Raw genomic sequence first — 144,179 nt, forward strand, 5'->3', positions numbered from 1 at the left:
TCCTCCAGGCAACATCCACAACCCGTGCTAGTATTTTTCGTGGCTGCACCTGCATGAATTGTTCCTGTGGAGATAAACGTCTTATTGTGTCCCAAGTTACCTGTTTCTGTGTTTCTAACTAATAATTTCACATGCATTGCTCTGTTAACATTTGCCCCCAGCGTTTTCCAGTCATCTTTGCTAGCAGTCCACAGGCCTAAAAACTCAACAGAGAAATTCAAGGAAATAGCCCTCACTTTGAAACTTAAAGTTTCACTTTATAGGCTCGTTTTATGCTTCTCACAAATGGAAATTTCATACAAAAGAACAGGAAGAAAAATCATGGCTATCAGTGAAGACTGCCTGCTCAGGCTGACACCTCAGTCTGACAAGAAACAAGGAATCTCACATCTGCAGGGGAAACACTGCTGGTACCAGGACATTCTCACTTGCTACCCATGGCAGAGCAGCCCAGCTCTGTCTTGCACGCCTGCTGATTTTGCTAGCCCTGAACAGAAAAACACAATAGGCTTTGGGTTGAGGACACCTCAGAAATCTCTCGGATTGTTTCAGACCACCTCTATGGAAGTCAGCAGCCTGCAGCTGCCAGGGTGTGTGGCTGGTAAACACCCCTGGCAAACAGGTAAGCTGTAGGACTGAATGATGGCTGGGACTGCTCCACTGCAACCCTTCCAGCCATCTTCCCTTTGCATACATCATTTCTGTTCCATACCAAACCAGCAGCAAGCAGTTCCAAAGTCCAGAGATATTTCATCTTCTTAGTGATTACATCCTTTCAGAATAGGACTTTTTCTTTAAAATTGCACATACCCATCGTGTCTTCCTAAGGGTAAATAAAATACTAAAACACTAAAAGTATTGTAGGCATATACACAAATGTAAACACACAATTTTCATTTTTATTTATGCATACACTTTACATGGATTAATTTTGTGGTTTTGGTGAGAGGGCCTGTGCACGCTCCTGGTGTTCTGCATGTTCTTACAAAGGTCGTTACCTGCATGTGCCCCCAAACCTGCTTCAAAACGCTTCTGAAGTCTCAAGAGAGAATATTTCCTAAGCCACTCAGCTAGTGCCCTTCTGTTTTTCTCCAGATGGCCTTCTAACTTTTAGATTCTGCAGTTATTTACTTACCCACTTATTCTTGTATATGTGACGTTCAGGCACTAGACATGGCTGCCCTCCCACAGATGCCACTCTATGACACACCTGCTCTTCGAGTCCTCTCTTCTATTTCTTGTTGTCGGTGCCTGTTTCTTTCCCTCGGGGCAGTCTCCCACACCTATGGTTTTCCAGCATGTGCCCTGGTGCCAGAGAATCACAACGGCTTTTTTTGTAGCTGTGCTCTGGGTTGAAGTCTTGTTCGAGTCAGTAAGGCAATGATAAAAACTGTAACTGGTGTCAGAGAAAACTGAACAGAGATGGTTTTTGCATGGTTTTGGTGCAATTAACACTAAGGGAAGCACCACTTCAGTGCCCAGAATTGTCACAGAATTCATGAGAACTAGAACTGAAATCAAATATCACAGAATCACAGAATTGTCTAGGTTGGAAGAGACCTCCAAGATCACCGAGTCTAACCTCTGACCTAACACTAACAAGTCCTCCACTAAACCATATCCTTAAGCTCTACATTCAAACATTTTTTAAAGACCTGCAAGGATGGTGACTCCACCACTTCCCTGGGCAGCCCGTTCCAATGCCTCACAACCCTTTCGGTAAAGAAGTTCTTCCTAACATCCAACCTAAACCTCCCCTGGCACAACTTTAGCCCATTCCCCTCATCCTGTCACCAGGCACGTGGGAGAACAGACCTCATTGATCTTTGAGATCATTGATGAAGATATTAAAGAGGACCAGCCCCAGCACCGAGCCCTGGGGAACGCCACTAGTGACTGGCCTCCAACTGGACATGACTCCATTTACCACGACTCTTTGGGCCCGGCTATCCAGCCAGTTTCTAACCCAACAAAGTGTGCGCCAGTCCAAGCCAAGAGCAGCCAGTTTCTTGAGGAGAATGCTGTGGGAGACGGTGTCAAAAGCCTTGCTGAAGTCAAGGTAGACCACATCCACAGCCTTTCCTTCATTCACCCAGTGCGTCACTTTGTCCTAGAAGGAGATCAGGCTCACCAAGCAGGACCTGCCTTTCATAAACCCATGCTGACTGGGCCTGATCGCCTGCTTGCCCTGGAAGTGCCGCATGATGACTCTCAAGATAATCTGCTCCATGAGTTTCCCTGGCACTGAGGTCAAACTGACAGGCCTGTAGTTTCCCGGGTCTGCCCTCCGGCCCTTCTTATAGATGGGCGTCACGTTTGCTAGCCACCAGTCAACTGAGACCTCCCCCGATAGCCAGGACTGCTGATAAATGATGGAAAGCGGCTTGGCCAGCTGCTCCACCAGCTCCCTCAGCACCCTTGGGTGGATCCCATCTGGCCCCATCGACTTGAGCACATCCAAGTGCTGCAGCAGGTCGCCAACCATTTCCTGGTGGATTATGAGGGCCACATTCTGCTCCCCATCCCCTTCCACCAGCTCAGGGTACTGGGTATCCAGAGAACAACCGGTATTGCTGCTAAAGACTGAGGCAAAGAAGACATTAAGCACCTCAGCCTTCTCCTCATCTCTTGTAACTAAGTCTCCCCGCACATCCAGTAAAGGATGGAGATTCTGCTTAGTCCTCCTTTTTGTGTTGATGTATTTATAAAAACATTTTTTGTTGTCTTTAATGGCAGTAGCCAGATTGAGCTCCAGATGAGCTTTGGCCTTTCTAATTTTGTCCCTGCACAGCCTCGTAACATCCTTATAGTCCTCCTGCATGGCCCACCCTCTTTTCCAAAGATTATAAACCTTCTTTTTTCTCCTAATCTCAAGCCACAACTCTCTACTCAGCCAGGGGTCTTCTTCCCTGCCGGCTCGTCTTTGGGCACGTGGGGACAGACCGCTCCTGAGCCATTAAGGTTTCCTTCTCGAGGAGCGCCCAGCCTTCCTGGACTCCTCTGCCCTTCAGAACCGCCTCCCAAGGGACTCTGCCAACCAGTGTCCTGAGCAGCTCAAAGTCAGCCCTGCTGTAGTCCAAGATTGTGGTTTTACTGATCCCCCTCCTGACTTCTCCAAGAATGGAGAACTCCACCATCTCGTGGTCACTCTGCCCAAGACAGCTCCCGACAACCACATCTCCCACCAGTCCTTCTCTGTTTGTGAAGAGAAGGTCTAGCGGGGCGCCACCCCTGGTAGGCTCACTAACCAGCTGCATCAGGAAGCATCTTCCACGCTCTCCAGAAACCTCCTAGACTGCTTTCTCTGGGCTGCGTTGTGCTTCCATAATATGTCTGGGAAGTTGAAGTCACCCACGAGAACAAGCACTGATGATTTCGCAGCTTCTGCCAGCAGACCCCCACCAGGATGCTTCCCTTGTTGGCCTTCGCTCCCAGGAAACTGGCTTTACGTGAAAATAAATGAGCTCTGGCAGTAATAAAGGGAAGAACCAAGCCCAGTAAAAACAGTTCTGTTAACAAAGTCAGGGGGCAGGCTGTTGCCCTGTGCTGGTGCCAGCCCTCCAGTAGCACAGCGATACCTCGGCACAGCACCAAGCTCCTGCCACCTCCAGGATCCAGAACAACCCCTCCAGGGCAAAGTGTCCTTCTCTGCAGCATCAGTAGGAGCACCCTGAGCAACTGTGCTGGGATGCAGACGTGCACCCTCCCCAGTGCTCAGCACTTCCTTGGGCAATGCTAGGAAGAGCAGGATTGGTGCCTGGTGCTCGCTTCCAGTAGCTGGAGGTTGCCTTTGTTCCTACGGAGTCAGTGCTTCAAGGGGTGCTGGCTGCTGTTGGGGCTTCAGCCCTGTCCTTCTGTGTTTTGTTCCCCTACTAATTACTCTTTATGTCAGACAAGGTAAGGGTCAAAAGGACCGAGCCAAGTTTTTGTTAACTACTGTGAATTTGTTTGTTTGTTTAATTCATATATATATATATAGAGAGAGAGGGGGGTACCCTTTAAGATGCAGGATATACCTATACAGGTAGGATATAACTATGTACACCATTCAAGTAGAGCCAAGAGAGTCTGCAAGACCCAATGAAAAGAAAATAAAATCCCATTATGTGAAAACAAAGTTAGGGATATTTCTCAGGAGTCACCTGTCCGAGAAGATGAAGGCTGAGTTCTTCTGCTCTTAACAGTTTGTCAGTTTCTGAGGTTGCTCCTCTCATGCTGAAGTGCCTATTGCAGTAAGCTTTGACCCGTGTCAAAATGCAGTGAATAAGTACATTTTCTTAGACACCACATATGAAGGGCTGGCCTGGAGCCACCAGCCCAGAAGTCACTTCACATTTTAAAAAAAACATTTTGAAAAGCTCTTGCAGGCATGAGCAGAAAGAAAAGAGGCAGAGTGGGGAAAAGGCAGAAGGAAAAGGAGCAATGAAGGGGAGATTTTTCACGTGGTATAAAAGCAAGCACATCATGGTAAAAGTGTCTGCTACTGAATGTTTTTGTTTAGTAGAGGGTGAGGGAGCAGCAGGTAAGAAGAGATGAGGAAGGAAGAGCTTTAACCTGCAGGGAAAGACGTGCTGGCATACTGCTGGGGTTTAATCATGGCAGGCAGCTCAGCACCACACAGCCACTTGCTCACTCTCCCAGGCTGGATGAGGGAGAGAATCAAAAATGTGAAAGTACAAGAACTCATGGGTTAAGAAAAGACAGTTTACTAGGTAAAGCAATAGCCACATGTGTGGGCAAAGCAAAACAAGGACTTCATTCTCTGCTTCCCATCGGCAGGTAGGAGTTTGGCCACTTCCAGCAAAGCAGGACTCACAACATGTAATGATTTCTTAGGTAGACAAACACTGTCACTCCAAACATCCCCCCTTTCCTCCTTCTTTAACCCAGCTTTTTTAGATGACCATGACACCCCATGGCATGGGACATCCCTTTGGACAGCCTGGTCCAGCTGTCCTGGATGTGTCTTCTCCCAGCTCCTGGTGCACCCCCAGCCTCCTCGCTGGCTGGGCAGCACCAGGAGTTGAAAAATCCTTGGCTCTCTGTGAGTGCTGCTCTGCAACAGCCAAAACATTGGTGTTTTATCACCACCATTTTCATCAAAAATCCAAAACAGTGCATCATACAAGCCTCCAGAAAGAAAATGATCACTGCTCTGATCGTTACAAGTTAAGGAGCACTGTTTTTCACACTAGCCACGTGGATCCTCCCCCTTCCCTCACAGGAGGTTCTCCAAGCAAATATCAGACAAGAACTTCTGACTCCTATGGGAAACTGCTGCATGCCCCAGGGCCACCACTGCTGCCTTAGTGGCTGCCACTCAGCAAGGAGATGCTGGGACTGGTGGCACATGGCGAGGAGGACACACAAGGCTTCCTGCAGCTGCTTCCCAGTGAGGATCAGCCACTGCCCTCTTAAATGGGCTTGGGACCTGCTCATGCCATTTCTGCGTTTTGCCCTCCTCTCCCAGTGCACAAAAGCAGTGGTGATGTGAATGCACCCTGTGTGTGTCCTGCAGAGAAGGCTCCTGGTGCTCCAGGGACAGGCAGCGATCACCCACCTGATGGCACTGTGAGGTTGTGAGTCGCCTGCTGGGAGGAGAGCCAGGGGTGATTGGGGGGAAGAGGAGCACAGCCTGGTGTGTGACTGAGCAGGGTGCCAGGGGCTGGAGAAAACTCTTGCACACGTGGAGGCAGGAGACCAGACAGATTGGAGCAGGAGGCTGCAGCCTGGATGGCAATCCTCTTTTTTTTCCCTGGGAGGTGCAGGTGGCCTGAAAGTGTTGTGGGGATTATGCATGCCAGCCATGGCAGCAGGGTTCAATCCTAGGTTTCTGCTGAGTTGATAAACTGAGAGATTTTTCCACTAAGTTTTCTTTATGAGTGCTACAGCTCGAGCTGGGTGCCTCCAAGGAGGGAACCTGGTTTTCCACTAGCCTAATTTACAGTCCTTGCTCCTCCACATCTCCTTTGCATGCCATCTACATCTGCCAGCAGCATTTCTGGGCCCGGGGCTTCACCTTCTCCTGATTGGTCTCTGTATGTCTCCAGGTGATTCTCTGTATGTGTGGCTTCTCTTTTCCTCTTACCTCAAGATTAGGAAATCTTGTAATTAAAGTCTTTTTCCTGCTCTCTGGTATTCCAGTTTCAACTGGTTCTGTGTTACACTTTTTCTGCTTAAAAACAAAAGATTAAAAGTACATTCTCTTGGCCTAAGGCTCCATCCACTTCATCTACTAGTGCCAAACTGCTACATATTTCTATTTCTACAGAAAGCCCAAGGAGCACAGCTCCCTCCCAAGGGCAGCCAGCTCCAGCCCTGTCCCTGACAGCGCCAGCGCTGTCCTGTACAGGAGGAAAGAGGTGCACCAGCCCTCATTTGCACCCTGAGGCCAAGCTGACCTGTTCCTGTTCCCCACAGTGCCTGCCTGCCCTCTGGGGGCATGACAGGCACTGTGTGGAGATGGACAGATCAGCAAAGCTCTGCAGGTTTATTCTGCTCTATCCCAGGACTTGTGCTGTGTCCCCACAAGCATCCCTATACCTGGCTGTCAGCAGCCCCCTTTGGCTGCACCCCCTCTCCCCACCTGCGTCCCAGGCTGCTTCAGTCCCTGCTCTCAGCAGGTGATGCTGAGGGTTTGTGCAGAAGAGGACACCTTGAGACCAACACAGGGCCAAACTTGCAATTAGAAGAGCTTACATGTATATGTCCATGTGTACAGGGCCAGGGTGGTCTGCCACCCTCCAGCTGTGGTCTTACAGAGGAGGGGTGGGCAACAAAGAACATAAAAGCTCTGGGGACTCAGCATGTGGCACTATGCTCTGCTAGCATCATTAACTGAGGGAGGTTTTAATCAAAAAGTGCTGGTTACTGAAGACATTAGTCACTTTCAGGTGCTCTTGGGTTTCAGTTGAAAGGTGCAGCAAAATCCTGCAGCAATCAATGTGAGTCTCTCCATGCTACCTGACCCGTAACAAGTTTGGTGCAGATACATGTAACTTCCTCACGTTTTCTCAAAGGGAGCGCTTCAAGTAAATCGCAATATTTAAATTATAGCTGGACCCAAGACAAAACACACACTGAATCCAAAACTTCTGGGTTGTTTGGATATGAGCCTGTGTACTAGCTCTGACTGGAATGCAAACAGATTACCACCTGCATTCACAGTCGTGACTACGTGCACAGTGCTGTACCAAGCAGGGACCTGGCATCCTGCCCTTTCACTTAAATGCTGCTTGAAAAGTGCAGTTGAAAACCACAAGGGCATAGGGCCTTTGGGTCCTTGTTCAAGCCGTTTCACTGTGAGTTATTCAGAAGAGCTTGAAAGTGTGTTTCTGTTCTCCACTCTGCTTGTAGCATGATTAAGGGGAGACAATTGAAATTCCGCGAGTAATATTTTGTATTAGAGTGGGAGCCCTGGGTTTATCTAGTGTTATACAGTGACACACATATGCAGGAACTGGAATCATAGCATGGAGCATGCGAGAAGGTAGCAACAGAGCTGTGTTCTCTGTTACCAGCAATTGGCTACAGAGCAAGGAGATTATAGCTTAAAATAACACTGGAACTGCGTGGTCATCAACTGATCTTGTAAGAGGCCGGGCAGAGATTTGAAGCTGCCGTCCATCTGTCTACCTTCATTGCAGTTATTAGGGCAAGGAAGAGTTGCAGAGTGGAAACAGCTTCCACCTTCTTTCCCCATGGGGTGTCTAAACCCTAAGACAGAAGCGGGGATCGTGCATGGTGTCCAAGGGCTTATTGTAGGAAAATCACAGAGAACAGCAGAGAATCAAATGAGTGACAGGGAGGCACAACTGGGGCAATGCCTGGGCTGGAGAGCTAGGGAAGAGGAGTGTCAGGCAGACAGAGAAAAGAACAGTAGCTGAGAGCAAGTACAGACAGTGGGAGCACAGGCTCAGTTTTACCCATGTCATAAAAATCTTGTGTTTCTTCAGAGAAAAGAAAAAAATATGACTGCAGTAAAAAAAAAAAAAAAAAAAAAAAAAGTAATTCAGGGGATATGAGCCTCAGGGACAAGAAGAGAATTGGAAAAAGGTTGGAAGTTACATTTCTGCACCTCTGTGAAGGCAGTGCTTTCCCCTTAGGAGAGCAGCCGTGAATGATAGATCTGGCCCCTTAGCTTCCCACACCTAACAGGGAAGGGTGGCTAAAGAGCAAAACGAGACTGGCAGCAGGAAAAAACATGGCACGGCTGGGCATATGGGCATACTGTTGCTGCAACCGAAATGCAAAGGGAATAGAGAACCTTTGCCCTGAGGGCTGACTTTCTGTTTTACTCTTGGGGAGCAACAACCTCGGGTGCGCTGCCTTGGGTCACGCTCTGATAAACTAGCTGGGGGAGGCAGGGGCAGGAGCAGGGGGAGGTCAGGGACCAGCAGTGCTGGTGCAGGGACCCTTGTGGCCCATCTCCTGACCGTGGCCGGGGCCAGTGGCGAGGCCAGCTCGCTATCTGCTCAGGCTGACACAGCGCTCATAGGCCCGCAGTGCCCAGCGGGACATGGCACCAGGCCGCGCCAGGCCGCAGGGGGACACGTGTTGGCAGGAGGTGGCCCTTGCAAGACGAAGGGGACCACGAACGTGTGTCACAGGGCTGCTGAGCTGGTGACAGCCCTTTCCTAAGGTGGAAATGAGCCACACAGCAGCCCAGGTTCCTGGCTGGCAACTCAGCGAGCCCAGCCCCAGGCAGGCTGAGAGATGGGCAGTGAGGCAGCAGGCAGAGGAAGGGGAGTTTGAGGCCACACTGCCCAGCAGGGATATGAATATCCCTCGTGATGTAAATGGATGTAATTAGTCATCCATCTCTGTAACAGGCCCCTCCTGAACTGATGCTGCCAGGGAGGTGCCTTGAAGACGGGAGACTTCACGGCACCAGGATTATCTCTGTGGTGCCACAGGCCCGCAGGTCCTGTGGCTTGCTAGAGGCTGGGGACAGACAGAAAAGGGAGCAGCTGGCTTTTGTGTACAAGTAAAAATAAAAATACTGCAAATGTCCTTTCAGAAAGCAGCCTGGGAGCGAGCTGTGCCTCACCGGGAGTTGGGTGGGCTGCCCATGAGACCCTGCAGCCCCAGTGAGGTCCTTTTTTTAGGAACCACCAAAATGTTCTGCAGGGAAAAAGCACAGGCATTTGGGTGTCCTGGTCTTCATGAAGAGGGGACCACTGTGTCCCAGCAGAATGTCCCAAGGTGCAGGGGGTGAGCTGAGCCAGACAGAGATGTTTGAGGATGGTATCACAGAGGAGAGCGTGAGGCAGGATGGCCTTTGCAGCTAGTGCTTTTAGCCATCCTCTCCTGGCTGTGCCCAGGGAAAGGGTGCCAAACAGGAAAATCTGCTCACCAGCACAGGTCTGTGCACAACATCCTGCAGAGAAATCCCTCCAGATGGCAGCCTGTGAAGAAAATCACTGCCGGTTTCTTTGCAACATTGCTTAATTGGACACACCATCAGTTTTAAGGAACAAGCATTTCCTGTGATGCTATTTTGGTGTCAAATTTACTCTATCAGCAGCCTGTTTGAAATGGGGTTATGATGAAGCACCAATCTTATTAGCTAATTGTGCTTGCTAGTCAATGGTTATTTATTTCATAGCCAAATTACAATGGCTGGCTGATGGGCTCTGCAGTCAGAGTGCTTTTAATTCCCCCTGGATTTCATTATTGTGACTGCAAAGGAAGGAACAGAATAGCAGATGAAGCTGTTACTGTTTAGGCTCATAATGCTGCCAATGCCTTATTTTGAGCTGTGGCCTTAGGCTGAGCAAGTTGGCAGGGCACATCTGGAAGAATGAAATCATGAAGAAGTTTCTGAGGCTTTTTTAATGTAAAAAAATAACCCTTTGGCTCAGAAGCAGCTGCATTTTTCTAGAGTAGCCTGCTTCAACATGATCATTTATAACAGTTTCCACTAACTAATCTGAGCAAGCATCATATGTAAATCCACATACACGTGACATGCTCAGCACCACTTGCCTGCTTTGTTACTGCTCTCACAGCACGATGGTGTTTGTCCTGGTATACAGTGGTGCATTATTTCTTACCAGGCCTCCTAACAGTCTTTCTCCCAGTACAGGCAGTAAGGACAGCTTTGATCCCCTGCAAAAGTAAGACACTCAAGGGACGGTTTCTCTGGCAGCAAATCCAATGATCCCCAGACTTCAGGGGCTCATCTGTCTTCATGCAGTTTTCCCAGACAGCTCCATGCAAATGTTTAATTCTAGGCAAAGGTGACCTAATTCCTTTTACTTGCCAGCAGCAGCAGTTTTGTTCTTCAGAGATAGCTGTAAAAGGCAATGACAAACACAAATACTCACCCTGCAAAGAAACATAGTGTTGCCATCTCTCCAAAAAAATGATAATGATCTGGTAATGATCTGGGATGCCCTCTGAGCTTTCCCACAGCCCACTCCTGAAGAGGCTGTGTTCTAGCTATGTTTGCATCCCATTTTCCTGCTTATTGCCTTTTACATATTTCCTACTTACTGCCTGTCTAGCCTGATTCCTCCAGAAGATGGCTGGAAAACATCTGCAAGAGCTCAGCAGGGAACATGTAGCTGCAGCCCCCTTCTGGGGCCCAAGCACAGCTCATGGCCACATTTACCTTTGCTTTGAGTTTACCTTGCTTTGAACAACAGTTGCCTGGTGCCCATGGCCTGAAAACACAATGGCCTCTTTATTAGTCTCACTGTGTGCTGTTCCTAAAGTATGTTCAGCTTTTATAGGATGGCTGGGGGCCCTGTCCCACTAACAAAATGCTGTGAACATAAATATCAAGTTCATGTACAGTTCTGCACCTTTCATTTATTTTTTTTTTGCTTCCTTATTATTTCTTTCTGAAGTGTTAACAGCTTTTCAAGATGTGAAATTCTGGGAAACTCAGACCTGCACACTTTTGTGCTTTTTGTGTTTATTAGTGGTGTGTTTTTTTTTCAGCAGATGACACTTTGATAAAGCTCTCGAGCTTTCTCTTCTGAGGAAGTATTTTTGAGGTTTCTTGTCCTTGCATTGTCTCACAAAGAATGGATGCAACACCAGAGAGTTTTCAAAAGCAAACTGTGGTGTTCCTTGTCTGGAGGCAGCAGGACTTCTGCACTCACAAGAACAATGCAGTCCTCCGCAGTCCTCCTAACAGGCTTTATGAAACAGGCAGCAAACTCATGCCTTGAAATCCCTTTACCTTCTCTAGAAGTGTTCCAGCTTCAGGGATTTTTCGTACTTACCTTCGCGGCATCCCTGTCAGCAGGGAGAGGCAAGCACAAAGACTGCGGGTGATGAGCCCTGAGTTACAGAGGAGGCACAGCAGTGGGACAGCCCAGGCAGGTGTCCTGTCCTCGAGCTGTCCTGCTTTTATCTGGAAGGCTCCAGAGCAAAGAACAAGGAACGTGGCTGGCCCTGCGATATGGAGGGGGAGCAGACCACCCTGCTCCATCTGACATTGCAAACACCTACTCAGTTTTTTGCCCAAGGCTTGCATTCCTCCAGTACTTAGTATTTAGAACCAGAATACAGCTAAGAGGTGCCAGAAAAGTAATTAAAATTAAGGGACATCTTATCACTGTTTCTGGGACTGCGACAGACTCTTTTTTTTTTTTAATTTTTGATTTTTTTTTCCAGCAGGGCACAGGGTTCAGGCTTGTGATTTCTTCTTCAAAGCACTTTAGTGTGAAATGCCTGCTCACCCATTTATTTGTCTCCCACTTGATTCCTGTCAGCTCAGGTGGCTAGATAAAACAATTTAGTAGCTTCTGTCACGGGCTTTATTTCCAGCTTTGACTGCTCTAGCAAGGGTCTCAGAAAATCTGCCCTTGCACTCCACTCTCTTCCACTTTATTTTTGGTAAACAAGGACTGAACATTAGATGCAGAGTACAACAGTAGGTGTCAGAAAAGCAGCTTCTTTAGGTGCTTTGTGTACAGGAGTGCAAGTTTCATCCATTTCACACATTCATAATTTAAACAGTAATTAGAAATTCTAAATAATCTCTCCCTGGGCACTAGCTAGTCTTCATTAAACATCTAGTTGTCATTAAACATCTAAACACCAGCAACTGAAACTGGGTCAGCTCCTCGGCGGCCGCCCGCGGGAGGAAGGAGCTGTGTCAGACTCCAGCAGCAGAGGACCTGCGGGGAGAAGGAGGCTGTTTTGTGGCGTGCTGGGGGGTCCCCACATCCAGGCGAGGCAGGAGACCCCTGCTGTCCACCAAGCAAGGCGAGCAATCCTCCAGCTGTGGTAGGCAGGGATCACAAGGTACCTGCCAGGGAGCTGGCCCTGCAGCTAGCTTGAGGGCCTGCAGTGCCTTGGCAGTGGGAGATGCTGCTGCTGAAGGACAGCTCCTGCTCTTGCGTTTCCAGCCCCTGCTTTCCTTGCCCTCTCCACCCCATCCACATCACGTCCCATGTCCCCTTAGGTTCTCTCTGCATTTACTTCTCTCTCCAGCCGCACCCCTCCCCCCCCTTTTTTTTTTTCCTTTTTATTCCTGGGAAACCAAGAAACTCACATTTTGAGGAGGAATCAGAGCTGCTCTCCCCAGCAGGGCTTCAGCCTCTCACAAAGTGCTCCTGCTCTGCAGTTCTCACGCAGGCGAACTCGGTGGGAACCAGGTGTGTTTTTCAGAGCCTCCTGCCCCTGACATCCCTGCTGACAACAGGCATTGACTGCCTTCATTTTGCCCCGAGCAACTAAACCCACCTAGCCAAGCTGAGCTGCTTTCTCCTTTAAATAAACCACGAAAAGGGCTCTCGGAGACGGGGGGGGGGCACACCTTCAGAGGAACCACAAGGCGCTGAGAGGTGCAGCCAGACAGCAGGCAGCAGTGCAAAGGATTCGCCACAGTGTCTTCAACATTGAGTCGGAGGTGGAGGTGGCTCCCAGGGAAGTAAAACCATTTTATGCAGATGCAGTGCTGAAGTGGTTCACAGCAAACAATAATACAAGCAGAAAACACTGTTCGGCATGGCACTTTTATTAAAAAACTGGCAGTATGAAAGCAGAAATTTGCTGTGCCCATTGGAGGCAGAGGAGAAAGGAATGAGTCTACAATTGCACATAAATCTGGTAGTAAAATTATACAGGTGCTGTCATTGTTTCTATTCACCACCCATCTGTAGCTTTCCAACCCCTTTAGAAGAATATTTCTGCAGAAAATATTGGGAGCAGGGGACATGTACAGGACCTTGCAGAAAGAGGAGCTGGCCCCACGGAAGATGCAGAACAGATATAGTACAGAACAAGATGTCCTTCACCTTCCCCTGCTCTGCAGGGAAACTGGCTCCTAAACTGTCTCTACAGGGCAAAGCATGTTGCATTAATCATTATTAACATATTATTAACATATTGTTATTAATGTTTTCTACTACTACTAGTAGTAATAAAATCTGAGCCATGTAGCCTTGGCAGTCCTGACCGTCCTTCATCATGGGTGTGAGCAGGGGTTTCTGCAAGTGAAGGCTGATCAGCCTGCTCTGCATGGGACTGACCTTTTGAGTGCCTACATTTCAGAGAGGCCAAGGAACCAGGTCATGGGGAGACTACTTGCACAAACAGAGTAAAGCAAAAGGGGCAGATCCCAATCTCCAGGAGAGAATCTGAGAAGCAAGAGGTTATTAAGAAGAAAGAAATCAAAGAAAAAAAAAAAAAACCACTTGCTCTGCAAAACCCCATTCATCCCACCCAGCTCAGCAAAGCACTAACATCACTTTGCTTTTCTCGGCACCAGGACAGCGAGGGAGACAAAAAGCTACACGCAGCACTATTGCAGCTTCTCATCTAAAGGGCAGGCTGGCACAGAGCAAAGCAAAGCTTAAGCAAAGACCTGGATGGACTCTGCTTGCTTTCAGGGCTGTGAGATAGCACTCCTAATAGGAAGAGAAGGTCTTAGCACCCCACAGAGACAGGAACTCTTTCTTATTTAACCAAAAACAAACTTTATTTTGATACATTAAAAAATCTATACATTTCTTCGACTAAAATACAGTTTTGCATCAGTATTCTGGCACAATGTCAGTTTACACAGAAAATCTAAGATTAGATCAGCACTGTTAAATTTCCCTTCTCTTCCTGCATTCACAGCTTGCAGTATAAAACATTTCAAGTTCTCAGACAACAATAAACAGTCTCACGTTTACTTTTCCCATTCCAAAAGGAGGTGGCATTCCATTGGAAAAAAAGGAGCACTTGTTAATTCATCTTTATTGAATGGAAATCACTAAACTAGTGCAGGGGTTTGACTGCCCTGTTGGAACTATGAGCGAAAGAGGATGAAAAGCTATTTTTGTGTGTGTGTGTGAAGCTTTGATGGGCTACAACAACACAAGTATTGTTTGAACCACTGTCAAGCCTCTAGCATCTGCTCAGAAGATTTTCCTGTCTCCTTACTGCAGTTACTGTAACCAGCAACACAATCCACAGTATAAAAATAATTCCTTTCTATAGGTATGGGATTATACCTTCTTTATTGCTCTGAAGACCTCCAGAGCCAAATAATAATAACAATTAAAAAAAAATAAAAATAAAAAAAAATAAAAAGCAGGGCACGGGGGATGTTGCCGTGAGATGTCTGTGAAATGGAATGGGAATTTTCTTAACTACTGTGAAGATCCTGGGAAATATTTTCTACCTCTAAAATTCTGCTCTCCGTGGCTCCCCCTACCCTCTGGCAGTTGCTCTCTGGACTGTACTGGGAACAAAACAACCTTTTTTGTGTTCTCCTCTCTCCCTCCCCACCTTCACACAGACAACCTCGCTGTCTGCTGCACTATTTTTCTAATGAGAGACGTCCTCCTTTTTCAGCCTGAGCAGGGATGGACCCATCCAATACCAACACTGGAGCACATGCAGTATTTATTTGAAAGTTACAAATTGCGACTTTCACAGGAGCTCCAGTCAGCGCCTACCTTCTGCTGGGTTTCAGGAATAATTCAGCTCCATAATCACACGAAATCTTTCTGAAATAGTCCTTACCTGCCCATATTTCACTCAAAACAGAGGGAGAGGTGGCACATCGAGGAATGGTAACCCCCAATGCTACCAGCATGTTCCAACACATACGCAGTGATGCCAGAGCTATCTTTAAAGTCACTGAAATCAAGCTAATTCTGCTGGTTAGCTAGAACTTTTGCTCCAAATTCTTGCAACTTTGATTCTATGGGGAGCCCTGCCCTTCTACAGAAAAGTACCAAATGCTTCTCAGCATATCCACACATCACATCACTGCTTCAGCGAGACAGGGGAGTAGAATCTGACGGTGTTTGTTAGTTTTCTGATAGTTCTGTTTTAGCTGATTTCTCTCAAATGAATGCCAAGTATTTTAGCCTCCAAATGGGTATTTTTAGATGGATTCATGCTACCTACTCTCCCTGGAAATATTTTCATAATCCTAACGTCTCTGAAGAGCTTTGGCTTGGTTGCATCAGCTTGCAAACACTGCAAGATACCTCAACAATTCCACCCTAGACCAGAAATTCTGCCTTCCATACACAACCCACACTGGAAGAGACAAGTTTTATCTCCTCCCTCGTCTCTCTAAGTATAAAAGAAAAAATATATCTTGAGAACAGTATTTGCTACAGAGCACAAGAAATACAAAGTTACTAATCTCCATTATCTCTCTTGCAATGTGATGGAAATAACAGCAGAGGTGAAATAGTTGGAAGAGCACTGAAAAATATTTAGAGTAAACTTCCATCATCCCAACAAACAAGCTGAGTGCAAGAAATGCTTCAGGTAAGTCTGTTGGGTTTTGTTTTGTGAAACAGTGGTGGGTTTTTTGTTTTTTGTTTTTTTGTTTTTTTCTCCCATGGAGGGGAAGGAGTTTCCTCCTTTGGGAAGGAGTTGTTGTTGTTTTTTTTTTTTCCACAAAGATGAAATAGGATTTCTGTAGTGATAATGTGACATGCAAGCTGTTCAAGAAACAATGGACTTGAGTTGTTTAGATTTAGTAAACAGTATCTGCACAGGCAAAGCCATGATTTACAAAACCGGGATGTGCACTGTAAGGTATTTACTTTTAATCTCTAGTGTTTCTTAAAATGACTATGCTATGTTCAATACAGCATGTAATACGCATTCAGAACCAAATGACCACTGGATGATGATGATGAGTATATGTCTGCTACATGCATTTTATTCTGACTCTGTAACATACATTCATAGAATACATCATAACTACTCAGAGCAAACCACTAAAGTGCAGGCCCTGAGGGCACATTAAATATGTTGTCTCCAGCGCTGGCTGCTCAGATGCCAGAACGCTGATACAGACAGGGCTCATTTCTGCTTTACATCCCCATTTTGTGCTGAAAGAGTAAGAGTCAGCATACCCTGCTCCCTCCCTAAAAGGGAGCACTGTGGAGCAGGCTCATCGCCCACTCTGAAAAAAGCCCTTTCAGAAAGAAGTAACCACCCTGAGAAGGTGCTGTACAGGAACGTGGAAAGTGAGTCTTGGATTAACTACTGGGTAAGTGGACCTGTGCACTGGGTCTGGCTGGGATGGAGAGAACTGTCTTCACAGGAGCCCGCTGGGTGCTGTGTTTTAGACCCGTGACCAAAACACGCCGGTGCCTTACCCATTGCTGAGCAGTGCTCACACGGGGACAAGGCCTTCTCCTTTCTCCCCCGGCCCTACTGACAGCGTAGGCAAGAGGCTGGGAGGGGACACAGCCGGGATGGCTGGCCCGAAGAGGCCACAGAAACCTCTCCCGTGCCATGTAACGCCGTGCTCAGCAATAAAACTGGAGTGAGGGAGATAGTTTTCCAGAGTAGTCATTGCTCAGACATTGGCTGGGCATCGGTCTGCTGGTGGGAGGTGGTGAGTGATGGCCTTTGCATCACTTGGTTGGTGTTGTCTTTCTTCTCTTGATTTTTTTGTTCCTTTAATGTAACGAGCTGTCTTTACCACAACCCACAAGAGTTTTCTTGCTTTTGCCCTTTTGATTCTCTCCCCAGTCCTCCTGGGAGGGAGGGAGCAAGGGACTGAGTAGGGGCTTACCTGCCAACCAGGGTCAACCCACCACAACATGTACGTGGTTTTCCACTTCAGGTCGTCCCTTCTAGGACACGCTTTCCTAACACAGAAAGTCCTTGGGTTACCATGCCAAGCTAAGGCCACGTATAAAATCCAATCCTGTTTTTGGCAGCTGGGAGCGTGAAGGTAAGCTAATGGAAGGCTGAAGATGCAGATCTACACTGGCCATACCACATGCTTTGTCTAGCTGCGGAGCAGCACCGACATTGTAGAGATGATGGGTTGCACTCCTAATCACAGCAAGCACAGTGATGGAGTGGTATCACACACACAAAAATAAACATCTCAGAACTTCAGCTCTGCCCCTACTCCCCCTCCCATTCGGTCCAGGTGATATCCTGAATCATTGCCTTGGGAAGGTGAGAAGGCATGTGCTAAGATCGGTGGGACAAGGGGAGCTGACACTTGACCGCTTGGCACTCCTTTGCTGAAAGAGCAATACAGAAATGAGAGCTAAAAGAACAAATATTCTCTAGGGCTGAAAGAAGCAATAACACGTTGCTAAGCTTCCAAAAACAAAAAGGAAGGTAATATAATGAGAAAAAATAAACAATTCAAAGAATGACATGCTTTTTTCCTTTGAAGCCTAGCTGATCAGAGGCTATGGTCCAGACTGGCTGCAAAAAAACAAATGCTGGGAACCAGTAATCATATTGGCTTGGTTTTTAAACCCAGATTGTCCAGCCTGAAGCACCAGTCCTCAAGCACTGTTTGTTTCAGTGGGCTTTTCAAGGAGATGATTTCTGTATCTCAGCTGCCTCATCTGCTCCTCCTGCAGTGTTATTCCCAGTGCAGCACCACACTATTTGGTCTAGACTGCTTCCCAAAAAGCAGTCCATATACTGGCCTTGATAACCAGCTGGCAAAAAGAATACTTAATCCATCGCAATTGGCAGTCCCCAGCAACTCTACTGCCAACTAGGGATTTACATGTCAAATGTTCTCTGCTACCTCCACTACGGGAGGAAAGCAGAGGCTAAATTTGTCCTGAAAAGTTGTCTCTTTTGACTCCAGCCTTCTACTTAGCTCCTTGCACAAGACCGCACTGGAAGAGGGCAGCTTGCAGTCTGGTTGCACATGAACTTCAAAGAACATTCAAAAGCTTTAAAGGGCCACTGGAAAGGCTGCATGTGGATGGAATGCATTTTGGCATGACTGAAAAGCTCTGCATGCCGGATACACACTCAGGAATGGTGCATATGATTTTATTAAGAACTCTGTAATGATATAGATTTGTCACTTAAACATTACAGCTACCCATAGAAAAGTGTTGCCTGTATCTTTTAAACACCATGTAAATAAAACAAATTTATTTTTAAAACAGGATAAACTGCTATAAAAATGGTGCACAGTCAAGTCATACAAAAATACAAAATTTGTTTCCAATTGCAGTCCTAGTTGTGATTGCAGAGAAAAGCTCCTACTTCGAGTGAGCAGAGAGCACAAACTTGCAGAACTTGTCACGGCAGGTATTTGTTGTCAAAATGAGTAGAATCCAAGGCTTCGATCAAAGCACCTCCAATAATTTCCAAACAAGAAGGAAATTACAGTTTCTCTGGAAGCAACTGCGTATGTGATAAGTCTCTTAGCCTTGGAATCCAGTTTCTAGGACTCATCTGCGCCAGTTTTAAAAATTTTTGTTGCTAAACCCCACTGATCTACACAAACATCAGTGTTCAGTGCAACTGCTTCTTCTAGATAGCCTGACCTCTAACTCACACTGAGAGGCCTCGACAGTGCTCCAGTTTGAATCCTAGGTTGAAGTTCTAGTCCAGTTAACATACACATATGCACAGATGTATAACTTACAATTTCCCTACGTAGGAGAGTCCTCCTGATGTCAGTGGAGTTACTGATATGGTTTGGATAAACAGGTGTCTAATGCTTGCAAGACTGGATAATTCTGTCTCCCTGCCTCCCCCCCCAGATAGCATTTCTAAATGTACTTTTATTTTCTTACTTTTCATACAGTTTGGTTTCTGTGATATGAAAACAGTAAATCTTTTTATTAATTGGCTTACTGAAAGAAGACTAAACAAATCAAATGACTTGCAGAAGCAAAAGTGAAATATTCCACTATTGCTAAAAGGTAAGAGCACTGATTAGTTACATGATACTCTATCTTTTTAAACCCTCGGCAGCAATTTAAAAGTCTGATCCTCTGAAAGGAAGCACAGAGAACTGCTTACTTATTAAACCACAATAATACGAGTTGTGCATTTCTTTACCTAGACATACCTCTCCACTCCATTACAGAGCTTCTACAGAAGGGCTTGTCTCTTTCAAAAGATTTTCTTGAATGGAGTGATCAAACCATTGAGGCATTACTTATTTGTACAGAGCTTATATTTAGTGCAATAAGTTTAAAAATTCTGCTCTGAAATATTAACTTTACATAACAAAAATAGTTTTCTTAAAAAAATTGTAACAAAAGGAGTATATAGCATTGACAGATCATGAATTCTTAGCAATACACTTCTAAGCATTTACCATTACAATATGCTGAACAATTCAATAGTAGCATTCGTATCTGGTGAACTTCCAGACTGAAAAACGCAAATATCTCAATCATAATAATCTTTCTTTTTAAAACAAAAACAAAACAAAAAACACGTTCTCTTATCATTATTTGATGACCTTAGATAACTATACTGGCAGTTACACTTCCAAAGAAATGTTTCTCTGCCCTTTTCTGTTATAACCACCTGCTACAGTATATAGAAATATGGATGAGAAAACAGGCAAGGAATGGTCCCTTCCACATCCCAGACCTCTCTGACATTAAATGAAATGAAACATACAGTACTTTTTTGTACAGTAAGACAGTTCATTTCTTTTCCCATCCTCAGCATCTTTACGTCTAGTCATGAAATAATCATGAGTATGGCTAAGACTGAGCTTTAATAATCTGTTATTTGAATTGCTCATATGAAGAATCCATACCCTTAAAGGAGCACTGCTGAAGTTTGAAGGAGGCTATTGAACTCATGGGGAGGATAGGGGATAATGGGTAAGAGGGTAGGTAAGGGAAAACAGGAAGTAGATTGCATATAAAAATTATTATTCCCCATTTTATAGTTTCCATTGAATAGGAGATGCAAGGGCTCCCACACACCTGAATACCTGAGGAGTTGGTTATTGTGATATCTGATACTGACAAATAAAACTGTGCCCTATCAGGCTATGGAATAAAATGACTGCTTACAAACCAGTTAGAACTGAATTAACTCTCACTGAAACTACCTTTTAAAAACCTAAATTTAAGACTTGTCTTGATTTGAAGGTTTTCCTCACATGTGGCTGTCCTAAATTTAATGCAAATTTAAACAAATTAAGCAAATAAAACACTCAGCAGATTAGCCATGTCATGGGAAATCTGTCCCTAAATGCAATCATCATTTCAGATTATCTTTACAATACTTCCTCCAGATTGTAAAATATCAAGCAGATAAGAATCAACATTTCCATGACTTCAATGAATAATTTTTAAAAAAATGGAACAATGATAAAGCTGCTTGTAAAAGCCACCCGTATGAAAAGAGTACATGTTTCACAAAAATAATTGTTAAAAAAAGTATTAAATCCCTGTTCCTTTTCTCTGATTTTGGCTGTTTATTTTATATATATATATATATATGTATGTATATATGTATATATATATTTTGTTTTGGAATGTCAATGGGTTCCAATATGGCTGGCTAGTTTCAAGATGAACTTGCTCCAGAGGCCTAGAAAACAAAGTCATACAGTATAGTCTTAGACAAATGCCAAAGGACAAGGAGAAACTGAGTCAAAGAGGTCACTGGAAACCATAAAGAAAGAAGTGTGAAAAGGTTTTCTTCTTGTGCCTTGACAGTCTCTTTGGAGACAGAAGGTCCAAAATGTTTCCTCATCTCTACTATTAAATGCCTATCTAAAATACAAATGCATTTAGGGCATTTGGCTTTTATAGAACTAATTGCCATACCTACAAAATATCCATTTCAAGGGAACAGAAGCAAAACAGTAAGGACTTTATTTTTTTTTTGAAGAAAAATTAAGCTAATTTTGAGACACCCAATTTGTGGACTACAGGTGCAACTATTAGAATAGACTTGTTAATGGTCTTAATCCAGATGAATCTGAAACCTTTAACAATGCCTTTGGGCAAAGTATTACAAATTTCACAAAAGAAGTAATTGCTACTACCTATGCTGTGTGCAGCCCTTGTCAGTAACTGAGGCCCTAATATTTCAGAACCTATTCAGCTGGAGTTTAACACCCCAAAATGGAAGACCTCTTGAGAAAACAAGGCCCAGTCAGTTCCAAACAAGACTATCAAATGAGCAGCAGAACTGGGAGTAATTCAGCACATGACACTCAGGCTGAGTCCCAAGTGCTCAGCATCTTCCCCAGCCGGGAAAGTCCTAGCAGGACTTCTTGTCATTGCCAGACTCAAGTGCCTAGAATCAAGTTTCTAAAAGAACAAAAAGATGCTTGACTTGCAAGTACTTGTTTTGTCTTTTTTATAAGGGGGTTATTACAGGTTTTAATATCCATGCTTTAGTTACTCAAGTACAAGTCTGACTAGTGGTCTGTGCTAGCACTGAAGAGAGCATAAGTAGAAAACCACTTACTGTAAACCAGTATTTTGAATTAGAGACTAACATAAAATTTTGGATGGAGACTTTTTGTGCATAAGACCAGAGGGTTTGGTTTGCAAACCCAATGTTCAACCATTTTAATGGTAGCTTTATTTTTTATGGTGTTTAGGCCACTGAAAGTCCCAACATAAGTGTCTGTTTGAACAGCTAGAATTACTCCCTGAAGAAAACATTAAATGAGCACAGAATTAGTTTTTTAAATGTATAAACACAGCAGCATTTAGGCATAAGCAAATCTAGAAACTGGTATGCTATAATGAAATAGCAAAACACACAAAGCTACACATCTACCAGTTCTACAGCAGGAACTCATTCCAGCCACGTCAAAAAGTGCTCATGCAACATGGCTTCACATACATCATTTAAAAAATTCTTACTGTTATCACACACTTATTTGGATTCCATTACATTAACAAAATGTACACTTGTTAAGGAACTGAGTCAGGCCCCAAATATTCTGAGAAAGTAACAATGGAAGAAGATTGTATCTCACAAAGTCATATTGCATGATGACAAGTCATACTTTGCCCAGCCTGGCTCTCCATCATATGCTCTCAGTTCTCCACTTTCCAAACTCATCCACCTATCTGTTACTTGTACCATGTAAAGCTGTTCCTTATTCCGGACTACTCAGACATGCAATGCCTTCCTAACAGGCACATCATAAGTAAGACAGGCTGCAGAAGCATAAATGATGCATTGTTCACTGTCTGCATATTTGACAGTGTGAGATGGAAAGAGCACACAAGAGACAAGCAACATAAGTAGTTGGCAATAAAACAAACAACTGGGAGAAATGTCATTTGAGCAGGTTGAAAGGAATCACTGTATACAATCCCTTGGCACTGTATAAAATAATTTGGTGAGAGCTTTAAATGCCTGGTCCTACTTTGCAACAATGGATGTGCTCAGTAGTATTCTTCAGGCTCTTACAGTGTATGTAAGATAAACAAAAATTGTTTAATTCAGGACTGAAAAGAGGATTGAAGTCAGAATAGTGTAATGAATTCCATCATCATCTTATTTTGAGAGTACTCAGCAGTTGGGACTGTCTGTATACCACATAGCATGCACTACTAATCCTGATGAAATGATACTGCATTTGTTTCATATGACACAGTTCCTTTCATCTTACTTTTACAGGAGATGGTCTCAGCTGTGACAAAAACTCTGCCATCCAGGTGATAGGCAAGCTCACAAACAGAAAAAGCAGAACATCTTGAGTGATACAGAGAACAAAAACTTCTCCTGAAGAAGTGCAGTCAGTAAAGACAAAGAGGGAGAAGAAGTAAAAGTGAAACTCTTGGAGGATCGCCACCTCCTCATCTGCACCTACCATTGGTTTTAGCTCTCTGCCCTCAGCTCCACCTCCCCGGCCAGCTTCCTTCATAGATTTCCTACTATTCTCCACAAACTCCTGAAAAACAGCAATAATGTGAAAAGTACTTTCTTAGGGCATACTCCAAGCATATAATCTAGATACAAAACTTCAAAGATGTAATTGCTCAAAAAATCAATGAAACTTGCTTCTTCCGCTCCTCTTGTTCAAACTTGCCCATGATATATCAAAAGAGCCTGCCAGATAGCCACAAGGGTCTCCATCATCTAATTCTGAAGAACTGGACGCCAGACAGGTATCTGTTGTTGTGTGCTGTTTTATGTTACATATTTACCACTAAGCTCTCCTTTATCAGGAAGGAACGTAGGAGGGTGACTGTCACAAAAACAGAGACACCAGTTATTACACCCTACCCTGTGAACTGTGTGTAATGTTAGAACCATTAAACAGAACTTGGAGATAATTACTTGCAAGGTCTTGTTGACCTCCCTGAATGCAAATTCTTCAAATTTTCCCCAGCCAAAATTACCTATTCAAAGACTAACAAAGGTAATAATTCCCCTTTCTATCTTTTCTTTTCTCTTAAAGATAAGAGGCATTTTGTAACAAATATCAGTACACTTTAGCTGCTGATGTTTTGTGACACCTCCTGTTGATTAAAGAAACCTGCAAGGCTTCTATGATTTACTTCTGAGACAACATTTTGCTAAAAAGCAAGTCAACAGCTAGCATTTTCATTATATACTCTAGATTCTGTAGTGTTTTACCAAAACATGAAGTTAAATTCTTGGCACGCTTTTCCAACAAGTATTCAAAAAGGAAAAAAAAAGAAAGGAAAAATTCGCTAAGAAGTCACAAGACTTTCACCAGCCTACATGTGGGGGTGCATTTTACAGGGACATATTCTGTGGTTGCCACTTAAAATGGAGAAACATTATCAAGAAATGACCGTCAGTAACAAACTGAATGGTTGGAGGAACACAATTTTTACATCTTGGCGTACAGTTAGAGTGAACTGGTAATAAGATGGAACAAACAAATTAAAAATAAATTGTGCGCAGAGCCTTGACATAGTATCAAGGCTCAAGCACAGAATGAAAAGCCTGTTGCTTCTGTGCATGAGAGACTGAGAAGCAATTTCAGATTGCTTCTTCAGCATAGTCACTAGCTCTGTGTGGGGTTGAATATTCTGACATTTGTTCTCTTCCACATCTCAAGAGAGGTCCTTTTCAGGAAAGAACAAGAAGCAAACCTTTACCCGTTGTTTTCTTCCTTCTGTTCTGCACTGCATCCTTTACAAGAAATGACACCCAGGAGCATGACTCTGTATGAGGAATGCTCATTGAGCTGTCAGCAAGTAGAAGTCAATAGCAGCGGGGAGGCATCACTAATCTAATGCTTACCACACCACTCTTGGTTGAGCAAGTCATGAGTAAAAGAGCGTGGTAATCCAAGTTTTAAAAATAAATAAATAAATAAATAAATTTTATACTCAGCTAGTGCATTCACCCCACCCTCAAGAAATCAATTCTATGGAGCCATATTCTTAGAGTGCAATGGAAACTCACCATGAGAACTTTATCCATGTAGAATTCCCTCCCAGGGCTTCCGTCATTGTATTTTGTATCGATGGCAAAACATAAGAAAAGGACATCAACGACCATTTCGTAAATGGAAAGGAAGCAGTGAGCAACCAGGAACGCAAAGAGGCAGACAATGATGAGAGGCAACACCCAGACAGTATAATCTCGTTGGTAATTCAGCAACATAATCCCAGCCAAACCTGTACTGCAGACAATCAGGACCTGAAGAAGAAAACATACAAATAAGAGAATTCCAACGACAGAAGCCTTCTGATTGTTTGTTTCAACCTATATGCTCCTTGCTCTGCCAATCCTAAAACTAGGGGGTTTTGTGTAAAGGTGTCATTTAGCCAGTGCTAATGACATCTTTACAGCCTTGATTCCTCACATCCCTCAATAGGAATGATGTTTTATCTGTTGGTCCAGCACGTGCAAGTCAGAATAGTTTCAAATGCATCTGTCAACACAAAAGGTATTTTTCAGAGACAATTATACTTGTATCTTGCTGTCACAATTCTAGTGTTACAGAATACTCCTAAAAAAAAAGAACTTTACCCTGTCAATTATATATATAAATATATATAAATAGAACCAGATATTACCATACAATTAATGTGCAATTGCATTTGGTTTTGGTTTATTTGTTTTGGGAGTGTGGGACTTCAGAGACAGTATGTGTTTCATTTTGCTGGAAGATACAATTCAGCCAAAATATCTTTCAAGCTTGTCTTATCATTGTCTTGTCTCCATATGAGGAAAAGTATATCAGAATTAGAAATGGTCAGAGTAGATTAGATTATAGGTCAGACTAGAAATGAATAAAATAAGAGATGATTCTAATTCAGGTAAGGCACATCATCTCTGTTTTCATTGAACTACACTGTGTGTGAGGCCCTAACAGATATTTCACTGGGTACCAGTTTGGTCTTTAGGGATAACAAAACAAAACAAAACAACTGTTGTAGCCACTCAACATTTTGAACATTTCCCAACCTTTTATTATGAACTGCAGAGAGACATGAAATTGTAAAATAGGTCAGCCTTACTGTATTATGAAAACACTGGCTTGGAATGTAGAGAAGATATGCTGGCAGCCTAGCTCTGTTTAGATGATACCATTTTTGATATGCTGCACTGTCCATTTTAATATATCTGTCACCTGGGCATTTCTCCAATGATTTGAGAGACGTCCTTTCAAGGAGATATTCCCTAACACATTTCAGATTCCTCCATAAAGCTGCATTATGCATTTCATGATCTCTAAAGCACCTGTATCTTCATTATATATTTACTTCTCCTCACATCTTATTGATTTAATTACTGGATTAAAAGTTCAGCCCACTGAACTCTGACTTAATAGAAGAATGTAATAAGGCGGACAGTTCAGTTCAATTAATGTCCAAATGCTTAAGCACAGGTGATTTAAATGGATAGGTATTAAGTATTTTAGTAAATAATGGCACAAAATCCTTAAAAGGATAATAATAATTCACTGGATTAAATTTCCATAAAGTAGGTCTCTATCATTTCCTGGAGAGACAAAAAGATGACCACAGCAATTATTCTAGTCTATTTTAATTATAAGAGTAAAAGTAACTTAATCCTCAGAGTAAAAGTAACTTAGTAACTTAAGCTGACAGTTCCTCAATGCAGGCTTCCATACTACCTTCCAGTGCAATTTTGAGAAAAATTGTCATCAATAAAATGTCAAATTTCAACAAAAATCTAGAAAGCTGAATTCAGAGGAAATATCTTCTTTCCTTAAAACTTCAGGTTTTTAACCACAAAACCAATCAATTTCTGGTCACATTTCTCCTGACTCCTTTAAATAAATTCATGCAAAAAGTGCCAATATCCTCAGCCATTCCTTTCTGATGACCTCTGCTTGAAGTGGATCTACTTCTAAGTGGATCATTTGTTTAACCACCCTCAGTCCCTTCCTTATAGGATGCAGCTAGATGTGATAAAGTCATGCTAAGAAACAGGAGCTCAAAGGCATTTTGTATCTGGGGGTGCAAGTTGTTGCTAAGGAAAGCTTGCTGCCGTGGAAGGCCCTAACAGCTGTATACAGCATACGTACCTTTCCCAGGAACAACATAAAATCCCCAACAGTGTTTATGGCAGCCACCCGCAAAGCGTTCTCCACTAGAATAACAAAGGCATCCTTTGCTGAGGTGCAGAAGTTGGTGCTGTTGATAGCTGTGGCTGTGTATGCATTCTGGGGGGAAAAAAAAAGAAAGTGAAAATTTGGGATGATCAGATATTTCAGAGGGAGGTGGGAAGAGGAGTTTAAAGGGGCAAGAGTAGGGAGGGAGAAAGAAGGCAGGCATGGCTTTTGAAAAAGGCACGTCATACGATGTTAAAGAGTAAAGATTCCCTTGAGAGTTGTTGAAACAATCAGTATGTACCAGCTGACAGAAGACTATACAAAGTAGAGAATTACCATTCTTTTCCTCCCTTGCTCATGATTTATGCATTAACAAGTTTATTCCAATAAAAACTAATTAAACAGAATTTGCAGTTTCTCTGCAGGAGGTGAGCAGTGGCATCACTACAGCAATTAAATTGTTAGAAAAAAATCTGGAAATATAAGACTTTCAAAGTCATAGAAGTCCACCAAGGTAATTTCTAGATATTTCAATAGACTGCATTCAAAATTATCCAGGACAATTTCCAAGGATTACACTGTTGTTTCCTTATGATTTTATTTTCTCTATTTCTAGGGGGGAAAAAACAAACAAACAAAAAACAAAACAAAACAAACAAACAAACAAAAACAAACAAACAAAAAAAAACATAACTGTAAAAGGGAGTTAGAGATGTATTTAAGAGGTGGAACTATAGGCCAAACAAATGTCTTTTATGAGGTAGCCTGACCAGCCTGTGCAGCTCTTTGCAACTTGCAGCTCTTACTCCACTTTGTAGATGACAATGACAATTTGATGTTACATATTGTTTTTCTGTCCTGTGAACATGAAATATTACACCTGGAAAAGGTTCACTCCCTTGTCACAGAAAACATATTTTGAAAATCAGATGTAGCTTGGAAGAACAGACATAAGGGAGATCATCTCCAACCACTAATCAAATCTGTTGAGATCTCATCTAAAGTTGAGATACAATGTTCTCAAAGATGAATACAGTCTGTTTTTCACCTTCTTTCACCTTTGAACAAAGACCAATGCCATGACTTGCATTTTAATTTCAGTAATGGAAACAAAACTTAAGTACCACCCCTCAGGTCAGTTACAAAGTACAATACATTATGTGTCAGCCTCAGATTACATTCTAGAAATTATATCTTTTATCTTTTTTTTTTTTGAATGTTGGAAATCTTACCTGATTTAAGTAGGTCAGGCACTTTTCTAGACACCAAAGGCAGCAGATGCAGGCTTTAAGCATACAGCGAGCACAAGCATTTTCCTAGGAAAGCATAAAATATGTGTGTGGGGGGAAAGAGATACCATGAAAAACAAGAAAACAATATTCCTTTGTGTTTCAGTAACTGATACCCAGTAACTCCAGCAGCTACTCTCAGTTCTATGGCCTTTGAAAGACCAAATATTCCAAACAGAGACTTCCAAAGACCTCCCTCCAGGTTTAACTAAATTATCTGTAAACACATCAGGCCTTGAGTTTCAGTAAGAAAATGGAATCTGTTTCTCTTACTTTTCCTTTGAGTTGTGTATGGATATACATAAGAATCATTCGTGGTATCTTCACTAATGTGATAATGAAAGACCCCTTTGCTACTGTTCCTAGGTGGTAGCAAACAAGGCGATTAACAGATGCCAGGATAGGAGTAAATGGCAGGTTCCTTTTCTCCCTGTTGAAAAAAGAAAAAGAATGAAGTAGAATGATCAATGTATATTTAAAGTCTACCTATAGATTTGCTACAAATTCCTGAAAGGCTAGCGTGCAAAAGGAATTTCTTATCCTTCTTGTGGCTGTCAGTGTGTATTGTGCATTCTGTATAAAACACTGACAGCCTGTGCAAGTCACACCTTTGGCTCTAATGCAATAATAGAAATAGGATAAAGAAACAGTACATCTTAATGATGGCCTTACTAGCAGTTGTATGTGTTTCACTTATTGCCAAATAACAATTTCTTCTAAATTATGCTTCATGGTATGAAACTCAAGCCCTTTAAAAGAAAAGTAAAGAACAACAACAGCATTTTTCCATAAACCAGCCTTGTCTTCCCCTTCTGTTTAAGGTCTTCATCGAGACATTCTTGAAGAGGATATTACTATTTTAATTTATTATGTAAATTTCCTTTTCTGGATGTTTTGCATTTCTAATTTAGCTATTATATCCTCAAGAAAGCAAGTATTAAAGGAGCAAGTGTTAACATTCCAAACATAAAACAACTCCCCAGCTTGGGAGAAAATTATTTTCATGCAAATTTCATTCAAAAAAAGACCAAGAAATAGTCTTTATCACATAAAGATAATCTCCAAGCAACTTAATCATGAGATGTTAATAACTGAAACAGGTTTTCCCTATATTTTCTTCCAATTAACTTTTACAGCTCAGGAGGGAGAAGCCAAATTCTACTTTCCCTTGGGCACAATCACATAAAAAGTTATGGTCTAATCTATACCTATACAACCCAAACACTTTCTCCTCTTCAGGTTAACATAACTGACTGCTGACTCTATAATGCACAATGCTGAGATCTGTTATTGCATGAGTTGCAAAGAATCCGTCCTACTACGGTGAATCAATATTGAACATACATAAAACATTTTTTCCATAGATAATTTCATTTAATTTGCCATGGAAAGCTGCTAATGTCCAAAATAACAGGGAAACTCCAAATTAATGCCCTTTCCTTTTTACTGAGTCCCTCTTCAGGTTAGAAATCTACTTTAAAATGCAAGAAAGAATTACAGTAGGGAGCAATTGATACATGCTAACTTAAAATTCCTGTTAAGGAATGATAGGTACAGTTAAAAGTAAAATCATTCCTTTTCAGGTGACAGAAAATATATAGAATTACAGATGAAGAATAAGCATTGCTAAGCAATCTGTACCAACACAAAACTATCCTCTCTACTCTGTACTTTTGCAGTTTTTCACTCAGTCTAGTTTCATTATTCACAAGCATACATCCCTCTAGCATCTTGTAATAACTTCACAGATGCATTCACCAGTATACTGGAAGATTTCATCATTAATAAAATAACAGAATTTCTGTCAGCATAGTAAATTAATTCCTTGCCTTTGATACATCTTAAGATACTAGGACAGATAAGGAATCAAATATAATTCAGATAACATTCTCAATTAAAAAAAGACAAATCAATTAAACATTTGTGATCTGAATCATGCACTTGAAAAATATCTGCATCATTATTTAAACACCCATGTTAAAAAAATCAGACTCAAAAGAACATGACAAGAACAGAGCGTGGTTGCTGTATATCCCTAGGATTTTTTATATATTGTATCCTACATAGAGTAACGGAATGGTTTGGGTTAGAAGGGACCTTAAAGAACACCTAATTCCAACCCCCTGCCATGGGCAGGGACACCTCCCACCAGACCAGGTTGCCGAAAGCCCCATCCAGCCTGGCCTTGAAGGGATGCACCAGGGATGAAGCATCCACAGCTTCTCTGGGCAGCCTGTGCCAGGGCCTCACCACCTGCAGAGTACGGAATAGCTTCTTTGTATCTAATGTAAATCTACCCTCTGCTAGCAGTCTGCCCAGAGCCTAGAGCCTTCTCTTCTCCAGGCTGAACAACCCCAGCTCCCTCAGCCTGCCTTCATAGGAGAGCTGCTCCAGACCCTTCATCATCCTCATGGCCCTCCTCTGGACTCGTTCTAACAGGTTCATGTCCTTCTTTTCCTGGGGGGCCCTAGAGTTGAACGCAGTGCTCCAGGTGGGGTCTCACGAGAGCAGAGCAGAGAGGGACAATCACCTCCCCAGCCCTGCTGGCCACGCTGCTTTTGGTGCAGCCAGGATACGGTTGGCTTTCTGGGCTGCAAGCACACAGTGCTGCCTCATGGTGAGCTTCTCGTCAACCACCACCCCCAGGTCCTTCTCCTCTGGGCTGCTCCCAATCCATTCTCTGCCCGAGCTCTCTTTATCCTTGGCATTGCCCCAGCTCGGATGCAGGACCTCGCACTTAGCCTTGTGGAACCCCATGATGGTCACACAGGCCCACCCCTCCTGCCTGTCCAGGTCCCTCTGGATGGCATGCCTTCCCTACAGCGTGTCATCCCTTCCCACACAGCTCGGTGGCACTGGCAAACTAGCCGAGGGTACATTCAGTTTTTTATTTTTATTTTTTTTTAATAGGTCCTAAATAGCTAAAGCAAGAACTTTAATTTTCACTTATTTAAAGCAAATTTTGAGCAGTCTTAATTTCAGATAAGTCTGCAAATGTTAGAGACAAAGCTTAAAGCAGGGACTTATTTATCTGGACAAGTCTGTGATTCTGAAATCAGTCTCTTATCTCTGTAAAGCTAAACTCTTGTGCCTGAAATTTGTTAAAAGCATTGTTCAAGTAACTGTATTGCCTTCCTGAACAGCTAGCAGATACATGCACAATAGCCAAGGTAAAGTATGCTCTCATACACAACAGTGACACAAATATAGTAATGTAATATGGAGTTTTAATGCACACATACTTTGTATTATTTTTGTACTTGTACATGATTTTGTGAGGATCCATATATAGTGATGAATCTACTAAGACCTTGAGTAATCTTGTACAAGAATTAATAATGGTGATTAATTTAAGCACATTTTTAAAAATAACAATAATAATTTGCTGTCAGTTATTCTTTGACCTGTGTTGACTTCATCAGCATTGATTATTAACATTAAATTTGGTCTTCCAGGTGCATTCTGTTTTGTCAACAAGTGTTCCTGTTATTGCAACACGCACAGGTTACACGTCAAACAAGACTTCGAGTCTTAAATACCAAGAATGCCATCCATAACCAGCAAAGCAGGTTATTTTAGGACTTCACATGATTTAGGAAGAGTTAATACAACCCAATTACTCATCAGCTTTCAGGCAGAAAGAAAGTATTCTTCCTTTAAACTCTAACCCTCGTTATTTTTGCTAATTCCATTTCTAAGTTGTTCACAATAAAGCTAAGTTATTCTTACCTTGTGAAATAGTATGTCACAACAGCTCCAGCTACTGTCATCTGCTGACAGGCTAAGATAAATTCACTGATCCAGATCAGTCCCACTACATGGTACCACCACATATATTTCAGAGGGCCTACCATCCGAAATTCAACAAATCCTTCTTCATTTGGGACAGGATTACCTAGAAATTAATGAGGTCAGAAAAGGACTACAATGATTACACCAGCTGTGAAAGAAGAAAGTATATAGTGTTAGCAGTTCATAACCATTTAAAGAACAGCTCTAGCTTCTACTAATTATCAAGTTTGGGAAGATGGTTCATAAGAAAAACACACCTACTGAGACAATGAGTATAATGGCATTTAAAAAAAAAAAAGCAGTCAAGAATTCTGAGCACATTCAGTATTGCGCAGCACTTTTTAGATTTTAGCCACATGGTGAAAATTTCCAAGACTAACCACCACTACAAAGTAGCAAGAACCCCTATAATTAAACATAATAAAAGGAATTTTGCTTTAGTTGTTTTTGATTTGTCTGTTGCTGTCTTGAATCTGAATAGCGTGATGTACGATGATTTAGAGTACATGTCAAAACCATCCTAGGCACTGCCCTATTTCACCATACTAGCCCACACTAAGAACGTTTATCGTAAGCAACAGTTATGTAAACTGCTGATGAGAATGCAGAAAAATGCTGAGTAATATCACTTGTATAAGATATTTACCTTGAAAACCAGTGTTTTGAGCTTTCATTGTCAATACCTCCTCTACATTCTTAGCTGTGCTATCACGTGTATATAAAAAAAATATTTTTCCTGTAAATAAATTGATCTATTGAAATAATCTCAAGTTTAGAGAACAAGCTCTTCAAAAAATGTAGGGTTTTTTTGGTACACAAATAATGTGTACTTGTCAATTCCCCTGGTTTGGACTGAAAAGCTCTGGCTCTTCTTGCACAAAGGTTTTGTTCAACTGACATCAGTGAATAAACTGAGCGCATATGAAGCTAAAAGGATACACTAGTCTTTGCAGAATCAAGGTCTATCAAAGTATTCTGTCAGTTAGACATAAGTATCCGCCTAAATTCTCCTACAGATTTAATCCCTTTGCAGAGTGAAGCATGGGACTGGGACTTTGGAGGCAAACATTTTCTGTAACTTGCCATTCATTAGGCACACAGAGCATCATATGATGAAAACTTAAAATTTCAACAGTAAGTAGAACAGGATTCTACTACCTCTGTCCCTTGCTAAAATTTCAGAGCGTGAAATCCAAAATATTTAATTTGTATTATTTGGAAATAGCTGTGTGACCAGAAACACTGCTGCATTTGGATTAGCAGTAATTTTCAAAATTCTAAGGTTCTAGTGATGAATGATAGGTTCTATTGTGCACAACTTGCTGCAAAATAACACACAGATCTCCCACTTTAAAAAGCAGTTGCTAAGTTTCTCTGTTGAAGTAAATAAGATTTGGACCTGTAAGAATAATTCTAGAAGCTCTTGTCAGACACAGAACACAAGCAAAGCTCTCATTTATGCTCTTCATAAAAGGAAGAAATTCAGAGTACACTTGCTGCTCTCTGACTATGTCATATAAAGAGCACAAAAATCAAAGAACATTTCACTAATAATCTAGAAAATACTAGACACCTAGGTTATGAAGAACAGAAACTGCTTTCAGTGTATCTATGTTTTGGGAGACAGAACATACATGCAATGGCCCTTTCATTACGACCTCTTTGTGTGTGTGAAAACATGCTAAAATACGGTACAGTACTGTATTTAAATTAAGCCCGTGAGCTTCTTACCTGTAGTACCAAGGAAAAGCAGGACTGTGATCCAGTATGTCCAGAAGAGGATAAGCACAAAGAATGTCCAAAATGGCTGGAAGACTAGCAGCGGCAAGTGAATGAAGACCTTGCCGGCCACATGGAACAAGGCAATGGTGAGAGCTACTCGTTTGCGCATAATTAGCATTATCAAGAACAATATAACCTAGAGGGAGAAGTTTCCAAATTGCATATTAGAGAATTAAAAACAAGCAAGCTATTATTTTGCACAGCCAGGATAATCAAACTCTGAAAACTAACACATTCTCTACTTTAAGATCACAAGATCAAAATGTAAACCTCTAACAGTTTATTTTAGTGAGAAAGTATTTTCCAAATTATACTTTTGGGGAAATGTAATCTCAGACTTATTTACTTGGGATCATTATCAGCCTCAGACTTATGAGGGTAGGCCAGATTCCATCCTTAATTATGCTGTACAAACCACCAAAATCAGCAGACTGCAAAATTTAGCAAACAACGCAATTTAATGCTTCTTTCTAGACATTGCATGGTGTACTTGCGATGGAAGTTAGTCCAGCATTGACAATTTTTAGTTACAGGGTCATTGTCTCTGAAACAAACAGCAAGGCTGAAAGAACATACGATAGTTCAGTAGTCGTTAGCATTTCAGTTCACAACAACCCATGTGTAAGTGGAAGTAGTTTGGGAACAACTGATTTCAGAAGTGTGAATAGTCTAAGGACTTTTAAATAAACTGAAATGACAGAGTACTTCTGAACTTGGGATCTAACAAAAATGAGTGAAATTGGGAGTTCCTTAATCCAGCTATTTAATGGAGGTCCATGCAGAGGTTTTACAGTAGAGGAGAGGAGAAAAAGTGCAGGGTCAGGAACTCTCTCCTGACACATGGACAGATATTACAGAGCAATTCTAGGAAGGTAACAATATACACTTATATATCACCAACAGAACTTGTAATGGAAATAAACTCTTTAAAACTTGTGTAATATAAACCTTCCACATGAATTAAAAAAAAAAAAAAAAAAGAGACAAACAGAAATGTGGAACAAGAAAATTATATGGTCATTAGCAAAACATACCGTGAAGACTGTAGCTGAAATGGCATAGATCAGGAGAGCCTGAAGATTTTCTTTGGCTATTTGACTCTCAACAGTACTGGCAGATATTCGTTGCTTAGCATAGAGCCACCACAGGACTCCTGTACCACCTATGTTTTAGAGGTGGAAAAAAAAAAAAAAAAAGACAAATGAAAGATGCTTCTTCTTCCTGACACAATCATACTGCCTAGTACCTAAAGACCAAAAGTCTTCACTTTCTTAAGTCCGGTCTGGAATAGAAGACTCAAGGGAACTGACAGACAACTCAACAGGAACTTCAAAGGATGGAAGAGTGCTCTAATCTCCTGTGTTGACCTGTTCTCAATTGGATACACTCTTTCCACAATCTCACCCCAATAAGCCCACTTAAAAGACCTGCAGCTCTTTGTGGTTTAGGGTTAAGTGTGTGAGAAGACAAGTTCATGGGGAGCCCTAGCAGTGAAGATTGCCCACTAGATGGGTAACAGAGAAACAAAAAGAAGAAGAACAGAAAGAAAGAGTGATAAAGAGAAAAATCAAGAGAGAAATTATATTGTAAGATGTATGTGAAAATTTAGGAGAGGGAAATTAGATATATATATATACAGGAAACCAGCCCCTCAGGGACTTAACTTCTCGTCTGAACACACTTTTTTCTCTTTTGCGTATCCTTCTCTGTTCTTTTGCTCTTTGTGAATCACTTGCAGAAGCTTATTTAGAGATCACAAGCCTTTGCTGAAGGTCCTCCATTCAGGTCTTAGATGGAGGATGTTCTTTTGGCATCTCTTAAACAAACAGTGAACACAGAATAAGCAGTATATTTCAGAGATGACATGTTCTTATTCAGTTTTTGTAATGAATGTAGTATTTTTTTTAGAACATAGTAAAAGATGGCAATAAGTCATTCAATTCCTTCATTCAGCATGGTTGCTCAGTCTCTAAAGCAAATTTAAATGAAAACATCTGTTTTTTCCTTTTTCTGTGGTCACAGATCCCAGGAGCAGTAAAAAGAAAAACAAAGTGATGGCCTGCATTTTTTTTCAATTCACTGCAGTTATGAATTGCAATAATTACATTGCAAGTACTTCGTAATTTAATTACTTTATTCTTGTTCCTTCTGTACATTCATCTGCCCCTGCTACCAAACCCTTGCCATGTAAACCCAGAACAGATTGTTTGTATAATTTGACACAGTGCTTAAAATAAACTGTTCATGCTTCCAGAATCAAGGTGTAGTGTATGAAGTTATGATGCTTTATCTTCCTGTTTTTGCATGGGGAGAGGAGGTTGCTGTATTTTTCATAGTCACGAATAGGTGATAGGACACTTGCCTAACAAGCAACTAGTCAGAAGCCAAAACTGTTGATGCTGTTTCTAACTTCTGATCATTTTGAAATGATACTTTGAATTACTTCCAATTACTTGTGGCTTTGTTACTGAGTATCAAGAATAGAATAATAGATTTATAAATGTGAAGTTAACGTGATAAAGTAATGATACCTTCATGAAAACTAAATCATTTTGAATAAAACAATCTTTGGTTACGCCCAAGATGTTATGGCTGGTTGCACTTCAAACATGACGTAGGTCACACAGGACTTCCTGGGCCATATGGAAGTATGAGGATTTGATTAGAAGTGACAGACAAGCATCCTCTCCTCAAAACAGATTTTAGATATGCCTACGGAGTCTAAGATGACTAAAAGGGCTGGTGAAGATGCCGGGTTTACATGGACACATCTATGTCCTAAGGCCACATAACCAATAGCTGTCCTTTGATTCCTGCATGCTTGAGTACACCCCATGGGTTGGTGAGCCATCAACACATCCAGAACACCTTCTTTGCTGACATGCTTGGAGGTAGGTTGAGAAGAAGACAATGGTTAGGGCTGTATGAGCTGTATGGGCTGACAGGAAGGATTTGTATAGGATTTTGTATAGGATTTAGCTAACCTGTGGACATGGAGAATAAATAAGAGAACTGGGCACTCAAAAACTAGGAGATGAACATGACTTACCAAGTGATCCCAGAATGACAATAATTGTTAAAATCCAGACAAGTACTCTTGAAATGTACCTGATTATAACCATCAAAATCATGGACAACACTGGAAAAAAAGAAAAAAAAAAGACAAATGAAATAAGCAGAGCAATTATTTCAAGTAGGAATAGCCTTTCCAATTCTCCCACTGCACTACATAACTGTCTTCCAACAGAGTTTTTAGACAGAGATTTATTTTCTGTGGCTTACAAACTCACTGCACAGATAGTTAAGGAAATTAGGCACATCTACATCTGCTTTGGTGCTGCTGATTAAAACAAAGAGAGCATAAGTACATTTACATGGTACATTACATACAAGACATAATGTGTACATACAGACAGAGATGTATTTAGACAATGACAAAACAGACAGCAAGACATGATAGTACTCTGAGGCTAATAACATGAGCACACACCTCTTGAGGAACAGAGCTTCGTGCTTTATTTTCAGCATTCAAAATTAGGCTCTGTTCAATAGTTCCACTGCCATTCAGGAACTACATGTTAATAAGACCTCTTCAGTGTCAGCCAACTACAATTTAGGGAGTGTTTTATATAAGTGCATGCACATCTTTTTGCACATACTTATTTGCGTACGGTAGTTAACACTTCCACATGAAAGCTGCTTGAACCAGGCTTTGTGAGTCACACAATCTACCCTATTGTTTAAAAATAAATATATTCTATTTAACTATGAAGGTATTAAAAAAGTAAGAATTATATATTTTCTTAAGTTAAAATTAAATGTACATAAAACCCTCTATTAACTTCTGACTCTAACCCAACAGTAGCACTGCTAATTGAGCCACTAGGTTTCAGCTTTTGAATAGTCATTTTACCATTACTATCAGACTAATACAGCTGTCAGGGTAGAAGATTAGCAGAATAAACAGCTCTCTAGTTACAGTTGAAAAGATACTCAATGGTCTTACTATTTTTTAAGTGGTAACTAGTATCCTCCTTTTTTTTATTTTTCACATGGCCAGTATCTGGAGCTTTCCATTTAATATTTACTATACTAGGTATACCTAGTATATTAAGTGTAAAGATTTTATACTTAGTAGGACTAAAATATACTCATTGGGAAAGTAATTTACATGGGTGAATAGCATTTCACCTTAATTTACAACACTTCATTACAGTACTTCTGTCTGGTGAAATGTGTCACTCCATAGGCCAGAAATGAGCATTTTGCTACCGCAAAATCCATTCAGCACCTCTGTACAGCTGGGAATTTCCAGCTCAATAATGCTGAGATTTTCAAAAGGCATGAAGTGTTCTGTTTGTTTGTTTTTAAACTTTGGGGGAAGGGGACGGGAAGGAGGAAGTAACATACAATACAACAAATAGGTACCTAACTTTCACGTTTTCCTTCTGAATATCCCAGTAAGCCTGTACAATTAAGTGAAACAAACTAAAAAATCTACATTTTGGAGAAGTACATTATTGTGCACTTCTCACCCTGTCCTTTTTTTTAGTGGAAAAGGGACTTCAGTTGGCAAAAGATTAATATTATAAAAAGAAAAGGTGAATATTGCAATAAAAAGGAGGAGCATGGGGATGCTTTGTTAACTATGTCAAAACTCTTGTTGACTAATCAACTGCCCCAAGTGTTCTGTCCCTCACCGTGGGAGAGGAGAAAAAACAGGAACGCACATGTATATTGCTTCTGAAGAAGTTAACCAGCTGTCAAAAAATACGTATCATTCTGAACCATTTTAAGGGCTTTTTACTACAATACATGGCGGTATTTTTTTTTCTCATATTGTGGTTAGAGAGTGTTAACAATCTCCTATTGCAGTAAATAGCTAGTAATGAGAAAAACAATTACCTAGTGATAACAAGCAAAGTCCCATTATAATCTCTTTGCTGGTCATAACTCCACTAATCAGCCTGTGTAAGACACTACTGTCACTGACAAAGGTGATCAGGGCCTCTGCAAACTTGGCATAGCAGGAAATGTTCACAGGAGCACAGCGATGGAAGAATGGAATAGGTGCACTGGTGACACAAGAAAAAAAAAATCAGAAAAAAAAATTACTCCTACTTAATATAAATGCCACATCAACACACAAATGAAAGGTGAATAGATGCAACCACTCCACCCTCATAACATCATAACCAGAAACCATGTGTTGAATGCACAAGTGCTGCTGGAATGAGGATGATCATAATGGGAAGTGATGTTCTTACAAGTAACCCTGTGAGGCTGCAGTGCACATTCCAATAGCATATTACCCTCCCACCCTTAAACAGCAAGGCTCAGAAAATACATGTTCCTAGTTCCAGTTAAACATCTCACATTCAAGTGTCACATGGTGAACCAGCAGCTGAAACAATGCCTTTCACTCATGTTAGAACAGAGTACTGGCCCATATTTGCAGCAAAGAAACCCCAGACTGACAATACTCTTCTTGCAAGGATACGTTTTACACTAAAAGACATCAGCGCTTACAACTGTTGTCAAGCAAAACCAATATATTTATTCTTAGTCTTCCCCCACACTAGGCTTGTTTTTCTGTTGAAGATTACAATCACAGTGATTATCTTCATTACCTTTGTTAAAATAATGCACCACATCCTTTGCAAAACACGCAAAGATGCCTTTATGGTTTTCTTATTTCTGCTTTGGAAGCATCCTCCCTGAAAATACTGATGTTATGCATTAAACTTCTCAAATGCTTAGCACAACATGCTATCAAGTCCATCACAGGAAGATAAAAGAGAGCAAAAAACTTCACTTTAAAAGTGTGTAATTTTGTTTTCCAAGTATTTCCCAATAAGTAGCTGCCTTCCTGACTCATAAACTATGTCAGATCTCAAAGTGGCCTATTACATCTTTTGATCCTTCTTCTCAACTCCAGTTCAGATGTATATTCCATGAATTACATGTTCCTTCCTGTAATTGGATCCAATGAAAGAAATGTCTTTTGTATCAAGTCAGTCTTGTCTTTTAACCTTTACGTTTATTTCATCCTCCCCAATCTTCCTTACTTAAAAGATTTCAGTGGACTGCAGAAGCAATACACAATCTTTTGCAGTTTTCCCATTTTAGCAATGGCCCACAAACCAATAATTTCCTGTACTCTATAACAATTTGCTAATCCCAAGCCTTTCCGAAATTCTAACCTCCATCTTAAACACGTAGTGAGTAATACAACTGCCCCAGCCACATCCTTTTTTTTTTTTTTTTTTTTTTTGGGGGGGGGGGGTTGACAGGTGGGAGACAACATTCTGAAAACCAAGTGTGTGAAATTACGCTGCATATAATTCAGGAGAAATTATGATCACCTGCCATACCTAGATAACTAATAGATCCTAGGCTTTTGTTTGAAGTGACTGACAATTGTAAATTATATGGTTTTAAACTCACTGTGCTAGGTAGATAAACACATTTGCAGGTGCTCATATTGATGCTCTACTTTTGGTTAACGATGAAGACAGCAGTTAAGCACAGCAAAGTAATACTGTATTATTCACAACTGTTTAGAAAAAAAGAAAAAATAAACCAATATTATGGCTGCTGTATTTAAAAAGGAGCCTATGTATCCTCTCAGCCTTTTACAACGTTGCCTATTTTAGAATACACAGAATACTACTCTTCATCATACACAGCAATGTTGGGAAATACTGAAATATGAGTTTCATTTAACTGTTAACTGATCCAAATTTTCAGAAAGAATGGAATATTTAAAAGTTGCCAATACCAGTAACAACACCCAAATTTTGAACTGGGTGTAGGGAAAGGACTGTAATTTCTGCATCTGATTAAGAAAATAACCAGTTCTGAAGAGTAAAATGAAGAGGATTAAAATGCTGTTCCAAAGTACACCCTAACAGAGGAAAAAATGTTCTGGTGTACCACTTTGTATTAATTAACATCTCTCATGCTATAGTAGTTTCACTACGCATTTTAAGTTACCTATTTTCATGTGCAATATTTATTTTCTAACTTTTTTGTAATTAATAAGAAATGAGGCTAGTGGTTCCTACAAGCCTTCTTGAATAAATTGGACTCCTGAGAATCCACCTTTTGAGATATGTTGCTATTTCAGTGGTTTTGACTCAACAAGTAGGTAAGGTACTTGTTTAATTAAAAATGCTCTAATAGATCTATTTCCTATGTCCTGTACTGTCTTATATGGCCTCTTGATCATTACTTGGTAGATGGCATACTCAAATGGAATTGCAAGTTTCTGAGAATAAGGGTATGCTGGTTAATCATGAACAAGAGCAAGTGAAGTTCAAGCCAGCAGACAAAGTTAAGAGACCCACCTAATTGTTCAAATATTAGACCTCAGAAAATAACCGTTTTGTCTCTCAGCCACACCCAGGCATACACAGAAACCTGTGTGTAGTGAACCTGGCTGGAATGCCACTGTTTATCTGATTTTTTATTTTATTTTTTTTACAACCTCTACAGAACAGACTGCTGCAGAGCTGGCTGAAAGATAAATGCTGCAGGGAAAAGCTGTTTAGGTTTTCCTCTGGAGTTCTCAATTCCAAAACTAAAAAGTGAGGTTATGATCTACTTAGACTGAGAGATTGTAGCCAGTTACTGGAAGAAATGTGAATCACTGGTCGCATTGCTGGACTGCACTGATAAGTCTAAGTTGTACACAGAGCCTTGAAGTTTCTGGATCAGAGTCCCTAGAGACCAGAAGACTCATCTGCAGGATGTGAAGAAGCCATGTCATCAAGTATCAAGGGATGGGCCTAACAGATTGAGCTACCTCCATTCCATTGACCTTATGGTTCGTGCTTCTGACAGATCAAATCTGAGAAAAGGAGGGCTAGGTAACTTCTGCCTGATTGCTTCAGCCTAAAGGGTGCTGCTAGTTTTTCATTAGTCTCCTTCCACAGGATTCCATTTCCCCTCCTAATTACACCAATTTTCTCCAACAATTTAACCATAAAAATCTGAAAACCAGAGTGGTTTGCAGATACAGTATAGGCCTTTTCTGCCTTTGGGCATCAAGTTCAGACTTTTCAATCTCAGAAAATATTCAAATGTGTTGTACATTTTATTCATGCCAAACAACAAAAGGGAAATATGCCAGTGGCACAATAGCTTTTCAGAAATAACTCTAGGTATTTTTTGCAAGGAATTTACATAGCATCATTAGAGTTCTGACATGCTGTTCTATCTGCCTGTTTTCTTATTAAGTTATATTAATTCATACTGAATGATGTGGGAACACACAGTGAGAAAAGTCAATATAATTCTAGCAAAAATTAAGAATGACGAGCCTTTTCAGTATGCAAGCTGGCACTGAAATTTTCATTTGTTTTTGTATTACAGCTATACCAGCTGGTTAGCTGCATGGAATATTGATTTGCTGTGGGGAAAAGTAAAAAAAAAAAAAAAAGTTTATATTCCAGCTGCTATTTCTTGCCAATACAATATTAAAGAAATTTTATTTGCTGGATAGCTTACCATGTAGACAATAGCTACTTAAAATCAGAGTTTCTAGAGCTGACATTTATTGAACTGTAACAGAAGATTATCCATAGGGCAAGAATAACAAATTACAACCCTCTACTATGTAAGTTTGACAAGATAAAATTTGTGGAAACACAACTTGATTCTTCTTCAGTGAATAGAATTCTGACAGAAAGGTGTGTAAAACAGGAAACAGATCATTTCTTTTTTTCAGAAATGTTTATCTCTACATTTCCAGTGGAGCCAACACAGCTTGCAGAGTTTCTGGAGCTACAATCCTTTCTCTCTACTTCACAGAAAGCAGTCCAGTATAGTATTTTGAACAATAAAACTCAAATCAATCTGTTTATAAAATATAGCTCTCTTTTTTCTTAGGCATCCCCATATTGGTCATTTGGGGACTGAAAGAATCAAAAATGAAGCAATTTGCTCAATCTGACTGGCTGAGGTTAAGGTGTTAGAACTGAACACTGCCAGAGAACTATGTGTGATTATACCATTTTCCCTCTCAAAGATCCAATGGGCCTCAGAAATTGTATCTGAACTGCACTGCTGGAAGGCAGCTGGCTGTAGGGTGAAAGGCAGTAAAACAGATGATACTCAGCGCAGTATCAGTTACATGAGACAGAAGAGAACTTGAAGATATTATCTCAATAATCTTATTAATGCATGTACGGATAGTTCAGGTTTTTCTTTACAAGTTGCATTCACAATGTGTTCTAAAAACATGTGACAATAGTACAATAAAACATCCAACTGCAAGACAGAAGAAATCTATGCTGAGTATTTTCTACAGTATTTTCACAAACAAAACAAGCCTCTGCTCCCTTCATCCCCAATCAGACAAGATGTTAATATTACCTCTCTGGAACAGGGTATTTAGGACATAACTTGGCAGCCCTTGGATCTGTAGTGTATTCTGATGGCTGTAGTTCATAGCTACACAGAGTGGATCCTGTTGAGAGGGGAAAAAAAAAGATTGGTGGGAAAAAAAAATCAAATATTCTTCGCAAACAATATTAAAATTGATACAGGTCCTGGTTCTGTAGCTCTTCTATTACCACAGTGTTACGCCACAGCTCCTCCAGTAATGCAACACTGAATCAAGCCCAGCACATACTTCAGTGTAAAAGAATTACGTTTTCCATCTAGCTTTGGGTCCTCCAGCATTTGTGTGTTCAAGTGGAAAAGGCTAATTCACCACCTATTGTAAAAGAGCAGGACACAACACACTTTACAGTCTCCCTTCCCTGCTACTCTACCACACTTTTTCTTGTATTGTTTTCAGTGTATGAGTATTGCACAAGACAACATTCCTCATAGAAAGAAAACTTTAAAGTGTTGTGGAGGGGATTTTTTTTTTTTTGGTGTTTTTAAAAATGGTACTGGTCTACAGGCTTAAGAGTAAGGACCAAATGAACCAAACTGCTGAGATCAGAAAGTTGGCTGGACACAATACCTGATTGCATCAGATGTCCAAAGCTCTGGAAATAAAGCTGCATGTATGTCCTGCATACACAAGTCAGTACAGCATTACTATGATCAAGTTGCCTACAACCAAACTTAACCAAACTCAAACCACCTCATAGAAGTACATCACCCAGACAGATCCCTCTTCATTTGTCAGTGATCAAGGCACTGGACGTTTGAGTCAGTGCTTGAAGGAATACAGCAATTGCCATATCAGACTGGAGCAGCGGTCTCTCTGAAACTGGAGGGAGACATAAAGCCTACAATGGGATAAGCTTCCTATGCAAAGAGATTTTTTTTTCCCCGAGTTTATTTGCTAGCAGCTTTCTTACTGCTCAGTGCAAGGGGCAGCATTCCCTGCAGCCTCCAGCGTTCTTTTTCCTACACAGTAAGTTAAGGACATCTTGACCTTCCCCAGAGATATTCAATTCTTTGTATTCTCAAAGTCTCCTCTCCAGAAATACTTGGTAGCAGAGAGTTCTACAAACTGGATCTAAGACAAGTGTCTTTACACAAATTAAACTGAGACTTTTGAGAAACAGTCTTATCTTGGCCTGTGTGACAGCAGACAGGAGTATTACTTGGAGAAATTGGAAGTATTTGTAAAAATTGTAGATTCTTATTTGTAGAGATCTTGTTTACTATTGCCATATTGCTGTCCCTGTGAACAGACATCTGTTTACAGACTGCAAGAGAAGACAGAGTAGCTGAGGAGCCTACCCCATGCAGTCACTGGAACGCTAGTGAAGTATCACTTCTATGAATTAGTATTTTGGGAGCGGTCCAAAACATCAAGTACATCACTGAAGAAAATTAGATTTCTTGCAAAGTGAAGGTATCAGGTAAAACATATGAATTCTGTTTTCTGCTATTCTGCTATTACACGGAAAACATGGCATCAAATATACAGACGTCAGACCAAATTATCTTCTTTACATAACAGTTTGAAGTAATTAACGTTCCTTTTGGACAAAAGGCTCTATACTGATAAGGAATTTTGTTTACTCTGGACATCATTCTGTCATTACACAAACTTTTGAATCAAATGAGTGTATAAACAATTCTGGAATTTGGAGAAGGGGCAGGCAGCAGTAGAAAGAGTCACATGTGTATCCTCACTTAGAAACACAAGGAAAAAGAATACTGCATATATATTTTTTGTTTTGCTTTGAATACAGGCCAAAAGTTAAGTAATAGAAATGACTATAAAATGAAGTCCATAGCAAGAAGAAAAGGAACTGTGTAAGTGCACTTCAATTTATGTAACGAATTTTTGATAAAGAATGATAAAAAATTTTTGGTTCCTGCTTTGTCATTTTTTCATTCAACACTATCAGTGTTTCACTACAGTTATGCAGAGGTCCCTCATAATCCAAAGGGAGAGAGCTGAACTGTGGGAAGCCACATTTCCTTGCACCTTCTACCAGTTCCAGCAGTAGGGGAAAAGGACAGGACTCACTACGACCTGGGAAGAAGGTTCTAGACCCTGTGCAAAGAAATGTACACCTGAAGAGCTTCTGTTTGTATCCCAACCCACAAAAGCAAGCGAACCAAAACTGGATGCCAGCTCCTAATCTGCACAAAGCTACTGAAGCAGAACTTGCAGACTAGGATATCCCAACAAGTCCCTGACTAGGTAGGAAACTGGAGGCACCTTGCTAAGTCACCCCAGAGCCCTCCTGAGCATTCTCCTTCCTGCCATGCAAAGGAGCTGTGGATGCCTCTGGCTGCCAATATCTCCTGTCACCTGGGAACTGCTCTTTGGATTCCTGTGGGTCTCCTGCCTTCTGCTTTCCACCTCATGTTACATACTACTTTAGACTCCCAGCCAAGCGGGAAAGTGTTTTCATGGAGCTTGTCAGACAAGGGACATTAGCCACCCTGCGTCAAAACAAATTAGCTGAAATAATGCCCATGAGATTTGTTCGTCCTTTTGTCCTACACAATCAGGCAGAGGAAGTTTTTACTGTTCAAACAAATATTTCTTTCTGCCTTGAAAACCTTCTGACTCCACTAATACTGTGTGGCAGAGCTCCACAACCGAACTGGATGCTTGCATACTGTATCACTGTACATCAAGCAGATTTTCTTAACAAGAGAGTGCCTGCGCACCAGTAAATAAAAGTCTGAATTTTGTAAGGTGAGAACGGGAGGGATGGACTGCTTTCCCAAACCTTCCAGCCCATACTAGTTAGTAGTATGGGCTAGCAGAGTCTACCTTAGCATAGCCAGTCTCAGTCTTGCTGTCTTGCTGTTTGAGTTTACAAGGCCTGGAAAAGCTGAAAAACGAGCTTCCGTGATCTACCTTGCCGAGATAACTAGTTCACCAGAGACATTACTATCGTTCCTGAATTATTATCACTCTTAAAAGCATTACATTACAGCAAAGCATTACAGGTAGAACTCAGAGAACAAACTGAAAAATCATTGAAGAAATACATTCTTTGCTCCCCACGGCTGTCCATGTATTTCTTCTGGAGAAATCATCAGGCAAGTAACATTAAACTGTCCTGCAGGGCCTGAATTTGAGATACCAACATATTGCAACCTTAAAGAAATATACTTCTAAACTATGTGGGGCAACAGCTGCCCAGCCAGCAATGAAAACATGCAATTTACTGGTTTGACAGATTTTTATTAGTTGTTTTCACCTACTAGGTGGTATTCTGGAGACACAACAGTTTCTGATCCCTGGTTTCTTTTCCACAAATAGAGTTCCTCCAGGCCTTAGAACATTTTGGGGCTGCAACTGGAACAAAGAATCTCGAAAAACAAACTTTCCTTTCAACCTTAACCCAGCCATAGGAACAATCACCACCGTTTCCTTTAAAACATGGAAAATGGAAGCTTAAGACACTGGTTCGTATACCTGTGGGGAACTCGGCTGCAAATTTCACAGCCAAAGAGCACAAAACGTGTAGGATGCCGAGTAGTACTACCACAAAAGAAGGTATGTTACCATTCATTGCTGACTTCTGCCAACAACAAAAAGCAGAAGAGCACAACATTGTAAGACCTCAGAAAAAGTCCCTATGGGGAGCAGTAACAAAACCTTCTCTCTACAAACTCCTGCCAAGTGGAAAAAGACTCCCGCTATCATGAAAGGAAATAGACGATGCTGACCAGACTTCTTCACTCTTCATCTGCGAGGTCTGACAACTGTAATTATACCCTGTCAAACCACCATACGAAATAATTCTATTCACAACACAAGCACTAAGAATACATAAAATTTAGGCTTGCATCAGTTTCCCATTCGCCTTTGGGTTTTTAGAATAATGAAGACACTCTAGAAGCAGACATTTCACATTTGATGCTTCATTTAGGAATGAAGTAGCATTAAGCTATGCACAAATTACCATCAGAGTCAGAAATGAGTAAGAAAACAAGAACTCCACTTCTTTGAACTAGCAGCTAATGTGGAAGCATCAGAGGACTGTGCAACATTCCTAAATATTGTAGAGAGCCCTTGTGCGAAGAATGGTGCAGGAATACATGCAGGAGGCCAAACAAGGATGAAACTTCACCTGAACACCTCAACCTAATCTCTGGGCCCTAATAGAAACCAGAAAAATGCCTTGAGACAAGCAAGAAGGCATAGGACAAACCACTTTGTGGTCCTGAGTTCTTAGATTAATGCAAAAGATGTGTTCTCAGTGGATAAAGCAAGCTTCATTCTCTAGATCTATCCACCAGTATCTTTCAGAAGTGCTGTGTGTTTTAAAGGAAGGAAAGTAAGGACTGTATCTAAAATCCTGGCTGTTCCAAAGGGGGATGTACTGTCACTTATTTAAACGAGTGAGAATCAGAGGGTGGGAGAAAGCACAGCTTGCTTTTATAAATAAATACAGGACTGAAATTAAAAGAAGTGTCCTCCAGTGCCTGCAAAAATGTTTGAAGAAAAACACAACACACACACAAAAAAAACAACAGCACAATTTAGACCCTCCAGATGTCTCCAGATTTTAAGGCCATGAAAAGAACTACTTGAATAGCTAAGCATAGTTCATGTTACAAATAACTGTATGTATAAAACCTAAAAATGCCTTTAATGTCCTAGAGTCAAAATTCATAGAGATGTATTTTCAGCTGTAATTAAAAAGCCCAGACTATCCCCTTCTCAATCAGCAGTACAGGAACTTGAAAACAAATATTAATTTACTCATTCATCCACTCATATTTTTCTCACTATTAAATAAAATCAGCTATTCTGGAATCAAATTAAAAGCGCATGTAGCCTAGTAGCCGTTGTTTATCTCCTAGTGCCTCTTTTGCTCTTCACCACTTACGGCTCAGGGTTAGTACAGAATCACAGAATGGTTGAGGTTGGAAAGGACCTCTGGGGATCATCTGGTCCGACCCTCCTGCCAAGCAGGACCACCTAGAGTACGCTGCACAGGATGGCATCCAGGAGGGTTTCCCTGAGTACTTTTCTAGTTTTAAAAATCCAAACATTGCAAGTCCAACTCTTTTCCTTTTGGTATTTAAAATATTGCCATATTACAGTAAGTTTCATACTTCACCCATAACTAATCTAAAAAATATTTGGCCACTTGGTGCCTGGTAATTTCATTTTACTCTCTAGTTACATACTACTCAAGTTTACAAGACCAAAGAATAAGGCATTTTGTTGTTGTGTTTTAACTTTCTCTAAGCTATTCCTTTTTCTCAAGACCTTACTCTTCCTGACATTCTTTTTTTTTCCAGGCAAAAAGTCTCTGGACTTTTCTTGTTACTACCAACAACAGACATAAAAATAAAGAAAGTTTAAGGAAAAAAAAAAAAAAAAAAAGTAAAAAGGTATTTGAAAGCAAGGACCAGGAAACAGCCTTTAAGATGGCATCAGAGCAAGAGTTTTTACACACAAAATATGGTCCCTTTTTTTCCTCTCTTCACAATTAATAAATATTGCACTTACAGACAACGCTATCAAACATTTCATGCTATCAATAACGCCATATTGGTGTAGATTACTGCAGGACTCTGTGTGCAGCCTATCTCTATTGTGAAAACTGTTTCATTCTAACCAGGGGGTCCATTTTCAACACAATTCTGACAGGCAGCTATAGTAACAAGGTAGAGTAACCATAATGCCCCGTATCTCAAAACCAGTCATAATGTACTTTTATTCCAGACTTTAAAAAAATAAAAAATAAATCAAAACTAATAGCAAATTCAGATTCCCAAAGACCCCAATGGTGCAGAATCAATTATATGATATATATGCCTATAACTAATTTGGTACAACAGGTTTCTGGAAAATAATGAACAGGGAATCAAGTTTTAACCAGCACACTTCCCCGAGAAATAAATAAATAAATAAATAATGAAAAAGAAAGGTTGGGATAGGAACAGGAGCAGAAGAAAAATGTCAGAGGCTGGCAGAAATGTAACCACTATTTCTAAGGCAAATACCAACAGCATGCCACAAAGGCTTACTTTGACTACTGTATTTGATGATTTCATTATCTTCAAATGAAAGAAAAATCCTTTTTGTTTTCCCTTTGGTTCCTCCCCGTAGCTCAGAGAGATGACCTTATGCTGACTTAATGCAGCTTGATTTCCTTCAGTGATTACTTTTCAGGCCAGTCTCAGTAGCAGACTTACTGTGGTTTTACCTTGAGCTCTTAAGCACTCCTGGACCACGAGTAGCCTGTTCTAACTATGGTACTCTGACAACCAAGATGCCTGACTACACATTTTAAAATAGAAATATTCTAGATTCCTAAATCCGCATCTGGTCATTTACATAACAGATAGGAACAGTGGTTCTCATAACGACTAGTCATTACACTTATTGTTGAACGAAACATGTCAGAAATTATGGCCACCTGTTTTAGTGTTTCTTTTAGATAATGACATCTCATTGCTCATTTCACACTGTCATAAATGAATTATATCTTCAAGGATATTTAAAAATGCTTTGGCAAGACCTTGGAAAGGTCATTGTAACGTTTCATGGATGTTACATTTTGAAGCATCAATCACCCTTTCTAGAAAAAAGAGCTCTTAGCCACAATACTCAATATGCATCGTTTTTCAAGTGCCAAGACCAATAAAAACATTGAATCCCAAGCACTCCCCGCCTAACGTGTTCTGCTGGGTGAGAAAATCTGAGCAGACCAGCAACAGTTTGTTCAAAATATATAAGTTTCTCGGTCTTGCAAAACCCACAGATCTACAAGCTCAATTATTAGCATGGCTGTGTGTGAGCAGCGTTAGAAAATGTTCCTAGTCAGCACTGCATCAGCTGCAGGAGTTGCTTCAGACTTGCATCTTTGTACAGGCTGAAAATCTCAGTGGTCAACTGCATAGCTTTTTCCTCCCGTGTCTCCTTTCGTAACAGATCCCAGCCAGTTGCTAGTGTTCATGTGTCAATCACTCTGAACAGACTGAAGGCAAACACTTTGTTTTCTTAACATCAGCCAAGCTTTACAAGGGACAGAGCTCCCTTTTCTTAGAAGGGATGGTATTGCAAATGCTAGACCTGACAGTGAGGGAGCAAGCGGGATGGGGGTGAGTGAGAGGTTACTGACCTGAAATGGTGCAGCATTATTCACCACATCATTTCTTTTTCCTAAATTACAGCAGAATAGCAAGTGCTTCATTACAGATTCAGAAAACCAGAAGGCTGCTTCATCGTGAAATGTTCTTCATGCTTCAAGCAAGCATTTCCTCTGCCCTAAATACTTATTTATAATCTTGCTTACAGAAAAACACACGTTGCATTGCACACTAAGAATTCTGCCACAAACGCTCTGAACCCTACCTTGTGTTAGCAGTTTTGTCATTTTTTGCATAGGCAGACAAGTTCCTCTCCCATTTTGGAAAAGACACCATGAATGCTAAATAGCTAAAGAATCATACCTGATACTGATAAAATCATGAATCAATCCAATGATGTTGCAGTATGTTTTACTATGTTACAACTTCTGATAAAGATGCTTAGGTAAAATGTTTTATCTGAATTTACTATATAACCTCTGAGGAACAATGGGGATTTCTTTGGGATGGAAGGATTCTTAAGCAGTAATTTATAAAAGAATTCCAAGGTGTATGGACAGGTAAAGAGATTTCAGAGATGCTATCTGAGCCAGGTGAAAATGGTTAATTCTTCAAATGCATATGCAACAGTCTACGCAGAGCCTATACCCAGCACAATTGCTATTTTCAGGTTGTAGAAAAGGTTAGAGCTTTTAGAAGGGCTCAGAAGAGCAAAATTAAGAGTTGACTGCATTCTGTACCCATGCATCTTCATACATTAAGGTGTGTTTTTTTTGTGGTTTTTTTTTTTTTTTTTTTTTTTTTGTTATGCACTAGAAATTGCAAGTATGGAAAACTCAGCATTGATTATCACAATAAATGAAACAACTCTCTTGCCTTCTTCAGAACTTGTCAGGTACACTTTAAAATTCTAACTTGATAACATCACAAACACAGAAATTGCAGTTAAGCTGCGTGCAGAAATGTTCAAAGTTCTCAGGTCTGCTTATTATTTGTTTTACAGTCGACTCCTACAGTGTAGAAGTGACCTTCTAAGGTCACTTGAAACAGGCTGCCAGTTCAATTTATTAGTTTTATTTAGTTTAAACCTACTCTTGGAGCTATGAAGCGTCTCTCAGAAAAATTATTCTGTTTACTCAGTACTATAGTTTTGATTCTATTTCACTGTTCTTGGTCTATCATAGGATTGAATAATGCTTTAACTTTTACTGTACGTAGAGTATGCATTCACTATGTGTGGAGCCATAGCAATTAGGGTGCTCAGTAGGTAAATTGTTCACTTGCTATTAAGTACCACTTTGTGGAACCTGCCCTGGTTTGTGAACTTACAAACAAAAATATAACCATGAAGATAAGCTTCTCAGAATTGTGTGATTCCAGTCCTGCACAGAGTACATCTACAAGAGGAAAGCTCAATTTAGTTTTGTGCTCCTTTTCAACAAGCTCAAGATCATACAATGAAAATTATGGCTTGACCTCACGAATGATTCCATTCTTCTCTAAGAACAGACTTCACACTTCTGGCCAAGCTTCTCTCAGCTCAAACACCTGGCTCTGATATTAATTAATGAAAATGTCAAAGATCTATTTTAAAACCTAAAATGCTAACATAGATAACAGTTAGAATGAAGAATCACGTGGGCAAGACACAGCATGTTTTTTAGGAAGAGTGGGTTCTGTTGTACTTTAAAAGATAGTTTATGCTGAACATATTTCAGGCACAGTTAATACAAGACTTAACTTTCTATAATCATAGAAACAGTGTTTGTGGTAAAACAAGACATGGCTGCATTTCACTATTTCAAGTACCTGCCCACGGCAAGGGGAGTTGGAACCAGATGACCTTTAAGATCCCTCCCAAACAACACCATTCTGTGATTCTACAATTCTACAAGACTCCACTGATGTTAACTTCACATCAAAAAATAACTGACCTGTTTTATGTAAGAGAAACACATGGTTAAGGGGTTAAGAGTGAAATCATATTCCAACACCGCCTACTTTCACTGTGGACTTATCTCAGACAGCTCTGCACAAATTACATGAGGAAGCCACCACTCTTGGTCTAACCCTGCACTGTGCTGGCACAGCTGTTCACATAACTATGGAGACAGGCAAGAAATGTTATTTATAATTCCACCAGAAAAACAGGGGCTGCACTGGAGCACTGATTGAAAGCAGGGCATTTTCTCACACCCACAGACATGCTCCAAGCACAGACAGCAGTACAGCTATTACTGGCCCCTTATACATGAGGATATTTCAACAGTTACTGTTGAACAAATCAGAGCGTTTCCGTAGGAGTAGTTGAGAACACACCCAACAGTTTTGGCCCTTCTCTTTAATTCTCACCATACTTTCTGGTCCTGTTTTAAGAATGGTCTTTCAAAACTGTACAAGACACAAACAGGAACATATCAATATTGTAAGTTTTAGCAAAGCTTTAGCTTAAAAAAATACTGCATTATTTCATCACCATTTCTTAAACTAGATTCCATTTTTAGTTTAGCTAATGTACAAGTGTTTCTTTAATACTATTAAATTTGTACATGAACAGATATGTTTTTTCCATACCATTAGTTTCTGCAAATTTCTGAACATCAGCCAGAGTCTTTAGTTCTTTCCTTGGGCAAGCTGATACACACAAAGCAAGAGATTTGATCTTCTGATGTACTATATCAATGTTGCACGGATCCAAGAAGAAAACATACCTAGAGAAGAAAAATATGTGAATTACTTCTGTTTTAATCAACAATTACACTGAACAAAATTGATTTAATTTCAAACTAAAAGATTCATTCAAGAGTAACCTTTAGTCTACCAAGAAACATAGGAAATTTGCTATTATCATAATTGTGTGGGTAAAAATTATTGACATACTCAACATATGTGCCAAAAAGACTAATATTTACAGACTTTTGGATCACACAGAAGAGATATGTAACTTAACCAGATTCAAGTCCATTCAAATGGTATTGTTTACAAAAAGAGTAGCACTTCTATCATGCCTCTTCACAGATATGGGTCTTAAAATTCAGAGATAATGCTTCACTCCAGCCTTCAACATGACTTCATACTTTCCATTTTTTTTCCCAAAATACACAACAAACCCTCTAAGATTATACTTACGCTATTTAAAAAAAAAAAAAAAAGACAGACTGTCACTATTTTTTCAGAACAGCTTTTTGTTTTAGATTGATTTTCCATACCACTAGCCCATACCCATACCATAAATCATGTTAGTATTTATTTTGAAATAAAAATTGTTCATCTCTTTCTAGTAGCTACAGTTCAGGTACAGTATTTTAGAGAGATTCTATTAAATAACTTTTCAAGATGGTCACTGTCATTTAAAAACCCAGTTTGTGAAGTACTTATTATAGCTTCCTAGCCATCATTTCTCCTGACTACACACATCACATTGCAAACACTGCCCTACTGTATTGTCCATTCATGGTATAATGCAGACACAGCATCTTTTCTTCTGTGAAAGTTGAACGAGTGCTTCAAATTCCTGTAACTCTGGTGACACACTACGCATTGAAATACTCTCTTCATATCATCTCACACCAAAATTGGAAAACAAAACAAAACTACCATGTAAAATAGCATTTCTTTTTTTGCAGTTCACACAGGTGAAATTCAACTCATAATCAGTAAAAATCCCTTCTGATCCCAGAATATTTTTTTAAACTACCATATAGTTATACATAGTTATAAGTACACTATAAGAAGACTCTTTTACATGCACACTATCAGAAATAAATAAATAAATAAATAAATAATATATAATAATATATTATAATAAATAATAACTTATAAATAATAACAGTTATAATAAATAAAACTTTCAAAGAGATTGGTGTTTTACTTATTACTTGGACTGGAACTTTTAAGAAGGATGTGCTATGACAAAGTGTTACAAGGGAAAAGGCAATGTCCCAACACGTTTGATACTACACACTTTAGAGACAATACTTCTAAAGTGATATTTTTTATAATGAATCTCACAGGCCATGCATAAATGTCAAACTATTTTTTTTTTTAAACAATTGGGACAAAGCTGGTTCAAAAATCACTGTGCAGATACCAGGAAAAGAAAAAAAAAGTTTACTTCATATAAGTTGGCCACATGTGTAATGGCCAGAGTTAAGATCCTGCCTGAACACTTTCAATCTATGTGCCAATTGCTGTCTAACTTTCTCACACAGGGAAAAGAAAGGGAAGTTTCTATTACCTAATCTCAACGTATGATAATTATTACTACTTAGCACACTTTTTCAGTCCTTAGCTTCAAAAGACTTCTTGTCTTACCTCCTGAAACTCCATCAAAACTTTCACCTATATGAACTGTACTGCAGTAATGCACCACTTGAATTCTTAAAACATTCCTTTTCTTTGTCCCTATTTCTGTGAATTTTTTAATTTTAATTTTTTTTTTTTTTTTACTGAATACATTCTACACACCTCAGAACTCCATAGACCATGAAAATCTAGGAAGTAAGCACACACAAAAACCTCTGCCCTATCTCCAAGGTAACTAACTGGGTGTGAGCAACAAGCCATGAATTCCACACTTTCCCTTTATTTCAAAGAAAACACCTTCCAATTGATACTAAGACAAACAATAGTGGTTTTAACTGGACACTCCTTTTACAGCCTCCTCTTCTTGAAGGCAAGTCCCTGCAGATGTTCTTCCATTCTCTAAGGGCATGTGGAGAGAGAGCATCTGATCAAAGCAGCCATCAGCAAGAACATGTAAGAATAAAGCATGACAAATGATAAGGGAGGCAGTGACAAGAACAAAACTGGTCATTGCACTAACTAGTAAGGATATGCAAGAACACTTATTTTGCAGTGAGACTGCATTATTAAGGACCTCACCAAATTGTGATAAGGAAGGGGAAACAAACACACAGACACGAAGCTGCAGGCAAAACGGGACTTCTCAACTGATAAAGATGCAAACCTGATGGTCCAGGATGCTGCAGAAGGTCAGTGGGGCTACTCAAGCTGATGAGATGTACAGGGATGGGAGGAGTTGCATGTAAGCCAGGGCTGGTCATTAAAGCTTTTCTGAATGAGCCTGACCACTGCAGCCTGTCCCACCTCCTCATTAAACCACTTGCTTCAACGTGTCTCTACACCATCTCACCCTATGCAACATTCAAGTCTGCTGCCAGACAACAGTTGATGGGGGACCAGCACAGCACAGGTCAGTTTGGTGCCAGCAGCACCAGGGAGGTAGATGTGTGTGTGCTGGGGACCCAGGGGTGTTGTGTATGGGCCTGCACCAGGCTGGCTGGCTCCAGCAGCACGAGGGCAAGAGGGAACAGGGCTGTGTCTGTGTGCTGAGGCTGTGCCTATGTGCCATATGTCCTGCAGTTACCTCTGGGCATGTCTGTCCGTCTGCATCCCTCAGCCTGGGCAGAGACCCCAATTCCCTGGGCAGGAGGCCAGTCCTAGCACCCCTGAACACATATTGCTGAGAAAAGCCCAGGAAAACCAATTCTGGCATTCACAGGCTGGAGTATAGCCCACTTCTACATTCATTTCAAGTCAAAGACCAAACTATAATCTTAATGGCTGGAAGAAAGTGGAGTACTCTGTAAAATGAAGACTACAATTTTAAGTCAAGACTGACAATTGAGAAATATGATGCAACTACAGGGCCATATCCCATTTGGACAGAAGCATGCTGTGTTGGCATACCCTTAAACAGACACATATAATTCAAACACCACACTGTGCAGTTCAGAGATGGCTCTGACCAAAACAAGGCAGCTGCAAATCAAACTCCGAGCTATGAATCTGTGGCTTCAATCGACGGTTCAAGAAATTTGATGCAAGATGTTTTCAAATTCTAACAGCTAAAACAAGAATTGAAATGCCAGGCACCAGCATTACAGGGGAAAATGTTTGCTTTTTAAAGCTATGATTTATTGAAAACAACTGATTTTATTGCAGAAAATTCCAAACCATGTCAATGCAGGTTTTGTTCATATCTTGTGCTGCAATTTCTTCAAAATCAACAATAACAAATTAACTTAGATCAGCAATACAAAGACTAAAGTAATTAGATTTTTAGAATATGCTTCAGCCCTAGAAATGAAAATTTGTTTGCTGTAGGAAATTTGTACGTCAGATTTAGAGCCTAAGAAACCATCTTTATGTTGTACCTTAATCTACTTTTTGGAAACGTTTGTCTCTGAAACAAGGCATGATGAAAAGTTACTTGAGGTAAAAAAAAAACTGCATGTAATTTGTAACATATCTACACTCATAGCTATAATAAAAATTAGAAATTAAAATAATTCCTATACGTACAGAGAAAGGAAAAAATTTGTGTAACTTTTCAAAAGTCATGATATATGAAAATAGCATCAGTATCAAGTTGTTCATTCTGAGGCAGGAAATTAAAAATGAACTTCTCCATATTTTTTCAAAATGTATCAAAAAATGCACATGTATATATATAGACTTAGACTTCTTCTTGTTCTCCTGTTTTAAGTTTGTATTTCAATGTAGCTTTTTTTTTTTTTAAGACATCTAAAAGAAAATTCCAGACTTCTAGGGAAGTAATTCAAAATATAATTTCAAAATGATCAGAAGTTAGAAACAGCATCAACAGTTTTGACTCCTGATTTGTAGTTTATTAGATAAGTGCTGTATTTTTCATAGTCACAAATAGGTAATAGGACAATCTCTTCTTCCCATGTAAAAACAGGAAGACAAAGCATCATAACTTCATACACTTCACCTTGATTCTGGAAGCATGAACAGGTTATTTTAGGAACTGTGTCAAATTATACAAACAAGCTGTACTGGGTTTACAGGGCATAGTAGCAGGGGGCTGCAGGAGTGGCATCTGTGAGCAGAGCCCAGCAGCTGCCCCATGTCAGAGCAGAGCCAGCTCCAGATGGCTCCAGAAAGGAGCTGCTGCTGGCCAGAGCTGAGACAGGGAGTCATGCTGGGTGGGCCTCTGGGGGAGCAGATTTAAGGAAGGGGGGAAAATACTGCTGTGCAACAGCAGCCGAGAGAGAGAGGATTGTGAAAGCGTGAGAGAAGCAGCCCTGCAGCTCCCAAGAGAAGGGCCGCAGGAGGGCAGGAGGTGCTGCAGGCAGGCAGCAGCAGTTCCCCTGCGGGCTGTGCAGGGAGAGGCCCCTGGTGGAGCAGGCTGTCCCCCTGCAGCCCATGGGTCCCCCATGGAGCAGATCTCCACGCTGCAGCCCCCCCATGGGTGGAGGAGCCCCCGCTGGAGCAGGTGGATGTGGCCTGGAGGAGGCTGCGGCCCATGGAGAGCCCCCGCAGGAGCAGGCCCCGGGCCGGAGCTGCAGCCCGTGGAGAGGAGCCCACGTGGAGCAGGGGGTCTAGGGGGAGCTGCCCCCACCCGTGGGGGACCCGTGCTGGAGCAGTTTGCTCCTGGGGGATGGATGGATGGACCCCGTGGGATGGAGCCGCGTGGGAGCAGTGCTTGAAGAGCTGCTGCCTGTGGGCAGCGCCCGCAGGCTCATTTCGGGAAGGACGGCATCCATGGGAGGGACCCCACGTTGGAGGTAGGACAGAAAGTGACCATGAAGGGGTGGCGGAGATGAAGTGTCAGGGACTGACCGCAACCCCCATTCCCTGTTCCTCTGCACCACTTGGAGAGAGAAGGCAGATGAGGGTGGATGCGAAGAAGGTGTTTTGAGTTTGCTTTTAGTTTCTCACTGTTCTATTCTGCTAGTGACGGGTAATAAATTACACTAATCTTCCTGTGCTGAGTCTGTTTTGCCCATAATGATAACAGGTGAGTGATCTCCCTGTCCTTACCTCAACCCTTGAGCCCTTCCCATTGTATCTTCTCCCCCTTCTTCATTGAGGTGGAAGAGTGAGGGAGCAGTTGGAGTGGGATTTTGGCTGCCCAGCAGGGTAAAACCACCACATAAGCCTATCTTACCTTCAAGTACTTTCTACATTCTTATATTTGTGTCATTGATTTTCTGTCAGCTCTCAGGGCATCTCTTTATACGCAAATGAGTACTTTACAGAACAACCATTTACTGTGATTTACAAGCATCTTATTGCTATAATGGAGAAATGAATTAAATGATCACAACCAATCTAAACAAATGACATGTAGGGCATATACAGTTTCTTTCAACCAAATTCTCTGCATGCATCATGCATGCTGCAAGCTCTATCTGAGCTTTCTTACTAGCTAAAAATCCACCCTTTTCCTGAGTCAAAGGCATTTATTAAGGCAGAAAACCACCCTAACTGTTCTTCGTGGCAGCATATGAACATCTTCTTGTACTCAGAGGAACAGCACTAACTGGATTCTGCCCAAGCAGCAAAATACTAATGACCAAAAATAAAAATGAATATTTGGCTACTGTGGACATCATTTATGGACATTTTTAACCCCATCATAACAGGCAAAACCTGAAAAAGCAAGAAGCTTATTTAAAGCAGGCAGGTTTGATAAGAAGTCATTAAACTAAGGCTGGTTTATCATCCTGTGTCTTACCCTTGAGCACAGTCTATTAAAGCTGTATTTTCTTTCTAAAATAAAAAGATGCTTGTTTCACTCTTTGTTGACAAGATCATGTTGCAAAAACCTCCTTCCCAACATTGCACCTCACTGGTGTCAGCATCACTGATGTACACTGACCAGATCATACTATTGTGAGGACTCTTGCTCCTTACCCTTACCACCCAGATTTTCATATCCATGCAGACCACATTTCACTTCCTCATTACAGTCTTTATGGGTTGCTGTCATTTACAAGGAATGAAATGCTGTTTTTACAGATGATTTAGCTTTTCTGCCTTGGACTCAGAAATGAAGACAGAATTACTCTGCAAGCAGAATGAAATGAGTATAACTTTATGTTTCAAAAATCACATTTGTGGATCTTAAAGCCCATCCTTCTCTTCACAAACTGAAATAGAAAGCAGCAGTAAGAAGACTTTATTTTTACATATGTCTGAAAAGTACTCCTATAAAATAGCATGAAATATTCCAATGAACTGCACCTCAGACAGTGCAGGAGCTCCATCTGCTAGACACAGATGCAAAGCAGATAGTTTCTTCTGAAAAGTTGCTAAAAAAAACAAAAAGTCACCGAGAGTGAGAGTGGGAAGGATCACTTGCTTACGTAAGAATTGGTCTCCACCAAAGCTGGGTACCCTTGACTGTACCAGTCTTCACCGTGAACAGTTATAGAATAATCTGCCTTTCTAGAAGATTTTCTCTCACTCTTACCAGTGATGATGATATCCTATGTAAGTGTACCCACTTCAGTCACACTTCAAGCCACGATATATCTTTTTTTTGAAAAAATATACTTTTGAACCTTACTAAGACTTTGGCTTGACAAGCAACAAGCTCTGTATGTTAACTGCATTTAAAATTTTCTCCATTTCTACTTGCAATCTTTCAATCATTGACTTTACAAGGTGAAAATCACTTAGCAGTGCTAGATGTTTGTATTCATGATGGCCTAATTTCTGTAACATACATATCCTAGGGAGACTATTACACTATTATTTGGTGTGTTCCAATAGGGTGCCTGAGCTTCTCAACCTTCTCACACCAAGACAGACATCATTTCTTTCTAAAGGTAAAGATGTTTACGTTGATAATTTTAAACTTTGTATCATCTTTCACAACACAAGAATGACAATTTTGTACTGATATACCTGACTCTAGAAAGCACTAAAATATTTATTGAGTGCAGTAGGAATTTTTTTCTGCATAACTGTTAAGCTTTTCAACCCTCCTAAAAGCTGCAATTAGATTAAGAAATGATTCTTTTGACAGAATAAATATGTAAAAATGTTCATGCTGTTTTATTTAATTTAAATTTTCCTGAAATCACACCAAATACCTAGCAACATTAAACCTTCAACCAGCATGGTGGTTTTACTCAGCTGGGCAGCTGGACTACAACACAAGTGCTCTCTCTACACCCCCTCCTCAAAAGAAAAGGGAGAGAAGGAAAAAAAAAAAAGGCTACACAGAAGCACAGAGGGAAGAAAAATTCTCTACTTCCAATCAACAAGCAATGTTTGGCAACATCACAGGAAGCTGGACCTCAAATGCATGGAGCAGTTGCTTGGGAGGACAGACATTTTCACGATGAGAGCCACCCCTCTCCTTCCACTTTCCCACTTTTTATTGCTGAGTGTGACACCACACTGTATGGAATATCCCTTGGGTTGGTTTAGGTCAGCTGCCCTGGTGACATCCCCTCCCAACCCCTTGCCCACCCCCAACCTGCTGGCTCCAGGGGTGTTGGGGGGAGTCCTGGTGCTGTGCCAGCACTGCTTTGTTATAGACAGCACACTGGTGTGATACCACTGCTGTTCTAGCTATGGGTGCAGAGCACAGCACTGTATGGGCCACTGCAGGAAAAGTTAACTCCATCCCAGCCAGACCCAGTAAAATCAGGTATTTAGAAATCTTCATTATGGCAACTCAAACTCAGCACATATGAGAAATATTTCCAAAATAATCCCCACAAATAGAGGATTATCTGCTAATCTGAAAATGAAGTGTGAAGCAAAAGAACATCAATCTCATAAATTGAATAATTTTTAGCTCTTTGATGTAATCAAATAGTAAACAAGACATCTTTTTTAACAATTAGTACCACTATTCTAAGGTTAGACTGCATAGCTTACTTTCTAACATTACACAAATCGTACAGATGCATTCTGAGCAGCAGAGCTCAACAGACATCCACTAGGTTTTTGAGCCCTCACTCCAGAATTCTTGTTACTCAGCTCTAGCACTACAGCTGTAGTAAGGTTTTTTTCCTCTCAATAGACAGAAAATACCTTTGTTGGTTCTGACCTTTAAGTGTGTTTCCCCATGATACTGCTTACTAGGAGTTGTGTGTTGATTAAAATCTTTGTGCACTTTCTCCACGAGCACCTTTTATACATTCTACTTAGAATCCAAGGTTTAAAGTTTTAAAGTCTCATTTTAATGTGTCAGATATATCCCAGTTTCCCCTAAACTCAATGGCAGAAATTAATCATAGGATGTCAGAAGTCAAACCATTTCCACATATATATCATAGGCCTACTCTCAAATTTGAGAACACTTATATTACACTTAAAACCCTAAAAAAGACAACTCTTTAGTGATTGCTACAACATCCCACATTAACTGAATGCTAAGAATAGGACATTTCTCAGTGAATTAGCTATGCTCACGTTACACTTCCGTCAACATACACTTTCAAAGTACTTTTGATAGATGTTAGATTGTTGTTCTCCAAGTGAGAACAGTGGAAAAAGACCAGTAGGAAAAAAGGATATCCCTTTTCACATTTTATTGGAAATCACTTTCAAAGGAAGAAAGGTTTTGCATTTCCTGGTTTACAGAATTAAGCAACTGAATCACATACTCACTTCTTCTGTGTGAGGTCCAGACCACTGTTGACTATTCCCTCCACCTTGACATTTTTCTGTCCACAGATATTTCCATAACTGTCATATCCTGAAAGCAGTCTTGCAGCTGCTCCTGTAGCTATTGAAAAGCCACAGATAAAACCCTGGGGGGAAAAAAGAAAAAAAAAAAAAAAAAAAAAAAAAAACAGAATTTAGTAATATTCTCTTTTGACAGCTGGAAAAATTGAGTTTAATTCATTTGTTTCTAAGCACAGCTTCTTTAAATACCCTTTCAGATCAAAGACAGAAAGACAAGGAGAATCCACAGAGAACTACTGTGCAATTATAAAACAAAATGCAAGGCAAAAAGAAGCTCAAATATCTAACACTGTACATTATCCACGCAGAGTTAAAAATCTTGTAGTTGTTTTTGTGAGAGTCATAATATTCTCTTCAAGTGGTGCACGAAACAGAAGGGAGGCCAAGGGCAGCCAGTGAAAAAAAGAGCTGGAGTTTTCAAGGGTTATTATGCATCTTAGAAGACTCCAGACCATCCTGATTTTCTTAGTTCAAGATTTGTTCTTTCTTCAAATCTAGTGTTTTCAAGATGAGCTAGAAGGACAAGGTTTATCTGACATAGGTTCATTTTAAGAAAATCTTTTTGCTCTAAAGCAAAAGAAGAGAATGGCCAGGTGAAGGCACCAACTGCTCCAAATGCCAGGTTCAAATGCAGGAAAGAAGGAGGTACAGTGGAAGAGTATGAAAAACAGCACATGGGGCAATGGGATAAACACCCCAAATCAGGCAGGTCTTTCTGTGAATGTTCAGAGTTCTCACACTGGCAAAATCAGGATCAAGGCAGTGATGATGTGAACAGGAGACTGCTTCCAAAAGAATCGTGAGCTGTCTCGCAATGTCACTGACAGGGGAGAAGTGAACCATAGGCTTGCTCCACTACTACCAATGAACTGTTTTTACAGATGAGACAAGCTAAGATTTGAGAAGCCATCTGAGACGTGTGTGGAGCAACAGGATCATAGACACTTGATGACAACAGGTAATGAAATCTGCATTTAACAGTTAAAATGTGGGTGGTTTTAGAGGTCTAAAGATACAAGAGAGTGATCTTTATGACGGACAGGCTATCATTGTAGAGAAACCCCAGACAACAGCAAGCTGGTCATTATCCTTCCCTTGTCAATGCACTAATGCACTTACAGACTTAATACTCAAAGTGAGAACAAGGGCAAAGTCAGCAAAAGGCTATCATCACAAATAGTAATTAAAGCTGATTTCCAGCACTCTCTCTCAACTTTCTCGATCTCTTGCTGTTCTATAAAGGATTTACTAGCATGCATTTTACATGCAACAAAACTCAGGCTCTTGGCTGGTTCATATTTTTTTTTCCCCCTACACACACAGTAAGGGAAATTACATAATTCCTCCCACGTCTAATCCAAGTCATGACAACGTGAAGATGACCTCAAAGCCCATCATGGTAACTGACTCTTCAGGTGAACATTCCCCTAGAACACTAACTTACAGAATATTTGACCCACTTGGATAATTGTTCTCTGTACTATATTGCTTAGACAGGAAAATCTGGGACACTAACCTACAGCAGGCTAATTTATGACTGTTGGAGCAAGTGGGTATAGACTGAGTAACCAGAGAGCATCAACAACACAGGCAGAAAAATAACAACCACAACAAAAGCTGCTAGTTCGTTTGTCAGGAAATACTGTGCTTTTAAAGATTTTAAGATGTTCACATGTTACAGTGATGACATAATTTGTATAGTTTAAAGAAAAACTGTCATCTTTGCACTTCAAGTGCAGCCAATAACAAACATTTCAGGAAAAGAAAAAAAAAATTGTTAATGGATTAAGAATTCCAAAGACCAGAGACTAAGGGACTGCAACAGAGAAAGCTGACAGCCTTCAGAAATTCCAGATGGTGAAGGGCTACTGCATGAAATGCAGCAATGCAAGACAATGACATTCTGTGCTTAAGAAGAACAGAATACATAGGTCCACAAAACAACACAAGATAAAAAGAAATCAAAACAGCTTGTGCCACCTGGACAAGGTCCTGTATATCCTGTTGTAGGTGGCCCTGCTTAAGCATGGGGATAGGACCAGATGACTTCCAGAGGTTCCTTCAAACTGCAGCTGTTCTGTGAGTCTGCAATTTTCAGTCTTCAGTAACCTGCATCTCTTGGAGATTTGTTTATATATAAAAAGTGCACAGAGTTGTGAAGTTGTCTTGAGCATGATGAGGGTTTCAACACACAGGACAACTCAGATAAAAACACCATACCATTAGAAATATGGTTGTTAGTATTTGGTGCTTCTAGTAAGCCTCCAAGATGAAAATAGCCAGCTGTTGGATACTCAGTCTTTTTTTCCTCAGCAAAAAGCTTACAGTAATTCACAGAACTATTTACCAGGCTCAAAAGTATTATTTCCAGGACATCCCCAGTTCTACAAGGAGCATGAGTCAAGTGACACCTCATAGCGCTGGAAATCACATACAAATGAAACTGGAGTTTCAGGGGAAAGGGAACTGGAGCAAGAGCTGTCACAAACAAGAAGTTCTGAATCCCTATCAAAGGCTTTTCACCTGTGCATATGACCCATTTCTGTTCTACAGCTGACAGCTCCTACGACAGTATAGCCTGCAGACCTTACCCAGTAAGTAAGTTACTGGATACAGAGTTTTAAAACCACTTTCTAATGAATGCAAATTCACTAACTACACAACATTCATTGAATCCTTTGAGTTTTACTCACCATTCCCACGCAGAAGAGGATGAACAAGAGCAGCCATGGTACGTCTGTGCAGCTGTGGTCCTCCAGAGGCTTCCACTCTCGCTTGGAGCTCTTGTGTGAGAAGAGAGAAATGGAGTTAACGACGTTTGTTCAAGTGTCTCCTCTTCTCAGTAGAAACAAGGCAGAAAATAATTCTCTGGGGCATTAATGTATGCAGGAGTTACCTTTCATCTCTTATACACCTGAAGCAGCTTGGTCAAAAAACTTAAGAGAAAGTTTAAGCTCATGAAAGACACTTCAAACCAAGTGCCTCCATTGGAAGCTAGACTGACAAATAATTATTTACCCAAGAAACAGGTAATTTATCCAGGAACTTAGAGTGTTTTATCCAAGAAACAGGTTCCTTTCACTCGTGTTTTTTTATTCACTGGAAAGAGATGCTCATAGCATGGAATCAGCGGTATCTGCTGTTGTAGTTTTCCACACCCACTTTCCAACAGTTTGATTTCCACGAAGGAGAAAAGGTTAAACTTTTCAAAAACTCTCAAGTTTGAAAACACTACTGGCAGGTTTAACAAGTATAACGCATATAGAATGGATATAATAAATTGCTGTTAAAGGAACATTTTTTTCTATCTGTCAAGAGGCAGCTGAGCATAACACTTCAGCAAAGAAATCCCTAGTCAGTATTGCCCAGGTGTCATAAAGGAAAGTGTTGTATTAAAAGGTTGAAACACTCGATGATGTTGAGAGCTGTTTATTCTTTGCAACACAGCAAATAAACAGGCAGTTGTAAGCAATTCAAATTGTTTGCTGCTCATGAGGTAAAATAGTTGTGTATATACCACTAAAATGAAGTCTTTTTGCTGTCTAGACAAAAAGACTAGTCATTTTGCTGTCTAGGCAATACAGCTTAAAAAAATACTTCAAGAAAATAAGCTTTTCTACAAAAAAAGAATGAACACAGACTGTAGCACAAAATTAGCCACCATATTAATATGTGGATATTATAATGGTAATATTAATTGTAGCTACTTTTAAAGTACATAGTTGCACAGTCTTTTTCAGTTAATTCTCAAGTACTTACTGTTGACACGTTTCTATCAAGACCTGAAAAACACTCACTTTGGAAGAAAAGGAGACTGAGGAAGGGAACATATACAACTCTCATCAGAAACAGGTTTAAAAGGGGTAAGCTATTCAAATTTTAGACTTCTTTTCCTCCCAAGACTCTGAAGCATCGTCAAGACTTAGTTGACAGGGCAGTAAGTATCAATATTGAATCAAAACAAATGCTGTTGACATTTCATCCAACCATTCTATCTCCAGTATTTTTGTAGAGTTTAACTAACTAACTAACTAAGAAGCTGTAGCATGTAACTTTTGTGATGCGAGCAAATGTTTTTCGGTATTCATGACTTTTTGTTTGTTTTTGTTAATTCACCAGTACAAAGCAATCTTTACAAATATTAGCATTAGAAAACTATGAACTGCATATCATAAAGAAGAAATCCTGCATGCACAATATATCAAAAAGCAGTTTTTGAACAGTCTGGCTTTTCGTTTGGGAATTCCATCCTATTTTTGCTATCTTATATTAAGGAAGCTCCACTGGCAGATATATGTGTTTATATTGTTAATTCATGTTGCATAAATTCACCGAGTTCTGAACAGCCAAACTTCTTCCTATTTTACTCAGTAATCACTAGCGAGAGGTGCTGAAAGGTCACATTATGCACTCTACTGCACTCATTCAATAAAACTGCCTTCTGATCCTGGAGAGTTCGCACTTAGAACTAACACACTATTCACACTTAACATTTACAGCAAGATTGTGGCATTTATATTGTTTTAATTAGCATAAATAGAATTGCATAAAATATGTAAAGCTTCATATTCCTCAATCTACTCCAAGAACCCCGGATGTTTTAGAGATTTACTTTTTTTTTTTTTATAAACAGTAGAGAAAAATTTCAGCTCTAGCTGCACCTAAGAGTAAGTTGCCCTTGACAAAAGAGGCAGCACACAAAGATGGACAGTGTGGCGTGGTGTTGTTTTGTTTGTTTTATCCGCTCTGAACCATCTGCAAACAAAACCTTTTAATAGGATTTTTAAAAGCCACTGGACATCCTCTGGAATAGCTCTGGCAATTTAGGTTGTCTGACTAGTCACAGTTACTGTAACTAAGCCATTTCATTTACTAACTGGACTACAGTTTTTATTTCAGCAAGAAAACTTGGAAAGCCCTGGTGTAACATGTAGGTAAAAAGTTACACAGAAGAATTTAGTCTGTGTTGGTAGTCTTTACTTGACTCCAAACACTAGTTTCTATTAAAAAATAAAATTAAATTAAAATAAAAATGAAAAAAGCGTTAAGGAAGGTATTTTAAGTAAGAAATTTGCCACTGGAGACAACTCAAAAGGCACTAGATACTTATCAGCTGGCAATTTAACCAGCCATCAGACTAACATGATGAGAAATGACATCTTTAGATCAGTGTCCTTCTCCGCTAGGCTCTCCTCTGTTCTGTCCTGAGGTTGGCACAACACAAGCTAGCTGCCAGTATCTATTTGCTCTTTCCTTTTCAGTTGCTTCCTTGTACTCTGGATCTCCACTGAATCTTCTTCCATTGCTTTACACCCCTTAATCTTCATCTTTGATGCTGGTGTCTAGGTCTCTCTAGTGGCACCTCCCCTTATACACATAGCTAATTACTCAGGCATTGATTGATATTGATATTCATGCTTGGGCAACAGAAATCGTCAACACAAACTAACAAGTGTTGTTTGTTCTTCCATCTGGAAACCATGCTTTGTCTCCATTTTAAATGAAATCCCATCAAAACTTTACTAGACATGCTTTGCCTGCAATCCTAAATGGATTTCCACCTCTCCTCCAGTCAGATTAAGACTCTTCAACATTTGACAATGCAAGAAAGTTAAATAGAGAAAAAATATTTTTAATTAAAAATATGTATTTTTTTCTCTTCAAACAGAGCTTTTACAATTTATGCTATGCTACCTGCACACCACTACAACTGAGGATTAGGAGCGTTTTCAGAGGACTGTATGCAACAGAGTGCTCTTCAAGATAAACATGCAAGCTGGGAACATTTGCCTGACCGTAACAGCTATTCAGTGCCGATTTTAGAGGTTAAGAGTTATTTACTTAAGAATCCAAATGAGTGTGTAATCATTGTAATCACTGTACTTGAGGCTACCACAGAAGCACTCATCTGTCCAACCAGACTGCAACACAAATCTAAGTGCATATAAAAAGTGCAAAAATGGGACTCATCAGGCAAAGAATGCAGATACAAGAAATCACAGGGAATACAAAGAATCATGAAAAAAAAAATAAAAGCTACAATAGATGCCCAGGACATTAACTTCCCTGACATGGTCTGATAAAAAAAAAAAAAAAAAAAAAAAAAGGCACAGAAGATGTTTGTATGATAAAAATTAGGCATCAAAGACATTCTTTGCATGAGATGAGACATTTGTGTGTTTAATGGGCAATTTGTGAGTAACATGACTGAACCAGGAAGCCAAGTAAAGAACATCTGCAGGATTATATATATATCTATATATATGGGTAATCAAGCCTGTGGTTAAGTAGCAAAGACGTGGACAGGATCAAGATAACGATAGAATTTTCCATCAGGAGAGGAAGTTGCATCCCATGAGAAAGGCAGGAGGAAGAAATCCTAAATATACCCACTGTACTCCAAGAGGGCATGGAGTGGTAAGATTCTAGGTTACTTTAGCTAGCAGGTTTAACATAGCAACTGAAAAGTACAGAACTACTCTGATTACCATAGGTTATAAGAATACAGACATCTAAGTTAAAGAGAGGGTCAAAAAAAAAAAAAAGAAAAGGAAAAAAAGAAGAAAATAAAGGGAAAAAGCTCTCACATTTTTTCATCCAAAAACAAACCTCAGAAAAGACCCAGGATGAAGGGAATTCCATCAAAATCCCATAGGACGATAAGAAGACACATGAGTCATAAGGAAGAGCAATCTTCCAAACTGCCAGTCTAATTCCAGGACAACCAAACACAGTGTTAATAAAGCCATACAAAGACAATATTTTACAGCAATGTCCGTAGTAACAAAAATCAAACTTCATGAGATACCAGTTGTGAGATAGGCTATTCTGGTTCAAGAGAAGGCTCCCCAGTACAGCTCCTCAGAGCTCTTGGATTGGAAGACCCAAAACCAAAACCACAGACAAATTATTCATTACTTCTACTTGTAACTCCTGTTAGATAAAACACAGTGACCTATTACTCTTCTGCTTCAGCATGTGGTTTAATTCAGTTCCACTTGAAAACAAAAATACCAGAAAATAAGATAGACAAGTTGAAATCATTTTAAAACACATGTACACAAAACATTTTGACATTCTCTCTTAGAAAGCAACCAATTTCCTTTTAGTTTTCTTTCACCTTTAACCCAGTTCTAGGAAAACATGAAGATGCTGCAAAACAACCAGCTACCCATTTGCAGGCATTGAGAATAAGCTTTCACATTTCCTACACTTCAAAATGGCCACTTACTTTTCTATTCCAAACTGAGTACAAGACAAGGCATTTTGACTCATCTCTCTGAACAACCAGGCCTGGATTTATGCAGGTTTTTAGATCCTAGCATTCTCAGGCACTTCAGCAGTTGGCCCAGTTCCCTCTGCAGCCCACTCCTTGCTTTAATGATGTGACTTTTCCAGACCGAATCAGACTGGACTGATTTCACCACTCTTCCGAAACCTTTGTTGGGTTACATTAGTGACAGACACATGCCTCGTGTACAGAAAATGAGCCACTGCTTTCATCATTCATATTCAGTAACTGTTTGACCTTTCCTCAAAGACTGGATAAATTCACAAAATAAATCCACCCTTCCACTCTCTCGTAAACAACACGCACTGAATATTTTAGACCTCCTCTTTTGGCCCCTGGTGTCTGTGCTCTATCACATCCACCTTCCAAGCCTTGAGTATCTCAGTATCTCAGCAGCAACCACACACCCTTTATAAAGATTTCTCCCCCAAAAGGATGTTGATATCAAATCAGGGAAGTTAACAACATTTAAAATACAGCTTCCACAGAACTTGTTGGGCTGCTGATTACAAACACCGCTACACACGAATATCCAAACTACAGTTTGTTCCTCAAAATGGTGTCTGTGACTTCTGTTTTTTGAAGGTGACATACTTTTATATTGTTTTTAAGAACAGAAACTAGCTTAAAAAAAAAATCAGTAGTTCTGGAAGGCATGGAACTAGTTACGTTTGCTCTCCTTTGCACTTTCTACAGGGTACTACATCGGATCCTCTTATATGTAACACACAGTGAAAGTTGTTACCACTATGCTTCCAGCAGTAGAAACAATTCCTTATTTTGTTCCTTTTTATTTTTTTTCCTTGTTTCTCCTTCAGGATTTCTGATATGTAAGAATAACACAGCTCTTGCTACAGTCCCTTCCTCTGCAGCAACAGTTTGCCCTCAACCTTTCATTAATTCACAGGACTATAACAGCTTTGAATTAACCAACACTGCCAAATTAGCTATCACTGGCAAGCTGGCTGAAGTTGGGCCAACGATTTTAAGACTTACTGGGGGGAGAAAAAGTACTTTGCTGAAGGAATGAAATGTGTGTTATTTGTTCCAAAGCTTTTATTTAAACATAAATTACCAGCTGTCTAAACTATTGCCAAAGGATCACATACATGACCTTTTCAAATAGCTATAATTCATTTAGTATTTTTACTGCTCTGCAGAGAGTCACTATATAAAAATTTGAAATATGCATTGTTATCCTTTCTAACTACTTCCAATAATGCTAAGGGAGTACTGAAAATTCTGTTTTTTTCAACTTAAAATTATACCTTTGTAAGTATTTCTTTTTTTTTCTCTTTTTTTCCTTCTAAATGAAAGGATAGTTTTTACTGGACTTTCAAAAGTCCTCGGGGACATTAATAGTGACATGGCATTTAAAGATCACGTGTTACAAAACCCCAGCCTAAGAACCACCTTCATCTAACTTCATCCCTTTCAAATTCCCTGTTGCTTTACCACTTTCCTGTAGTGTCTGGATTCTGTTATGTGCAACTGTAGCTCACTGCAGGAAACGACTGCTGTTGGAAACCATGTTTGTGTTTGTAAATCAAGGAATTGAGAAATGACTGTGTAGCTATATATCTATCTACATACGGGAGATAAACAGCCACAGAACACACATAAAATGAATATGCAGTGCTTGGAGGCAAAAAAGATACTCATCTTGACGAGGATTTTGTGTGGCAAACTGCCATTAAGTCCTGCGGAGCCAAATTTCCTACGAGGAACACAGGTTCTGATGAAGGACCTGAGGTTCAACCAAATCCACGAAGAGCCCTCAGATTATTTGAATTGCACAGTGAGTACAGATATAGTCATTCTTCACCTACAGTGCAAGTTTATTGCTCCAGGATTGCTGAGCCCATTGCTGCACTGTGCATGGCACAAAATGGTCCGTGAGGCATAGTCCACTCCCGAGTATTGCTTCAGAAACAGTCAAGACAGGTTAGAGAGGTTGCTACCAAAAATGTGTGATGTACAGAAGGTGTCCAGCAATCTAAGTTTAAAACCACAAGTTCACGTTATGGAAACATCCCCACACTGACAAAAAAAAAAGTTCTTGAAATATTTTTCAGTGTTTCCTAACAATTTAAAGTGCTGGTTCTTTAATCATTTTATCTCTCTTCATGAGCTAAAAAACAGTCCCATTCACATGCTTTCATTTACTGTGATGCATGCCACCTATGTAAAAAGGAGAAACATGATGTACTAGTTGACCAAAAAAATTCACTGTAAGAATGTAATTGTCTAGTTTACCAGAGAGCATGGCACCTTTGTGTCCAAGGTATGGCACACCTTTCCACACTATTCATCTGCTTAGGAGAATGAGCAACAGCTGTACATTGTCCTAACAAAACTTCTTCCACTTTTCTAAACAGATCCTATTTCTAGGAACCTGAAGAGGAGATGAGTCCTGACTCCATTAACAGCTTAGGATGTCTGCAGATTTATGCTTGGCCAAAAGCAAGAAAGAAGTCCTCCCATAGGCAGCTGCATCATTTTGACATCATTAAATGAAGTCACTTCTCTCCTTTTCATGAAGGATGTTAAGCTGCAGTGAATAAGACTACCAGTATGCTGTACCTGAATTATGTTTTGACCACAACGCTGTTAAAACACGCGTTACCAGTTACAGGCGTAGAAGTGCGTCCCCGTAAAAACATCATGAGTCAGAAACTACTTCATGAAAAACAGGGGATTTGTCTGCAGATCAGTCATTTTCTACTAAATTGGCTGTGTATGAGCAAGCATGTAAAACATCAGAATGTGAAATTAAGGTCTAGCAAATCATTTTGCTTTTGCAAACAAAAGCATTAGACAGCTTCTAACCTGTTAACATACAGCACAAAAGGATTCATACTGAGAGCAAAGGAAAAAATATGGTCATTTTCTAAAGCCTTCACAAATAACAAACTGAGCCTAGAGTCCCTGGCGATTCCAATACGAAGGCTGGTGTTTGTTACCACTAGGGGGAATGAAGCCTATAATTATTTTAGGCTCTTGTATTACTTTGAAGATTGGATGATTCAGTTCCTAAAATATAAAAAAGCTCGCATACGTGGGGAACCACATACACAAACTTCTGAGAGAAAAGAATCATCTCAAGTAAATTAGCTCTCTACATAAAATTTTTGTGTGATGAATGCGCATTGCCAAAGCAAAGTCTTGGAGTGTTAAAACTATCTGCAGTACACAATTTCATCGGCTATCTTACTGCTTATTAAAGGAACCCCAGAACTGGTTAAAATGCTCAACACTGACTACAGATTTCCTGACCGTTCCTTAAAAGCATTCAGCTAAAATACCTGATGTAGCACACTGCAGGACACATTACAGCTTAACGTGGATTCTGGCAGTTCCCCCAGGTTCCCATTACAACTGATTTATTACACAGCTATTTGTTGGTACTCCTCCATTACTGGAGTAGCAACACGCACCAGCAAAAAACAGACTTTTATTCTGCTAAGCTATACCTGTTCATCACAAGAAAGAGCCACACTGCATCAATAAAAACACCTCCATAAGCACACAAATTAAGAAATTCTGGGTCCACCCGTGTTTGTGTGGCTCCCACTCCAAAAAGCCTGCGGATATAGCATTCCCCAGGTGGTAGGGAGGAGTCTTGGATTCCCCCAGACTTACAGAACTGAGACTGGGCCTCCTGCTTCCAGGGGCAAAAGAGCATGTCACTGTGTTACAGAAGGTGCATACACAGCCACAGGTGGCAGCTATCTCTAAAATAAAACATTATTTTTTGATAATAAACGTGTTCTGTCAATGCGCCCTCCACAATGACACCGCTCTCCAGACAGCAAGTCGACACAAACACCTCCGGGCCATTCCAAAAGGGACTGCACTACAGAATATGCAAGTCATGGTGGAGCTTAATGCCCATTTTTGTGGAATGTCTCCTTTAATCTCATTCCAAAATGCTTTATTTTTCAATATACTGCAAAATAGATTTTAGCTGAACCTTTGGTACCCATGTGCTTATCTGCCTAATGGCTCCACATCTCCAGTCATTCCCCGAGACCTCGTCCACCGAGAAGATGCATCTCCTCTTTCAAGTACACAGACAGCTCTGAGCTCCTGCTAGGAAAAGAAAAAGGGTTCTGAACGTGTGATACTACTTCAAAGTAACCGACCAACATATAATGAACTTATACTGTGCTTCTCCAATTCAGTGTTGCCGCACCTGCTACTTCGTCAATGATCCCATACACCCCACACAGTATTTACGAGTTTTCAACATAACGTAAATGAAATTGAAAGGACATAAGACAGCACTTCGAATGTTACTGATGGTGCAATATCAAGATGTTTACACTGAAAATTTGTACTTGAAGACTTCACTGATGAATCTGACATATGCTGTGCTGTGTATCACCTCGCACATCGCTTCAGTCATATTTAACACTGCTTCTAAAATTCCCTTTGTGACATCACTTCCATCATGGTCCACAACTTAAATATTTATCTTGCAACATAACGCAGCTGTTTAAAAAAGAGCCAACATGATCAGCACACCTGCTGATATTTTGAAGCTAAGAAATAAGGCCATCTGGAGATAAAAGCTCAGTTTTTAACCCTCAGAGTATTTAGTCCTTGTTTCTTCTCTTCATTACACATAGTTAAGTGTTTATTTGAAAGCGGTAATAAGTAAGAAGACTTAACAAATACGACAGAAATATTTGTCAGGTGATTAAAATACGCACTTCAATTAATGTTTCCTATTTCCATAGTTCTACTGATGATTATCAATAAAAAGAAATACACTTAATGATATTTTACACCTAAATAGTTCATCCACACTGATTTTTTTTACATGTACATCAATCAAGCAGATCCTCAGATTTTATTCTTACTTTGAGACTGCAAGTCCCAAATTACATTTTTTTTCCACTCTTGGGACTAGTAAAATTTTGTCCAGCTACAGCATGCCCTTTGCTTCCAAAGAGGCTAGCTTTGCCACAACGTGACATTAGCAGCAGAAGAAATAACACAGCAGAAACCCCACTCATGGGGCTCCATAGAAAATTAAGGACATTCCACAGAAAATGCTGCCCCTACTTCTGTGCACTCTCCCTATCTGTGGTAAGTGATTTGCTCTAAAAGAACTTTCTCCTTTCTGAACTGTCTAAAGCTAGAAAATTCAAGACCAAAAGCAACACAACTTTTTAAGAGCTCACGGCCTGTAGAATACTGTTGTGAAAAATGATGTTGCCACGTACTAGAGTCACTGACAGCAGTTAGCTAAGTATTCTTTCAAAATGCATCCCACATTCAGAGCTGTCAACAGAAAGTCATAAAATCATGTATTTTTGTATTGCATTTGCAGTCGTTACAGAAGAGCATCCTACGGTTCAAAGGCAAAGACCTACTTGGCAGAGGGTTCTGTGAATCTAGAGGCTCATATTAGCACGTGTCAACACAAACATGATCCTGAAAAAAAAAATTGTGACACTACACTGAACACTAGGAACCAACTCTTGCATACACTGGCCACCTATATTATTCTATATCACTGCATACGAAAGCTGGAAGACTGAACTATAATGGAAATGGAGAAGCCAATATGCATATTTAACCATATCTAAAGGACACCAGCAGCACCGGTTTCCTCTAATGGAGATCAGGAAGGAAAACCTTGAGCTTACATAGCCTCCTTGGTAAAAAATCCTGACTGAACAGGTCCAAAATTCTAGCATAACAAGAACAAAAACCACTCAGGATTACAGTAAGAGGGCAGTCAGCGCCTGAAAGACATTTAAAGAGCATTAGACTAATATGAACTAATGCTAAGAAGCCTCTAAATGATTTATGGAAGAAAGAGGGAAGGGAGAATAAAAAGGGAAATAATGTATCTAGCACTTTATCACATAAGCACACTTCCTTGTACGTAGGCAATTACTTTGCAGTTCTTCATAACAAACTAGGGGGAGCCTGAAAAAGCATTCCCAGAACACAATGATAATGACCTTGAACAAAACACTTTAATGGGTTTCCTGTTTTGTTTCTACAGACCTCAATAGGATATTCAGAGTTCCCTTCCTCAGTCAAATAATGCATCTGGAGAACAGCAACAGTGGTTCCAATGAAAAAAATAAATCCAGTCCAGAGTTCTTTTCTGCTGTAAACAGCTGCTTAACTGCATCACATCTATAAGGAGAGGATATCAGGCACAAGTCACTGCATTTTGTTTGCCTCGACACTCCACTTTATTCTAGCAGTATTGCTGGTTAAAACAGCTACAGATAGAAACTGTCATGTAACAGGCAGGACAGAATCTCAGCCTTCCTATATGCTGCAATCATCTCCCATTCTTGCAGTGCATTGGCACACTAGGCATTGAAATCATACTAAATCAAAGAAAATTAATCTTAAGACTGGAAAACTGAACTTCAAAAAGAAAGGTTTTGAATTTTAACTCTTTGTTCTACTTAAAACATTCTTGAGGTCTGCTTACCTAAAAGCCTTAAAAAAAAAAAAAAGGGGGGGGCGGGGGGCAGTCTAGGGATGTCATTAAATGCAATGAAATGTATTTACTTCATAAATCCATAAAAGTTTAAAGTGATTGGAAGACTTAGAAGAGCCCTCTAATTTACTCACCAACACAAGCTTGTTCCCTGAAATTTATGCAAAAAAAAACAAAAAAAAAACCACATATATAGGTTTGATATAGACTAAATGTATATATATATAGGTTTGATTCAGACATATGGTTTGATTTTTGGGTGGTCCAAACAGGAGTTGGACTTGATGATCCTTGTAGGTTCCTTCCAACTTGGAATATTCCATGATTCTATAGGTAAAAATTTTCAAATCGGTTCACGCAGTGGGTAGAATTAATCTGGCAACACTCCCTGTGAGTGGTTTTTAGCAGCAAACCTTAAGATTTACATACCTGCCCAGCTTCCTCAAGTGAGAAAGACTCAAATACACATTAAAAAAAAACAAAAACAGTTCCTATCTTATTTCCGCAAGTTTTGATTTTCACAAACAAAACCCCCGAAGTTCAAGTGAACAAGAATTATAATTAAAAGAAAAAAATGCATGCATAGTTAGCACAAAGCTCCCCTTTAGAATTAACAGCATGAAGACAGCTGACAACTTCCCCACATAACCACAGTGTCATTTCTTCATCATGAAAAATAAAAGTTGTCAGTTGCACGATGCTGAATACACCCTTATGATTATCAACCTACAAGTCTGATCGCTGACAGCAATCTAGATGCCAGTTAAATTACTGTAACATAAGCTTTTAATTTAACATTTACTATTAACGATGCAAGATAATTAATCCTTTCTAAAATCACTCTCACTTTGCAGAAGAATTGTCTTGTAAGGATGCAATGTTCCATGCTTGCTCTTAATCCAAGAATTCATTTTTGAAGTGCCAAAAAAAAAAAAGCCAGTCTGAGTTATCTGTCTCACAGAGCAAAAGGAAATAATGTGTTACTTACAACTTTTAAGATCTGACACAACTGAAAAACAGTCTAAACTTCAAAAGTAGCTAACATCACTCAATGAATTTGAAGAAGAGTATTCACAAGTAGCTCTGTAGTTAAAATATTTCCTTCTGTGCTAAGATCAAAAGGAATCATTCGCACCCGTTGTACAGTTGCTTGTGACAGCATTTGTAAAATATACACCTGATGCTTCACAGGAAGTGAGTGGAGCTCAGGCCAGAAATACAGCAGAAAAAAAAAAGAGAAAAGTAAAGAGCGCCATGAGGTGCCTGACTGATTTATTCTGTTCTCAATCCTGCTTGTATGCTTCATCCTTCATACTGCTTGCCAGAGGCTTCATCTGGTGTCAAGGTGTTGAAAGGGAAACTAAACCTTATAGCTGGTGAAAGCAGAACTCACAACTCATTCTGCTTCTGCCTGTCAATGTTGTTATACAACTGGTCTTCTTCCTTCATCATATCCATGTCCACAATGAAACAGGCATGGTTTGGTGCCCCTTATATGCAGAAAGTTGAGGGCAAGAACCTCTGACAAAGCTATGGGTGAAGTGCAATTCATGATAGGTATTATATGTAGCACCTCACAGGAGACTTAAATGTCACCAGAACTATGGAAATACTTAAAAAGCAAGGAATTCTACATTTATTCTGTAATGCTTTCATAGCAAGTGCTTAACAGAAAGTTAATGGATAATGTATTCTCCTCCTTTTACAATGGAAAGCTTTTGACCAAGGCCACCAATAAAAACATCAAGAATAACAAGTGCTTTGTTCACCCCACTTGCACCTCCAGTTTTGAAGGAACTCAAGATTTGAAGTTCCTTTCACAAATATCTTGGATTAAGCTTATAGCACAGAAAGATGTAAGGGTTAAAACAACAACAAAAAACAACACAGTTATTTCCCAGACCCATCACAAACAGCAAGACCCTGATAAGTTGTCTTGGTCGTATAACAGCATGCCAAAGCAAATGCCGCGGAACTGCTACAGTCAGCCTCTTCAATTCATCTACAGAAGAACAGGAATGGAGAAAAGATTCTGTATCACAACTACTCCACGAAAAAGTAGCTTGAGAAGGTCCACTTCTTCCCACAACTTGTTCCATTTCATAAATTATGATTTTCTGACTCCCATGTATAACAATGCTAACTTTGTGGAGCTGTGCTATAAACCAGACCAGTGGAGCAATCCCAATTAAAGGAAGGTTGCTTGCTTAAAAACACCTGTATGGATTACTTCAGTCAAACAGATTTACAGCAGAGCCTGACATTAGGATGAGATGGGAATGATGAACTCTTACAGTACCTTCTGCAAATCCAGTTTATCATGGACTAATACAATGAGACAGCAGAAAACACCACTGGTGAAGGAGAAGACCAGAAAGAAAGGAAAGAGAATATTGCTACTCAACTGCAAACTTGAATTTTCTACTTCAGTGAAACTAAACCTATTAGAACGAGTTCAGAGGAAGGCCATGAGGATGATCAGAGGGCTGGAGCACCTCTCCTGTGAAGACAGGCTGAGGGATTAGGGGCCTGGAGAAGAGAAGGCTCCGGGCAGACCTTGCAGCAGCCTTAGTTTCCAGTACCCAAAGAGGGCCTATGGGAAAGCTGGGAAGGGACTTTTTGTCAGGCGGTGTAGTGATAGGACAAGGAGCAATGGCTTTAAACTAAAAGAGAGGAGATTTAGATTAGACACTAGGAAGAAATTCTTCCCTCAGAGGGTGGTGAGGCACTGGCACAGGCTGCCCAGAGAAGCTGTGGATGCCCCATCCCTGGAGGTGCTCAAGGCCAGGCTAGATGGGGCTTTGGGCAACCTGGGGTGGTGGGAGGTGTCCCTGCCCATGGCAGGGGGTTGGAACTGGGTGATCTTTAAGGTCCCTTCCAACCCAAACCATTCTGTGATTCCATAAAGAATATGATATATAAAAAAAAATCTAGGGATTTACAGCAACCATGCTCTATTCTTGTTCTGTGCTTTTAAGAGTGTGATTTTTTTTAAACACAGGTTTTTAAATAATGATGCAGATATTTTTCAAGTGCATGATTCAGATCACGAATGTTTAATTGATTTGTCAAGGAAAAAACCAGAAAACAACTGGAAATACACACACACACAGCTGCAGGGAAGAGAAAATAACAGTCAGAACATATTTGAAGAGTAACAACAGGACAGCATCACAGAAGCTCTGCAAGAATACAACATCAAGATACAGAGAATTATTGGCAATACCAAAAGCCACAGAGGCCAGGGAGGGGAAGAAATGAGGGGAAGCCTCTGAACTTGGCCAGGAGGAGTATGTGGAGGGCTTAATGAGGTAAATTGCAGCTCTGCACACAAATAGCATTGGAAGAACTTCGTATGAAGAAAGAGGAAAGAATGTACAACAACAGATTCAGATTTCATGTTCCAAGAGTTTGGAAAAGAAGGAAAGCAGACTAGAGCTGACTGTCAGTTTTACAGATGAAGGACAGTAACTGTGAATAAAATCAGGTAGGGAATATGATGCCAGGAAAAGGCAAAAAACACACATTGGGAGTTAAAATGGAATGAATGGGACTTTGGGGCCAGGCTCAAGCAAACACGAGAATCCAAAGGTAAACATGCCAATTCCAATTGTGTTTTTTTGGAAGCCTTTAGATTCTGCAGGGAAAGAGATACAGGAAAAAGCCTAAGGCAGAGCTCCTGACAGCTTGCAAAGCAAAGGAACTAGTGAAATGAATTGAGAAAAACAAACAAACAAACAAACAAAAAAAAAACAGGCAATTGAGTATGAAATATAAGACAGGAAGAAGGTGTTAAAGAAATCCACCTGGCTCTACAACCAGTCACAGGTATGTGCAGTAACGTAAATGAGATGAGGAGGTGGCAGTCATGAGAAAGGACTTGGGAGATGCAGTAACTAAACAAGAAAATGGCTGGCAAAGTCACAACAGAACTAATCACCTCTCTCAGAAACAAAAACGGGGATTAGCAGATGAAGATCAAACAGGCTAGGGAGCTGAAGAATAAACTTAATGAGAAATCAACTTGATAAAGTCATAAGGAATGAGGGTGAAGAATCGTGATGACGGTACATCAAAGGACAAGATGAAGCTAAACAGGTAGAAATAAGAAGTGAGGCAACATGAAGGAACGTCTGGTGGAACCCTGCTCAAGGAAAGCTTCAGAGGAAACAAGGAAAGGGGAAAATAAAAAGGCAAGGCTAGATGAGGAAGCCAACCTCTATTGTTAATGATAAAGGGAGGAGAAGACAGACGTTAGGCTGTAATGCAGTGTTGGTAGAGCGATTTCTGCAAACAATATGCCAGACGAAACTGTTGCTGGTAAAATATTCAGCAACCACCCTTTGATTTGGATTTCCTGAGGAAAGGCACAATTGCCCACGGTTTAGGAATTAAACAGCCAAGCATTGTTTATAGCTCAGTTACATATACGGGATGCTAGGGTCAATTACTGTACCACATCTTGCCACACACAGGGAAAGCAAATGAAAGGTTCGGCAGCATACTATTAACATCACGAGATCTGGCAGGGGAGCACAAATTTCTCCAGAAAACAAGATCAGTTACACGAAGCCTCTGGACAGGACAGGCAGTGAAAACCTCTGATCAGAGGATCTGTTTCTCCTGCTTTTGGCGTAGCGCTACCCCCCAAACCCGCCTGCTGCTTCATTTAAGGGCAGCGCAGAGCAGGGGGACGGCAATCCAGATTCACACACAAGACCCAAACAGGGGCTTGTTAAACACTTCGCAAAAGCAACCTGGGCGGAAATCGCCGAAAACAAGGCTGGGGGGAGGACCTGGACACAAAACCGCTTGCAAACACCAAACTCGCTCGCGGTGCTCCAAGTCTGCGCCGGCTCCACTTGCACCGCTCCTGACAGCTGCGTGCAGCCCTGCTGCCAGCACCCACCCCACGGGCACCCCCGGCAGCTGCTGCAGTGGCCTGGCAGCTCCCAAATCCCCTCCTTGCAGATGGGGGGGGTGGGGGGATGAAATATCCCCCCCACACCGCGATTCAGACCCCTGTTACCCCCTGTGCAGGGGAGGACGTGCACCGGACAGCTCTCCGCAGCGCTTTGCACGGGAAGGACTCGTTAAAAAAAATATATAAATAATAATAATAAAACGGTAAAAATAAACAGCAGGAAAGGGGAAGAAAGCCCCTGCCTGAAGGGCTGGCTGGCAAAAAGTCATCCCCGTGATGAGTCATCTGGGACAGCGGGCGGACTTTTCCCCCCTCGAAGCTGGGAAAGGGAAGGGGGGGGAGGAAGGAGGGAAGCCGGATCCGGCGACACCAGAAGCGACACCGCCGAGGGGACACCGCGCTCGGCAGGGCACGGCCGGTCCCCCCCGGAGCCTATTTTTATTTTTTTTTTGGGGGGGGAGGGAAAAATCTTAAATAAATGAACAGCGAGGGGCTGCGAGGGGGCTGAGGGGGGGAGACAAGGGGACACGGGATTAATGGGGCTGAGGGGCTTTGGGGCTGAGGGGCTTTAGGGGCGAGGCGCTCACCTGCGCGGCGGAGCTGCAGCAGCCCATGGCGGTGCCCGCTAGGCGCCAGGCGGCGGCGGGCAGGCGCTGGGCATCCACCCGGCGGCGCGGCCCGCCCCGGGGCGGTGGTGCTCGGCGGTGCTCGGCGGTGCTCGGTGCGCTGCTGCCGGTGCTGCCGGTGGTACCGGTGTCGGTGTCGGCGCTGCGCAGCCGCGGGGCGCGGGCACGGCTCCGGCTCCGGCTCCGCCGCGGCGCCCCCCTCGGAGGCGGCGGCGGGGCCGCGGGTGAGGGGCGGGGCCTTGAGGGGAGGTGGGCGGGGCTTGAGGGGGGGAGTGGGCGGGGCTTGTGGGGAGGGGGCGTGGCCAGCGCGCCGCAGCGCGGGGGGTACCTGCGCCAGCCCCGGCCCCGCCCCCGCTTCCCGCGCGGCCGGCGGCTTCCGGTGGCGCAGGCTCCTCTGCCCGGCAGCGCTGTTGCCATGGCAACAGCGGGCACGGCGCGGCCTGCATGGGGCTGGGCCAGGCCTCGCCTCTCTCCCTCTTCCCCCCCCTTCCTTTCACTCTCCCTCTGCCCCTCGTCTCCTCGGGTGGCGCCAGCCCCCGTTAGTGGTGTGCTTCATCCCTGCGTTGCAGCAGCTGATTGCCATGTGGCTGTGCAGCTGGCTGTAGTCCTCCCCCAGGCACCCCGTGTTTTTGTGCAGTGCCTGCCCCCCGTGGGGCTGGGGGGAGGTGGGTTTGGGGGCACAAACTGCGTGAGGATGGTGGGAGCCACATCAGCACAATGCAAAGCACCTTTGGACAATCGTGAACCACATCAGGACCGTGCAAAACACATTAGGGCAATGCAAACCACACCAGGACCGTACGAACCACATAAAGACAATGCAAACCACATCAGGACGATGTTTGATGTATCGATAACACGTAAAATCAGGCTTCAAGTGTAGGCTGGACCGCTTCTGTAAGCCACACAGTTAGCTATTGCCTGAAAGCTCCTGAGCCAGGTAACATCTCGTAGTCATTACTGGCAGCAAAGGCGACAGCTTTCCTCAGGATGAAACGGCGTTCCCCTTGGAAGCTCACAGCCCCTCAAAAGATGAGTTTATGTGGCGCAGAGATGGCCTGAATGCATGAAGTGACTCCAAATTTTAAAATGTTTTGCTGAATCTTTTCAGCGGGTTTAATTCAATCAGTACAGTAAGACTATCCATGAGTAGGAATAACACCATATTGATTTCAGCTTAAAATGATCCTTTGACAGGCAGAATGAGGCAAAAGAGGCCTTGTGACTAGAGAAGGAGTCTAGTTTAAGAGGCTTCCAAAATAGAACTAAAACTGGCATGTGGGTGAGTTGTGAATCATACGTCTTTTTTAGCTCTTCCTCAATGGCAAATAACATCACTTTTGCAATCTTCACTTTGGACTTTCTAACACTTGGGCTAAAATATCTTTTTTACCACTTGTCCACACCCTGACATTATTGTTGATTGCTCTGCCAGATTCTACCCAAATATTTCTGTTGTATTTGAAAGCATGACCATCAAAGAACTGTTCTGCAGGAACATGCTCTAGGAGACATGTTCCTTTTGTGGCTGACACAGGGACAGGTAACAAGAAACCCCTAGACATTTCTTGTCCGTCTTGGGACATGTCACTTCAGTTTCTCTGTTCCGCAGTATTGCCGTTTGTAAAATTGACCTTTGTCCCAGCACTGCTTTTTCATTTGCTTCAGTAACAGCAGGAAGATGAGAGTGCCATAGAAGTGATTTAGTCAGTTTGTTAAATAGACCTTTTTTTTTTTTTTTTTATTAGTCCTTGTGTTTCATCCAAGTGTTGTCATTATAATTAAATACCGCCTTCTGCTTTCTAGTTACAGCCTTCACACGTTCAGCACGATTATCAGAGGATGGTAATGGATTAAACACAGGCTCTGCCCCCCACGTTTGTGGGCTCTTTCTTGCCAATAGTCAAAAGCTCTGCGTAGGGGGAATGGTAGATTTGTAGTGATTAAAGAATCCTGGGCCTTCAGTGGCTGGAAGAGCATTTATGTAAAAGCTTGTAAAGACATACCAGCTGTCGCATAGGTAACTGGGGTTTAGTGTAAGTATGTGACAACTGTGGGAAGCAATTGGACAAATCCGAGCCTTAGAAGTAATCACCAGAGTAATTGCCCTTATCTGTGCTTCTGCCCTGAGGAAATTAGTTGCATTTTTGACAGGGATGCAGCAGCAGCAATAGAAGTCTGGCTTTCCTTAGTTCAGCTCTGCTTTCTTTGGCCAGTCACACAAAGGGGAGGAAGAGTTAAAAGGTTCTTTCTTATTCATGTTTGCGCTTGCTTTTGTATTTATTCAGATTAGCATTTCAGGAATAAACTGGAAGGTAAAGAAAGGGGGATTGCTGAATCTTAATTCAGTAATACATAAGTTGAACTTTAAGCATATGCCTAAGTACCTTTTTTGAGTCATGTTTTATGGATTTCTTTCTGAAATTGATTATAATCTGCTCTAAGGTATCTTTACATTGCAAGCTGTTACAGTGTAAATCTGACTGCCCAGATTTAGAGTTAATAAGAATCTAGGTCTTTTTCTGTGGCAGATTTGAATCTGCCCTTCTCCCTTCAGCTAAGAAGGATGAGCTTCATCTCTGTTTTCATTTCATTGCTAGACTCAGAATGACAGGTTAGAGTTTCTGAAGTACCATCTGATATTCCGAAAGGGAGCACCACAGAGAAGGCCCTAAAATGACAAAATGGCTTTGGTACTTGAGTTAAATAAATTGTAGCTTATATCCAGACTGCTTCCACTCTAGGAAATGTAGGGAGGGGGAGGGGGCACGAAAAAGAAGATAAGGAAACATTCCGGAAGGTGTGAAATATGTGACAATATTTACCTTTTCTCACGAGATGTAAGATCCTGACCTTGGGCCCCCATGTTTAAACACTTAAGTATTTTACAAAGGTAAACAAAAAATAATAATAAAAAAATCCTTAGCTTCTATTACAAATTAACAGGAGACATGCCTGTCAAATAGCCCTAGATAAAACTGAGGTTTGTTGTATGTGTTCCCAAATAAGCGTGTTGGGATGGAGTTTTCAGGCAAGCTCAGTATTGGGCTAACTGCTTAATCAAAAGGAGGTCCAGATCTGCCCTGGTTGTTGAAGGAAGGTAAGAGTTATACCATGCAGTCTAAATATCGAGTACTGCAGCAGCAAGGTGTTGTCACAGTCTGTGTGTTCCCCTCCCTCTTCTAAAAGACAAACTCTGCTTGTTATCATTACACTTACTTCTTCCACCTACCACTGAATTTGCATGCATGAATGCTTGGCAACAACTCTGTGTTTTTAAAAATCCTATCCTCTGTGCTGTGCCTAGCCTCAATATTTGTTTTTGTTTGTTTGATTGTTTGTTTTAATCTGTTTTAATATAGAAAAACACACATTCCCTTCATAATCTGCCCTGTGAACAAGCTAGCTGTCTTCCTTTATACAAGTCTGTCCGTGCAGGATTTAAGAGTGATCCTGCTGATTTCAGAACACTAATGAAAGTACAATTTAAGAAGGCATTCCAGTAAACACACTCAAGTAGTATGTCTCTGAGCAATGTGGTGATAAAGCCCATTCACCTTCTCAGGTTTTTGAGGCCACATTATCTTCTATATCTAAGAAGCCACCTGAAACTGATTGTCTTCTTGAAGAGTTAAATGTGCTTTTATACTTGTTTACTGCTAGGAATTAAAGCACTTGTATTTGTGTTAAGTCACACACGACACCCGTTACGGAGCAGAGAACTGAAGATGTATCTTGTGAGCTGCAGCTTGTACACTCAAGGTCCTGTTGGTTAGGTGTTAGTCATGGCAAAAGCATTTGAGGTATCCCACTTTGCAGTTAGAACGACGGGATTCTTGCAGAATTGTTCACCTCTGACCAAGAGAAGTTATATACTGCTCAGTAACACTGAGCTCTCAGGTTAGAGCTAAGATTTTCTTCTTGCTACCTTTCAGACCACAAAGGAACAGATAATTCAATGAACTTACCGGGAAGCTCAGAAAACCTGCTGTGATTCTACTTTTTGCTGTAGTCCCATAAATCGATCAGGTTCGGTCTGTTTCAATTTGAGAACCAGAGACTCCAAGGAAAGAGAAAGAGCAACAGAAAGTTTTCTGAATTAATCAGGAGGGTGAATTTTTCCTTCCCCAATTCTGAATCAAGATTTTGGTCTACTGTAGTCTAGGAGATGTAAGAATTTGGTACGAGGTCAGAAGTGTACAGCAGAGGGGCTGTCTATTGGTGGCTATCCAAAAAATTTAAGACTCATTAGAAGAATAATATTTTTGTGTGTTGGCAAAATGCCGTTGTAAGCATCTGCTCTCAGCCTACAGTAGTCCATGGATGGTGTAATGAAAGTAAAATATCTTTTCTATATTAAAATATGTTGCTTTGCACGATGTAAAACCTGTTGGATTTCATTCTGATATTGGACACCTGTGCATGAAGAACTGTATGAATAGATCATTTCATGCAAGCAAAACATCTGCCAGACATTTATATCATTATCAACCTGAGCTGGAATCACGCTGGCAATTTGTAGCTGAAATGTTCCATATCCAGCATCCAACCCACTGAGAAATACGCTCTTCATAAAATGTTCTTCACAGGAGCTGGGATGGTGCTGATGCACAGTGGGGAAGGAGAGATGTCCGACTGATGGCATAGTAGTAACCAGAAAAATGTTATTTGTTTCAGCTTTGTGAGAAAGTTTTGTGTTGCCCCAAGGAGACATGGAACACCAAGCGCAATTCTTCCAGCGGAGGCAGTATCATCATAATACATGATTAGCCATTACAATCTCTTGTCATTTCGCTCTAGGAGAATTATGGCTCTCACACTGAGGATGTACGACTACAGATGGAGCACTGCCTGCTACAAATCTCTTTACTGCTGCCGTAAATCTCTTGGAGGAAAGTTACTGCATAAAATAAAGAAAACAAAATCTATGCTAAAGGGACCTGTCATTTGTTTTCTTATGGAAGGTGGTATGAAGGGAGGTTCTACTCCACTCTGCACTCCTTAATGTCATGCAAGAAAGCATTCATCAAGGAGTATTCAGCTTAGTCTCAGAGTAAGACAAGAAAGGAGACATAGCAATATTCGGTGTGTTGTGTGACTCAGGTGTTCTGTGTAGTACTTTGTGTGAGAAGGAAGGACAGATAGAGACATTGCTATCCAGAAGCTGTCTTAAACTGTGGTGGATTTTACATTAGCTGCAGTAGTGGCCAAGCAGAAGTTGCTAGATTGTGGATGCCCCCTCTCTGGAAGTGTTCAAGGCCAGGCTGGATGGGGCTTTGGGCAACCTGGTCTGGTGGGAGGTGTCCCTGCCCATGGCAGGGGGGATGGAACCGGGTGATCTTTAAGGTCCTTTCCAACACAAGCCACTCCTCGACTCCACAGTACTACGACACTGTTCTAGACATTTGGCTGTGGAGGATGTCAGTGTCACCTTCAGAGCTGGCATTCAATTCAGGTGCAGACTTAAGACCTAACTTGGTGCTTTACCATTGACACAAACTCTTACAGATGTACTGTAGGTGAACAGACACCAACAGAGATCAAAAGACTGACGGGTAATCTGTGTGCGAGTCCTGGATTTGAAACTTTGAGGGTGAGTTCTACCAGCAAGGTGGTTAGAGAGATGGGACTGTCACAGGGCTTGGCCTAATTCAGCTCCATACTGTAGATGGCAGAACACATATACAACCAGTGCAGCTGGCAGTGACAGCTAACAAAAGATGCAAAGGGCTTCTCCATGATTTGCACATGGAGTTTTTGCTCTAGGCTGGGTTTTAAAGGCCCCAACCTGGTTGTTGTGACTGGCTATCTGAAGAAACTCAGTTGTGGTGTTCTCTGTATCACTCACGTTCACCTTTAAAATGAGGGTATCAACAATTTGAAAAGCAATTTTTTTTATACAGTTCTCCCATTCCAATTAAAATAAGTACAAATATAAGTAACGAGGAATCAAGATCTATTTGAAATTGAGGTTCTTAATTTACATTTCCTACAAATGCAGACGTACTTATCTTTGAGCTCAAAACAAAGTGCTTTGCTTATTAAGTGCTTTTGCCTGTAAATGCTCATAAGGATGTCGGAAAATCGAGGGTGAGGTTAATTGTTCTGCCTCAAACTAAATACGGAGACTCTCAGAAGTTCTGTGCACCCATCAGCTCCTGTGAATCTCAACTTTTTTCCTGAAATGAAAAAAAATAAAAATAAAAAAATTCAGATTGCTTCTTTAAGCAAATAACTTTTGAAAGGGATAGAGCTAGTGTGACCTGTCTTAAGGACTTTCATCCTTCCCAGCCCTGGACAGCTACATGATGCTGTGAGCAATATATATATGCCTCCAGGTTGCATCTGTTCAGCAGTATCAGGTATTGCACTGCCTGTGACCTCTGAGCCAGGCTTCTGCTGGCTGAGGACAGGTGTGAAGTGTGCATTTCGTTATTTAATTCGCTTCCGCTGAGCTCTGTAGAAGACAATGGCAATATTATGAATCTGATAGGTGAGAATCTCTGTTGTTGTTTCGGGAGAGAATTTAGCTGCATACCTCTGTTACCTATGGGAATAACGGATTTAATGTGTTCTGACAGCACCCGTATCAAAGGAAGAGCGTATCTATTTTCCTCTGCAGTTCCTGGAGTAATGGCATTTCAGCGATTACTGTAGCATAACAGCACTTGTTTTTTCTAGAACAATACTTGTTAACAGTTTGAGAAGTCATTCTGTGGTTATTAAGAATTGAGGCCTCGGTTTGGCAAAATGCATTTATCTGTAATAGTACCACAAAAGTCCACAGTACTGTCGACATGCTTACCTTTAAGCTCATAACTAAGTGCTTTGCTTAGTGAAAGCCTGTTAGCGTTCATAAGAATGTTGGAATATCTGACCCAGTGCTACATTAATTTTCCCACCTTGTATCATTTCCAATGACATTTGCAAAACCTTAAACTTATCCCCTTCAATTAAATGCCTGGATAAATCTCTCTTGGAGTTCAGATTCCACATATTTCCGTTGCTTTGTTCCAACAGGTCTATGTTTCTTTTAAAGTCATTTTCCTTTCTGTATTGGACTGTGTAGGCTGCAAAGGGCTATGGTCAAGGTGACAACATGCTACAGTGACACAAATGGGATACATTCAATTCCTGACATCTACTGTGCACTGCAGTAGATGTATAATCAATTCGGTAATTACTTTAACACCCTTTCTTCTCAACAATACAGCATGGAAAAGACTGGCTTTTGCAAGTCGCAAACATATAATAGAACCATGGACTACAGAGGAAAAAAAAAAAAGCCTCTTTTTACTGTGTTCAGGGCAAGCTGACCTGCACTTTGACAAAAATCAAGATGATTGTATCTGCAGTATTTGTTTTGTGCCATCAACTTACTACACAAAAATATGTCATGAAAAGAAAAAGGGGAAAATGGGTTAAAAAAAAAAAAAAAAAAAAAAAAAAAAAAACAGGACTAAAGCAACAACAAGCACAGCAGTCAAGTCATAATAATTCTCCAATAATGAGGATGAGAAAATGGACTTTGGCATTGTGTGAGGTTTAGTAGATTATTGTCTGGTGGTCAAGCAAGCTGAGTTCTGTTTCTAGATCGGCCAGTAGCTTACATTGCTAGTTTGTACCACCTGTACACTGCTAGCATTGTGCCTGTAACAGAAAATATATAGGGCAGTAAGATCATTAATTGTAGAAGAATGCTCTGCAATCTCGGGAGAGGATTTTACATCTATAGAGAGAGTTTTCCATAGAACCAGATTATCAGCAGGCACACATATCAGCCTTTCTGTAGCTGATGCAGCCTCATACTAACAGCTGTTGGGTCCAAGGCCACAAAAAGCTTGGGTGGGGGGGAAAAAAATCCTTGCCCATCTGCAATAATCACTATCATATAAGCATAAAGAAAAACCATTGAATAATGGCTGACATCATTCTTGACAAGAGCATTTTCTATTAAATTCTTCAAGCATTTCTTCTTATCAGCAGTTTTATCTTTGATTACCAGGTCTTTGATTACCCACAGGCTATGGACAGCCTGCAGAATAAGCAGAGATACATTTTTTTCTCATTGTTTGTTCAAACTCAGAAGTATTTTACAGCAACACAATCAGTCAATGTGTTTAGTTTGTTTGTTTGTTTTATTTTTTTTTGTTTTGTTCTGGCTACATTTGTTTCATTTGGCAAAGTAATGGGTGAATAATATCCACGGAGTAAATTGTTTTATAATGTGTGGCAAGCCAGACTTTGTCTATAGGATTTTTTTAATTTGCCCATGCTGTAATGGTTAACTGAACAGTACTCCACAATATTCTGGTTTCTCTTTGCATCATGCAGGTGCAGGCTGCTAGTCACCTGCATCAGGTTTACCTGCTATTACCGCTTTCATTAGCAATACTTTTAAGTTTCCAGGGAAGAAAATACTTTGAAAATAAAAGCAGGAATAGTTTGCCTGCAGATAACAGGCTGACAGGCCAAATGTTGTAGCTTCACTTGAAGATAATCTAAGCTTCACTTGTTGAGCAGGTGACACTGAGAAACAGGTATGTCGCTGTGTCATTGGAACAGGTGGCAGACAAGCAGAAGTGTTTAACTTTTGTTGCAGTACTAATGAAAGTACAATTATGACACAGAAATGAGACATTAGTGTGAAGGGACCCAGGCAAAAGAACACGAGGGGAAGGTGGGATGAGTGTTAATAATGAACTGAAGAGGTTTTCTTTATTCCTTCTGTCACTGTCCCTCTTGCCTTGCTGATTAGATTCCAGCAACCTGACCAAGCAGCCAGCTACATGTAGACCTCAACAGATGCTGGGTACAAAAACTGCAGCTTTACCAGTTTTCATGTTACTTTGGAAAACTCCTAGGGTGGGGTATGGTGACTGGTAGGGTTGCTCTTGTAGCCATTTTTGGTGAGGGGTAGACTGAAGAGCGCGTCACTTTCAAATTCCAGAGATTTCTCGAGACAGCTTTCAAGCCAAAAGATGGAAAACATTTAAATATGGAAGAAGGGTCTTCGCTTGTGTTGCTGTTGCTGTGGATTTTTAACAGTGCTGCGGGAAGGCTGTTTATTTTACAAAGCTGGAGCCTATCCATCAACTCTATCCAAGGTAGTGGCTTGTAATATCCAATTACCAAAAACCTTCTTGCAAATTTTAAAGTAGGTGAGGAATCCTCTCCTTGCTTGCTCCAGATTTTTGTTATGTAGGGTCCAGAGGGCACCCCCTTCAGGGAGTTTAGTTGGCTGAATTCAGTTTAGCAGTTGGAGCCCAAGGTCTGCTCCCTCCCTGGTAGGAACTGTTGTGAAGGAAGCTGGAGGAGAAGGCCTCCCACTCCTCTCCCCCGGGGGCTGCTCTTATGCTGAGGCCTTACCACCAAGCCCTGCCTGTGCAACATCACAGCAGAGGTGGCAGCTCTCAGTCAGTGCTTGACAGCTCTCTGCCAGGCATGACGTTGGACTGCCTCATCACTGGATTGTGTCTGACTCTGCCCACCTTCTCTGGCCCTGATCCAGACCTGGATGTGCTGCTCTGCATCCTGGCACCTTGTTGGTGAGGCCTCTGCTCACACCAGCCGTAACGAAGCCACAGGTTCCCCTTCCCTTGTGGAGCAGCCAGCTCCCTCGCTGCTTCCCCACGCAGACAGCTGGCCGAGGGCATGGCAGGTCTATGTTTGGGAACAGGAGCAATGAATGAATGAAACCTGTAAAAGACAGGAAGATTTGTGCATGAACAGAGAAAACACTGTTTCTCTGACTGTCAGACTACTTTTGTTAGACATTGGACTTAACACAATAAAACCTCCTTGTCAGTGGTATAAGGTGACCATCCCACAATTACAGATTTTAGTAGCTATTTGTTCTTCAGATTTATAAAAAATAAAAAAGATTTGAGATTTTTTCTTTTTAAAATATAAAAAAAGCTGCTTAATGAGCTGATCAGCTAATTACTAAGGTATTGCAGATGATGTTGGAACTATTCCCCTGCTGTTTACTCATTTTCCAAGTGAAAGCCTTACTCACTGAACAGTTGGTTATGTTAGGGCTAGTGACAAAGGACAGACTCCAATATAGATCAGGCATTGTACTTCAGGTATCAAAATTATCTTCTCACAGATTTACAGCAAAATTTATGAGTTACCACAAGACGTTTCAGTTTCAAAAAGCTTGTGGTTTCCAGCGAGAAGCTGTTTATGCAATATTTCTTAAAACAGCAAAAGAATCCAATTGCTATAAAGTGATGACAAAGTAGAAGTTTCAAAAGCATCAGTTTTGATTGAGAGACTTGCCCTGCTTTTCAGCTTTTATTCCATCATGTTTGCCAAACAGCTCAACCTCTAGGGCTTTCGCAGAGTAAATGTCATCCTACTGCAAAGCTTTTTTCTGATCAGAGCCACCAGTTCCACATCTCCAAAGTACCAGTTCTGCTGCATAGTGCTGGTAGCTAGATAAGGGAAGAGGGAACTATCATCCCCTAGTGGGTGGATCCAGCTTTTTTAATGGGGGAGGGTAACCTATGAAGGAGAGCTGACCACATCTGGTTCTTCAGAACAACCCTTCTGTGGTGGATTTTTCCCATGGAGTATTTTCCTGTGATATTTCTATATCTTCTTCTCAGACTTGGAGGAATAAATAACCTCCAGCTCAGCTAATGAGGTGGGACAAGGGACCACATTTGCTTTATAGTGCAGATGCACACTGCTCTGAGAAGGTTTTGCTCTGTGAGTCATCAAGAAGCCATTAAATGGCATACATGATACACTGGTAAAGAAGAAGAAGAAGAGCTGCTCTCACTCCAGGTAGAGAGGATTTTGGCTCCTGCTGTTACTGTGTTTTCTTTGACCTGGGTGTGAATGAATACGTGTTGCAGCAGTTGTTCTCCCCTGTTAAATCCTAGATGGGTATAAATACCAGTGTTTGATAGGGTAATAGATGTTTTGTATTTTGTTGTTGAAGTCAGTGACACATTATCCAGAGCTGACTGTGACTTCTGCAAAGGAGTGTTCTGTCAGGAAAAAAAAATAAAGAATTCTGGAAGGAAATAAATTCTTATTCCTGTGTGTCCATTCTAGTGCGCCTCACTACGCTGGAGTAGGAAAGTTGTATCCAGTTCTGAGTTGTGGCCTAGGGACTCTTCTGATGTAAAGAACTACAAATGTTGTAGTTCTGGTTCTGATGCAGAGTCAATTTCAAGCTGGCTGTCTGCATACAAGACTTTTCACTATATGCTTTCCAGAGGCCTCTGTGCTTTGATTCTGATTTCTTTTATTTAAACAAAAACCACCCTCAACATCCACACACACATGCAAGATCTAGCATTAGCTCTGAAAAGCAGACCTTTGGTTCTCCACCCTGAGGAGGTGGAGTTGGATGGAGAACCAAAATCATTAGTCATTTAGGGATCATCTGCAGTATCAACCTGGGAATATCCAGGCTAGCCCTGGAATTTTCAGTCTTCAAGTGGGCTTGTAGGGCCAGTATATTTCACAAAAACAAAGCTGCCTACACATCTGTATGAAGAAACAGTACAGATGTAACAGTAAGGTACCTCATCTGTGTTGAACCTTCTAGATTTAACACATCAGAGATCTCAACGCCCTTCTCCACTGTGCCCCTCAGACACAGTTGCTGTCTTCAGTAACATATGCGGTGTTCCGTTCCCTAGAAGGAGATAAAAACATGTTTCCTGGATCTCTTCTGGTATCTATGCAACTTTCCATTTTTTCCCCAATGTTATTTTTTGAATCCAATTTGTTATTGAAACAAATGCTGCCTTAGTGGTTCTGCTTTCAAACAGTAACTAGATTTTCTTATTCCCTGATCGGAACAGAACAGGGCAGGCTGAGAAACCAGATGGAGCTGGAAGATAAAGATGTGTATTGTGGAAGAGGAATCTGGCATCATTCTCTCTCCTACCAGAATCTTGATGTGTTTAGTTGTTCTAATACGTGGCTTAATCACCAACAATTTAGCATTTCTGTTTAACATGACAGTATGGAGGAGAAAAAAAAAACAAGTGGCTTTCTGTTTATTTGCATATATTTATTTCGTAGCATCGTTGTGATAATCCTGGGTGCCTTGGTTTCCAAGTGGTAAATATGTGCTGTACAGAAGGAGGTTCCGGGAGATTTTAGGAATAGCTTTGTGACAAAAAGTCTGCCATTCATCAGGGGGAGTAAATACTTTCTATTTTACTTCCTTTTTTTTTCCATTCACAGTTGAAAAAACTCTGCTTAAACACTATAGCTCCAACCGTGAAACCAGCTAAAGCTAGCTATGCTGAAGTACAGTTGAAAGGCTTTCCTGAATACCTTGCCTTCTTCTCCTAAGACAAGGCTGAGTGGCTGTATGAAACATGTCATTTGTGTAGACATTGGACTGCACACTCCTCTCACTTTGTTGTAGTTCCACCGATTCTAATGGAAATTACAAAATTACAGATGTATGAGGAAGAACAAACCATCTGACTAGAGTGAAAGCCCTGTAGCTTTCCATTCCAGTAGCTTTTTCTATAGCAGTGTTACTAAGGATATAAAGCAGATGCACAACTACCCAGAGACAAAGGATTCTCTACTAGTTTCTGCAAGGAAGAAGGAGATAGCAAGCCTGGATTCTATTTCCAGCTCTGGCCCTGCCATGTTTTTAATGATTAATTGCAGGCTTTATTAATTAGTAATACAGGCCTGTAAGCAGCTCAGCTTTTTGCATCTTTAGTTTAACAAGGTGTAGAAACAGAGCTTGTTTTTTCAACTGCAGTTTTCTATCCATTTGCTTGCCCCTTCACAAAAGCTTGAAGAGTGTTTTGCTGTAGGTAGGCACTGCAAAGTGCAGCAGATAGTAAGGAGTTCGCACCTGCCTGTCCTAGGAATGCTTCCAAGGCAGATTCATGGAAGCCAGTTGTTTTAACACCTTTCTAAACACCATGCTACTTGCCATTTTCCTTTATAACAGCAGGCATGGCTACACTTCCTAGCTAAATACTTCATCTCCTTCTGGAACTTTGGCACATGCACAGGACAATGAAAATAAGGTCACAAGGCCCTCGACAGAGAGGAGCAGATGAATTGTCACTGGATGCAATTGGTGTCCTTTTCATGTATAACTCAGCTCAGAGGACTCTAGATGCCATTTAGGAAATTAATGGCCAACAGGCTTTACAGTCGGTGCTGGTTGCTGGCAGTTCATCTGGAGAACCGTGCTGCGAAGCCTCACTCTGCAAGGGTTCCATATGTGAATTCCAAACACAGGAAGATCCTGCTGGAATCACCACCCACATCAGCCAAAGGACTGGAAAAGGACATCAGTGTCTGCCTTCATCCCCGCTGCCAGCGTTGTGCTTCTGTGCAGGCAATAGCTGAACCCACTTGCTGAGCTCCCTGAAGGCAAGGTCTAGAGTCATCAGCAGCTGAAGTGCGTGCTGGTGAACCTTGAGAGTGGGTGTCTACACATTGGCAGAGCCATCTCCTCCATGCACTGCTGAGCAGCATGCAGGCAGTCATTCCCTTTTACGCTCTGAGCATCATACAGGCAGGCTGCTTGGCTGAGCCCTCGGTGCTGATGGGTTATGGCACGGTGTAGCTGAGCCAAGCTGCCTCCGGGCCTTTCGTTGACTCTAGGTTAATCCTCCTTGGTCACTAGGTGGCACAATTGGCGTTATTAAACCACGCGGGATTTTTTTTTTTTTTTCAATGCTAACAAACTCCTTCATCTCTGTCCCTGCAGCTGAGTTAAGTCACAGAATCACAGAATTTCTAAGTTGGAAGAGACCTCAAGATCATCGAGTCCAACCTGTGACCTAACGCCATCAGTCCCCACTAAACCATATCCCTAAGCTCTACATCTAAACGTCTTTTAAAGACTTCCAGGGATGGTGACTCCACCACCGCCCTGGGCAGCCTGTTCCAGTGTCTAACTACCCTTTCAGTAAAGAAGTTCTTCCTAAGAACTTCCTAAGAAAGCCTGCTTATTCCACTTCGATGGACACTTGCAGGTCTAGCTGGTTGCAGTGGTTGTTCTTAAGCACTAGATGGTATTTGCAGGGTTGGCATAAAAATATTTCATAGGCATTCTGTTCTCTCCACAAGTCCTGACAGAGGGAGCCCTGTGAAGGAACAGGCAGGACTCCCTCCCAAGGATGCAATCTGTCCTGCAGCTGGTGAGTCACTCGCATTATGCTGGATTCAAGACGCGGGCAGATTTGACAGGTTCTCCTATTAATTCAGTCCTCAGGTTTGGGTTTGCTGGTCTGACATCAACAGAGGCTCAACCCTGATTCCAAGGAACTTTTCAATTTTGTGGATAATATTTCTGCTTTTCCTCAAGAGGCATGTGTCTCTCAGACAAATCCCTTAGTTCTTTTGGCTAACACTGGTGAAAATCTAAACTGATGCTAAAGCACAGGATATTTTTGAGCTAAGCTCTTTCTGCAAAGAGTTCTAGGTTGGTTTGAATCTTCAGGTCACAGAATATAGGGAGAACATTTAAATAATAGTTTTAATTCCAAGCACATTTTGTCAATAGAGAATGCTCAGGAGTCACATTTAACAGGAATGTGATTTTACAGAGAGATTAAGCTTAAAAAATCTAGGCACACTGCAGAGAAGTTAAACATAAAGATACATGAAGTAGCTTTAGATCCAATCAGCTTCTACTTTGATAAGTTCATCTTGAAGTTGCTGTATCTTCTGTCCTTGGCCATAGCAAGGGTTGTTCAAGTGGAGAAACAAATAGGGATAACAGGGTCTCCTAGTCTGGAATAACCCTGCTGTTTCCTCTCCTGGTAGATCTGCACATATGACTGGCTGAAAGGCAGGGTTAGGAACTGTTCTGTGCCAGGGCAGTCATGCAGTACAGAAAAAAATCATTCTTACCTTCATCCTTAATTCTATAATTACCACATTTTGCAGTCCTATAAACTTTGGGAAGAGACTTTTGAGTAATTTTTCCACTAGGATGGCTGGAGGAGGGAGTAAAGCTTGGCCAAACAGTGAAGTTTCTGCCTGTCCATGAAGAAGCATAATATTTCAGCATATGGATGATGAAGGAACATCTGTCGCCCCATGCATTTCATTCCAAATAAATAGTTGTCATGGTAGTAGCAGTGTTCAGGAGGAACTTGCTAGTATGAGAATTCCTTCCAAGTGTTCGCAGAGGCTGAGTGAGATTTCAAGATTATGAACCAAAATCTTTGGACCTTGAGAGGAATTTAAGTGCTAAAAGAAAAAAAAAGAAAAAAAAGAAAAAAAGAAAAAAAAAAAAAAGGTATGATATTACCTACCTCCTGTTTTGCATTTCACCGGCTTCATAATATTCTGAACCATGTTCCCAGGTCTCAGTGTCTTCAAACTTGAAACCTGATTCAAGCTGCTACCAACTCTGTGGTTTGAGACCACTGAGAATTATTCTGTATGCACAATTCAGTGCTTTTAACAGAAGGAAATTGGTTTGCTGTGGTGATTCAAGCAATTTTATATTTTCTTTCTGCTTACCTTGAGTCTTTGTACTCAAATGTCTTGTTACCATTCTTTTGAGATTTTTTTCCTCGTTTTCCTTAGCAAAAATAAAGTGTTTTTGTTGAATGTGAAAGTGGAATCTTTGACATATGTTAAGAAAAGCCACAAGAAAAGTTCAGCATTGTTCCTAACCCGAATTCAAAACACACACAGTAAAAGATGAGATCTAAACTCAAATATGTCAAACAAGAGTTCTGTTTGCCAGGAACCTGAGGCTTACATTGTGTCCCACTATTAAACTTCTACATGTTCTGATCAAGGTACCAAAGGCAAAGCTTCTGTGCTTGTACACCTGGCCATCACTACTGGTTGTGGTGGTGGACAGGGAGGGAGTCGTATAGAAAGAAAACTTGAGAGTAAAGAAAACCTCACAGTCTTAAAAGTGCATTTGCTCCTCTCTCAACTGAGAAAGGCAGGAATCTCTGTGCTTCATGACATACTGTGGTCATGGCTGTAGTTGGGAATCAGAAACAGCATCTCCTTAAACATTTGAGATGGAAGCAATGTTTATTTTTGACTCTGCCATATACGGCAGCTGTTGAAGACAAGTTGTTTGGCTGAAATTCTGGAGGATCCAGTCATTCCATTTCTGCTGTCTATGGGAATAAGTGCCCTCGATAAGTATTTTTGCTTAACGTGAGAAAAAAAAAAATCAGTCTCATTTTACTATTCAAATGGTATGATACTTTATTTTCAAGAAGGTAGAAGGGTCCCTTACAGCACTGTAGTCAATATGTTTGTACAATTTGTAAAAATATTACTTACCCTCATTTGGAATGTGCAGTGAGATAGCCATCCTACCATTTGTACATTCAAAGACCTGATATGCCACAGAGCTGCAGTAACTGCATATCTAATTTAGAATAAAAGAGCTCACAGCCCTAGGATTCTGCTTTTTTTTTTTCAGCATCTAGCCTTAGAAGTCAGACCTGTCCTGTGTTCAAAGAAGACAGCAGCTACTTCTTTGTGCATACCAGAATTCTGCACTAGAATGAAGGCGGAAAATATTTTTAGCACCCAGCATTTGGATGTCAGCAGAAATGCTGTTAACTACTGTATTAAAAATAGTTTTGCAATGACAAAGTTTTCATACCCCAATATTTTGGCTGTTCTTACAAGGCGGGAGGTTTGGTGTAGTGATACAAGACTTTGTTTGTTTTATTACTGGGTTTTTGAAAACAATAGGATGCTTCAGAACCTTTGATGACTTTTCAGAGATGATTATTGGCAAAAGTCATCCCCCACAGGCTGCTGTGTTTTGTGGATTTTTTTTCTCCCCAGGAGGTGACTTTACTTAAAACATAATTAAATGACTTTATCAGAAAGGCATCCCACTGTACCTTCTTGCAGGCCTGTCTGGCATCTTTGTAGCAAAACTAAGTCTCAGAACTTGGTGGACATAGGGATCCAGCCTAGCTAAGCACTTTACACACACAGTAATAATTATAATTGAAATAAGATTTCAACCATATACTTAAATGATTGGCTGAAGGATGCTGAGCTTCAAACACATGCATAATGTTAAACTGCCTGCTTGGTGCTTTGCTTAGCAGATGCTAGAGTTCAGGCTTCTGGGCCCAATATTTGTTTGCGAGTTGGAATGTCCTGTCGTCCTGTCGCATAGTCTCAGAGTGCACGAATAGAGTTGGTAACCACTCAGGACAAAAGGAATTGACTCTGCAATACCAGCAAGAGAGACAGCTTGAGTCTGCCTTCCCCAACAAGGGAATTTGTCTCTGGAAGGACCCTATTGCAAATAGCTGCCAAAGTCTTTGCTATGATGCCTGCTTCCTGCTAGCTCAATTAGTTCATCTGAAAATCATGCTGTTTAACATGACAGGACTTGAAAATGAGAAATCCACTAACAGCAGATTTACTGCACTGTGAGCTTCTAGTTGCCAGGCATATTGGTGTAGCTCTCACTGGCAGGACTGATGGATCTTCTTTCTCTGTCCAGTCAGCAAAATAGCATTGCCTTTCCCCTCCTTCCTGTATTTTGCAATGCTTTTGCAAGTCAGCACATAGAAATCATCTGCATGTGTTTAGTTAAGCAGAGCAGTGCTGGACTGGCATGCAGCTAGTGAAACCAGAGGGATGGAGAAAATCTTACATTCTCCAGTCATTCTCTTTATCTCCAGGGGTGCCATTGCTGAACTACTGAGTGAAGCGTGTGAATATACTACAGTTTGCGAAAGAAAGGAGGCATCTCTCCAAGCCGTTACAGCAGAAGAAAGCCACACTCCATACCCTTCTATGAATACACCAATATGTGCAAAAGGGGCAAAAAGTGGCCGGTTTGAACTGGTGATTAGTCTGCCCTTCCACAAAGACAGACCACAGCATTTCTCTCCTCTTTGTTCTATTTTATAAGAACATGTGAAGAGTCATATTTGGCCAGACCTCAGCTCTCTTTCTCTAATATGAGCCAAAACATGAAGTTTAGGGGGAAGTGTAAGAACAGGGCGAGAATCCTTTAATGTTCTCCCAGGCTCTACTGAGAGGATTTGGTATGGACATTGGATTTTTTTTTCCCACAGATCTTTCTCTGCTATGTGTTTTCTGTGTAGCAATCAAGCAGGTCTGTCTGTAGTGTATTCAGATGCTATAGCTCCTATACCAGTGGGAGCACCTGTGACAACTCCCAGATCTGAAGTAACGTTGGAATGATTCCAGAAGAGGGAAAGTGATTGCTCTGCTTTTGGCTAGCTGCTGGCTGGAAGCATGAGTTGTATAACTTGTCAGGGTGCTACTTACATGCTACTTATAATCCATCAGCATGTGACTGGTCTTTCTCATCACCAAGGAACTTGCTTGTGTAGCTAGCACAACACTACATTTAGTCTCTGATTTGAGTTTGTTTTGTGGATCAGCACGCAGAGATCATTTTCACTGAATGATCAAACTGAAATTGCCTAAGCTGACCCAGTTATAATAAATTTGATTGTGTTTTCACTTAGTTTATTAGATGCTATTATTCCTGGCAGACTGTGTCAGAAATTGTTTCATCAGTGAAAGCAGAGGACTGGGTATCTGATTGTTTTTTCAAACAATACTCTGGCTTTTCATATAGAACTATTCAGACTGAAGATGATCTGCTACCAGATTTTCTGTCTTCTAATAAATCTGATTCTAACCACATAACAATCCACAAAGACAGTACTGTACAGTGGCTACAAAGAAGGTTTGGAACTCAGAAGTGTGCTTCTCCTCTCTCCATTCCAAATCATTTATCTTCCTTGTTTTTGACCATTAACTCTACAGAAAAGGAAAGGTTTTATATGATTCTTTGTACTAAGAGGCTCAACCAAAGTCTTCAGATGCATATACAGTACAATGACTTATATTTAAGGAGCTCTGACCTTTAGATTTTAGCATACTTTACTCTTGTTTTTACACTGTTTAATGTTGGCTGCTAAAGTTAAACTGAGTGGGTCAGGTTTGACTTTGTTATTTTTACACTGATTTCCAAAAAATCATCTGTCAACCTAGCTCTTTGAAATAGTGACTTTGTGGAGTTAGGAGAGATCATCACATTTAACAGGTATCTTAACAATGAAATGTATGGTATTTCACTTCATAGTAAATCTTTTCTATTTTTCTAAACAACTGTCCTTGAGAGCTGTGTTCAATATTTTGTGCTATTTGTTTCAGGCTAAAAAGCATGTTTTCCTATTATTACTATTATTACCCTTGTTACTACTACTACTATTATTATACAAATAATCTAGCATTACTGCCCCTGCTTTCATAGCCACTTTTTCTTCTTCTCTCCACATGCATACAAACTCATTTGAACATTAAGGACAACAATTTTATCAGCTTACCTGCCTGTCACTGGAATGCTACTTGCATAATATCCACCTGAGATTTCTGGTCAGACACAGTCTGACCAGAAAGATGTGCCCAATACAGAATGATGTCTTTAAATGTATAAATATATCTCTGATCAAATCAGTCTTTTCCAACATAGATGGCTTGATATACAGTCTTCGTTGTTCAGTGGTAAACTAAGTAGCCAAAAAAGTACTAAGATAGAAGCAGAAAATGTTTTGTAATTGTTGATGGAGAGCTCCAGTGAAAGTGAAACAGCAATGTCTCATTGTCATGATGGCTGTTCCATGACCCACTCTTTAGTTTTATGGAAGATGGTATTTTTATAGCGAGGCTATTCTAGCCAGCTGTCAGCTTATTATAACAATGAAAAGGTGATCTATTGACCAGAACAGATGACTGATGAGGATTCAGTGGGCCCATTGTATACAATGAATACCTTGAAGTATTTTGAGAAAGCCCTTTAAAATGTGGATGAATTCTTCACTCATTAACGTGTTGTCAATATGCTTACTGACCTTTTGCAAACTGCTTTGCAGTCCCTGGGTGTACAAGACCCTTACAAGTTCCAGTAGCTTTTGTTGTTGTTGTTGTTATCATGAGCATGAGAACAAATGAAGCAGAATCTCAAGCACCAGATTCTGTGCCACTCTGAACCTAGGTAGACCAGTATGTGAGCTACACCCCTGTTGGCAGGTCTTTGTAATCTGAACAGCACAAGCAACTAACTACTCCTGCTTTGAAGCAGCATGAAACTTCAAAGAACATCAAAGCTTTAAGGGGATCCAGTGCCAAGCATCATAATATTTACTTTCCCCCATCTTCACTTCTAGAATAGGTTCATGCATCAGTGCCATGAAAATAAAGCCAGTCATGTTTAAGATTCATGATTCAAAGTTCTTGTTGAAGAGAAGAATGCAACAAAGACTTGAATGTAACAATACAGTCTACCTCTATTGTCTCTAGGTGTATTGGCTTACTGTTCTTACCCTAGTTGATTTTGTTGGCATGGAGATCAAAACTGAATGTTCACTTTATTGAAAAAGAAATGTATCATTCTCGCTGCAGAGTGTCAAAAACAATGAGAAAAGAAAGCTAGTAAAGCATGTATAACCTTGCACTGAAAAGTCTGATATGCAGTTTTTGGTGGAGAACTGAAGGAAGAAATGAAGAGAAAGATAAAAAGGGGTTAGTCATGACACTGCAAAGAAAGAACTGTAAACCACTTACAGAGAGAAAGCAAAGGCATATTGACCTCAGATTGGGATTGCAACATTAAAACTAAAGTCAGACTTGCTTTTGAGTATAATTCTGGCTATTCATCTACAGCAGGCTGGTAGCAAATCACTTATTCTCCATGAAATCAAGGGATGAAGTACAAGTAACAGCTAAGATTGACCAATCAGTGTCAGACAAGCAGACTGCAGAAAACATGAGTTGCTTCAGAACTGTTAATCAGCTCTGTTTATTTATACAGCAGGAAGAGATGCACCACAGGTGCATGTTTGTTTGTTTTGCCTTGAGTCATGCATACTTTGCTCTTCTTGGTCTTAAGCCTCCGCATAGATTAGTGTGGCATACATAACACAGCTGAAGGCCTCCTGAGTCCTGCCCAGTGCCTTCATGAAAGTAATGACATTAAGCATACATCTCTTTTGTAAAGTTTCCCTTAGACTGTGGTCATCTGGGAACAGAATGCTACTGCTATCACCTGTAACAGAGATATGCTGCATTGAAGCATCCATCTGGGCGTTTCCTTTACAAAAGCATCCACCTCCAGCTGTTGAAAAACAGCTCCCAGTCTTTTGAAAAATGATGTATACCTGTCATTGACCTGCTGCTTGATTGAGATAGTTATTGGTTGGATACTTGATAAGAGAGCACTCTCTATTTCAGACAGGACATGTTCATGCCCCCAAAATGGCTGTTTCCTTGTTCCCTTCTTCTACCTATTTCTAACTGTTTCCACCTGTTTCTGCCACAGTCTTCAGCTGTATCAGATATTGTCATTACAAATTCTGTAGGAATATCTACAAGATTTATCTGTAAAAATAGTGAATTTTGCTGTATCTTATGAAGCTCAAACATCTGGATTTGTAATTAGCAGCAACACACCTTGCAACCTCTTTTACAAGTTGAAAATGCCAGTTATTACATCTTTTCATTTATGCCATATTGGCTGTTGACATAAATCTCTACTTCAGAATTAACTCTGACAAGCTTTTGTATGCTTCTTCTAGTGCCAAATATGCCCACTTGCCCACTGAGTCAACAAGCTGTTGGAACAAATAAGGTTCTCTTTTGCACTCTTCAGAGGTGCAATCCAGCCTTTATAGCGTTGTTTACTCTGAATCCCACTTTCTTTGCAGTGCTTAATGGTAGAAGTGCTCAGAAAGAAAGCTCATGCTTGCCAGCTATAAAATGGAAAGCAGGCAAAGCAGAAGGTCATTCTCAGCAGGCAGCCCTGTTCAAATGAACCAAGCAACACACACATATATATTTGTTGTAGCTGCATTTGCCAGTTTCTCATGCAAATGCATGTCTGCTAATGAATTCCTCACAGTTGCTCCAATATTGTTTGCCAGTCCTAGTTCAGGACAGCATGCGTGCTTACTTAAACTGTGCATCCTCCCTCCTAAGTGCGTGTTGGTGGGATTCTGCCAAGCCTACTGGTCAGTAGTCAGTCAAATGTTACTGTATTTTTCTCTTGTCCCACCACATTAGAGTTGGGTGTGAAGTTGTTTTCATCATGTCCCAGCCTTTGAGATTAAATTAAATTTAAATATTTGGCTGGAGCAAATATCTTTCAAGTACTTTGAAGTTTTGGAAGAAAGTCCTTCAGAGAGGATTTTCTTTACAGAGTAGGAGTTAGCTTAGTGTTCAGGACCAGAGAACCAAATGAAGGTGATAAGAGCATGGTAGCAAAAGAAGGCCATTATCTCTTGCCATAGCATACATACATCTGTCTCTAGATGAGAAGTAGGGATAGTTACTATCTCCTTTTTGAAAAATAGAATTAAAAAGCACCATGGCAGTATATATCTCTGTGTTTCTGTTTAGGTCACTGATCTGAGTGACAGAGATATATATTACAGATATAACAGAACAAGTTTAGTCTCAGTTTGGAGAGTCAAAATATAGTCTTCTTCCTGCACTTCTCACAGGATCATGATATTTCTTACTGCGTTAAGAGTCTCCACTCACTTGCCAAAGAACTTTTTATGCAGAACAATATATGTAATGTCAAGGAGACAACAAAGGAAAGCTTTTTGAGACCATATTTGTAAAAAAGCATCCTAGATCTACTGTCATTTGTATTTTTAAGAAAGAACAAATTACAGAAGCTGGGAAGTCATACAACATGCCCTCTATAAGACTTCTTAGACAACAGTGAGGAATGCTACTGAATGCTGGCAGTTTATCTTTTTCAGGGTATCTATGGACTGAACAAGATTTGTCTGGCAAAATTAATACACACAACACCAGCCAGCATATGCAGCAACACTTCACAGCTCCATCAATTCTTGCCCTTGAGCAAATACAAACAGTTGCAGTTAAAAGCCCAAAGTATAATAACTTGTACCTGGAGAACAGCTTGTAATCTGGAGCTGCAAGCTTTGTAACAAGACACAAAGAGTGGAAATGTTGTGAATCTAAGTGGTCCAAAGAATGATCAGTGTCAGGTGGCAGAGTGCTGCTACTAAAGTAACATCCATCCCATCAACTTGTTGTCATGTTATTAAATACCATCCTGGGGAATCATAAATCTCATTTAACCTCCTCCTTGTTCCCAGCACACTATTACAATAACTTTGTTAGATAAGAGAATCTCATAGAAGAGAATCTCATAGAATGTGTCCACATAACATGTAAATTTGGACGTAGCACTGAAAGCACTGAATCCATTTTCAGGCAGCAACCATACCATGTTGCTTGAAACTTAGGCTAAAATTCAGAGGTCTGATGTTTCTTTCCTTCTCATTGTGCTTTTTTTTTTTTTTTTTTTCTCTAGCCACTGTTCCATTTGTCTAGACATTGCTATCAGTTGTATGGCACAAATCCAGACAGACTCCATGAGAAAAGAGTAAGCAGCTTTAGGATTTAGTATCCCTCTGTTTTGACTCATAACTATAATTTGGATTTTGCTCTCTTTGCCTGTTTCACAATGCAGTCATTTTTGCAGGAAAGCTTAGATGCAGAATAAAGTGACACCAGTAAGAATACCGTGTATAATAAGTGCTGGATGAATGATGAGCTCTTTGATGGCCATGAGAGAAGTTTACTCACTGGTCTGTCTCACGGCATCTGAGTTGTGATGACCCTCTCCTCTGATACTGTGAGCATGGCTTGAGAGCGGAGGGACTTACAGCAGCTTCTCAGAACCAGAGAAGGAATGAGAGATGGGATCAGCCAAAGAAGACATGAAAGTGCTTTCATACTTTTCACGAAAGCTTCAAAGTGCCTGTGTTGCAAGAAAAAAATAAATTTCCAGAACCCATGCTTACCTTACAAGGACTGGCATGGGCATATGAGCTGAAGTCTGAGAAATGTTGACATACTGCAATGACAAGAAGAAGCAGATGCCTTCTAGATTATCTCAAAGATTTTGTCAGTGATTTCTTAGAAAACTTCTGGTCTTGTCTGAGTGAAAGACAATGGGAGGTGCCATTCTGGGCTTTTGCAGGTGGGCTTCTCTAGGGCACACAGGCAGAATGATGCTCTCTCTGTGTAAGTTCTGCAGAACTTTTTCTACAGATTTCAGTGAGCCACATTTTTGCTTTGACTTTGAATTGAATCTGTGTTTGGTTTCCTACAGCTGAGATCAGAAGCCGATGGTGGTCTGGAAAAATCAAAATTCATTCAGAGTAAGCTGAGGGACATGTAAGACATGCAGAACAAGGAGGCTGCTGAGAACAAACAATCCAGACCCAAAACTCACCAGAATGGAACAGGAAAGAACATGTTTTGTACAGTACCAGCAAACGCTCAGTCTGCAGCTCATAACCCTGCATTATGCAGGAGCTTGGGTAATCCATATCAGAAAGTGAATTCCAAACTTACTCAGCTCTACTCTGTGGATGTATTTTTGACACATAAGACTAAATCATTAATTCCTCTTATTTTTCTTTAGGCATTTAAAAGAAATTACAATGATACACATAGAAGTCACCTTTATAGGAAATGGGGGTCATGTGAAGATGAGTAATAACCTCAGAGATACTTCCCATTTGCAGCAGAAATTGAGAGTGTGGTTCTTTGTTGTATCCCTTACCCTTCCCTTTCCATTCAAATTCTCATTCAGGTAGTTTTGTTCCAGTACATCTAGAGCTCCAATGAGCTCTTTAGGAACCAGGCATGTATCAGTCACCAGATTGTTGAAAGAAGCTCGTTTTGTTGTTGTTTTGTTTTTCTGTCTGTACTGGAATTTTTGGTCCTTACAGGAACTTGCATGCTAATAAGAGGACCTTCAGCAAACTGAGCAAGTTCAGCTTTAAGTCTGTAACTGTCTCAACAGCAGCACTGAGGTTATTTTTCAATGAGAATCCTAAAGATTTGTCATTTATGTTACTGTTTGTTATTGCCACTGAACATCTTATCTTGCATATATCCTTTTTTGTTTGTTTGTTTGTTTCTTTGTTTCCATTTTCTAAAGCTGGAAGAAGAATTAACATGTTGCTTCATGGTTCCAGTAAGGGATACGCTATGCATATATATCAGTGGCAAATATTTCACCTGTAGAATTTGCTTTGATTACTTTAACAACTATTCAGTAAGACATTTACGCATGTGCTTCACTTTAGGTACATAATGAATCTTTTCTACTTCAGCTGAATTACCCATGTATTCAAACAGATTTCATAATTACTCAGAGATTTTTTGGAAAATAAAGCAGTGTAACACAGTCAGCTAAATGCACCCAGCTGAGATAGAGGAGAGCCATGAGACTCCAGAGCTGTGAGTCCTAGATTTAAGATTACTCCGTATTGTTCTTCAAGCCCTATTTTTTTCACACCTTCTGCAGTTCTCTTATTTCCTTTTAAAGTCTTTCTCTTCTTAGACATCGCTATGGTATCTGAGTGTTTCACAATTTTGTAAAGTGAGATTGTAAAAAGTTTTCTTTCTCCTTACGTGAGAGTCCTCAGAAGCTCTCTGTTTCTGTATCTGTGCGTGCGCTTAGAAGAGTGCTGTGCTGTGTGGATGTCTTCATCTCCTGTGGGAGAGAGACCCAAGTAGCTGCTGCAGCCCCCGGGAGCTTTCTGCTTCCTGCAGCTGCTCTGCCTGGCTCCGTGCTGACCGTGACTTTGTCCTGCTTGTTGCAGAAACCTTACTCAGAGAGAGGTCATCCCTCCGATAATCTGAAGATCAAAACTCTCATCTTATTTTGACCTGGAGCCAGGGAAGAGAGCAAACCCCAGAGTTGCTCTGTTCTTAGCCATCTGTGTTCGCTGAGCAGATGGCCTGTTGCACAGTAAGCCAGCTGTGACTGCTTTAAGGGGCAGCTGCTCTGTACTTAGGCATAACAGTTGATGCTATTTAGACTTGGCTGTCAAAAGCACTGGATCAGTGTCGCTCAGCCTGACTCTGACAGGATGGGTGTGGCTTCTTACTAGTCACCAGGGGATGATGGAGGCGAGGAAAACAATACAACTGTTACCCTTCCAACAAAAGGGGAGAGCAGCTCAAAGGGGTGCCTTGCAATACTTAGGAAAGGCAATGACTGAGCTATAGTGAAGTACCATGTGTTATGTGGCTTTGGCAAATCATGTTTCTCTGTGTTTTCAGTCTCTGACAGGTAAACTGAGCACAGTTGCAGCCCACTGCTTCACTGAGGTGGAGCAGGCAGGGTGCATGGTGCTTGGATAGTGCATACCATAAAACCCCTTGGGAATTAAATGCTGAGTGGTGAATTATTCAAAGTAATTCCTTATGCTGGATGCCTTAGAGTTCTCCAACACAAGACAACTGCTCTTTTTTTTTTTTTTTTTTTTTCTTTTTTTTTTTTTTGCTGAGGGAGATGTCAACTGGATTTTGAGAGGTCTGAGTGGTAGAGTTACGGGCACAGGAACTACCAGTGATGGGAGGAAGCTGGTGCCAGTGTATTACCTTGACCAATTCTGTCATGGTCTGCCACCATAACTTCATGCACTCTGCGTCATGAACAGGATGAGGGGCATTTACAGAGCTAGACCCTGAATGTGGGAAACACCCCCACTCTTGATGAAATAGCTACTGTCATGTTTTAGAGTGCTTGTTGGCTAGTATTTTTTAAAGTCACCTTAAAAGATCTCAATATTTATATATAAAGAAAATAAACACTACAGCAATTACTGTTGTTGAGAATTTTGGGGAGAGATACTTGCTTCTGAAAGAAAAGCGACTGCTAGAAGCTGTAGACAGCTGGCAGTTAAACTTTGATGATGTGACGGCTGCTGCAAGGGGATTAAATGGGGGATTTCCTTTAGTCTCTACAGCCTGCACTAAAGCACGACCAGTCTCCACAATGTAGGACTGTGAAAGATTCATGTCCTCACCTGGTCAGCGGGTTGTACTAGAGAAATGTGCTGCTTTAGCTCAGATGAGTAGCTGCTAAATTGATTTATACTGCTGTCCTCAGCAGAGCTCCTAGTCCCAGTCCTGCCTGTTTTAATTTCCACTCTGTAGGTATGGCTTCCTGCAAAGAACTGTTAACAGGAGAGCACAGGCTGCACTATAGGACCTAGTACGCCCCAGGTCTTTTGTTTATGCTTAATGTCTTCAAAAATGGAAAGAAAGAAAGAAAGAAAGAAAGAAAGAAAGAAAGAAAGAAAGAAAGAAAGAAAGAAAGAAAGAAAGAAAGAAAGAAAGAAAGAAAGAAAGAAAGAAAGAAAGAAAGAAAGAAAGAAAGAAAGAAAGAAAGAAAGAAAGAAAGAAAGAAAGAAAGAAAGAAAGAAAGAAAGAAAGAAAGAAAGAAAGAAAGAAAGAAAGAAAGAAAGAAAGAAAGAAAGAAAGAAAGAAAGAAAGAAAGAAAGAAAGAAAGAAAGAAAGAAAGAAAGAAAGAAAGAAAGAAAGAAAGAAAGAAAGAAAGAAAGGAAGGAAGGAAGGAAGGAAGGAAGGAAGGAAGGAAGGAAGGAAGGAAGGAAGGAAGGAAGGAAGGAAGGAAGGAAGGAAGGAAGGAAGGAAGGAAGGAAGGAAGAAAGAGAAAGAAAGAAAGAAAGAAAGAAAGAAAGAAAGAAAGAAAGAAAGAAAGAAAGAAAGAAAGAAAGAAAGAAAGAAAGAAAGAAAGAAAGAAAGAAAGAAAGAAAGAAAGAAAGAAAGAAAGAAAGAAAGAAAGAAAGAAAGAAAGAAAGAAAAAGAAAGAAAGAAAGAAAGAAAGAAAGAAAGAAAGAATAATAATAAAAAACCAAAACAACAAAAAAAAAAAAAAAACACACCAAAGTTTAGATGATGCCTTCTTCTAAGTGTGTGTTTTAAAGCTTTGGAGCCATAGACATTAAAATTCACCACCTCCAGAAAACAGAAAAATAAAGTGAAAAAAATGAGGTTGCTTGATTTGTATATGTATTCATTACAATCACTGTAGAAACAGATAGTGTAAGATAAGGTGAAAATATGTAGGTCATTCAAAATGTGTTCTTCCCTGGTTTGGAGGCTGGTATTTTTTCTCCTGCAGTTAGGAGATAGGGTGAAGACTGACACTGGAAGGGAGTGAATGTGACAGGTGATGAAAGAGAAAGAGAATGAAAGTGACTATTGTAACAAAGCCTTTGAATAAACAGCAGATGAAAAGAAACCTGAAATAATTCAGTGCTGAAATATACCTGCAATGTTTGTCTCTGGTAAGGCAAAAGATACAGTGCTAAGCAATTAAAGCTGAACATCTATTTTGCAGGCTGGACTACTCCTTCATTTTGGAAAAGTGTAATAACAGAAGATGCACAAACGTTATCTCAGATCAAGGCCCCTGCATAAGCAGTTTGACTTCTGTAATATTGCAAGCTTCATCTGTAACAAAGTGAATTCCTTTCTCTTGATAAGGCCAGTCCACACCACAGACAATGCTTCTTGGAGAACTAGGGCCAGATTTGCCCTCAGTTGTCAAAGGCTAAGAAGTATTAATATTACTTAAGAAGAGAGACAAAAACAATTGGTACAACAGGTTAACTTCCTACACCTGTCTTAGCAACTTAATTGCACCTACCTAGATATAATAAAAACAGCAAACTTTTATAAAAGCAGACATGCCAAGCAAGGGTCTAAATCCAATACCTTAGCTGTGTATACTGTGAGCAGTTTTTGGAACCAAACCATAAGAAGGATATAAAACTATCAGAGAATGTCCAAAGGAGGGCTACAAAGATGGTGAAGAGTCTAGAGGGCAAGACGTATGAGGAGCTGCTGAGGTCCTTTGGTTTGTCCAGCCCAGAGCAGAGCAGGCTGAGGGGAGGCCTCATGGCGGCCTGCAGCTCCCTCACGAGGGGAGCGGAGGGGCAGGCGCTGAGCTCTGCTCTCTGGGGACAGCGACAGGACCCGAGGGGACGGCATGGAGCTGGGACAGGGGACGGTCAGGCTGGGTGTTAGGGAAAGGGTCTGCACCCAAAGGGTGGCCGGGCACTGGGGCAGGCTGCCCTGGGCAGTGGTCACGGCACCGAGCCTGACAAGAGTTCAGGAAGCATTTGGACAACGCTCTCAGACATCTCAGGTCTGAGTTTTGGGTGGTCCTGTGCAGAGTCGTGATGTGAACTTTATGATCCTTGTGGGTCCCTTCCAGCTCAGAATATTCTATGATTCTATGATAAGCACAATTCTGATTTGCTTTTTCTACCACTGTGTGATTTCAGTTTTCAGCAGGCAAATAGTAGCTCCATGGTAAGCACCTTGTAACACTGTACTGCCTTCCTGGTGCCTTGTAAGCAACATTAGCTGGTTTAAGTCCTGGCTGACCATGCCTTCTGCTTGTACCTTGTAATGTTATTCACACCTGGGTGAACAAAGCATAACACGCTTCTATTCCAGTTTCAGAGCATACCAAATGCATTTGTCACATCTTTACACATTTGAGAATGATTAGGAAAAGTAAAAGCCGAAACAGAATAAAAGTTCTGTAGCTGAATTTGTCATGGTAATTTTATCTCAGAAAATAACCAGCTCAGTGAAGTCTGAAACATTTAAGCAACATACTGGGGAAAAAACATGAAATGTTTGGGAGTTTAGATAATTTAAGCACCATTCATTTATTTTTTTTGACAGTTCGAATATTGTTTAATGTGATATGCCACGTTGCAATGTGTAGTACTTCAGATGACAGCATATTCTATTCATGGAGCTGTATTTCTGCATTTTGACTGCTTTTATGGCATAGAATTTGGAATGCCGAGCCTTTGGCTAGGACATCACAAGCACAATCTATGTAGGTGCTAGCAGAAAACAAACAAGCAAACAAACAAAAACACCTGCCATATAAGCAGTTTGACTTCTGTGATATAGCCAGCATCCATCCCATTCCTAGCCCCAGTTCTCGCATTTTCTCTCCACTCCCTGTTTCTGTTTCCTGCCTGGCATTCTCTCATGCTGGCAGAAATATTTTAAAAAGATCAGAGATCTGCCTTGGGTAAAAGTTAAGGAAAAAAGAAAGGTATGAAAGTCATATATTACACATATGCATATTTCAAGAGATAGTTAACCATTTTCATAGCGTGTTATAAACACCATGTAAAGGATGGTGTGGCTTATTTTGCCTTGTTCTGTAAACAAGCTCAAATTTCCTGAGGGCATAAAACAAAGACCATCTAAGCAACTGTTCTGTATAGAGGAAAATTGTATGAAATAAAAGCTGAAAAGCTGTATCAATTCAGCATTTTGCAGTTAAAGTGCTAATAGCTTTCTCAGTATTCCTTGCTCTGTAGGACACAGTGTAGGTCTTACAATTAGGGGAAAGAAAGTGGTAAACCTGTAATTTTTCATATAATTTACCCTTTGCATGTTTTTGTGTTGTGTAGTGTTTTGTGAGAGCTGTTAGTTATTATTGTTACTGGTTTCCCTAGTAACTTAAGGGCCACATGTAGGTCAAAGTACCATTATACGAGTTATACAAGTAGAGGACAAAATGATCATCAATGCCCTGAAGACATTTGTAGGTGTCTGCCAAAAAACAGAGATTACGCCTCCTTTTACATAAACTTGCAGCAGTACTTTGGAGTTACTAATGCTGTGCAGATTCACACCACTTGAGGATATGCCTCCCATTTTTGTAGATACAGCAGGATGTTGTAGCCTCCAAAACATATAAAGACAGCCTGTTCTCTTGCTAAGCTGTAGCTCCTCTGTTTGCAGCTCCTGCTGCCATCTGGAAGGCTTGCTGGGCAGCCCCCTTTGCTAGGAACTGCAGCTTCCTAGTGTGCTGCACTCATCAACATCTCAGTAGTACAGCTTTTCAGCTGCTGTTGCATGGGTTGTTGCTGCTCTCTCAGGCAACTAGCAATGTTCAGCTATGTAAAGGTAAAGTGCAATAGGTGCGTGTGCATGGGTGGGAGGGAGAGAACTGCTTGTGCCTGGGACATAATGATTCTTTTTTTTGCCTACTGGGAGCACACTCTCTTCAGACAGTGACGTTTCCATTTCTGCCTTTAATACCTGGACACTGTGTGCTTGTAGGTCAAGTCTTCCATGAGTGACCACGAGCCCTTCAGTGATGCCAAACCAAGTCCTGCCTGACTTTGGTATGCATTAGGTCCTCTCTGTACTGTACTTATGAGCTGACCTTTAGGTGGCCCTCAAACTCTAGACTTGTTCATAGTCCCCACCACAGAGTCCTTCACTTGATTTGTAGCAGCTGCTCAGCCCTTCCACAGGCTTTGCTCCACAATATGTGACTTTAACCCTCACCTCTTCCCCTCACTCCTTTGCACATCATTTCAGGAACTTGCTGCTGTGAAATGGAGTCAAAAAGCCTTCCTTTCATTTAGAGCTAAGCCCAGTAGAAAGCAGGCTGGCATCTAGAGGAGCACCACTGAAGGAGCCCAGCACAGAAAGTTGCATGTTGGGAGTTAGGAGAGGGAAGAAAGGGGACAGACAGCTTGTATGGCTCAGGCAGGGGGAAGGAAACTTGTACTTGCAGTCTTGTTCCAAAGGGGTTATTTGAGAGGCTGACAGCCCCTTTTGCTTGGTGCCATTTTTGAAACAAACTATCATTTCAGGGTGGAGGAAGAACCTTTGTTCAAAATTAGTCCTTGACCTTTTAAATTTTGCCTGATTATGTATGAAAATACAAGAGCAGCTTGTGGCTTTTGGTCAGTAGGTATTATGACAATATTTTTAATCTCCCAAAATTCAATTTAAGAAATAAAATCTTTGAATACCACGAGCCTTGAATTAACAACTTTGTAAAAAATGGCTTCTTGAAGAGAGTTTTAATTATATTTCTCTCCACTATTTGAAAAGAGTTGTTGGTTTTTTTTTGTTGTTTTTTTTTTTTTTTTTTTTTTTTTCAGACAGAAGATCTCCTCTCTGGTGGACCACTGTGCTGGAGGATCATGTGCTTCTAGTTTAACTTTGTTAGTGTAGCAAGTTACTTAACAAAAGCAGTTTAGAGGTAGGACTTTTCATAATGCCAGAAGTTATTGTCAGATGGGAAGAGGGTTGTACTGCGTCAGCTTGCAAGCTCATGTACCCAATTGCCTCATAGGCACTGGGAGGAGTGGTCCCTAGAATAGATCATAGATCATATAATCATAGAATTATCTAGGTTGGAAAAAACCTTCAACCTGACATATCAAGTCCCATCACTAAACCATGTCCCTTAGTGCCACAAGCATACGCCTCTTAAATAAATACCTGTAGCAACGGGGACTCCACTTCCCTGGGCAACCTGTTCCCATGCTTTACCACCCTTTCCATGATAAACTTTATCCTAGTATCCAATTTAAACCTTAAGTGGTGCAACTGGAGACCATTTCTTTGCATCCTATCACTTGTCACCTGAGGAAAGAGACCAACACCCTCCTCGTTGCAACCTCCTTTTGGGTACTTGTAGAGTTGTAAAGATGTGTTACTCGACAGATGGGTAATAGCTTGTATAAACTCAAAGCCATTAGAGTAAAACACGGTTCAGTAAAGAACAACCAATACTGCTCCATCGGTAACATCTCAAGCCATTGATCTTACCATACCAGGAAGATAATATGAAAAGCTTGAATTATTGTTAAGTCCTAATAAACCAGCTGGCAACAGCGGAAGCAAAATAAAAATCTTTTGACACTTGAACCATTCTTATGTTTCAGATAATAAGGTGTACAGACGCAGGCCTCGTTAACTCTGAGAGCTGGTCAAGGACACGGCATTGTCTCAAGCAAAAGATGGGTGAGCGAGACAGAGGTGTGTCAAGGCCATGTGGCTGTAGATTCTGAGTTTGCAGGCACACACAGTTACATCTGTGGGAACAAAATTCCCTTCTGTGTTGAAGCTGTTCTGCCATTTCAGGCACCTCCACAGAGCAGGTTATATCTGCTGTAAATGTATATATGCTTTTTTTTTTTTTCTTTTCTTGCTTTTTTTTTTCTTCTAAGTCAGAGTTCATATTGATAGAGGGCTGAACCTCTCTCACTTTCTGTTCTCTCTTTTTGCTATAGAGAGAACCTGCTTCTGTCTGACCCGAATCCACAGAATAGATTAGTCGCGTGTTTAATCCATGACAATTCCTATGAGATATAGAAGGGAGGAGAAAAGTGGACTGCTTTCACTATTTCTTTTTTTGTGATTAACTTTGTGTTTATGCTTTCCTAAAAATGACCACACTCTACAATTTAGCTTTTTGTTTGGTGTTAACCTTATGGAAAAATTCTGTGTTCTTGTGGGCTGAGGAAAGGACAATAAACAGCATGTAAGAACAGAGTGATTCAGGAGGAAAGTTAAAATGTTGTCACTTCTTTAAGGTGACTCAAGAGCTCCAAAGTCTTTACAACCTCACTTGGGCAACTCCTCTTGTTAATGGTCAGTGATGAGAATGGATATAGAGGTCATATCCACAAGAGTTGCCAGGCGTTTACCTCCTTTTTCAGAACCAAACTCCTGTTGATGACAGCTTTTAATCTGAAATCATAACAACTCTGTGCAGATTTATTATTCCTCTTGATGTATGTTTTTTGGGGGAAGATTTTGTTAAGAGTCCTTGTTATCATTACTATTCGGTGAATGTAAGCACCGAACGTAAGCTATACTAAAAATGTAGTTTTATCTGTTCCTGCCTTTATAGTCATAAAAGTCACTGGTTGCTCTTGTTTACAACAATTGAGAAAAGAAAGCAGTAGTTAAAGCACATTATCTATATTGCTGTCATGACTTCATGTAGCTTTAGTGTGAAGGTCCTCAGTGAACTTTGCTTTTTCCCTTTTTAATTCTTAAAGTAAACATATGTTTTTTGTATCTCTCAAGAGGAAAGTTTCATGTATATCTCAAGCCCCGATTTTTTTTCTGTGTATTTTTAGTGTTGGAGAGATGGAGTTTATTTTCTCTAAACATTTCCCTTTCAATTCAATACTGACTTCCTCAAAAATAAAGAGTTACTAAAGATACTAAACAGTACCGTCCAAGACAGACTCCTAAGGGCCACCACTCGTCACCAGCCTCCACCTGGACATAGAGCCATTGGCCACCACAGTCTGGGTGTGACTTCAAGGCAATTCCTTATCCACTGACTGGTCCTCCCTTCAAATGCGTATCTCTCCAATTTGGAGATCAGGATGTCATGTGGGACCACGTCAAAAGCTTTACAGAAGCCCGGGTAGATGACATAGAAGACAGAAGTCTTCCCTTGTCAACTGGTATAGTCACTCTATCATAGAAGGCCACCAGATTCTTTAGGCACAATTTGCCCTTATTTTTTTGCTCACATAAAAGTAAATATAGTTCATTTTCTTCATTTGCTATGCAGAGAAAGTGTGAATAGGTATTATAGGACTGAAGATTGTATTGCAATACCATAATATAGGTATGAGACAGCAGTGCTAAAACGTGGTGTGTGTCCATGGGATACTGGACTTCTGAGTTCTTCTGCCATCTTACTGTTCTGCTGGTAAATCTCAGCAGATGCATATTGGCATTACTTTGTCGGCTTTGATGGTGTTATGCTGATTTACATCATCAAAAGATCTACCTAACAGCCTCATTAAAAATCAATGCAATATGAGTCATGTTTTATCACACTTCTATTTAACCCTTGTGCCTTATCTGCTCTGACATGGGATATTGCACATGGCTTGAGGGGCAAATCTAACTTCCTTCTAATCTGTTCCAATCTTTACTTAGTTTGATTTAGAAATGGATCAAACTCAGTCATGATTAAGCTAGACACTCAATCAAGCGTGTGTCTTAGCTTTGAAGCATGTGAGTGATCCTGTTGAAACGAGAGTTTAGCACGTACTTAAGTACCTGCCTAGACAGGGGATGTAATTAAAGATCTAGAGTGATATCATAGAATGACTTGTAACTCAATGGCTGTTATCAGAATTACCTCAGATTGCAAATTCAGCCTCACTTAGAATAAAATTTTGTACAACCTTGTCTCTGGAATAGCTTTTCTTTTAAACTTGAATGAGATACTTCTACTCTTTCCTTCCTTCCTGCAGACAAAAGGAGAGCTGTTTAACGTAGCCATTGTTCTGTCTCAATACAGTTACACAAGCAGACTGCCTAGCATCCATCTAGCATCATGCAAACTTTTTGTCAGAACTGTTTGTCTTTGCAATGACTTTTCCACCTTTGTCTTGTGACAAAGTAATGGTTATCTGATGAGTAATGATTATTTGCTTAAACAGTAGGAATGTGGCAAAAGGAGTTTAAAATATGTCATGAGAACCTTGAATTGCCACTTGATCTAAATGAATGCTGAATGTAAACAGTAAAACTTAACATTCAGCTTTCACCCTATTTTGGAGCAGCAGAGACACCTCATTAAAAAAATTTCTGACATGTCAGTGAGCAATGAATTACCATGCAGTGCCATACTGTACAGACATAACAAGCAACTCCTTGCTGGTGTATAATGTGCAGCATGTGGAAGATGATACATAGAATGAGACAAGCAACAGCTCCTTAGGGAGTAAGATACTTCAGGCCTAATCCTGAGGTGGTGTGAGAGGCATATATCTCCACTGAATGAAATGGAGCACAACAGATTTACAGCAGTCGAGGTGCCAGCTCTTTCTCATCAGTGACCTGAGATTATGTTCTCTCCATTATAACTTTTTCCTTTGCAGCTTAATAAAATTACTCTGTCTGCTGTGTTAAGGTTTCTTCATTGTTCACTGTCTGTTGCTGAGGCTCATCTTCCTGTTTAGACTGGTACACTACCCTTCTGTTCCCCCTGCCTCCACAGTGAAACTTGACAAACCATTCTCTCCTGTGTTTGGGAACGTATCTTGACTGTTTTCCAGCTGATCGTCCTCAACAACTTGTAAGGGGATCAAAGAACACCACTACCTGGTTAGAAGGCTTAAATTTACCATACAGGTATCCATATTTCCACTGGAAAAATAGAAAGTCTGCAAATGGATGAAGGCTTAATGTCAGAGCCCTGTTGGTTAACTTTTGTAACTTGGTGAAGGAAACAGCAGTGCGTGGTGGGAGGGCAGGAAACATCAATCATAATTTGAAACAGGAGAGGTCCAGAACAATATAAGGAGAAACTATACTGCCATGAGGACAGCCAACAGTGGAGCACATTGCTCAGAGAGGTTGTACCATCTCTGTCCTTGGAGGTTTTCAGAATGTGGCTGGACCTAGCCCTGAGGATCTTGATCTGGTCTCATGGCTGTCCCTGCTTTGAGCAGGAAGTTGGACTAGAGGCCTGCCGTGGTCCCTTGCAACCTGGATTATCCAATGATCCCGTGCTCTTTATGCATGAATTGCATGAGGAGTCTTTCTGGGCCATTCAGAGCTGGCTATAATGTGTCCTGAGACCTTAACGGAGCTTTTTTGGTTACCAGGCTATTTGACCAGAATTCAGGAGCAAACCTGTAGATCATAAAATCATAAAATATAGATCATAAAGTCAAAAGAACATTGTATGGTTTATGACTTTGTGATCATAACAATTGTGCTTTTATGGCCATGCATGATGCCAATGGAAAAGATGTATTTAAGGAAATACATCTGGGCTGTCTTTAACATTTTGTTTATATTCCTGTGTTAAAAAGCACAGTTAAATATGCATACAGGTATATTCATATATATACATGCATATATATATATACACATATTACATGTATGTAATATAAATATCTGTATGCTTTCAGCTGCTTGGTGTATGTTGTTGTAATGTCCCCAGTAGATCTAGCTGAACCATTTCTTGCTGTAATTGTACTGATGATACATTGTGTAATTGCTACAGGCATTGTAGTTGAATCCAAGTTACTCTGTTAGTGCCTGTTGCCTCTTACTGTGCCCAGTTTACATATTTGACCAGAAAAAGATACAGATGGTTTTTCTTGTAGACTGCATTTGAATAATCACAATCAAAAAGCACAAAGTGAAGTCAGTGATTTAACATGTCCCAACACCTCCTGGAAGTTATAGTAACTAGATGCAAACAAGCAGTCACTAAGTTAACAGTTACAATATTCAGTAGATGTTTCTTTAACAGGACTCATATTGCTTGTGCTTGCATGTACAGTTATTGCTTAGCCGATGTGTTTACTACCAATGCATGTTTGCAAAATCATAATTAAATGCAGAACATATGCTATTGTTATGTAAATAGCCTCTCTGGGAGGGCACTTATCAATGGGTGTTTTTGTCCCAGTCCTGGGGTTATTCTAGTGCAATGGAAGCCACCCAGATCAACAACTGTTTGCAAAATCGTGTCTCTGAGAAGTGCCAGCCCACAAGGGAATTTTTGAACCTGTCTGTATAGTCCATGACAAGTAAGTAGCGGCAGGCAGAAGGGTTACTAGAGTTCACCAAAGGGCTGCATAAAGCATGGATTACTCAATTCTCATAGAGCTTTTGCTGCCAATGAGCAAGAGAACATTGCAGGATAAATAGCTGTTATCTGTACTGAGAGGATGCCTTCCAAGTGAGATGCAAGGTGTTCTGCCTTACTGGATTATCTGGCTGTTCATCCTGTCACGTGAAACAGGCAGTCTCTGGTTGTTATTAAACATAGGCTGTCAACGTAGGGGCCATGGTGGATGGCTTCATAAGGTCACAAGTACCATTTCTATGGCTGTATAGGAGAATGCAGAGGTCTTGCCCAAAATATTTATTTTAATCTAGATTCCCTGATACAAGTTGTTTTGGAAGAAAGTGAAGGTTTCTCATTCAAAACAAATCCAATTTGCTAGGCTGTTAATCTCAACATTGTTGCTCTCCCTACTCTGAAACTTTCTTTTTTATTATTTTATGGTAATAATAGTAACAGAGGTTAAGATTCTGATGTGGTTTGTATTTTTTTTTCCTCTTCTTGAGAGTACCCTAATACAGTGCATGGTTGTTGTTCCTGAGGATAAGCAGCACTAAATCCAACCTGATGGGCAATAACAGTTGAACAAACTTGCTATTATACATTTGACCTTTGGCTCAGAGGCAATGGGCACACACTGAAAACCAGCAGGTTCCATCTGAACATCAGGAAGCAATTCTTTACTGTGCAGATGGCACAGGCTGCCCAGAGCAGTGGTGGAGTCTCCCTCCTTGGAGATCTTCAGAATCCATCTGGACATTGTCCTGGGCAACCTGCACTAGGTGGCCATGCTTTATCAGTCTAACATAACTCTCTGTGATTCTGTGAGATGTTCAGTTACTGAATATTTGGATAGCTCCTCCGGGATGTGGTTCTTCATGGTTTCTACTAATTTTTATGAAGGTGAAGCATGACAGGTATGGCAGAGAAGATAAGGATGAAATTATGGCAATCACAAAATACTTGATATGACTCACCAACCTGTCTTTTTCTGTAGTTATTTTATCTGTTTTTTGCTTTAGAACATGTATGTTCTATGTTATATGTTCATATATTTATAACATATCAGATTTCCTTTTCACATGCCTACGTTGCTACTTTTTTGTAAGCCTTTCTTTGGGAAGAGCTCAGGAGTGAGTAGGAATCTAGAATTTGTCTTGAATTTAACTTTTCAGTAGGATCAAAAACACATATCCCACAGGCCAGGTTTTGATCTGAGATAACTCATTGCAGCATGACTTTCTTCAGTGAACTATTCTGACTGACTTTTACTCTGAGTCTGGCGCAAAACTTATTTGCCCCTTTTCTGTAATTTACCACCTCAGCAATCAAAGCTCAGCAGATTTTACTGCTTCCTGTTTTACCCAGCCACATGTTATTTCACAGACCACACCATGCAACCGAACAAACTGTCTTGCTTTACATCAAGGGAAGGAGAATACTTCCTTATCCCTCCACTTCCCCTTCCTAATGTCTTTCAGATGTAACCTCTACTAAACAACTTGTACAATTCTTCCTTGCTACATACTACATCACAGCTAAGGAAAAGCCCTCTGCCTAATTACTACCTATTACTCCATTGTAATGTCTATGTTGCTCTATTGATTTTAAAAGGATTTATCTCCAGAGTGACTTAGGCCAGTTTCACCGGCAATTGTCATATATTGTTGTGCTTTCTTGGTTGACCCTACTTTGAGCAGGAAGTTGGACTGAAGAGTTCCTGAGGTCCCTTCCAACCTGAATTATTCCATTTCTCTGTGATTAAGTGATACTGGGTGAAAAATGTCATTACACTTCAACAGATGCTCTTCCTTCTGAGCTCATCCTGCTGTTGCATAGTGGAATATAATAACTAACATAAGAAGAGAGATGGCAAGCAAGGAGTTCAGTTTGCAATTCAGTACTGAATAATAGTGCTGCATAGTTTTTGTATGTTTGTTTGTTTTTAAGTGGAGTATTAATCTGTGTTTTCAATGATATTATTTCTATTAAGGAAAAACATTTCTATCTGAAGTATTTAGTGCTTCCTGACAGCTCCAGCTCTGTTACCACTTGAGATTAGCAGGTTGACAGGCTCATATCGCCTTTGAAGTTTTGCATTTGCCCAGGGAGAATATGTCTTTTTTCCCACCCTTTGCCAATGGTGCAATCACAGAGAGCTGAAGTGTATTTTATCTCATGGCATAGCTAGTTGTTATTTTTAGACACTAAATATTTTTTCATTTATTTTTCTCCTTAATTATTAATGGCAAGGCCAGCATTCTTAAAGAGACAGAGTAAGATCCTACAAGTGTGCTGGTGGGGCATTTATATGAAGTTTTTAATGTCCTCTGCAAGTGGATTTGGAGCCTTAACTCATGTAACTTATCAAAGAAAAGGAAACTTGGGACTGATTTTGTCTATACGATTAACTATCAAATCAAGAAAACATTTCCTTAAAGCTTTACTGCTTTAGATTAAAGATTAAAGTAATACAATTCAAGACTAAAGTAATACAACTACCAAATCAAACTCATGTCAGCAGGTTAACACGGGTGCCGGCTTGGAATAAAAATTCTCTGCTGAGTTAAGGTATTCTATGAGCATAACATATCAATCTGTCTAAATCCCAGGGAAGAATCCAAAGAGAAGTCCTGTGACTTTAAAACCTTACTACAGGATTTTACCAAAGACTTTCAATTTAGGGGGTTAAATAAGGAAAACAAAGTAAACTTTCTGTCTAAACTGATCAGAGTGGGTGGAAAGCCTCCTTACATATATAAGCTGTCTGGTCTCATACAGTGGTTAACATTTCCTTAACAGTTCTCTCTGTAGTTCATACCATCACTGATGCTCTGGCAAAAGGAGGTTGGACAGCTCTTGGCTGGCAGTTTATAGCTGAGTGGTGTTCATTTTTTCAGGTTATTCAAACAGCAAATAGAACATGTGTTTTATCAAGTATGACATTGCTTAGGACTGCAGAGTTGCTGAGCTGTTTCTCTTTGTAAATTTTCTAGAGTACTTAGATGTGCATAGGATGAGTTACATTTTTATACCTTTCATACCACCATCAAGAAATGAAAAACCTACTGAGGTTTTGGAGGAATCATAGAATATCTCAAGTCAGAAAGAACCCTCAAAAATCTTCAAGTCCAACTGCTGGCTCCACACAGGACCACACAAAAATCAGACCATGTATCTGAGAGCATTGTCAAAATGCTTTTGAACTCTGGCAGGCACGGTGCCATGATCACTTCCCTGGGAAGCCTGCTTTAGAACCTGACCACCTCCCAGTGAAGAGCTATTTCCTGATTTCTCAGAGTAATTTCTCTCCTCCTTCTTCAAGGAAAATCACACTCAAAATCCTCCATGCCAGCACTTTGGGCCAGTTGTCACGAGGTGTTTTCAGTTGGGCAGTGTCAGCATCACTGTGCAGAAGAAAGACTCCACTCCCTGCTCAGCCTGAATATAAAAAGTACAGAAGTCTGCTTTCTGACAAAGCTCTCTCCCTCTCCTCCAGATTCCTCTTGACTGCATCCTGCCTGACATGTTACTGGCTTGTGGAAAGCTCACCCACAAACTGGCAAAAGTAAGAGACCAAAAAGATCCAGCTGCTTGGCACTCAACTTTCAAAATGCAAAAGTAGTGTGAACATCTTATAGGCAGATAGCATAATTCCCTTACAGAAGAGGACCTAGTTCTGCACTCAAGGTAGCTGGGAGTTTGCAAGCTCTCTGTAGGCTTTCTTCAGGTATGAGAAGAGGCAATCAAATTTGTTTGCTTTAAGTGCAGTTTTCTATTTCTGAGGTAGTCAGTCCGAGGTTCTGGAAGTGCTAGTCATTCAAGTCCTTACCTATGAATCTTAATGGGATCATCACCGCTTCTTTCTTGCATACCTGCTCCATAACCCTCAGTGATGCTTCAGGCCTCCGGTGCAGTAGGCTGGCCCATCACATGCTATTTTTACAGTGGCAGAGTTAGTATCTGCACTCAAAATGAATCCATGTCCTCTTCTCCCTCCTCTGAAGATGTTTAAGTACTAAATAAGTCTGTGGGGTTTTTGTTTGTTTGTTTATTTGTTTGTTTTGTTTTGAGAACGCAGTATGAACATCATATGGGCAGATGGCACTATTCTCCTTGCCAAATAGACCAAAAGATGTAATCTTTTTGGATTTCTGTAAAACTTTTGATGCTGTCTCTTTTAGTATCCTTCTGGACAAAATGCCCAGAGTACAGCTAGACAAATACATAGTATGATGAGTGAACAATGAGAGCCGATAGGTCAGGCTCACAGGGTAATAGTAAATGGGGTTACATCAGGCTGGCAGTCAGTCAGTCGTTAGTGGGGTTCCCCAAGGCTCCAACATTCACTTTAACACTTTGGTAAATGATCTGGATGCAGGACTTGAATACATACTGAGTAAGCTTGCAGGTGATAATAAATGAGGAGAAGCTGTTGACTCCATTGTCGGTAGAGAGATCTTAATAGAACAGACTGCTGTGAATCATCAACCTTATGAAATTTAACAAGATCAAGTGCCAGATTCTGTACATGGGAAGGGGCAGCTTTGGCTATAAGTACAGACTGGGGGATGAGAGGCTGGAGAGTAGCCCTGTAGAAAGTGATCGGGGGATTATAGTCAACGGCAAGTTGAATATGAGCCAGCAGTGTGCCCTGGCAGCCAGAAGGGCCAACCATACCCTGGAGTTTATCAGGCACAGCACTGCTAGGTGGTCAAGGGAAGGGATTGTCCTGCTCTGCTCTGCCTGGTGCAGCCTCAGCTTGAGCACTGTGTGCAGGTTTGGGTGCCACGATGTAAGAAAGATATAAAACTATCAGAGCATCTAAAGGAGGGCTACAAAGTTAACAGAGGGTCTAGAAAGGAAGACATGAAGAGCAGCTGAGGTCCCTGGGTGTTCTCAGCCCCAAGCAGAGCAGGCTGAGGGGAGGCCTCACGCCTGCAGCTCCCTTACAGGGAGCGGAGGGGCAGGCGCTGAGCTCTGCTCTCTGGGGACAGCGACAGGACCCGAGGGCACGGCATGGAGCTGGGACAGGGGAGGGTCAGGCTGGGGGTTAGGGAAAGGTTCTGCACCCAGAGGGTGGTCGGGCAGGGGGACAGGATCCCCAGTGAAGTGGTGACAGTACTGTCCCTGCCAGAGTTCAAGAACCATTTGGCCATCACTCTCAGACATATGGTCTGATTTTTGGGTGTTCCTGTGTGGAGCCAGGAGTTGGACTTGGTGATCATTGAGAGCCCCTTCCAACTCAGGATATGCTGTGATTCTATGGTTCTGTATTCTGAACTTACGTTTAGGGACTTAGAGCAAAAGTAAATCAGCCTATCTTCAGACTTTCATCCCAGTAGAAATAAAGTACTTAAAATGCTTCTGTTAATTACATTTGGAGATAATTAATTGCTCCATGACATGCACTAATTGAGTATGGTGAGTTAAAGTTGGGTCCTATGTCCCGTGACTCTCTTCTCACTGCATGAACCCAGCTTCTCCTCATCCCTGTTCAGGTCCCGTACGCCTCCTTGCAACAAACAGCACATTGCCCTGAGCTCCATGCATGGTGGTCATCTGGTCAGTGCCCATCAGTCCACTGACTACAGCTCAAAGAAATACAGAAATGTTCTGCCTGCCTTTTCTGTTGGGAATTATGGAAGTCCACCTGTCTCCTCTGCCGGTTTGCCAGTTCTCTACTTTTTACATTTATAGTGTAAGTAACTTTCATGTTTGGTTGCAAAGCTATTCAGTGGATCAAAAAATCTGTATTAACTTGGAACTGCCTGAAAAGGAGATGGGTAGCCAGTGTTTTAGTGTTACCGGATTTTCTTAAGGAGTCAAGCTCACAATATGGGAAATAAGATTAAGGCCTGCATTATCCTACACTTTTTTTTTTTGTTCCTCACAATATGTTGCAGAGCTGTAGCATAGCAAATACATCACAGAAATAGCTGGACCAAAATGTTCAGCATATCTTGGCTTGCAAATCCGAAGTAACTACTGTTTCTCATGAATTGTCTCATAACAATCAGAAAACTGAGTTGTGCGATGGTACAATATCTGCAGCACTCTGGGCAGGAATTGAGTTCTGGCAGAAAAATTTGCTTCGGTGGGAGAATATCCTCCAGAAGGACTGTGAGCTGGTGGTACAGTCTCCCTCTTGGCACTCTGTCACCTCTTGGACCCTTGTAAAGATGTGGGCAAGTAAGGTCCATCTTTCATTCTTGCCTCAGATGATCTACATGGAGAAAGGCAACGCAATGCTGGTGAACCCAAAGGGTTTTATTTTAGACTGTGCAGAGAAATAAGACTTTCTTGGGCAGTTTTGCCATGCTAGCCTGTGCGGTTTGTCTTTCTTTTGAGACACAGAAGGTTTGAAAAGTATTTTCTGTTTGTGTTTGAATCTGTATCTATATATTTTGGAAATATATATATATATATATATATAGGAAAGAGAGATTTTGTTTATAAATCTAACTCACTACACATTGACTTATCAGGCTGAGAATTCAGAGATGCTCTTTCTGTATTTTTCTCCAATTTGAAATTCAAATATGGAAAAGCAGATCAAAAATAGAACAGACACCTCCTGAACACCCTTGCCAAATGTAGGATGATATCTAGATCATAATAAAGTGGAGAGTGAAAGATAGTGTGAGGTTTTGCATTTGTTTGATATTATAGTGCCAATAAAACAGAGAATCCACAGCAAAGACTAAATGTTGACTATCTTGATGGAGAAATTACTCTCCAGATCATGGCAGATCTAGATTTTTTTATTTTTTATTTTTTATTTTTGGAAGTAATTGACAACCAGCACAGTCCTGGCATGAACCTAAATGTCAACATAACCCTGAGAAATTCTTAGATGTGAATGAGAATAGCAAGCCTGGATATTACCGTCACATTAACTATCTTACAAAATGTTCATCAGAGACTCTGGAGTCACATTGTGTTGTTTTGATAAAATTTTATCTTAGCCTTTCTATTTCCAAGACTCCATGTAAGGGGCACAACACATCCATTGTTATGTTCATGTAAATCTCAAATACTTAAAAAAATGTCTGTAGATGCACTCAAGAAACAGAAGTTTGAAAAGTGCTGAAGTCCAGGAACATTCTAATGACTTTTTCTCCTAAGTTGCGTAAGTCCTATTAAAAGTTTTATTCTTGTGAATAGAACAGTGAACAAGGGTAGGATAACAGGTTGTGCCTGTATGCATTGAGTTGAGGTGGTTTTCTGAATTAAGAAAAAATGGATATAAAAGTGTGAGCAAGTGATGCTTGTAGAAATACAAGTAAAATTTTGGATTCTACTTCTTGAATCAAAAGAACTAGTTCCAGAACTAGGGAATTCATGAATCCTCATTTCTTTGGATGTGTCTTATGGTTGTTCTATTTTTTAATGGTTTGCTTTGAGAATTTACTCCTAATTAAACAGTAAACCCCTTATTAAACCTGTAAAAATAATTATAGAGGGGATTTTTTCTCGTTAGTGAAGTATGACTCTGACTGGAGAGTCTCCAGTGGTTGGAGAACTGGTAGTATCTTTGTCCCACTTCTGCCAATTAGTTCTTAGTGAAAGCTGCAGCCTTTCCCTTAGTGTACAGACTAACAGTCAGTGACTCTGCCATCCATACAACTATTTTCATAAAACTTGAAGCAATTCTGTAACTTTATGATTGTTTTGTCTGTCTGATTTGACCATTATTGTCCTATGGTATCAGAAATTATTAGAGGAATCATAGAAATTTGCATCCTGTGACTGCTGAAAATCTTTCTCATAAAACACTATCAGGATATGAAGACAAACAGCTGGGCAAGCAAGAGTTTCTGCTCTAAAGTGACATGCTCTGCATTTGGACACACTTCCAGCACACTTCCAGGACTTCAATGTCTTGCTTTGGCACTATATTCATGCCTTGATCTGCCCTGAGAAACTCAGCAGTGCGCCCTTGACTCGAGCACTATAAAAGCTCACCTGTTCTTTCCCCGTCACTTTGCTCACCTTTTCTGTCTGCAGTCACTTTGGTCTTAAATTTGCTTCTGCTTCTGGAAGGAAAATTCTTGGGTATCCTTGGGATGTGCAGGTAGGTAAGATGCCTCCAAGGGGAACAGACACATCGAATCTGCCTGCAGGCAGCCTCCTTACAAAGTAGACATGATGTCCATGCAGCAGGTGCACTGTCAAAACTATCAAGCAAGAGTGTAAGGAACAGGGAGGACATCTCCAGAGTGTTTGATTGTAATGAAATTCCAGATAATTTTTTAGTGAAAGGCACATCTTTAGCCCAAATGTGAATGAGTATTTACGCCCCCGAAGTGTGATTACATTCTTGATTCATTTCCTAGTTCAGGTGGAATAGGTAATACAGCTAGGGGAAGGCGTATGCTGACAGAAGTTTTGGTACAGTTATATGTCAGGAACACTCTTGTGCTCATCCCAGAATCTACCTTCTCTTCCCAGCGGTGTTTATACTACTCTTTGTGGCTGTCACCTGCTCTTCATAAACATGGATAATAGTAGGTATAGCACATATGTCGCTAAGATTCCTATACAGAGCAATTAAAGCTTTGAAGATATAAATGTTTAGCACTGTTGACAGTACAGCTGGAGACAGGAAATGCCAGAAATTGCATAAGCTCTCCAGGTATGAATAAACTTCATGTAAGCATCTGCTTCTCTTCTTGGTTAATTATTTGGCAGTGACTTGAATACTAAGGCTTTGTTCTGCATGGGAATCAGTGGGGTTTGCCTGATTTGGAGCAACATTATATGATAACCTGAACTTCAAGAATTGTAGTTTCTTCTCTCTTTGGTACTATTCTTCTATTATGGATATAGGGAGAAAACTTTTTGGAAATTACAATTGTTTCTTCCTTATTGTGTCTTCTAAAGTAAAATAAATAACTTTTAATAACTAGATAAAGTAAAATAAATACTTTGTGTAAAGGGAGAACCTCAAAGGGCAGCAGCAAAATTAACATTTTGCTGTGGTCCTCACTGCAAGGGAAAAGACACATTGATGTTTACCTGCTGATGGAGAACTGGAAGTTCTGTCTGAATATGAGGGGACACTTCTTTATTGTGAAGGTGGCAGAGCACTGATACAGGCTGCCCAGAGAGGCTTTGGAGTCTTCTTCTCTGGAGATATTCAAAACCCACCTGGATGCCATCCTGTGCAGTGTGCTCTAGGTGGTCCTGCTCGGTAGGGCGGCTGGATTACATGTAGGTGATTTTCAGAGGTGCCTTCCAAACTCAGCCATTTTGTGATTCCGTTATTGTCATAAGCAGAGACATTGAAAATAAATGTGATATAAAAACTGGAGGAATTGGTGAGTGTTTGCCAGGACTGTATGACATCTCCCTGGGAGTTCCTAAGGGAGCTGGTGACAAATGTTCTTTATCATTCAGAACAGCTGCTTGTCTGGAGAGTGGCCCAAGTTATGCTGCTCTTCTGAAAAAGCTGTTGGAAGAAAATATTCTGAAGTCATTACAGATGGAATTAGCATTGTGATGTGAACAGTCTAAGAGGGGATGAAATAGTTGTGCCTATATAAATAACACTTCTGAAGTAAACTCCTCAGGAAGACCAGTGGAGCAAATTATTGCCTGGTGGGTTCCCAACTAATATCAAACAGCAGAGTACCCTGACTTCAGTGTTGCAATGCTGAGCTACATAAGCTAAAGGAGGAGGAAATAAACTGTTTATGCTAAAGAACTGAAGTTTTCTAAATGGCTTTTTTGAAGTGCTTTGTTGGAGACTATTACGTGAGGTTGAAATCCACAGGCTGAAAAAGCTCTGGGAAAGATTAACAATTGGTTGCTAGTTAGAAAATAAATGCTTCTCTCCCATTAAAGCAGCAAAACCTGCTGAGAAGAAAATTATTTAAGATAGCCAAGAAGAGAATTGAAAAGTTCTGGGAAGTCTAGGTAATAATATAGTAAAAGCATTCCTTCCCCTTCCCATCTTGCCACTTCCTACTGTCTTCATAGTCCTGCAGCTTTCCCTTGTGCAAGCACAAGCAGACATGCAACCTTCCACAAGCACAGGCAGACACAGAGCCCTTTGTGAATTGACTTATTTTAGAAAGAGAAACCTATTCCAGGAGCAAAACCAAATATAAATGGAGTGGACAAGCTCAGGCTAAGGTCAGAAGGAAAGTGACCACAGAAAGTGCTAGAGACAACCTTTATATTAGCTCCAGCTGCCAGCAGAAATGGGATGGTTCTCAGGAGAAACCTTTTGTGAGGGCCTCTCATGCTGATGCAAAGTGGTGTGAAGCATTGTTATTTCAGAGCCATGCCTGCAAATACAAATTGTTCCACAAATTTTGTGGAACAGAGGCAGTGTGGCTGCCCAGTTGTAACACATAGGTTAAGCTGTGGATGAATACCAAAGGTGGAATCCTGTCTTCACTGGCAATGGACCTCCTCCCCTCTCCTTTGCTTCAAAAGAACTGGGATTTCCTGGTTGTTTTGTGTGTTGAAACTGATTCAGAGTTCCTTTTTAGTAGATGTATATGGCCAGCGGTATCAGCAATGCTCCAGCCCACAGCAACCAACCCCAGTGAGGTGGTAGCCGTATTTAACCACGGTAAGCAGGAACCATCACAAGTACACAGCTACCACCACAAACGCCCAAATTTCACATACAGCTTCAAAAATTCACACTTTTGTAAAAATACAGTGTTTTCATAAAATACATCTCTAGCAAGTTTTCATGGAGCACGTAACACTGATTTTTGGGATTGAATGGGAAATGGATGTTTATGCTCAAAGTAATGCTGACCCAAACCTGCTTGTTAATCAGGAGACACAATATACAAATACCGCTGCGGGTGTTTTTATTTGTGGGATAGAAATTGTACTAGCACTGAAACAGTAACAGACAGTGCTAAATTGTTCTCCAAAGGCATCATTGATAGAAGACATCAAGAGGCACAGGATGAAAGCTCCAGCATTTCCTAGGCTCTGAAAGATTGGCCCAGTAGCCAACAAAGAAGCAGAACATTATTCTGTGCATTGTCAGCTTTTCTTGTGCCTGGTGCCCTGAATCACCCTGTTTAGAACAAAATAACTGACAGGCAGAAGGGATGCCTTCTTTCTGGTGTGCAGTTCTACCCTTTCAGGATCTCAAAACCTCTCATTATACCAAATATGTTCTTTAAAATCTCATTTTTCTCACTTTGATTAACTAATTCCTGACAGTAGGATGCAAACTTATTGTAGCATATTTCACTAACATATAATTCTTTGTATTTTCCTGGACAGTTAAGAGTTGGCAACATTACTAAAGCCAAACAAAAGAAAATTGACTTCACAATTCACTGAAAATTATTTGGTTTAAAAGCAGCAAATAATCAGTGATAGCTTGGTGGTTTTTTTCTGTCTTTTTTTTTTTTCTTTTTTAATTTTTATTTTTAGCTTTACTATTCTGTATTCCTCAACCATATAGAACAATAAAAAAACCTGTAGTGTCCAGGACCTGTATTAACAAAGCTAGACTGATTTCCAGATGTTAAGTACATGCTGATCCCAAATAAGCTAGTGACAGCTATACATGATCAGCAGCTCTGGAAACCTGTCCTGCATTCAGAGTTTTAAATAAAAGGACTTTACATTCTCACTATATTTATGTCCTCGTACTAAACTCACAGATCAGATACATTAATGCAATCTTAAGTGTCTTAAACACAGTATTTTTGTCATTAGCATCTAAACTTAATGGTGCATCTGGCTGAAATCGTTTTATATCCCACTCCTCCCCTCCAGGAAAACACTGTCCCAAAGTGCTGAGTTAGGAACATCAGCAATTTCTGTGAAAATGTTTGCTGTTTGATATTTCTTATGCCTAAAAATTATAATGATAATAAAAAGAACCAGACACCTGAGGCCTTTTACATGTTTTAAAAATTCTGTCAGTCACTTGTGTAATGTTTATGTGCAAGAAAAAAGAGAAGGCATGGCAGCTGGGTTTGCTCACCCTTTGTCTCCAGCATTATGTAAATGCAGAGTGATTGATATCTGCCACATTGTGGATTAAACAAGAGTTTTGTATACATAAGATTGGATTAAGCTTTTCTTCCAACATTTGCCTAGCCCAAGGGCAGGTGACCGTCCCTATAATTGTAGGTAATGTTCCCTATTTTAAGATGGACTCTTGAAATTATGAAAGGGAATTACTGAGATGGTGTTTGTTCCATTTGGATCACTTTAGGCTTTTTGTTGTTGTTAAGAGTTTATTAACACTTGCAGAATATCTCCACTAGAGGCCTCATTATAAAGAGATGCATGATGTGAAAGCCTAAGCATGTGCAAAAGGTAAAGAACTGGTAGCATCTGCCTGGCTGGACAGACAGACACTTCTCTATGATGTAAACAATCTAACAGCACGGCATGCCTCCAATAACACCATCACAACTCCTTCCATGAGTGGGAGCAAAGATCATCTACAGCTTTGCAGTGAACCAAAAATGAACAGTTATTGTATCAGGGTCTGCTGAAAAGATTCTGTGGCTGAGACCCAAGAACATGTGCAAAACAAGTGAAACTCAAAGGGCACACGGACAGTGTGAAAACACCAGAGATGACTAAGACAGTACCCACATCAAACTGCAGTCATAACTTAGTCTTCTGAGTTCTGTATGGAGGGGATAGGCAGGAAGAGGGGGAAGAGGAAGTGTTCACAGCAAAAGGCTGTGGGCACCGGTCAGTAGCTTCCAACACCCTTTATGACAACACTCTTTCAATAGCCTTCACATGTTGCTCGAAACATAGGCCACAAAGGTAGATCATTGTGTTGATGAGTTGTTCTGAGAACAAGAGCGACCAGCAAAACCTCAGCTTTGGAACATTTTCAGCAAAATGGGTGGTACCTTTATTTGTAAAGGAGTGTCTAGCACTAGGTCCAGGTTTACATGGGGTGTTATAATAATGTTAGCCCTTGTCCATATGAAAGTTTGCCAGCACAGCGTGTTCCTACACCACACATGATGGCCATGCGAGCGCCACCCCAGAGAACTGATGGCAACTTGACTGAATTTCGTTAGATTAATTAATGGAAGTCCATCACAGGCTAATAAACACAAAGGTGAGGATACAGTTTCTGCCTCAGGAAGTCCCTAACCCTCAAGACATTGAAAGATAGCAGAGTATATCAGGTAACAAATTTCTCTCCAATCATCCTGTTCTTGTATTTTTTTTTCCTACACCGTTGCCATTGGCCATTTTCTGAGACAAGATCTTGGATCAGTGGACATCTGGTCTGAATGTCTCATGTTTGTAGTTGTGCCTACAAGTTAATATAAGACAGAGTTGGATTGCTGTTGACATCCCCAGTCCCTTGCAGTGGTGCAGTTTTCATTATGTTTTCTGTAGACATAATCAACGAATGCATTGAGCTCTTTTGTCACTTCTTCTGTCCTTCTAGGCTTTCCAGAAAAGTAAGACAGAAGATTTAAGCAACTCTCTTTTTATACTTCAGTAACTATTTAGGGAAAATAAAATAGTGTTCTATTTGCAGGTTTTTATCAGGTTATTTTAACATCTAGCATTTTTTTCCTGATTGTCCTTTGAAAAAGACAGAAGTTCAGGCCCCTCATTTAGCAGCTAGCTCTGCAATGTGACACTTGCAGTGTGCTGGAAATATTTGTGGCCAGGTGACGCTTTGAACTGGAGCTCTCATGTAGTGCTGGCAAAAATAATTACAGTCACCAAGTAGTAAAAGTGTTCTGAATCTGTATTGAGTTCAGGGGGAAAAAAGGGCTTTAAAAAAAAAAATGGGAAATGTTGTAATTTTTACTTTGCACTTCAGCAGTATACTGATAATTTACCAATATGTCCTTTGGATTGGGTTGAGCCAGAATGATTATTTCCCCGACTTTTGGTGTGATCATCACCAAAAGATAAAAGGTTTTTTATATATTTATCCTGATGTAGGGGAGACATGTTCAGTTTCTACCTCTACCACACTGCTTTTCAGTGTGACTTTGAACATTTCCTTCCATATTCAAGCATCTTTTTATAAAATGAAGATGATGTTTACAGTCTCTTTCATAAAACATTTTGAATTATATGGATGAAGAACACTGTAGAAGACCTAGATTATATGTTGTCATCAAAGGAGGAGCAGGATTCATGTGACTGGCAATGATGGTGTTCATTTTTACATTTTTCTGAAAGCGTTTCCAACTCTTCATATGTAGAATATCTTAGAGCTATGGCCAACTATAATTCAAATCTCAGAAACCAAAACACTGGTAAAATACACGTTAGTAACTACAGTGTTGCTGGATGTTTCTCTGCTGGAATTGTTTATCACTTCATTGTCAGTGCTTTAGAAAAGTAAAAATATATCACAGGGATATTGCAATTTTAATTTTTCTAGGTGCTTTGATGTAAATTGGTTTGATCTAGAGAGCATAAAGTGTTCTTCTCCCAGAGAACCACATTTCGTCACTGAAGTTTTCATAGACTTGAAAGCATCATCGATCCCTAGAGTAACTGAGTTGGAAGGAAGCTCTAAAGGTCTCAGGTCCAACTGCCTTCTCAAAGCAGGTCAATTAGACCAGGCTGTTCAGGGCATTACCCAGCTGGACCTTGAGGAATGGAGATCCTCCAACAGGCCACTCCGGGCCCCTGTTCCAGTGGCTGAACACCTGTATAACATTTTTCCTGATACCACACTAGAGTTTCTCAGGTTGTAGCTTGTTACCTCTCATCCTGTTGACATACACCTCAGAGCAGGGTATGGCTCTCTAGACTGTCACTTTCATTCAAATGTACTTCACCAAGGCAGGAGCCAGAGACCTGGAGGGCAACCATACATAAGCCATCCTCCCACTTTGCAAATATGTTACCAGAGAGATGACAAATAACCTTTATACAGCCTAGCCTAGACCTTTAATTCAAACATGACACACTCTTTAACCTTCATGTACATATGCTTTTTTAAACACTCATTATAACCATTAAGCTCAGAGACCAGCTTATTCTCCCTAATGCTGCAGCTGTTGGCTGTAAATCCCTGCAGACCTAATTCCTCCTGTAGGACCTGATGCAGATTAGTGAAAATAATATTACTGCAGCGTGTGCTGTCAGCACAGACCTGACTTTATTAAAAACACATTTGATGGTGCTGCTGAAGTTCTGTACCAAAACAGACTGGATGAAGTGACAAGTTAATTAATAATGGGAAGTGTTCTTGGCTGTATATCCTGGCTAGCTGCATCCAGCTCTTTCTCTTCAGTTCAAGTGATGCAGACTTAAGTACACAGCTGTTGGTGACTCTAGACAGAGGTGGTCACATCCACAGCATGTGTTTGGTGTAGTGATGCCCTGTGGCCATGAGGCAGTTACTGTTTTCTGTGATGGCTGGGGGGTTTAGTATAGCAGCTGGATGTTTTTTAGCCTGAAACTGAAATGGCTGTGGCCTAAGGGCATGCAGGGGTGTTTTGTGGGTGCAAAACCTTCTGGGATAAGACTGAAAGATTATATATGGCAGACCTGAGATGCTGTTTTATCCCAATTGCCTTTTGACTGGAGTTAGCCACTTCCAGTATTACACTTAGCTCTTATAGGAAAGGGAATTAGTTCGCTATCCAACAACAATCCCCTCACCGCCTACCCCCAAAACAAACAAACAAAAAGAAAATAACATAAAAAACATAAAATATAACACAAAAAAAAATACATAAACTATGTAATATTTATTTACTTATTTAATAGAGATTAAGGAAGCAGAACAAGGAATGAAGAAGGGAGCTAAATAATTCAGTGTAGATGTGTGCCATCAGAAAGTTATTCCAGATGTTTTGATAGAATGAGGAAACAAGGGGACAGTTCCTGGATGAACAGAGCTCCCCATGTGAACAGACCCTATATATAGAAAAATATTGCAATTACATTAACGTAGGGTTCAAAGTAAGAGTAACCCAACCACCTGGCAATGAGACATACACCGAAGTCTTCACGTGGCAGATAACCACAAGCAACGCACCACATGCATGGAGGATCAAGGAGGTAGGGCTTTCCAGGGCTGTTCACAGGCAGGAGATAATACTGAGCACCAGGGCCTGATTACACACCATTATAGGTGGAGTTAGGACTGGTTAGCCTATTGACCTCAGGGCAACCTGAGACACCCTGAGAGCCACTTCTTGGTTCATTTCCTCCTTCATATAGGGTCTGGATTACCCAACAATCCCCACCTGTACAAAATATTACTGTCTGGCACCAGAACTGCACCTGGAATGCATCATCTATTCAAGGACATGAGTCAGTCACTCTTTGCTTAAAGCCTTTGTGGGTAGATGGCACCCGACTTTTTTTTTTTTCCTTTTTTTTAACAAGGAATTAATGTAAAATCAATTCAACTTTTTAAAATGGCATGTGTAGAAATGATGAAACCTAAAGGTTTTAGCAAAGTGATCCTCTCAAGACTTACTTGTCCATGGGAAGAGTTCACAAACTTGGATTTAAATATAAAAGAGTAAGAAGACCCAAACCTATTAAAACTCTGTGGAGAAAGGGGGATTTTTTTTTTTATTTTTTTTTAATGTATTAACCACCATTATCTCATGGATTGCTTGGAGAATCATTTATCTTTGACAAGCAGACACAAATTAACATTGAGCTGATCTCACTTATCTCAGTAAAATAGACAGATCAGGTGATTAAAGATAATTGCATGTTTCTGTAATTACTGGATTGTCTCTTAAGAGTGCTGGTCAAATAATTTAGCAGAAACTCTGTGGTGAAAAAATCACTTTATCAAAACCAAATATTCCTGTCGGAATATATCAGCTCCTGTACTGTGTTTAGTTATTAAAAATTTATGGTTATTTATGGATAAAAGTATTTTTCTCTCCAGCTAACATTACTTTTATAAAGCTGTGAATTTGCTATTTGCTGTATGTGTATTCATGATCAGACTTTAATTTAGAGATATTAAAGCAATTTGAATATGCAGTACTTCTGAAGCTGAACAAGTGATAGATGATAAGCATTATTAAATGCAAAATAAGAATCAGACAGTGTTTGTATTGATCTATGCCTAGTAAAAGACACCTATTAGAGTTTGGCATGCACTCAGACTATCAGTTCACTTTTTAGAGACAGACCAACATCTCCAAATTTAATAAGTTAAAGAATAAAATTAATTATGGAAGTATTAATGACTAGTAACCAAAACTCAAAGCTTAAAAGCAGAACTGTTGACTAACTAAGCTTTATCTGTGTTTATAAAATGTTTTGTTCATATTTATCTATTTTGTAAATCAAAATGTCCAAAAGAACTTCACATTATGCTTGCTGCATAATTATTCATGTAGTAATATTAATACTAAACCACATATGCAGATGATGTTGGATTTTGTGATAGTTGTGATATTTTTTGTTTGTTCTTTTTCCTAAAGGAGCTATAAAGTAGCATGAATTTAGATTGTCGTTTCAGGTATACTACTCTGCAGAATGCCAAAGTGTCCATGTATTCAGAGTTTACTTATTTAACATTTGGGGTTAAGAGTGTGCCACTCCCTCTTCAGCTATGAGTTTGGAAACTTTCACCAAAACTGCTTTGGACCTTTTCTGGTATTTATGCTGAATTATGAATTATTATGGATTTCTAGACATTTGATATGAAAATACTGAATCACAATTTTTATCACTCAGAATTTTTCTATTTCTGGCCAACCAATATGAAATCTTAGAAAACCCTTGTTTGCATAGACAGGAGCAGATGTTGCCTCTCTCTGCATAATTCTGCATGTTTTTAGAAGCATGGGTGTTACTCTAAGGCATGTCTGACACATGGTACTATTGCAGCTCAGCTGGGTCCAGAGCTTAAGACTCACTGCAAGCCTCCTATTTGCTTTGGGGATAGGGTTGGAATGACCTCCAGGAACGTCTTCAAACTCTCCCTTTCATGGGTACTGTACCTTCTTTGAAATATAATTGATGCTGGCAGATTAGTGCTAAAAACTTGCTTTTATTTTCCAAAAGTGAATGGGAATGCTTATTCTAATACATCCTGAATGTGGAGAGAAAAGTGTCAAGAATGAACTTCATAGTTGGGAAAGATTTTGTAGCCTTATAGCCTAGTAATGCAGTAGTGGTCAAAAAAAATCACAGGTTTTGTACAGTCTGCCGGGCCTAAGAACTACAGCAGGCTTGCTTTGCTGGAAATTTTCTTGACTGACTGGAGTTTTGATTTTACTTTATTTAGCTGTAATGTCATTTGTTCTACTGACCATGCAGCTCTGTCTGATTTTTTTTTTTTTTTTAGTTTTGCATATCATTGAATGGCACACCATGATTTTTGTACCAGTAGTAGTAAGTAGTTATTCAGTTTAGATCAAGACATGGCTCTAATGCACTGATGTAGTGTAGAGGAATAACAGGCCTGGTATGACAGCAGAAAACACAGAATGCTGTATGGAAGAGTGTGGGCATGGAGTGATAAGAGCTAGGACACAGGTTGGTTCTGGCCCCAGATCCCCAGTGGTAAGTTAGAGAAATGCAAACCTGGAGCTGGGCAAAGCTCTCTGTAGGAATAACAGAGAAAAAAAAAATAAATATATATATATATATATATAAGCAAGTTTTATATTTATATATAAGCAAGTTTTTACTACATAAAATACATCGTATGTAGTAAATTCAGTTATAATATTGCAGACCAGTGGAGAAAGAGCAAGGTTTGAAATCATAATAGAAATCATAATAGAAAGCATCATACATGTGAAAAATAAAAGGACTGTAAGAAAGAGAAATCAACAAAATATGCTTCCTGTCAAAGAAATGTGGATGCTGATGATTTATTCCACCCCTTCTCCTCCAGCAAAGTGGAAACTGTGAACATTAGAACCCAGGAAAACAGCAGAGGGTAGGCATAACACCAGGAAAAAGTGTGGAAACTAAGAACTACACGGGTGATGTTTTTAACTTTATCATTATTGAGACTTACGTCTTGCTGGTAGTAAGTAGTATCCTTTTTTTAAAAAAACAAACAAACAAACAAAAACTTCTGTAATAGTTGAGGAAGGACCTCAGGAACCCCACTAGTGACTGGCTGACAGCCTAATATAACACCTTAACACCTTTTACAGTATCCCCCTGAGCCCAACCCATTAGCCAGTTGTTCGCCCATCATACTATGTCTTTGTCTAGCTGTATGCTGGACATTTTGTCCAGAAGGATACTGTGAGAGACAGTATCGAAAGCTTTACAGGAATCTAGGAAGATTACAACAACTGGCTTCCCTTGGTCAACTAGATGGGCGACTTTGTCATAAAAGGAAATTAAGATAATTAAACAGAGTCTTCCCCACATGAACCCATCTCAGCTGTGACCACTGACCTCATCATCTTTCAGGTGTTTTTCAATAATTCCCAGAATAATTTTCTCTATAATTGGCACCGAAGTGAGACTGACAAGCCTGTAACTATCAGGATCTTATTTCTTGCCATTCTTGAAAATTGGGACCACATTTGCCAGCTTCCAGTCAACTGAGACCTCTCCAGATTTCCATGACTGTTGTAAAAAAAAATGAGGGAGATCTCGTAATAACATCAGCCAGCTCTCTGAGTACCCTGGGATGAATCCCATTGGGTCTCATAGACTTACACACAACCAGCTGAAGGAGCAAATCCCACACAAGTTTGGGGTTGTCTGGGAGTCTATAATTACTGCAGTCAAAGTACTACAACTCAGGGCATCTGGTGTCCCAGAGCCCATTATCTGTATTGAAGACAGAAGGAAAGAATGCATTAAACATTTGTTTTTCCTGGGTCCCTGTGTGTGAAGTGACCGGCATTATCAAGTAACAGACCAGTGTTTTCTCTGGTCCACCTCTTGCTGTTAAAATATTTTTATAAAACTTTTTATTGTCTCCCATAGTATTGGACAGCTTTAACTCTAACTGAGCTTTGGCCACATGAATTTTCTCTCTGCAGTGGTGAACAGCATCACTGTAGTCTTCCCATGTCACCCAACCTCACTTCCAGCATCCATTCGCTTTCTCTTTTGGCCTAAGCCCTAGAAGAAGTCCCCTGCTCAGTCAAGCTGGCCTTCTGCCCTGCCTACTTGACTTCTGACATTATGCAATTGCCTGTTCCCGTGCTCTATGAGACACTGTGCTTAAAAATCGACCAGCACTGGTGGACCTTGATGTCTTCAAAGTAATTTGAAAGGAGGGAATTTTTCATTGGTTCAGAAGCATGCGATGTACCCCCTCTTATGACTCTGCCTGATTCCCACATTAGATTTTTTGCTAGGTCTTTCTGTGACATGTGGTGCTGGTTTTACCCAGCTGGGTAGCTGAGCTCCACCACAACTGCTCTATCAATCCCCTTCCTAGAAGTGAAAGGGGGAGAAGATATGATGAAAAAGGCTTGAGGGTAGAGATAAGGGTGGGAAGATCACTCAACAGTTATTGTGATGGGCAAAACAGACTCAGCATAGGAAGATTAGAGAAAATGATTACCTATTACTAACAAGCTAGAAAAGTGAGAAACAAACAAACAAACATACAAAAATGAAAACACCTTCCCCCTATCAACACTTCTACCTCCTGCCCTCAGGCAGTGCAGGGGAATGGGGAATGGGGGTTGTGGTCAGCCCCTGCTCCACATGGCATCCATGGGATGCCATCCTTCCCGAACTGAGCCTGCGGAGGCTGCCCACAGGCAGCAGCTCTTCAAGCACTGCTCCCACACGGCTCCGTCCCACGGGGTCCATCCATCCATCCCCCAGGAGCAAACTGCTCCAGCACGGGTCCCCCATGGGTGGGGGCAGCTCCCCCCAGACCCCCTGCTCCTGCGGGGGCTCTCCATGGGCCGCAGCCTCCTCCAGGCCACATCCACCTGCTCTAAGGGCTTCTTTTCCCTTCTTTCAATCTGCTGTCCCAGAGGCCCACCCAGCATCACTCCCTGGCTCAGCTCTGGCCAGCAGCAGGTCCCTTTTGGAGCCATCTGGAGCTGGCTCTGCTCTGACATGGGGCAGCTGCTGGGCTCTGCTCACAGAGGCCACCCCTGCAGCCCCCCACTACCAAACCCTTGCCAGGTAAACCACGTAAGGTATGAATCAGAGTGTAAATGCATACCTGTGTGCTTCTCTTTGGGATTGTGATGCTACCTACCTGAGTTGCCTCAGTTCTCCATTTAGCTGCCAATAAATTCTGAATTCTCTTTTTAGATACTATATGTCTGTGTATGAGTTTTTGAAGTACCACACACACATTTAGGGCTCCAATTTCCATTAATAGTAATGGTTGTTGTGTGGCTAAACATTGTATGAGAGATATGAAAATATCTGTCATCGTGAGAATTCCATTTATTATTTTTTATAAGAAGTATTTATACACAGTTAGAAAGTCACTGAGTATCGCTGTTCCTTTTATTTATTTACAAGCAACATACAGAGTCTTTTAATACTTGTGGTCTATTTTAATGGCATGTGTTTCTGTGGAACATCCCCAAAAAGTTGGTCTTTATGCTATTTCTAGTCTGATGTGATCAAAAGCAATAATAAAAACATTTCTACAGCACTTGGGAAATAACTGTCTGTACAATTATTTTTATTCCTGTAGCACCTAGAAGCCCATTAAATCAAGCCCTCACCATGCTAGCTGCTGTATAGAATGTCCTGTAGCTGCTGTGTAGGTCCTGGTCCTGCTAAGGGGATGAGTTGGGTAGGAAAGGTTACGTGTGAGGAAAGATAAGGCACTGAAGTGGTATCCACAGAGTTTTATGGTCCCTGAGATATGCAGTTCTGTACTCTGTCTATTGATTTACCTTAGAGATCCCCCACTTTCATATTTTTTTTTCTCCTGAAATACCAGAGCTGAATGAATAGCCAAGGCAAAGGAGAACTCCAGGAATGTAGCTTCAAAGTCTAAGTAAAGGTCATTTTAAACACATTTGCAAGCTTTTTGTATCACTTCCCAGAAATGCTCTTACACGTGGATTTTCTCAGCTTGAGTGAAAACCTATGATTCACTCATTTCCCACAAAAAGAAATTAAAAGCTTGGTTGTAGTCCAGACAGTTCTCACAGAATGATAACTCCTGATAGAAATGCATATAAGTGTGCATATGTGTACATAATTAGGGCACTCTTATAAGACAATAAACTACAAGCCTGTGCTAGCCAAAAACATGTGTTAGACTCAAATGTGATCCGAGATGTATGTTCTTGTTTTTAGTTAAAGAAGTTTTCCAGTAGAGACCAAAACGTGCAACGCCAGAAAACAAACAAATAAATAAACAAATAAAGTGACTATTTGTCAGTTAATCCTCGGCACTTGCGACACCTGTACCCCGAGTACTCAAGTGACTGTGAACAAAACCTTGAAATATGAAAATGATTTCTCAAGGCTAAAGGCAGAAAATGTGCACAGACAGAGTGCGTGAGCCTTCTGTTCACTGCAGAAGCAACACTATTAGACTGCAGAAAAGCTTCATGAGTTGTTCTTTAGTGCTCCCTCTGGCTGGTACGAGGAACTGTGGCTTCAGGGGAAACAGGTTTGTAACTAGAAGGGGAATGAAACTTAGCTGAAGCAGGGGGCAAAATGTGAAAGATATAAAAACTTCCTGAAAAGCCTAAGGTGTTACTTTCCCTTGGAAATAAAAGCTTCTTGGATGATCCCAATGGAAGGTGACATTCAGACCTACTGATGCAGAGCTTGTGCCAAGAGTAAGCTTGACCACACCTGCACATGCCCTTCGTGTATGATTAATGAACCATGATATTCAGACATCAGTGATGCTAACACTGGCAGATGGTGATTTTATTTATTTATTTATTTTTAACTGAACTCCCTAAATAATGGCATGCTTGTGGTAAGTGCTGCAAAAAGGATTACATTTAGCCAAATGCAAGTGGACATGAAGAGTGATAGGAATTTGCTTTAGGGGATTGACTCATTTATTCAGGAGAAGGAAATGATCGTTATCTGTTTTATTTTGGTATCCATAGACATTTTGAGACTTACTTGTGTGTAGGGCAAACCTATTTACATGCTGGACCCTTGTGAAATAAGCCAAACACATGATGGGCCAGAAGAGAAGAAAAGCACAGATTCACGGGAATTTAATCTCATTGCTCATGGGAACTCTGGAGTTCATTGTTAAATTCCTCTTTTTCCACCCACCTTGTTATGCACCCAGAGGCCCTGGCCCTGTCTTGGCATGCTTCTATCCTGGCAGCTGTGAGAGATTATGCTGGAAAAGAGAAGGTTATGGACTGTGCAGGTAATCCCAGGATGAATGTATGTGAAACAGAACAGTATTAAAGGCTGTAGCAAGGTCCAAATCTGACCCATTATCTTCTCTCTCTCTTTTTTTTTTTTTTTTTTTTCTCTAAAAACAAAACAAAACAAGACTAATTATTCATTTCAGCATCAGGGCAGCACAAGTGTGTCTGCATTATTATCCTCGTTCAACTTCTTGATTCCCTGCCACTGGCAAAATTGCTCTTCTAATTTAAAAATTAGCAGCAGCAACCAGATGTATCAGTACAACCACACTAGCAAGCCAAAGGGCACAGAGGAGTCCTTCCTAGCCCAGTGTCTGGCTGAGGTGGAGGCAAGAATATAGGCCAAGTGACCATGGGATGCCACATATGAATAAAACAGGTATAACCAGTCTCATCCTCCTCTGGAGACAATGTGTCCTGGCTGTTTGGATTCAGCTCCTCTTTCCCTTGTGAGTTCATAGTCTATGAACTCAGCCTTAGCCCCAGCCTTAAAATGTTTAAGGGAAAATGCCTATGACTGAATTTCCTGTATAAAAATAAGTCCCGGTTCCTAGAGGAAGATGAGGCAGCTGACTGCAGGACAGCCTGAGAGGTGCCCTCCTTGGTTCTTGGCATCACACTGGCCAGGCAAAGCAACTGAGCCACTGCCAGACGGTTCTGTCAGCGAGTCTTGTTTGTGTTTCAAAAGGCCATCCTTCCAGTTTGTTTGGAAAATCACATGGTGAGAAAAAGCCCTACGAGAAGCAGGTGTTATCTTGATTTGGTAAGCCTCTGCATCAAGGTTGCTATTAGAAAATGTCTCTGGTAAAATTAGGGTCAAAATCTTCCCTGAGATCTGGATGTAGCAAACAGAGTGATTTAAAAGCCACTTTGTTTTCACGCTGCCTGGCCTGTTGCTGCCACAAAGGAGTCACTTTAAAAGCTCAGGTCTACTAAACTAATTCTGGATTTCTTTGTGGAGGAGAGCCTTTGAGACACTGACAGCCTTTAGAGACAGATGAAGACCTATCTGCAGCTTTGACAGTAAAATCATGTTGGTCCACCCACTGCAAATCTCCTTGAACGCTCCCACAGTTCACTGACAACACTTTTAATGTGGGCATCCTGAGATCGTCCTGATAATACACTGGAGGAGAACTACAGGAGTGCTCTCCCCAGAATATGTCCATAACCAGCCTGGACAGCCACACTGGTCCCTGGGTGGAAGCACAGAGTGTTCAGAGACTGCAGAGGCCAATAAGCTCTTAGTGAGACTTTCAGCAACAAAGAAAGTCATTTCACAGCATTTCATAGCAAAATCAAATCAGAGCACTTAAAATTTGGCCCTTTGTTCCTTACATTTGCACCTAACAGTTCAGTCCTCACTCTGTCTCTTGCCCACTCGAGCACTTATCACCTTGTGAAACATGCTTTTTTATTTCTTTTTCTTCTTATTTTTTTTTCATTGTCTTGTGCAGAAAAGAGAATTCTGCATTTCCCTATTTCTGTGACTCAAGGCAGGCAGGAAGATCTGGTTTTGCCTTGCGGCCTCTTGCAGCACTCACAATAATGAAAGAGTTCTTCGTCGGGGTTACTAGAGTTCAGAGCCGTCCGCCAAGCAGAGGCAGCTGCCTGAATCCCCAGCAAAACACAGCCACTCCGCTTCTGAAAAGGAAGAAGTGCTTTTACAGCACAGGGCACAAGAGAATACCTGAGAAGAGAAGATAACTGAGTTGAAAGAGAGAAACAGCCCAAGTGTGCGAGGGTAGCACCAGCAGTGGTACCTCCGGAACCGATGGTAGCTCAATGTCAATGCACTTAAAATCAGCTGGCATTCAGAGGCTCCCCTAAGGAAGGATCAGGAAAGACCGAGGCAGTTCAATAAGAACAAGCACTCCCAGTGCAGACGAGAGCTCCCGGTCTTCTGGGAAGGGCTTGGAAAGATCAGAGATGTAAATCACGGGCAGTGCCAGGGGAGCAGATACCTGCATGTTAGATCGATGAGAAGAAAAATGTAAGTACAGCTGCTTTTGAAGCAGCAGGCATGTAAAGGTCAGGGAACTGGTGAATTCTCGGTGTGCAGTGACCATTAATATGATACATTTTGTGACTGTCTTGAAGGGCCTTCTGGTAAGAGCTGACGATAAGCCCACAGAGCAACTGTAATTACAAGTACTTCAGGGAAAAGGTAGAAACTTCCTTCCTTTGCTTGCTCCCTGGACAATGCTAAAGTGAAGAGGGATCTGGGAGAAGCAAACTCATGGCAACAGAAACGTTTTTCCACTGCCATCCACTTCAGTTTGGTTCACTTGCATTCCAGGCTCTTCCTTTCAATTACTGTGGGAGATGATATTCCCACAGCCAGGGCTCCATCTATTTGCAACAACATAACAAGAAGGCAGTTTCACAGCTTTCCAGAATCAAACTACCTTTCCTCTTTTATCAGCAGTTCAGCGAGGATGTGTGTTAAATCTGAAAATTAATGATGGTGACTCCACTCTGCTGAGCTGACCGGGGTGCAGATTTGGATTCTGATTCACATTTTTTGAAACCATCAAAGACAAGAGGTTCCTTTAATTTCTGGGATGTGACAGATGACCATTAAAGAAAAGTGGTGGCTTGCTGAGCCACTGCAGTGTTGTCATGACTTTAGAGGTCCTGCTGCTTGTATAAAATGAAGAATATGCGCAAGAGGAGCAGTGGAAGGCGAGGATACATCTTCCCAAGGTTAAGAGTGACATTCAGGTTCATCTGATAGGCTAAGGGGGAGGAATGTTTCAAAACAGATGCTACCATAGCTGTGTTGTTACATATGAGCATGGTGAGAGA

General features: G+C 40.8%; 1 protein-coding gene and 1 long non-coding RNA gene across 3 annotated transcripts; one reads left to right on the forward strand and one right to left on the reverse strand.

The window, feature by feature from the left end:
* Positions 1-18,224: 18,224 nt before the first annotated feature.
* SLC44A1 (solute carrier family 44 member 1) lies at positions 18,225-81,290 on the reverse strand. 2 transcript variants are annotated; one of them, XM_038170052.2, is made up of 16 exons: positions 80,820-81,290; positions 64,236-64,325; positions 61,465-61,607; positions 52,636-52,772; positions 42,949-43,042; positions 38,476-38,645; positions 36,620-36,709; positions 34,605-34,732; positions 33,520-33,706; positions 31,726-31,891; positions 28,270-28,426; positions 27,940-28,023; positions 26,681-26,818; positions 24,586-24,822; positions 23,015-23,095; positions 18,225-20,763 (listed from the first exon to the last, which is right to left on the reverse strand). In XM_038170052.2, exons 1-16 carry the CDS (start codon positions 81,273-81,275, stop codon positions 20,740-20,742), a joined length of 2,382 nt encoding a protein of 793 aa, XP_038025980.2. In that variant the 5' UTR covers positions 81,276-81,290; the 3' UTR covers positions 18,225-20,739. The 2 variants fall into 2 exon arrangements, with proteins under 2 accessions (XP_038025980.2, XP_071886834.1); XM_072030733.1 differs by lacking the exon at positions 18,225-20,763 and having other exon boundaries at positions 22,677-23,095.
* A 1,699-nt stretch (positions 81,291-82,989) lies between these two features.
* On the forward strand, positions 82,990-84,925 carry LOC110351615 (uncharacterized). Its single transcript, XR_002399262.4, has 3 exons — positions 82,990-83,102; positions 83,868-83,958; positions 84,794-84,925. It is a non-coding gene; the product is annotated as an uncharacterized lncRNA (long non-coding RNA).
* The last annotated feature ends 59,254 nt before the right edge of the window (positions 84,926-144,179 follow it).

This window comes from Anas platyrhynchos, chromosome Z (assembly GCF_047663525.1).
Source record: "Anas platyrhynchos isolate ZD024472 breed Pekin duck chromosome Z, IASCAAS_PekinDuck_T2T, whole genome shotgun sequence".
In the NCBI taxonomy this organism is placed as follows: Eukaryota; Metazoa; Chordata; class Aves; order Anseriformes; family Anatidae; genus Anas; species Anas platyrhynchos.

What these genes read in the sequence shown, in the direction of transcription:
- SLC44A1 (XM_072030733.1), bottom strand. Translation starts at nt 81,275, where the DNA reads ATGGCAACAGCGCTGCCGGGCAGAGGAGCCTGCGCCACCGGAAGCCGC. An exon ending in AAATACCCTGTTCCAGAGAG is followed by an intron (nt 38,646 to 42,948) that starts GTAATATTAACA and finishes TTGTGTCACCAG; the next exon opens with TGCACCTATTCCATTCTTCC. An exon ending in ACTTTGCTTGTTATCACTAG is followed by an intron (nt 36,710 to 38,475) that starts GTAATTGTTTTT and finishes CTTTTTTTCCAG; the next exon opens with TGTTGTCCATGATTTTGATG.